The 136,098-nt window shown below is 42.4% G+C and overlaps 1 protein-coding gene across 2 annotated transcripts; it reads right to left on the reverse strand.

Moving 5' to 3' along the window:
* Window positions 1-39,194: 39,194 nt before the first annotated feature.
* Window positions 39,195-119,783, reverse strand: KIT (KIT proto-oncogene, receptor tyrosine kinase). Of its 2 annotated transcripts, XM_077815623.1 has the most exons (22): window positions 112,579-112,635; window positions 93,267-93,338; window positions 88,427-88,675; window positions 83,648-83,932; window positions 79,874-80,010; window positions 76,144-76,303; window positions 71,666-71,855; window positions 69,651-69,766; window positions 59,395-59,509; window positions 57,873-58,066; window positions 56,749-56,855; window positions 56,538-56,664; window positions 56,112-56,216; window positions 55,913-56,023; window positions 53,634-53,784; window positions 51,608-51,696; window positions 49,354-49,481; window positions 46,905-47,027; window positions 44,380-44,491; window positions 44,183-44,282; window positions 43,349-43,454; window positions 39,195-42,012 (listed from the first exon to the last, which is right to left on the reverse strand). In XM_077815623.1, exons 2-22 carry the CDS (start codon window positions 93,277-93,279, stop codon window positions 41,896-41,898), a joined length of 2,835 nt encoding a protein of 944 aa, XP_077671749.1. In that variant the 5' UTR covers window positions 93,280-93,338; window positions 112,579-112,635; the 3' UTR covers window positions 39,195-41,895. The 2 variants fall into 2 exon arrangements, with proteins under 2 accessions (XP_077671749.1, XP_077671748.1); XM_077815622.1 differs by lacking the exons at window positions 93,267-93,338; window positions 112,579-112,635 and adding an exon at window positions 119,707-119,783.
* Between the last annotated feature and the right edge of the window lie 16,315 nt (window positions 119,784-136,098).

The raw sequence follows: 136,098 nt of genomic DNA on the forward strand, positions 1-136,098 counted from the left end.
TGCATAGTGGCTATTCTATTTTATGGTCTTCTTTATGGTCATCATAGTACATAGTACATAGTTCATGGAAAGCCCCTGGCAGGCCGGGTTGGTTTGTTTACCTGCTGCATTCGCAGGTTCAACCGATCGTGGTTCCCACTGGCTGCGGTTCGCCGCTCCAGGCCAATGCGGGGGGCATGCAGGAAGGGTGGCTAGCATGTCCCTCAGCCCGTGCCGCTTTCTACAGCCCCCATTGACCTGGAACAGCAAACCGCGGCCAGTGGGAGCTGCGATCGGCCAAACCTGCGGACATAGCAGGTAAACAAACTGGCCCGGCCCACCAGGGGCTTTCCCTGAACAAGCCGCACCCCTAGTTTGAGAACCACTGACCTAGGCCCTTATGGCCTTCTGTTTCTGTGTTTCCAAAAGATAACAGATGTAGTAATCTAGAGGCTGCTGACTGAGCCAAAACTCACTGAAGTCAATGAAAGTCTCTCTTGACTTCATTGGGCTTTAGATTTATGTATTTAGATTTATAAAAATAAAAATATGCCTTTCCAAAGTTCTTGGCACCCTAATACATAATACAATAGATGAGGTCCTTCGCTTACTTAGAGTTTTCCCAGGTGTTTTCCGTAGATTGGTTTGGCCTATCCTGATATCAACCCTTACTGTCATAAATATTTTTATTATTTATGCATTGGTCCTTCCTTCCTTATACATTGGTCCTATACTTGCATTAAAAGATATTTCCATTTTTTTAAACTTAAAATCCACAGCTGTTGGGTTACTCATTGCCCTTAGTCTGCATCCATTCCCCTTGAAAAGTCCCCAAACCCTTGTCCAGGCTCTCATCATCTTATTTCTTAATTACTACAACCTTGTCCTCTTCGGTGTTCCCAGCAGCAACATTGCCCCATTTTAGTCCATTCGAAACATAGTTGCTAAGATGATATATTTTGCCTATCATTCTGACCATATCACCATCCTCTCTGAAGCCCTCCACACTGACTCCCCCTTTTCCACTACATCAGTTTCACAGCTGTGCCCTTCTGAATTTTCATGCTCTTGTCTCTCATCAGGTCTCACTCCTGCCCTCACAACAATGATAGACTTGACCACTGCTTGTCCTCTTCTGCCACAACTATCTTCATGACTCCTGCTCATGAACTGATCTATGGATCCACTGCATTTTCATTAAAATCCCTCCTCAAGGATCCACTGCATTTTCATTAAAATCCCACACTTTCAGTCTATAAGAAACTAGACCACTGATAATGGATCCGTTGGTGGCAGTTGTGTATAGTTGATGCTTATTTATGAAAAGAAGATAGGTGTGTCACAGGTCAGGGCAACTGCATCTGTATTTCCCCTCAGTGGTACAGCAAGGGCACCTACTCTCAGCTTCCACCTCCCCAGCTGTTGCCTTTCTGGGTGGAGTCCAAGAGTGTTTTTTGAGGTTGTCTTAAATTTTTATTTGAGTGTATCATTTTTGGATTACAGTATGCAGCAGTGGCCTCTTATCTTGTATCAATTACTTTTATGCAACATTTCTCTTGCAGCGAGCATGAGTAGGCATAATATGAATGATGTGAGTGACTGCTCGATCCATGAAAATAGTGCTGGCATTTATAATGACTGGTATATTTCCTCAGCTTCTTGAATTCTTCCTGTTAACCACTGTCCACCATGTAGATCATACAGGCCTCCTCATCAGTCATTGCAACACTGTCCAACCACCTCCAGGTGGGCACAGCAGTAGCCGGTTACCATCATCTACTGAGATAGCTGCTTTTTTGGCAGTTGAGCACACAGGTAGAATCAAGGTGCTCCTGAAATTGGGCATCCAGAACAGAGACCAGTTTTCTGAACTTGTGCATCTCTCACCCTCAGCTTTGAAAATTCTACCAAACTCTGGAGAATTCAAAACCTAGCAATAACAGTCTCTGTTGTGCAGCCAGATTGCCACTTTGCAAATTCCCTACATGGTCATTGTCTGGTGGGGACCAACCAAACTTTTCCATTGCCATGCCAGAAACAACCTATAAGGCTGCTCTTTCTAATATTTTATCTGCTCCCGCATCATTTACAATAGACAAGGGCTTCTGAGAGAAAGAAAGAAAAGTGGCAGGCTCAGACAATTCCCAGAGCCATGTGTAACTTTAAAGGTCCCCAAAGCATTCAAGACATTTTAAAAAGCAAACAAATTTCCAAAGATTTGGAAGAATATGGTCACATTAGGAAAAGTTCTTGTTTATTTCAACAACCTGGAAGTTGTCAGCAAAAATTCCACTGAAACTGCTGCAGCTGTCACATTTGCGTGAGAAAGTCTTGAAGTATGATGAAGTTATGGAATGGTTAAGTGTGTTGGCATTTTTATTTATCTAAGAGTGTGAACTAGTATAGTATGGACGCATGATGGAGTTTTATGGATGACCGAATATGGGATATTTGTACTGCGATAGTGCCTTCTAATCCGGGATTTCAATTTACTCTACAACTGTTCATGAACTAAGCCACACAGCAGCTCAGTGAAGTAGGGGAATAGTATTATCTTCATTTTACACACGGGGAAATTGAGATACAGAGAGGTTAAGAAACTTACCTACAATCAATCATGTTTTAGTCAGACAGCTGAGAGTAGAACCTGGGTTTCCCTGTCATGTGCTGTCACTGTAAGATAAGTTTCCTTACAGACAGGTGCCCTCGGCTGAGAAATTCTCTTGGCCGCCCTAACTTGAAGGGACAGTATTACACTATGGAATCCTTACAGGTGTCTAAACCTATTTGAAAGGTAAAAGATCCAGTGATCTGCTTCCAAAAGAAGACATGATTATCTTTACTAACTTCCTTCTCTCTTACTTGTTACCAAATCAGACAGAACTGACCTATTAGATATGTTTGACAGCAGGACTGCTCCTAATGGCAGTCTTGCACAGTTTGCTGGCCTAGCATCATTCTGTTCCTGCTGTGTGATTATTTTGCCAATGCACTGGAGGATCCAGGGTGTCAGAACCATAAAAAACAAATGAAAATACAAAGTAAGATAAGAATTTACAACATAAGTAGTCATATATTTTCTGAGCTCACAGAAGGTAAATATATGCCAACCCCCAGAGATCACCATATTATGTGTATGTGGGGGGCAGAGATACCAGTTAAGCTGAACACAGATAAATGAGTAGGCTCTATCTATTTTGGTCTGGGATCATTAAGGCCTACTTTTTTGTTTATGACAACGTTACAGAGAATTTAAACCAGTCATGCACCATTTAAGGGAACTAATTCTCTCTAGTAGTTTTCCTCTCGTAACGGAAGACAAGGATCAGACTTCTCAAAATGTGCCTCAGGATGAAGCATACAGTGGCAGTTATTCACTGTTAATTATTTTATCCTTTCTTAAGATCCTCTTATGTAACTGCTTTGTTATGCAATTAAACAGATGCAGGTTGCCACATGTCATACAGGGTGCAAGGAAGCCTGGTCATACCTTAGATAAGCTGTGGAATTTTTCTGGGTTACAGTCGTGGTCAGTCATACCAGTTAATGGTTATGAGTGAACTGGGACTCATATTTGAGGTGCAAGATCTTAGTTCAGAAGTTCCGTATAAGTAACCCACACAAGTGCCCCCATTTCCTGAGCATCTGTAGTTCACGAGATCTGCAAACCCCTCAGCTTTCCCTGCAAAGGCCCCTTGCTTCCTTTCTACATAGTCAAAAATATAATAAACTATCTGCATTTTGCAGCATTCTAGATGTGCTAAACTGAAGCTGTGTGGGGGCCCTAGCTGGGTTCTCTCCCTCTATGTCTTATACACAGAGAGAGTGCAACATGCTATCATAAACCCCAGCATATTCTTTTAAGCAGATATCTTTTACCTGTTCAATTATTTTACAGGGGATTCTTATTTCAAAATATTTTGGAACATATCCTAGAAATGTGAAGAGAAAAGTTAATTTGTACGTCTCTCAGTCCACAGTTTTTAGATGTTATCTCTTCTTTAAGTGCAAAATTCAGCTCACCATTAACTATGGAGCTGCAACTGATGCCTCCATAACACAGGTAATGGCTGTAAATTATATTGCTATACTCACACTATCAATAGTTGTGGTGGCTTTGAGGTAGCCGTCAGAGTGATGTCTGAATGGTTTGTGTTCTGGCTTCTTCTGGAGATAGATGAAAATTGATGCATCAGGGATGTTTGATACCTGACATGGACCCAGGAAGGGTTAGATGGAGTTGCTTCATTCTTTTATCTTTGAGAGGGCCAAGACGGCGGTATAGAGAGATTGCTTGGCTCTCTAGGGGCAATCTTGTATGCCTAACCCACAGTTTTATTTTGCTTTCCCTCCTGTTCAAGGATATATTTGAGGCCATTAGGAGAGATAATGAGGGGATATTGGCTGTGGTAATTCACTATACAGATGACAACCAGCTGTCTGTCTGAATGAAACGGTTATTAGGTTGAGAAAAGCGGCTATCTTGAAGGAATCTAGCAACCTTTGGTAACTCAGGTTCACATGAAAGGGATCTCTAGGATCCTTGCCTGCTGCTGGTTATCCTGAGAGCAGCAATGGCCAATCTGCAACTGGCCAGAAGGTTGTCAGCTTGCAGTTGGACTGTTGTAATGTACTCTACATGGGACTGCACCTGAATGTAAGGGGACTGCTGCCCCCTTACTAACATTCAGTGGGGGCGTTTTGGTTGGCTAGCTCCCAGTACTAAAAGGGGAAGAGTCAATGGAAAATCAGGACCCTGAGGCTGACAGTACCCAGGAACAATGGGGAGAGGCCAATTCTCCAGGTGAGCCTGAATGACAGGGCAGGCAGGCTAATCAGGGAGTCAGGAGGCCAGGGGGGTCCCATCCTCTGTGTAAACTGGAATTGCCTGGGTCAGACAGAGTGGGGCCGAGCTAAGGAGAAAGCAGGGGCCAAACCTGAGCTGGGGAGCGGAGCTGTGCCAGATCCAGGGGGACTAGAAAAGCTGGCCAGAGAGAGCAGACCCTGTCCTGGGAGGAGAGCTGCAGCAACCAGAGCCAGAGGGGCCAGAAAAGCAGCCCACGAAGCAGGTCAGTGCTGGGAGCAGAGTCACAGAAGCAGCCTGCAGAGCAGACCTGTCCTGGGAGCAGAGCTGTAGCAACCAGAACCAGAGGGGCCAGAGAAGCAGCCCAGGGAGCTGGAGGCAGAGCAGCAGCAGCCGTGCTGAGACAGAGTGGTGCAGCTGAGTCTGGAGCAGTCCAGAGCCAGGTGCGGTGAGCAAGGGGAGAGCGAGGGGGGACCCTGGGCAGCGGGCCCAGCACAGGGAGACACCTCAGCCAAGAGGCTCTGCAGGCCAGGCTTGGATTGTAACCCCGACAGGGCGAGGGCGACACTGGGAAGAAGAGTCCTACCACTTAGAGCCTGAGAGCATGTGGCCACCACCAGAGCAAGTGTCCAAGCCACAGCATCCCTGCAGCACAGCCAGGGCCTGAGAAGAAGGCCTGGAACTTACAAGGAACAGACTGAACTGCCCTGACTTTCCAGAGACACTGTTTGTGATGTTCCCTGCCACAGAGCGGGTTGATGTGTTTCCTTTAACCTTTCCCATTTTTCCTTATTCCTTTTTAAACTAATTGTTGATTAAATAAATTGTGTTTGCTTTAAATCATATGTAATTGTCAGTGGGTCAGGGAAGTGTCCAGTGCAGAGAGAGTACCCCGGAGTGGGGACACCCTAGCCCCTGTCTTAGGTGACCACAGCAAGATTGGGGGTCGAGCCCCCAAGGAATCCTGGGCCCAGCCTTGTTGGGGTTACGAGGACTCTGCCAGACTGGAAAGTGAAAGGGGAGTCCTCAAGGATAGGGAGGCCTCTGGGTAAAGGAAGTGGGAGCGAGGACTCAGATCCTTTTGCTAGCCCATTTCACCGGGGTATTGCAGAAGCCAGGAAAGTTCCCCACAATAGCGGGACCATTCCCCTGCTTACATGAAGACCACTTGGAAAGTTCCAGTGTTACAGAATGCCAGAATGCATTCCATTAAGTGACGTCTCTTGCAGACAGCACATTATGTGTGTGGTGTGTAATTAGCACTGGCTTCCAGTTTGTTTCTGGGTGCAAATTAAGGTGTAGGTTTTAAAATATAAATCCTTTTGAGGCCTGATGTTTCAGAGACTGTCGCTCTCCTCATGTGATAGCACAGCAGTTGAGATCAGCTGAGGTACTTTAGCTGGTTGGTTTTCGTGGGAGGGTGTTAGCAGATAGCCTTTTCAGTGAGCTCTGCACTTATCCTTATTGAACCTCATCAGATTTCTTTTGGCCCAATCCTCCAATTTGTCTAGGTCCCTCTGTATCCTATCCCTGCCCTCCAGCATATCTACCACTCCTCCCAGTTTAGTATCATCCACAAATTTGCTGAGAGTGCAATCCACACCATCCTCCAGATCATTTATGAAGATATTGAACAAAACTGGCCCCAGGACCGACCCCTGGGGCACTCCACTTGACACCGGCTGCCAGCTAGACATGGAGCCATTGATCACTACCCGTTGAGCCCGACAATCTAGCCAACTTTCTACCCACCTTATGGTGCATTCATCCAGCCCATACTTCCTTAACTTGCTGACAAGAATACTGTGGGAGACCGTGTCAAAAGCTTTGCTAAAGTCAAGATACAATACATCCACTGCTTTCCCTTTATCCACAGAACCAGTAATCTCATCATAGAAGGCAATTAGATTAGTCAGGCATGACCTTCCCTCGGTGAATCCATGCTGACTGTTCCTGATCACTTTCCTCTCATGTAAGTGCTTCAGGATTGATTCTTTGAGGACCTGCTCCATGATTTTTCCGGGGACTGAAGTGAGGCTGACTGGCCTGTAGTTCCCAGGATCCTCCTTCTTCTCTTTTTTAAAGATTGGCACTACATTAGCCTTTTTCCAGTCATCCGGGACTTCCCCCGTTCGCCACGAGTTTTCAAAGATAATGGCCAATGGCTCTGCAATCACAGCCACCAGTTCCTTTAGCACTCTCGGATGCAACTCAGCAACTCAGATGAGGTTCAACAAGGACAAATGCAGAGTCCTGCACTTAGGACGGAAGAATCCCATGCATCGCTACAGACTAGGGACCGAATGGCTCGGCAGCAGTTCTGCAGAAAAGAACCTAGGAGTTACAGTGGACGAGAAGCTGGATATGAGTCAACAGTGTGCTCTTGTTGCCAAGAAGGCCAATGGCATTTTGGGATGTATATGTAGGGGCATTGCCAGCAGATCGAGGGACGTGATCATTCCCCTCTATTCGACATTGGTGAGGCCTCATCTGGAGTACTGTGTCCAGTTTTGCGCTCCACACTACAAGAAGGATGTGGAAAAATTGGAAAACATCCAGTGGAGGGCAACAAAAATGATTAGGGGACTGGAACACATGACTTATGAGGAGAGGTTGAGGGAACTGGGATTGTTTAGTCTACGGAAGAGAAGAATGAGGGGGGATTTGATAGCTGCTTTCAACTACCTGAAAGGGGGTTCCAAAGAGGATTCATCTAGACTGTTCTCAGTGGTAGCTGATGACAGAAAAAAGAGTAATAGTCTCAAGTTGCAGTGAGGGAGGTTTAGGTTGGATATTAGGAAAAACTTTTTCACTAGGAGGGTGGTGAAACACTGGAACGCATTACCTAGGGAGGTGGTGGAATCTCCTTCCTTAGATATTTTTAAGGTCAGGATTGACAAAGCCCTGGTTGAGAAGATTTAATTGGGGATTGGTCCTGCTTTGAGCAGGGGGTTGGACTAGATGACCTCCTGAGGTCCCTTCCAACCCTGATATTCTATGATTGTCAGGTCCAGGAGGGAATTTCTGGTCAAAATCAAAGACACACATACACGCACCTGTCCAGAATAGCCAATAAAACTCTTAGGTTCCCAGGTGCGTGCCCTAAAAACTGAGCCATTGGTTACTGAGGAAGGGTGGTGGTGGTTCCTCTTTCTCTCTGATTTTGACCAGAAATTCCACCCTGGACCTCAAAGACTCATAGATATTAAGGTCAGAAGGGACCATTATGATCAATCTAGTCCAACCTCCTGCACAATGCAGGCCACAGAATCCCACCCACCCACTCCTGCAATAAACCTCTCACCTATGTCTGAGCTATTGAAGTCCTCAAATCATGGTTTAAAGACTTCAAGCTGCAGAGAATCCTTCAGCAAGTGACCCAGGCCCCATGCTACAGAGGAAGACAAAAAACCCCCAGGGCCTCTTCCAATCTGCCCTGGAGGAAAATTCCTTCCCAACCCCAAGTATGGCGATCAGCTGATCCCTGAGCATGTGGGCAAGATTCACCAGCCAGATATCCAGGAAAGAATTCTCTGTAGTAACTCAGATCCCACCCCATCTAACATCCCATCACAGGCCACTGAGCGTATTTACCATGAATAGTTAAAGATCAATTAATTGCCAAAATCATGTTATCCCATCATACCATCTCCTCCATAAACTTATTGAGTTTAATCTTGAAGCCAGATAGGTCTTTTGTCCCCACTGCTTCCCTTGGAAGGCTATTCCAGAACTTCACTCCTCTGATGGTTAAAAACTTTCGTCTAATTTCGAGTCTAAACTTCCCGATGGCCAGTTTATATCCATTTGTTCTTGTGTCCACATTGGTACTGAGCTTAAATAATTCCTCTCCCTCTCTGGTATTTATCCCTCTGGTATATTTATTGAGAGCAATCATATCTCCCCTCAGCCTTCTTTTGGTTAGGCTAAACAAGCCAAGCTCCTTGAGTCTCCTTTCATAATACAGGTTTTCCATTCCTCAGATCATCTGAGTAGCCCTTCTCTGTACCTGTTCCAGTTTGAATTTATCCTTCTTAAACATGGGAGACCAGAACTGCACACAGTATTCCAGATGAGGTCTCACCAGTGCCTTGTATAACGGTATTAAAACCTCCTTATCTCTACTGGAAATACCTCGCCTGATGCATCCCAAGACTGAATTAGCTTTTTTCATGGCCATATCCCATTGGTGGCTCATAGTCATCCTGTGATCAACCATTACTCCAAGGTCCTTCTCCTCCTCCGTTACTTCTAATTGATGCATCCCCAGCTTATAACTAAAATTCTTGTTATTAATCCCTAAATGCATGACCTTACACTTCTCACTTTTAAATTTCATCCTATTACTATTACTCCAGTTTACAAGGTCATCCAGATCCGCCTGTATGATATTGCGGTCCTTCTCTAAGTTGGCAATACCTCCCAGCTTTGTATCATCCGCAAACTTTATTAGCACACTCCCACTTTTTGTGCCGAGATCAGTAATAAAAAGATTAAATAAGATTGGTCCCAAAACCGATCCCTGAGGAACTCCACTGGTAACCTCCCTCCAGCCTGACAGTTCACCTTTCAGTGTGATCTGTTGTAGTCTCTTCTTTAACCAATTCCTTATCCACCTTTCAATTTTCATATTGATCCCCATCTTTTCCAATTTAATTAATAATTCCCCATGTGGCACCGTATCAAACGCCTTACTGAAATCTAGGTAAATTAGATCCACTGCGTTTCCTTTGTCTAAAATATCTGTTACTTTCTCAAAGAAGATCAAGTTGGTTTGGCACGATCTACCTTTTGTAAAACCATGTTGTATTTTGTCCCATTTACCATTGACCTCAATGTCCTTAATTACTTTCTCCTTCAAAATTTTTTCCAAGACCTTGCATACTACAGATGTCAAACTAACAGGCCTGTAGTTACCCAGATCACTTTTTTCCCCTTTCTTAAAAGTAGGAATTATGTTAGCAATTCTCCAGTCATACGGTACAACCCCTGAGTTTACAGATTCATTAACAATTCTTGCTAATGGGCTTGCAATTTCATGTGCCAATTCCTTTAATATTCTTGGATGAAGATTATCTGGGCGCCCCGATTTAGTTCCATTAAGCTGTTCAAGTTTCACCTCTACCTCAGATATGGTAATATCTACCTCCACATCCTCATTCCCATTTGTCATGTTACCATTATCCCTAAGATCTTCATTAGCCTCATTAAAGACTGAGGCAAAGTATTTGTTTAGATATTGGGCCATGACTAGATTATCCTTAACCTCCACTCCTTCCTCAGTGTTTAGCGGTCCCACTTCTTCTTTCTTTGTTTTTTTCTTATTTATATGGCTATAGAACCTTTTACTATTGGTTTTAATTCCCTTTGCAAGGTCCAACTGTACTTGACTTTTAGCCTTTCTCACCTGACAAACCTTCCTGGAGAAAGTTTCATCAAAACTGATAGAGCACTGTTCCTGGTTTGGAGCAGAGACTTGAACCTTATCTCCCACACCCCTGATGAGTTCCAGAAACACTGGGCTATAGAATCAGTCTCTCTCTGGCCCAGTGACTATTTAATTAGCTATACTAATTCAAACAGCTCCAACAGGAGAGAGACTGACTATAAGCCAGGTGAGGGGACAGAACAGGAACATTATATACCTGTTAACAGGTTAAACATCCCGCATGCCCTAACCATTGGACTATTGGCTATGATGGGTGTCTGTCTTATTTCTTCCTGAAATTTTTCTGAAGGTCTTCGGTTCATTCAACATTGGAGCAGAAACAACTCTTGAAACCTCAATTTTTCATGAAATGGAATTCTTGTTTTCTAGCCATTTCTATGCTCCTGTTCTTCCAATCTTTTTCTGAGAGGGAAGAGGTGCAAAAAGTTCAGTGAACCAGGGGAGCTGGAGTGAAAACCTTAGCTTTATAGCAAATTGAGGGGCTTTTTTAAGTCATGGAAACTGGCTCAGTTGCGCAGTGATTGGATTTATTTTAACAGATTATGCACACATGCCCAGAGCATTTTTTAAAAAAGGTTTAAGAAGTTTAAATAAATATTCTTTTAAAATTACTTTATATAAATGGTGTTAGATCCTAAGATGTGCCTATAGCCTGATCCTGTGTTATATATACATAAAGAGAGAGAGAGATGTGAAGGCGATCACAAGGTTTTAAAGAGCAGAACACATGCTTTTGAGGATGGTCTGTAAAATGTCTTTTGGCATGCCTGCCTATTACTTTTTTCTAAGATCTTGTTTGTTAGGGAAATAAATGTAGCAGGCACAGAAGAAAAATGCTGTAACTGTTTTTAGCAACATGCTTATTCATTAAACCACTGGTATCGTGTATACTGGACTTCAAAGTCATGATACTATGCAAAGTCCATTTGCCTTTGAAGTCTTTGAAGTGTTCCCAGAAGCTGCTCTCAGTAGGGAGAATCTGGTGGTTTTTAAGAAATAAAAGTAATCTAGCTACAGCTAGCCTAAGTCTACTCCTCAAATGCTAGGCTGGAAGTAACTGTAAAGGCTATATTTTAAAAAAAACACCTTGTCATGTGTTTTCCCTGTAAGAGAAGCTATATCCCCTTCTGTAGGTCGTTCGAAGGCAATGTTGGCTGCTAAGTGCTGGTTTCAGTTGACAGTGGAGAGCTTAGGATCCCAAGGCCTTTATCATTTGATGTAATTAAAAATAATCAAATCAAATAAAATTGTGTGCACACAGAGCCACCTTTTTGGCCAAGTAATCTGGAATTTAACAAACAAGTGACAGTCTATGTTGTAGGTTTTTTGACCCAACCTATAAAAACTTTATATAAGATTATAGCCGAGCGCTGATCATGCAAACACACATGTGCTTAACTTTACACATCGACTGCAGTGGGACTGCTCACAGGGCATAAAGTTAAGCACACGAGTGATTCTTTGCAAGAATGGGAACTTTGCAAGAATGGGATATTAAAATCCAATATCAAGAATATCACTCCCTATTACTTTCTATAGGCTTTTAGTGTAATTAATATAGAATCCCAATACAATTATCTACAACCCTATTGGTTTAATTCCCGTTAAATGCTAAAGGACTTTTCCATAAAGATAATGTTTCAGCCAGGCATAGTTTGATTTACTCACACAAAACCCTTGTTGCCCTATGCAAACCTCACATTAAAGAGCGCAATAACCCTTTCCCAAATACAAAATGGATGTACCTGCAATTTAAGGAGACCCACTGAAATTTGGCTGAATCATTTAAAAAAGATAGAGGCCTTGATTTTCAAACTTGAGTGGCTACAATTGAGCAACTAAATCCATATATAGAGGCTGATCCCACATCCACTGAACTCAATGGGAAAACTCCTATTGATTTCAATGCAGCAGGAGTAGTCCTTCGGCACCAAAACAAATGCTTTGTTTTCAGAGATATTAAGCAGCCACAGCTCCTATTCAAGTCAACCTCTGAAAATGAGGCCACTTTTATCTAGGTGTCTAAAGATGGATTTATGTACTTCGCTTTAGGCACCCACGCTTGAGAATTTCAGCCCAAGTATTTTAATACAAATGTGATACTTTGTAAAGCCAGACCAATCAGACCTTGTGTGTATGTGTTATTATACAGTCAGTAATTACATGATCACTTATTATTTTTTCTACAAGACACTCTAACCTCCTAAGTTTACACCAAAAGTGGTATCTGAGTTCCATCTGAATAAGATCATTGTCTCCTGGTATTCTTCCCCAGATCTCATTCTGAGTCAGGGGAAGTTAGACTCCATACCCAGAAGTCAAAAAATATTTGCATTGGAAGAAAACATTTAGGAAATCTAGATTTTTTTGTAGCCTATGGGGATCAGAGGAAATTCCATCTCCACACAATATCTAAGTGGATCAAGCCACGTTTTGGGACTTGTTACATATTAATCCTGTAGCAGTACTTCAGAATTTTATACCTAATTCTGCTAAGGGTAAGGCAGCTTTGATGGCATCCCTTTGTAATGTTTCCTGTAAATCTGCTGTTTGTAGTTCTGTACGTACATGCACAGCACTATTCTCTTCCCTTGGCATTTTGATCTAATGCTCACTTTGCAAGTACAATCCTGTGATACTTGTTTAATTAAAACTCCTCAGCCCACCAACCTGGTGGTTGTACCAATCACTGAACTCCCATAAGTGGGAATATGCAGAGGCCACTTTGAAGAAGAAAGGTAGGAAAAGTGTATAGGCATGGGGTAGTATCCCCTTAAATAGTGTGTGAGCAGCCTAGTGGCGCTCACTGTGTTCTACATTTTAGAAGCCACCAGAAAACCATCAGAGCAGCAATATGGAGGTAGCCTTGTACATTTGTGTGTAATTGATAAACACAATTATTTGGGATCCAGCTGAACTTGCGAGGAGTTTCTTTATTTTTGTTGTTGTTTTTGTAGAAAAAGCAAAAGACATATAGTGGATTATTTACCAGTAAGTCTAGGTCTTTGAAAGTGTTATTTCTGCCTATTCTGTAAAATTTGGGCAATAAACTTACCTATTTCACATGGGTGTATTTAGGATTGATTACCCCTGCTTATGCCAAGGCTGAATCTGTCCCATAAAATGGTAAGTTTTATTACTAATTGTTATTAACTTTCCTGCCAATGCTTTGGCACACACACATTGTAGGAAGATCTTTCTTATTTACTTTCTGGTTCTACAAATTTTGGATGATCCTTCACCAGCTAAGCTCTATACATCTTAGTGAAGAAAAAGGGGAGGGGGGAAGTCTCATCTTGAAGTCACCCTTATTAAAGAATGTACTGTGGGCCATTTATCCTTAAAGAAAGTATTTCCAGCTGATGCCACAGGATATTTTGAGACATTTCTTTCAGAAAAGAAGGTACCACAGAATGGGGAATGATCCTCCTCTCTCAGCTGCACTGGGAATCTTTATACCATTTGTTGGCATTAGTGGACGTTCATGTGGAATATAGAATATGAAGTACAAATGAGAGAGGAAAATTTTGCCCTTAGATTAGTTTTAGGGAATCATTTTCAGAAGTGCCAAAGTGACTTAGGAGGTGACGTCCCATTTGCAAATGTAACTGAGGTGCCAATTTTGAAAATGGGACTTCACCTTCTATATCACTTAGGGGCTTTTGAAAATTTTATCCCTAGTCTCTTCCTGCCATATACTTCTCTGATGCAGGCTCAAGAACACTGGTGTACATCTGCATCGGTGGGCACAATGGCAGGAGTTATATGTACATTTACTGCAGATGACTGTATGTAAACACAAGCATACTGTTTGCATTCACCAGGTCCTCTTCCCATAGAAAATGTGTCTCTTCAACTTAATACACACAGGACAGTCTAATGTTCACAATTGCATATATAATGTCCATATCCCCCCGTTCTTCCCTGCCGTTCCTTGCTCTTTATCATGCCCAAACTAACTGCTCAGTTAGGTTTACGCTTGGGTCTGAGTATCATACATGCCAAAAAGTCTGCATTTACTGAAACCTTTTTATCTGAAAATCAATTAATAATGTATGACCATAATTGGGAGATAATGTAATAATTGCTTGCTAGATTATGTAGCCAAAATAATCATTTTCAGAGATGTTTGATTTTTGCCTGGTGACTGAATTTTGTATAGATTTCAGGGCAACAGATGCTTCTCTGTTTGTTGTGGTTCAGAAAACAGCACTAACTTGAACCAGAATTACATTTTAACCTTCCACAGCACCTAATTTTACTTTTTAAAAAAAGATAATTGCCTAAATGTTCTTATTTTCAAGTGGGAAAATCAACATACCAAATCCATATATGAAGAATGCAATTTACTCCACTTAGTATCACACATCCACAATGTCAAAGTGGACAAATCTCTTTCACACACACACACACACACACACACAGTCTTTGAACTTGATTCTAACCTTTGTCCTCATTGTAGCAACTTCATGTATATGTTTAAAATATTTGTACATTTAGGCTGTGAATTTGCCCAAATGGAAACCTATTAGAAATCTTGTCAGGTAGTCATTCACAAAAATTATGGCCCACAAAGGAGTTGAAATTGCAATTAAAAATCCCAAACTGAGCACACAGTCCAAACATAGCTCTGGGGAAAAAAAATACAGTCACCAAGAAAACAAGATAAAAATTGACCTCTTGAATCCCATATTATAAATCTAAAGGAGGAAAACACACTAACTAAACCTAGGAGGAAAAAAAGACTCCACTGGACTATCTTACCTGCTCAGCTTGATGACCAATCACTTTGTGAGCTGTTAAAAAGTACGTTACGCGTGGGTTTTTCAAAAGCACTCAGCATTGGCCTGACTCTGCTTCCATTGACTTGAGTGCCAACAGAGGCCAGCATTGGAAATCCCACTACAGGGCCTTTTTCAGTATGTAAATCATCATCATTATTGTATTTCAAGGGCCAAATTCTGACCCAAATTAGCACTTCTATCTGAATTCTATTTTCCTCCAGAAGACTCAAAGAGGCTATTCCACAGGCCTCCCCTGCTATAAGATGCTGAGAGATGTTCCAAGGCAAGACCATGGCTCAAGATCTGGCACTGGGCCCTTTTCATCCAACCTACGTTATCACAGGCACTGGCTTCCCCACCCCACCTCTTCCTGCCCCCACCCTGCCTCTTTCCATCTATTTCTGCCCCCTTCTCTGAGCACAACCTGTCCCCGCTCCCCCCCAGCTCCTCCTGCATGCCGCGAAACAGCTGACCACAGTGGGTGGGAGGCACTGGGGAGGAGGAGCTGGCAGAACTAAATTGAACCAGAGTAGGGAGGGGTAAGCAGCAGTCTGAGTATAGGTACAGAATAGTGTTGCTTTTGCAGTACATGGGTACCCCTTTGTAAAAATCATCTGCAGGGGCAGCTAGGATTAGACCCAAACAAATCACATTTGGGAGAATTAGAAAATGCTGGCTGAAATGCTCTCCTTTGCTGAGGGCTCATATAAACCCTTAGATCCTCAGTGAGCATGTTTCAATGACATGAATTATTAAAATGCATGTGTGACATGGAGGCCCATTGGTGATTCACTGCTCTGTGTCAGCAGCTCTTGTCAGGCCTGGCACACTCGCTGCACTGAACATATTGTTGTCATAATCTGTATCTAAAGAGTGTCTTGTGCGGTATCATATACAAACTGATAACACGCTGGTTCTGAAAATCATTCCATGGTGTATTTATGATAAATCCACGAAGGACTTCAAGAACATAGTTGCAGTACATAGCTATAAAATGTCTTTGGCAAGCACCACAGGGGCCAACTTTTCATTGTGCTGGGGGGTGCTCGACCCCCAGCTCTGCCCCAGGCCCTGCCCCCACTCCACCCTTCCCTCAATGCCATGCCCCCACCACACCTCTTCCCACCCCGTTCCACTCCCTTCCCCGAGCGCACCGCATCCTGGCTCCTCCCTCTTCCCCTCAGCCTCCTGCATGCCGCGAAACAGCTGATTGCAGTGGGCAGGCGGTGCAGGGATGGAGGGGGAGGTGCTGCTCGGCGGGGCCCACCAGTGGGCAGGAGGCACTGTGGAGAGGGGGAGATGCTGATGGGGGGCTGCCAGTGGGTGCTCAGCACACAGCATTTTTTCCCTGTGGGTGCTGCAGCCCCAGAGCATCCACGGAGTTGGCACCTATAGCAAGCAGTGCCTAAGCCATGCCTGTTCCAGACAAAGAAATGTGCTTCCACCTGCTTGAATGTCTCTCATGTAAATTAGGTAAGGTGTGACCAAGGACAAAGAAAAGCACATTTACAAGCAAGACAAACAAAGCTATCAGGAGAGCAAGTGGGGAAAGATGAATACTTAATCTCCATGAGGGATGGAGACTGCACACCCCACCCCCGCAATCAGGGAGCCTTCCTGCCTCTTGTAGCTGGGTCAATGAACTTTGGGAAGATAGCATGGTGCTTACATGCCAGCAGGCGAGAGAAGTTTGGGTGGGGCTTACTTTTCTACAAATACATTTCAAAGGTTTACTGGATTATGAAAAGAAAGGGGAGAGGACCCCATAGTTGTCCATCACTTGGGTGATTCAAGGGTCCAAAGTTCTTGAAATTACAGAGCATTGGGGTTATCAGCCAAAAGGGTTCAAGTCTCTGGGAACTGAATATAGGTGAGAAACCTGCTTAGGCAAAGATTGTAGCTTGCTAAAAATTAAGTTTTAGTCTTACAAGACTATGTTTACCTATTTGCTTGTAGCCCTTTCTATCTTTATTCCTTATATTTGACATCACTTAAACCTGTGTCCTTTTGTTAAATAAACTTCTTTTATATAAACCAATTCAGTGCAGTGATTGAAATAAGAGTGTTTGTCAAACCCCAGTGAAATTAATGAGCTGTAGTGTATTCTCTCTGTAAAGGAGGAACAAATTTAATAACTCCCCAGAGTGTTCCAGGAGAGGAATGGACATTGCAGAGAGAGATCTCTGGGGAACTTGGGATTCACGGTTTGGTATCTGCAAGCCAAGGGCTGGACTGGCAGAGCTCTGAAGAGTTTGCTGGCAAGGTAGACAAGCTGTCATGCAGTGTGGCAATAGCAAAGCTGTCCCTTGCTGAGGCTGAGAGGGGTAGCACAGTCACTCACAATTCTGGGAACCTCAGAAGATTGTCACACTGGCAGAGAATTTAGGGACAATTTGGGACTGGGGGCGTGTTGGGGTCAGGTTGCTGGGCAATGGATGTCAGGGCATGACCTGCATGCTTGTAGGCTGGCTCTTGGTGTCAGGGCTGTGAGCCACAGCAGCATAGCATTGAAGATATCCAGGGTGGCAGGGCAAATGGTGACACAATGCCTTACTCGTCTGGGTTGAACCCCAAAGTGTCACTGTATGAGTGGAAGAAAGGTGAATAATCCTAAAAACTCTTCATAATTAAAGTAAAACAAGCTAGTTTTGCACTGTAAAGGAAAGGGCAAGGAACAAGAAGTGGCTAATTTGGTTAACATGGGGCTGCTTAAAATCTGAGGGTAAAAAGGAACTTATGCTAAAAATGGAGAAGGTGGGGAGGGAAATAGACAAGACATTATTGTCAGCTAAGGCTTGCAGAGTAAAGATAAGAGCATAAAAAATGAGAAGTTGTGTAAGTCAGTCAAAGGTGCTGAAGTCAACAGAAGGACATTTATAAATATAAGATGAAGGGCAAAGAGAGAAATTTCTTTAACGTAGCTCCTGCTCCAGTCAGCTCTCATGCAACATCCCAGTTACTTCTCCAGCATTTGCACACCCATCTCCTACTTCAATCAACTCTCCCTCAATGTTGTCACACACACACACATGCACACACACACAATTCAGTATCCCCTGCCTCAATTTATTTACTCAAATGCTGATGAATTTCATCAAACTGCTGCTTGAATCGTAAATCCACCTGGGATCTGACCAGAGATTGCATTTAAAAAGAAAAAGAATTGAGAAAAAAAGAAGGTTTAGAGAATTAGCTAATGAAATTTGGGGACTTACTGAAAAGTTATGGAGAAATAGGGACAAGTCAAAGAATTAGAATGGAGGCTGCAATCTTAAAAAAAGAAAAAGGGATCTGGGCTATTACTGTCCACCCTCCTGTTAAGGCTAATTTCTGTACCTAGTAAATTAATGGAACAAATATAAAAAGAAACAAATCTTTAAGTACAGAGCGGAGAACTGAACCTTGAGCAATAGGCAACATGAGTTTGAAAACAAAGGGAATGCAGGAGCTGCAATATAGCTAGATATTGATAAAGGTTTCCGTACAGTGATAAACAAAATCTTCTTGAATTAATTAGGATTGGCTTGGATATGATCATTGCCATATGGATTGAAAACTGCCTAGGAACAAAGGGTAGCAATAAGTACCCAATCCTAAGGTGCCACAAGTACTCCTTTTCTTTTTGCGAATACAGACTAACACGGCTGTTACTCTGAAACCAATCCTAAGATGGTTCCTAATGAGATACGGCAGGCCTCAATATTAGGCACAGGTTTATTTCACATACTTAATTATTAATGATCTGGAAGTTTATAGATCCACTCAGGGATGGTACTAGAGTGGGAGGTACAGTAATGTACTACCAAAGTATTAAGAAGGTGCACCCTCAACAATTTTCCATCTCTGCGGGCAATATGTGCAACATTCCCAGGGTGAAATTTGAAATTCTGTCCCAACCAAAAATATCCATCATTCCCATTCTCCACCCCATCTCTTCACTCAAAAAACAACCCACCAGTTCCATAGTGTGGCCCTCCCAAATCCATCACTCCTACTCCAACCCTCTTGCCCATTACCTCTAGACCTCAATGCTTTCCCCTATCTATGTTCTCACTGAGGCTCTTCTAGGTAGCTCTCTCTCTGTGGTGGCTGTTCCTTACAGCAGAAGTGGTAGCAGGTGGGTGTCCTTTGGCCTATGCTGGTGGCAGAGTAGCAAATAAGTAATTTGGGCTGCTTACTTGGGGCATTCCTGAAGTGGAATCAACAGCTGGCATGGGGGAGTGGGTCTCTGTTAGCTGATGTGGGTGCAGCAGAATGGGACCCAGCCTCCACTGTCTAATGAGTGACATAACAGGGCTCCAGGCTCACTACCTTCTTGGGTCTTCAGACTCCAAGTGCAGAGGTGGGCAGCAGTGGCTACTGGATTTTCATTCAGGTCATCAGCAGATTTGGCCCTATTGCCATTCTTCATTTTTCTCAAGCACTGCTGGAACAGCTGGGGATTTGGAGAGGAGGATACGCAAGGACTATGTGCACCTGGTCCTAGAGGCACTGGTGGGGACATATGAGAACTGTTTGCAGCAACTGTTGTGGTTATAGCAATAGTCAGTGCGCTTAAAGAGGGCTGAAAATTTTAACAAACCAAATCTCACCCTAGCATTTTTGGGCAGCTTGCAAAACCAAAATGTAACCACAATCTACCCACAGTTATCACACTGTTACAAGTACACTGTTCAGGTACCATGGTGATGGGTGCCACATGGAACTTAGACAGAAGGTTAGACATATATTTTGGGGTTCTTATTTCCTTTTCTGGTGTAGTCACTATGGTAAACCCATTAAAATCCCTGTGCGGATGGGTGCGTGAGTGTGTATACAGTCTCATAGCCTGTAGTTATAGTAACAATATAATGCCCTCTTTCTGAGTCAGGAGTGGTAAAAACATGATACAGCAGAGCCAGAGAGAGAGTGCATGAGCTAATACTGATCATAGTCCTCAAAAGTGCAATACCCACTTTACCGGTCTGGGTGCACAGTTTTAGAGAAGATTAATACCTTATTAATGTTTAATTGTTAATGATTATTTATTAAATATGGTTTTAGATTACCCAGCGCCACAACTGGGTAGGGGAACTTTGGTCCACCCACTACGCCAGTTTCCAGCCAAGGGACCCTACCATCAGCAGCCAAGGTCTGCTCAGGCTCAGCCCTTGCTGTTCTCTCTCTGAGCTTCTTTCTACTTTGCCTTCCACAGGCTGTCTTCCCCACCACTCCTCTGGATAAACCCCTTCTTTCAGGGACAGGATCCCAGGACTTTTGCTCCCCCCGGTGTCCTCCTACCCATCTCTTTGTGCCCAGAGCACAACTGTAGTCTCTCTTCCTTCCGTCCCTTTCTGTTGGCAACTTCCTGGTTTTATACAAGCCTAGCTTGCTCCTGACCAGCTAAGCGTCCTCTTCAATTGGTGCTTCTCAATCAAGCCTGACTCTTCCCCCAGGTGTGGCCTATAAGGTTCATTGGCCCCTTCTGAACCACCTTATCTCCTTCAGGGCTGGTGCAGGGTGAACAACCCATCACAGTAAGGCTTTTGATACTCTCACATGACCTTCTCTTAAGCAAATTAGGGAAATATAGCTTAGATGAACCTACAAGAAGATGGGTGCACAACTATTTTTAAACTGTACCCATACAGTAATCAGTGGTTCATTGTCAAGCTGGAAGAGCATATCAAGTGGGATCCCACAGAGATCTGTCCTGGGTCCAGTTCTATTCAATATCTTCATAAATGATTTGAACAGCAAAAAGATTACATTTATAAAATTTATGGACGATACCAAGCTGGGACGGATTGAAAGCACTTTCGAGGACAGTATTAGAATTCAAAATGATCTTGATAAATGGCAGAAATGGTCTGAAATAAACAGGATGAAATTCAATAAGGACAAATGCAAAGTATTGCACTTAGGAAGGAATAATCAGTTGCACAAACACAAAATGGGAAACGACTGCCTAGGAAGAAGTACTGTGGAAAAGGATCTGGGGACTATATTGGATCACAATCTAAATATGAGTCAACAACGTAATATTGTTACAAAAAAAGCACACATCATTCTGGGATGTATTAGAAAGAGTAGTGTAAGCAAGACATGAGAAGTAATTTTTCCTCTCTATTCCACATTGATTAGGCCTCAACTGGAGTACTGTGTCCAGTTCTGGGCACCACACTTTGGGAAAAATGTGGACAAATTGGAGAAAATCCAGAGGAGAGCAACAAAAATAATTAAAGGTCTAGAAAACATGACCTATGAGGGAAGATTGAAAAAATTGGGGTTGTTTAGTCTACAGAACAGAAGACTCTGGGGGAGGGGGAAGAGAGACATCATAGTCTACAAGAACATACAAAGTTGTTATAAAGAGTAGGGTGATAAATTATTCTCCTTATCCACTGAGGACAGAACAAGAACTAATGGGCTTAAACTGCAGCAAGGAAGATTTAGGTTAGACATTAGGAAAAACTTCCTAACTGTAAGGGTAGTTAATCACTGGAGCAAATTACTTAGGGACGTTGTGTAATCACTGGATGCTTTTAAGAACAAATTAGACAAATACCTGTCATGGATAATCAAGATAATACTTGGTCCTGCCTCAGTGCAGGGGACTGGACTAGATGACCTAATGAGGTCCCTTCCAGTCCTACATTTCTATGATTTCTATGATTCTATAAGGCCAACTATAAGATCATCTGATCGAAGCTAACATTCCAGACCTTGCACAATCTGGATTCAGGCCAGGACATCAGAACTGAAAAATGTTTTATTGGCACATAGGGATGGTCTCCTCCTATCCATGGATAGCTAACAGATATCCATTCTCATCCTCCTGGACATCTTTGCAGTGTTAAATATTCTTGACAAAGAGATACCTCTGTCTCACCTGAGAGAATTGACAGGTGTCCAAAGTAATGCACGGAAATGGTTTGAGTCCTTCCTAGAGGGAGGCACCCAACAAGCAATGACAGGAAACGGAACCTCTACCACTGGATCCCTCACCTGTGGGGTTCCACAAGGATCAATTCTCTCTCCAGTCCTTTTCAGCATCTACATGTAACCACTGGATGGACCGGTCAGACAACATGGAGTCAAGTGCCAGCAATAAACAGATGACACACAGCTCTACCTAGCTTTCACCTCATACAGCCATACCACTACTGCCATGATGGCCCAGTGCTAGGATCAGATCAGCTCATGGATGAAAAGTATTTGGTTGAAGTTGAAACCAGCCAAAACAGAGGTAATGCAAGTGAACAGAACAAAATATTTGGAGGAGTTTTCACCCTCCTTTGATTGAAGGTTGAAGTTCAGTCCATAGTCTAAGAGTCTTGGATTCCTTGCTGGCACAGAGCTCTCAAATTGCAACAGCTACAAGGAATAGGTTCTACAGCTCTGATTGGCTAGAAGATTCCTTCCAACTCCATCTCATCCTGGTGGACAAAGACCTGGCCTCGGTTACTCATGCCTTTGTCACCTTGTGTCTGTATACAGTAATGCAATATATATGGCATGAGACCTTCAGCCGTCAGGAAACTCCAACTAATGTTGCATTGCATCTCCTCACAACACAGGCTATGTGAGCACATCACACCTGTTCTTCCACTTTCTACACTAGCTTCCCACAGAATTTCTAATCAAGTTCAAGATCACTGTCCTTATCTTCAAAGCATTACATGACGACAGGCCCAGGATATCAAAAAGATCGTCTAAAGCTGCAGGACAAAAACCATGGTTGAAAACTTCACTTCTCTCGCACAATGGAACTCCCACCATCACTAACTTCAACACCTTTCACTCCAAGTGCAAGGCAGATTTCTCCAATATAAATACATAGCAACAGTAGATGTAGTAAAAAAATAAAACTCTACCAAAACAGGACACTCCATTCCATATGCTTCTCCCTCTGGGGACAGGATGAGAGAACAAACAACACATGACGGATGTGTGGTCATGTTGCTTAATGCACTACTGGTGGGTGCTTAGGCACTGTGGTGATGAGCATGGTATAAAAACCTGTGTACAGCAGAAGCCCTAGCACTCACATATCTGGAGAAAGAGCCATCCTGGTAGATGAATACTAAATTTCAATGAATGACAGTTGTTTTTAGACCATTTTCTGAGAATTCCATTGAGAGCCCTTGAGGCTGTTTTTTGCTAAAAATAAAACTTTTAGGCATAGAGAATAGAGAAAGCAGCTTTTGTTCAACTTCCCACTAAACTAAGGAGCAGAAAAATTTTCTTCCCCTTGCAGTATGTTGCTGATCAGCTTTAATCACATTTGAAGGTGCTATTCTGATTAGACTTCTATATACCCAGAAACTATAAATTGGAGTGCCATAAAACACAGCTAGTTTGCCATCTCACCATAGGAATCACACTGGTTCAGTACCAGAGGTGAGCATGCTAGTCTGTAACATCTTCATTGCTGTTACACTAGGAAAAATCAGACGTTTAGCGGAGCTTTACGATGTTATACACACATTGTAGAAAATGAAGGGAGGCAAGGCAGGACATAGCTTCTGATTCTGTCCTGGAATTAGGTATAGTTGAATTGATGTATGCCAAGGGAGTCATGAAAAAATAGGGCTCCACCCTAGTCCGAGTTTGGCTGCAGTGAAAAGAATTTTGTGGCAGAGAGAACAAAGATTAATTACGCTGTGCGTTCTTTCCATATAAGCTATGCTAGCTCTACCCTCACAGGTTTACACACAATCTGGAGAATATCACCTGTTCATGAGGTGAAATATTTTACGTGCTTCTCAGCTAGGCAGCAGGGTTAAAATAAGCAAAAGAAAGTCTTTTTTTTACACAACGCACAGTGAACCTGTGGAACTCTTTGCCAGAGGATGTTGTGAAGGCCAAGACTATAACAGGGTTCAAAAAAGAACTAGATAAGTTCATGGAGGATAGGTCCATCAATGGCTCTTAGCCAGGATGGGTAGGGATGGTGTCCCTAGCCTCTGTTTGCCAGAAGCTGGGAATGGGCAACAGGGGATGGATCACTTGGTGGTTACCTGTTCTGTTCATTCACTCTGAGACACCTGGCATTGGCCACTGTCGGAAGACAGGACACTGAGCTAGATGGACATTTGGTCTGACCCAGTATGGCCGTTCTTAGGTTGCATTTAATGTAATTGCCTCTTTGAATTATGAAGATATATGATGTTAAATGGGGGTTTCGAAATTCAACTTTTCTTTCAAACTAATATAATAGCTTTTTCTTCAGAATTTATAATTACCTCACTAAGGGCCCAGTTCTGCAAGGTGCAGAGTGCCCTCAGCTCTCTTTGGGCCCCTCACATTCTTTTCCTAACCCCAAATTAAACAGTGTGTAATAAAGCAGGTGTAGTGTATTTAGTCTTAAATCATTTTTGCAGGGTAAACTTGACAAACATAACTCTCTTTCACGCTCCCTCCTCCCTTCCCCCTCCATCCCTTCAGGAAGTGGCGTTTTTAAACACTCGTTGCTTTGAATGTATGATAAGAACAGGTCCAAACCACTATCATATGGCTAGACACACATGTATTGCTTAGGGGAAAACTGACGCCAGTGGTCTGGTCTTGAGGAGGTAAATTGGATTAGTCTTTTCTTTCTAAAAAGAAAAGTGCCATGGTTGTGATCAGTACACATGACTATCATATGCATATGAAGCCTACGCAATGGCTGCAATAGTTCATAACACGATTAAAGGAAGATTTGTTTCAAATGCAATTTAGGGCAACATCACAGGGCTTTTGTGAAAATATGTGGCCTATATCGTCAGTGTACTTGACCAGCAGAAACGTGCTTACTGAAACTGTAAATACAGGAAAAATCTCAGAGTCCAGGCTTCCCTGCTGCTAGAACAAGGCACGGGGCAGTTTAGTTAACAGTTTAGTTTCCTACTTGCAGGGCTATTATACTATTTAAACTCAATAGAAAAATTAAAATATAAGACACACCTCAGGATCATAGGCTTGTGAAGCAGCCTTACAGAGCAGCAATTAAAAACTGCAGGGTACCAAGAGACAACTGCCAAGCAAACATATTAGTTTAACTCCTGCTCTCCTGGCTAAGTCCACACAGAAGATACAGGGTTAGTGGCTTTTCTTTTTACAGACCAGTTTGGTGTAGGGTGCTGTTCGCAAAGAATGGTTCACCTCTGAGCTGTGACTGGCCAGTACACCCACCACAGATAAATTCAGGCCTGTATGTACAGTTGTTAGTACACTATTCCCTCTGCAGCTAAGCTGGCTGCATAACCATACAGTATGCAGCAGAGCCTTCCCTATCTTCACACTTCAAGCACTGAGAAAAACCCTGTGCAACATGTACTGCCCACGTTCACCATATTGGGCTAGATTCTCTGCAGAACCAGATAATACTAGATATTAAATATTATGGTCTAGATAATACTTAGTCCTGCCATGAGTGCAGGGGACTGGACTAGATGACCTCTCAAGGTCCCTTCCAGTCCTATGATTCTATGTTTCAACACTAGGCCCAGGGGGAAAATGTGTAGGGGGTTGTCAGGGAACCAGTTATGACTCCCTAGTTATTGCTGCCGGCGCTAGCCCAGTAGTTCTCAAACTGTGGGTCAGTTTTAATTTTAATGGGGTTGCCAGGGCTGGCTTAGACTTGCTGGGGCCTGGGATCAAAGCTAAAGCCCAAGCCCCACCACCCAGGGCCGAAGCCAAAGCCTGAGCTGTAAGCCAAAGCCTGAGGGCTTCAGCCCTTGGCAGTGGGGTTCAGGTTGCAGGCCCCCTGTCTGGGCTGAAGCCCTTGGGCTTTGATTTTGGCCTCCCCGCTTTGGCTTTGGGCCCCACAAACTGGGGCGGTTGGGCTCAAGCGGGCTCAGGCTTTGGTCCCCCCTCCTGCTGTCATGTAGTAATTTTTTTTGTCAGAAGGGGGTCGGACTGCAATGAAGTCTGAGAACCCCTACTCTAGTTCAGTGTGACAGAGAAGCTGCTCTAAATTGCACCACTAACACAGAAACCTTTATATAGGGTGCCAGGTGTCCAGTTTTCGACTGGAATGCCTGGTTGAAAAGGGACTCTGGTGGCTACCATTGGCGCTGCTGATCGGACCGTTAAAAGTCTAAGGCAGACTAAGGCAGACTTCATGCCTGTCCTAAGGCATGTGTGGCTCCCAGAAGCAGCCGCCAGGTCCCTGCAGCCCATAGAGGCATGGGTGGCCAGGGAGGCTCTGCGTGCTGCCCCCACCCCAAGGGCCAGCTCTGCAGCTCCCATTGGCTGGGAACAGTGACCAGTGGGAGCTGCAGAGGCGGCGTCTGCGGGCGCGAGGGCAGCGCACGGAGCCTCCCGGGCCGCTCATGCATCTATCGGCTACAGGGACCTGGCGGCCACTTCCTGTGAGCTGCAGTAATTGCTGCCAGGATCCCACACCCCGAACGCTCTCCCGCACTCAAATTCCCTCCCTGAGCTTGCACCCCCCCAACACCCCAACCCCCTGCCCCAGCCCCCTCCTGCACCTCAAGCCCCTCATCCCTGGCTCCAACCCAAAGCCTGCACCCCCAGCCAACCCCTCACCTCCACCACACCCCAACACCCTGCCCCACCCTGGAGCCCCCTCCTGCACCTCAAATCTCTCATCCCCAGCCCCACCACAGAGCCCACACCCCCTCCCACACTCTGAACCACTTGGCCCCAGCCCAGAGCCCCCTCCTGCACCTTGAACCCCACATTTTTCACCCAGAGTCTGCCCAGAGCCCAGACCCTTCCACACCCCAGAGCCCGCACCTCCAGCTGGAGCCCTCCCACCCCTCCCGCACCCCAACCCACTGGCCCAGCCTGGTGAAAGTGGGTGAAGTTGGTGGAAAGCACACGAAGGAGGGAGGGGGCATGGAGCGAGCAGGGGTGGAGCCTCGGAGAAGGGGTGGGGCAGGGGCAGGGCCTTAGGGAAGGGGCAGGGGTGTTTGGTTTTGTGGGATTAGAAAGTCGCCAACCCTACCTTTATAGCCTCAGGGCTAAGGAAGGATTGGTGTAGCACAGCTCTGCTCCACCTTGCCCCTTCACAGCACCTTCCTCCTCAATGTGTCCTCACCACAATATTTTCATTTCAGAATGAAAGACATTGACATTTTGAATCAGTTCAAAATGTTGACAATTTAACCCTGAATTGGAAGCATAAGAGTGACCATTTGCAGTTTATTTTTCAGTACCTTATTGGACAGGGTAAGGGAAGGGTGTGCTGTCCCTATGCTCCTGACACCCACACACCCCAAAAATCGACCAAGCACCAGCACCCACATAGCCAACATGGAGAGTGGAAGGGTGAGAGGAGGATGTGGAGAAGGCCTGCGGGGACAGGGAATGTGGCTGCACTCCCTCAGCAGGGCAGCAAATCAAGAGCTAGAACCCTGTGTTCTGCATTATGGGGATATTTCAGGCTGCTGGAGAGCTTGCCAGCTATACAGGGATCCCCAGTAGCAGATGGTCAGCCAGACAGCCACAGAATACGTAAGACCTGCCCAGAAGGCCTGTGTAATGAAAAGCCCAGCTAAGGACTGTTATAAAAAGGCAGTCAGCTGCGAACCAGCTGAGCGGCGAACAGCGGAGAGGCTAACAGAGGGAGTTCGCCTGGGGAGAGCCCACTGAGGCTTTCATCTTGCAGGCTTCTCTGAGTAGTTACTACAACACCTGAGGCAGTTTGTAGAAGGAAGGTAATATGGATGGTGAAGGTTCAGCTGTTGTTACCTGCACAGGATGTGCCATGTTAGTCTTTCTTCCACAGGACAGAAGTGACTTTGTCTGTACAAAGTGGAAGCTGGTCTCCATACTGGAAGAGAAGGTTCAAGGTCTGGAGAAACAAGTATCGTCCCTTCATTACATAAGAGAAACTGAAGATTTCCTGGACAGACGTCAGGATATGCTTCTATGGGCACAACATTCGGAAGATTCAGAGCAGTTGCATAGCGGGGAGAGAAGGACGGTGAAAAAATCTGGCAGCATGTGATCTCCAGAAGAAGAAAGGGGAGCGTCCATGTACCAGCAATGCAGATACAGGTAAGCAACATTTTCATGTTCTCTCCACAGGTACTAATGCGGAGAGTGGACTAGATGATACATCTGAGGGAAGGGAGCAGAAGGAGACTCCACCGATTGGAAGGCATGAGATGCACTGTCTTAGGGAAGGGAGTTCCACGACCACCGCTCCCAAGAGAAGGAGGTGTGTGGTGGTGGTCAGGGACTCCCTCCTCAAGCGGACTGAGTCATCTATCTGCCACACTGACTGGGAAAACCAAGAAGTCTGCTGCTTGCCAGGAGCTAGGATTCATGATGTGACGGAGAGACTGCCAAGACTCATCAAGCCCTCAGATCGCTACCCCTTCCTACGTCTCCACGTGGGCACCAATGATACTGCCAAGAATGACCTTGAGTGGATCACTGGAGATGACGTGGCTCTGGGAAGAAAGATAAAGGAGTTTGAGGAACAAGTGGTGTTCTCATCCATCCTCACTGTGGAAGGAAAAGACCTGGGTAGAGACCGTCGAATCGTGGAAGTCAACAAATGGCTATGCAGGTGGTGTCGGAGAGAAGGCTTTGGATTCTTTGACCATGGGATGGTGTTCCAAGAAGGAGGAGTGCTAGGCAGAGATGAGCTCCACCTAACGAAGAGAGGGAAGAGCATCTTCGCAAGCAGGCTGGCTAACCTAGTGAGGAGGGCTTTAAACTAGGTTCACCGGGGGAAGGAGACCAAAGCCCTGAGATAAGTGGGATACCGGGAGGAAGCACGAGCAGGAGAGCGCAAGAGGGGAGGGCTCCTGCCTCATACTGAGAAAGCGGATGATCAGCGAGTTATCTTAAGTGCCTATACACAAATGCAAGAAGCCTGGGAAACAAACAGGGAGAACTGGAAGTGCTGGCACAGTCAAGGAATTATGAGGTGATTGGAATAACAGAGACTTGGTGGGATAACTCACATGACTGGAGCACTGTTATGGATGGATATAAACCGTTCAGGAAGGACAGGCAGGGCAGAAAAGATGGGGAAGTTGCATTGTATGTAAGAGAGCAATATGACTGCTCAGAGCTCTGGTATGAAACTGCAGAAAAACCTGAGAGTCTCTGGATTAAGTTTAGAAGTGTGAGCAACAAGGGTGATGTCGTGGTGGGAGTCTGCTATAGACCACCAGAGCAGGGGGGTGAGGTGGACAAGGCTTTCTTCTGGCAACTAATGGAAGTTACTAGATCGCAGGCCCTGATTGTCATGGGAGACTTCAATCACCCTGATATCTGCTGGGAGAGCAATACAGCAGTGCACAGACAATCCAGGAAGTTTTTGGAAAGGGTAGGGGACAATTTCCTGGTGCAAGTGCTGGAGGAACCAACTAGGAGCAGAGCTCTTCTTGACCTGCTGCTCACAAACCGGGAAGAATTAGTAGGGGAAGCAAAAGCGTATGGGAACCTGGGAGGCAGTGACCATGAGATGGTCGAGTTCAGGATCCTGACACAGGGAAGAAAGGAGAGCAGCAGAATACGGACGCTGGACTTCAGAAAAGCAGACTTTGACTCCCTCAGGGAACTGAGGATCCCCTGGGAGAATAACATGAGGGGGAAAGGAGTCCAGGAGAGCTGGCTGTATTTTAAAGAATCCTTATTGAGGTTACAGGGACAAACCATCCCAATGTGTAGAAAGAATAGTAAATATGGCAGGCGACTAGCTTGGCTTAACAGTGAAATCCTTGCTGATCTTAAACACAAAAAAGAAGCTTACAAGAAGTGGAAGATTGGACAAATGACCAGGAAGGAGTATAAAAATATTGCTCAGGCATGCAGGAGTGAAATCAGGAAGGCAAAATCACACTTAGAGTTGCAGCTAGCAAGAGATTTTAAGAGTAACAAGAAGGGTTTCTTCAGGTATGTTAACAACAAGAAGAAAGTTAAGAAAAGTGTGGGCCCCTTACTGAATGAGGGAGGCAACCTAGTGACAGAGAATGTGGAAAAAGCTAATGTACTCAATGCTTTCTTTGCCTCTGTCTTCATGAACAAGGTCAGCTCCCAGACTACTGCAGTGGGCAGCACAGCATGGGGAGGAGGTGACCAGCCCTCTGTGGAGAAAGAAGTGGTTTAGGACTATTTAGAAAAGCTGGACAAGCACAAGTCCATGGGGCCAGATGCGCTGCATCCGAGAGTGCTAAAGGAGTTGGTGGATGTGATTGCAGAGCCATTGGCTATTATATTTGAAAACTCATGGCGATATGGGGAGGTCCCGGACGACCGGAAAAAGGCTAATGTAGTGCCCATCTTTAAAAAAGTGAAGAAGAAGGGGGGATTTCATAGCTGCTTTCAATTACCTGAAAGGGGGTTCCAAAGAGGATGGATCTAGACTGTTCTCAGTGGTAGCAGATGACAGAACAAGGAGTAATGGTCTCAAGTTGCAGTGGGGGAGGTTTAGGTTGGATATTAGGAAAAACTTTTTCACTAGGAGGGTGGTGAACACTGGAATGCGTTGCCTAGGGAGGTGGTGGAATCTCCTTCCTTAGAAGTCTTTAAAGTCAGGCTTGACAAAGCCCTGGCTGGGATGATTTAGTTGGAGATTGGTCCTGCCTCGAGCAGGGGGTTGGACTAGATGAGCTCCTGAGGTCCCTTCCAACCCTGATATTCTATGATTCTAAGGAGTTACAAACCTCAATGGTCAATGAGACAAACACCAGTCCATAATCTAGTCCCTCTCCTCAATGACTGACGTGGCAGAGGAACAGGTCAACACCCACAGCCCCATGACACAACTCTTAGTCGAAGCATAAGTGGTGTTCAAAGCCTTTTGCAGGTCTTCCACACTGGGGTGAATTTCCCCTGAAACCCACAAGACAGTCAGACATGCAGTGTATCCTACCGTAGCCCAAAGTCCCAAGCACTATCATAAACACAGCAACAGTTTATCCTCTGTGACACACCAGTCAAGTACACCAATCACATACACTGTCCCGTATTTATGGGTACACTCATCCAATCATAGAACACCACGTGGCAACATGCCAATATACAGTTAGATTGGCAATGTGGGTTGGGGTGTTTTTTTGCAATATTTTTAAAAAAATCAAAATAAAACCATGAAAAATTATACTGAAATTTTATTTTAATTAAATTTTTGATGAAAAATGGGAAATTTGGAAATCTAAATAGTTACATGAAGCATTTCACTTTCTTCACATTTTTTACATTTGTCATTCAAAACATTTTGACTAACTGTAATGTATGTTATTATAATTCATTAATTAGACAACTGGTGAATAACATGCAGCACCATAAATCAGGGTGTTGAAGGAGAAGGGAACAGATAATTTCCATGTAGCACCTTATACATCCTGATTTGCTGGGCCACTTGTTTACCATAATTACTTCTAAGGTGCTGTTCGAATGTTTTTAATGCATAAACATACATAAGTTTCTAATTGCATAGTCACTAGAGTTGCCTGGAGGATGACAATTCTGTTTTGCAGCAACTTTCAGGGTTTCAAAATTTGTTTTAATTTCACATTGGAACAAAGACAAACCCTTTTGCATGTTTTCATGAAAATGGAATTGTGTTGAAATGTCTATTTTTGTGTCCAAAGGTGCATTGATGGGGTTATTCCATAGCCTGGTGGTTGGGGCTCTACCCTAGAACTTGGACAATCCCAGTTCAAGTCTCCCTAAGTTTTTCATCTGGGATCATTCTGAATCAGGCAGAGTAAAGATTTGAACACAATACTTCCACCTTCTAGGCCAGTACCTAAACTGTCAGGCTATAGAGTCTGAGCTCCTCTTGTAATCCTTTCCCTCTCCCACCAAAATGAAAAGTTAGTTGAAACTGATCTGTCACCACAACATATGTTGGTTTTGATAGTCCCACAATAAAACACATTTATCTGAGCTGAGAGAATAATTCACAGTGAATAATTTATTTGAGTAAATTACAGTATACTCCCGTTTATCGGAAACCCTATTTTGTGAACCTCCGCATTATCCAAACTCCCGATTATCCAGATAAATTCTGTACCCTTGGGAGTATACTGTAGTCTCTTCTTTCTGCTTTTGGATTCTCTGCAACTAGATCATGTATCTCCACAGATGTATTTGTTGTTCATATTTATTCCATGAGAATCTTTGCAAGGGTATGTCTACAATGCAAAAATATCCTGTGGCAGCTAGTCTCAGAGCCTGGGTCAACTGATTCAGGCTCGTGGGACTCATGAGATGGGGCTAAAAATAGCTCACACTGAGGGGGTAGGTTTTAAAGTCTGGGGTCTACCCTGAGCCCAAATGTCTACACTGCTATTTGCAGCTCCATAGTATGAGTCCTGCAAACCCGGGTCAGTTGACCTGGACTCTGAGACTCACTGCTAGGGTTTTGGTTTTTTTCCCATATAGAAGTACTCTAACTGTTTTACTGTATGGCTTGATTGTGAATATTCAAAACATGAGCTGTGTTAGATCGCATGATGTTTCTGTTCCATAACTGGCAGAGCCTGCAAGCATCTCCAGCATGAAAATCTACAAGTGCAAACTTAAAATGTGATTTCTGCCAACACTCACGCATAGAAGTCTGAAATTTGCTTTCCATAAACACCATTCGAATAGAATTTGTTCACATGCACGTTGGCTAAGAGAACACAAAAGGGCCACGAGCAAAGGAAAAGTATATTTATTTAAAAATATGACTGAATATTCAAAGAAATTGTTTGCTCAGCTCTATTATTTATGAATGGCCTATCAGGTAATTAATGCAGTTTAATTGTCGTCTAAACTTTTACGTACTTGAACAACAAAAGGAACTAAACTGAAGCAGCAGCTATTAATTTCATGCTAGTTGGCAAGTCCCAGGATTCTTCTAGTTACTATGAATAGTGCCATCTGGGGAATTTCCGGCCCCCCGGCTCTGCAGAGGCAGCCGTGACAAGAACCGGAGCCTCCCCGATGTGTCACTGTGGGCAGCCCACTGCTCTCAAATCTTTCTTATGGACTGGAGACACAGTAAGCCTGGATACCATCGCCAGAACTGGAGGTGGGAGAAGTTGGTTGGCTCCACAAGAGGTCAGCAGAATGGGTGTACAAAAACATGAGGCCCAAGTCCCTCCTGCTGTTTTTTGGAAGGGGGCGGGGGAAGAGTTCAGGTGTGCCGGACTGACAGTAGGATTGAATAATAGTTTCATTCACAGTAAGAGCTGAGTAGCTGGAGTCCAGCTATCATCTGAATATTAGCACCTCTGAATATAAATAGTACTTAAACCTGGCTATCTGCTCAGAAGCCACCTAGGTCTCTACGTAGATTCTGTTGCCCTGTTACGTAGATATGGGCCCTTCAGCAGTTCTTCTTAGTGTATGAGTGTATGCCCTCCATGCCTCAGGTGCCACATGGCCAGGATTCATCACCAAATTTGAGCCACTCATTGGATCATTTGCTTCCCTGGGTGGGGCTGGGTACTGAGGGGGAGTGTGACGTGAATGCTGATCAGTGCCCCCCCCCCCCAGCAGTTATTTTGTGTGCAATTTATTTTATGTTAGAAAAAGCTTTATAGTTCACGCTGAAAAAAACTATTGTGCCTTGATTTATTCAAGCCAGGAAATGGAGCACTCTGGCTAAGGCCTTGCCCACACTCCCCCCATGGCAAAATGGGTGGGCTGCCATCCCACTGAAGTAATCACATGCCCAAAGAATTATATTGTCAAAAAAAGGTTGTATCTATAGAATACTTACAGTGGAGAGCAGCTGGGCCCTGATCCTCAACAGATGCCACATGGGTGGACCCCTGCATTCACGTGGCACCCCAGCAATTTCACTGAGGGTGTGTACAGGAGCTTGGGAAGGCTCTGAGTCTCCATTGTTACATGTGCTGTGTGGTATTGTTCCCCTTCCATGACTGTTGCTTTAACAACATCATGAATTTCAATGAGCACATAGTTCCCACTGTAAAATGGAAACTTCACAGAGTGGTTTCATAGTTAGAAAACTCAGAATCCACTGGTTGGTGACTGTTTCAGCATTCCTGAGCACTTTCATGAGCAAAGCTCAGTCCCCAGAATATTTGCAGGAAGTGAACACAACAGGGATACAAGCACACAAAGCAGAGTTGTTTAAAAAAACCTAAAATTGAGGACAAATTTTAGCTCTGTTCTGAATTTGATTTATTAATAGTATTTTTATGGGAAGAAAACCAACCAAACCCCAAAGCAGTTCTACTTAGATCTGGTAATTGATGTTTTCGGTAGGTCTAACTTTACCTTTAGACCTCCCAAGGGGCTGCCCACCAGGTGGGAATGGACAGAGCTCAACACAGTTTGGTCACCCCTTCCACAACAACCCTTCTTGCCCCAACAAACTTCTGTGTCAGGTGCAGGATGTAATATAGGAGGTGCCTATGCAGGTCCCCGAAGCCAGAGGAATCCCCCACTGGGGAGATGCATCTGGCTTTCAGTCCCCGTGTACACTTGGGCAGCACAAAAGGAATGAACAAGCTGGAGAGAGAGTTAGTCTCCTACCATTAATTTAATGTGAAACTCTTTTTGAACACAATAGGAGAGCCCTGCTGCAGAATGAGGGTATATAGCTCTTAAATCTTTTTGAGTTGTGTATTATTACAGGGGTCTACTCGTCAGATAAGTTCGACATGCTTTCAAGATGGTCTAACAGACACCTAACAAGTGAAAGTATCTGGCCTTAGCTAGTGTCACTGCCATGCAGTTCCTAAATAACCAATTCAAGTAAGTGAAGGCTGATAATCTGTTTGTCAGTGGTATCCCAGTGGATAAAGATAGGTATTTTAATACAGTTAAACCTGAACAAAAGAACAAACTTATTAGGCAACTTCCCTTCTTAGGAGGCTATCCCAAAATATCACCATACACACCAATTACAATGCTTCTTCTTCAGTAGGTGGCCACCTCTGATAAACAACCCTAGACAGGTCATCTGAGACAGCTTGTTGTATCATAAGATCCATACATGTGCAGCCATTCCTTGCTGCTGCCAAGTCGCAAATAGATACATCACTAGGAACATTTCAGTTTTTGTCTGTTTCCTTTCTGCATCTGGGTTAAATGTTGTTGTAGTCTACATGCTATGAAGACTTTTACTACAATAAATTATATACATATAAGGGGTGACCAATAAATATACACACAGAGAGAGGAAATTACATGTTTCTGCATCTGCATCTTAGCAATGTGAGAGTACGGTGAATTTAACCAATTAGCAGAGCCCCGTACACTATTGCAGCTATTGTTAATATTCAAATAATTGCACTTTCAAGCAACCAGAAAGTCTGTTTGGCTCATCCGGCTATCTCTACAGACCATGAGAGCCCTCGATCAAGATCAGGACAGAGACAGAAAATCCAGTCTGGATGATAGTCTCTGCTAATTGATTAAATCAGCTCTAAAGTTTGGCTGGCAGGTAACAGTTACCATTAAAATAGTGCTCTATTGATGAAGAAATTTAAGAAATTCAGAAGATATCTACACTAAGTATTTCTGACAACTTCGCTTTTGGTTACAGGTTTTATACAATTGTGGACTTACCTCTAAAGAACCATAGGAAACTGACGGCCAACTGCAACCATTGATATACAGAAAGATTTTCTCAAAACCACAGTAGAGCTGCAGAGTAGGTTTTCATAGCAGTGCTACTATTTCCAGATTTTAAAGTTAGGTGATTTGAAATCTATTTAATTTCTTAACTACTTTCTTGAGACAACTGTGGATGCTTTTACACATTTAATAACTATACCATTGTCCAAGGAGGGGGAAATTTGCTAGTCTTCATGGAAGATGAGCAAAATTTTGCTCTAGCCTAGTTTCATCATATCAAATAGAAAAAACTAGAATGTCAGGGGGGAAAAACCTGCTCCATATAACTTCACTATTACCATTTGTTTGATCTTGTGGCAAGGTTATATTCTGTAGAGCAATTAAGAACATTTCATTCCTGATTAGTACTGTATGACCTGGTGTCTTGGTCAGGAGCATTCCATGACCATTAGCTGCAAAGATGTAAATTTACTAAGGGCCCACATTTTATAGTGGGGAGAAAAATGAGACCATAACTAGAAAATTTGAGAGAATGTAGGAATCATCAATGCTGAGATAGTTTTTCCGCTCCCTTAGCCTGCCTTTAGCTACTAGTCCTAGGCTTTCATGCCTTCTGTCTCCACTACAGGCCCTAGTTGCCCTTCACAAGTGTCTTTTTAAGGCCAGCATAATTTATTGATTTCTTTTCTTGCCCTAAAATCTACACTTGGCTGATAGATCTTGCAAGCAGATTGGTCTTGTTTTGTCTGATTAATATAAAATTGTACTGTTAATGATGCTCGTTGGTTGCATCAGTGGTTTCTTAGGGATACTAGTGCTGGCTGAGTTTTAGCATTCAGGATACATGGACTAGCTGAACTGCTTTTTATCCCTGAATTTTGAATATTTCCCCTCCTACCAAGAGCTCCCTATAAAACTCAGAGGTCGTTTCCAGCTACGCTTGGTCATCAGTACTCGTTCTTCATCAGTTCCTGCCCTTCCATTGGAGAGTGCTCAAAGCCTTTACTATCACCCTGGTCAGTACTAAATTGTCTCTCCCTTCTGTGATTAGGTTGGAGATCACCTGGCTGGTGTTATGGACGCACATTGCTCAGTGCCTCCACGCACACTGCAACACTTTCAAGGTCTTTCATTCTTGTTACCTTCCATGCAAGCTATAGTCATTTTGTTCTCTCTTTAATTAGTAGGGGAGAAGGCTGAAGGATCAGTCCTAGTGTTCAATAGCAGACTGGTATTTTCCATGCTTCCAGCCAAATGAATGCATCCGATGAAGTGAGCTGTAGCTCACGAAAACTTATGCTCAAATGAATTGGTTAGTCTCTAAGGTGCCACAAGTCCTCCTGTTCTTTTTGCAGATACAGACTAACACGGCTGCTACTCTGAAACCAGCCAAATGAATGTTACAAGTGAGATTCCCAAAGTTTGGTCACATGGTGGGGACTCTTGCTCATTTCCAGTTGCATTAAATGATAGATAAAAACTACATTAAACACTTTCCTAATATCACTTTCCATGTAAGCAATTGCTATAGCTGACACAGGTATGCATCTGATGAAGTGAGCTGAAGTGAGCTGTAGCTCATGAAAGCTCATGCTCAAATAAATTGGTTAGTCTCTAAGGTGCCACAAGTACTCCTTTTCTTTTGACACAGGAAAGTTATTCAATCACCAGTGGGAAGAGAACTCGTTCATGTGATCGTTGATAGTAGGGGAGGTGGTAAATGCTGCAGTCTCCAGAATAGGAACATAGTCTGGATGATTTTCTACATTTGACAAAGAGCCTTGACACAATAGTCTAGGCTCTTTTTTCAAAAATGCAAATTAATGATACAGTAAGCCCAGAAATACGTGAATTACCTCTGCAACGTAATTAGAGCTGTGTTGTAATAATTTATAAATATTGTACATTGATCTGGTTATTGGGATGTTTACTGCATACATTGGTTGGTTTACTTTAGTAGTAGGGTTGGTAGGAAAAACAACCAAGAAGGGAAGCAATGGCTCAGGATCAGACACTCCTTGGTAACCACTTCAGTGTTAAGAGGCAATGCCCGAACTATTAGCTTTACAGATTCTACATCTTGAATCCAGCCACATTCTATCTCCTGGGTGAATTCAAGATCACTCCCAGAGAAGTAAAGGTATGAGGCCTGGCACCTCTGGGAATGCACTCAGAGACCCGATGGGTCATAGAGTTGCAGCTAGTTCTATAACCATGACTAAGGTTAAGAATTTGTTGTGGGTATTTTTAGTAAAAGTCAGAGACAGGTCATGGGCAATAAACAAAATTTCACAGAAGCCCATGACTTGTCCCTGACTTTTACTACAAATACCTTGGTGGGGGGTGGGGGTGGAGGGTGGGTGACGACCGGGGACGGGGGACTAACAGTCCGAACCCTGCTGCCAAGGGCTGACCGCTGGCAGCTGCTCCAGTCCCAGCTGCTGCTCCAGCAGTGGGGGCTGCTTCGACTTCAAGGACTGACTCATCCCCAGCCACTGCTCCAGCTGTGGGGGCTGCTCCAGCTCCGACCACTGCTCCAGTTGACAAGGTTCTGCTCTAGTCCTGGCTGCTGACGCAGCCCTGGTGGCTGATCCAGCCCCAACTACTGCTCTGCCTGCTGCTCTGGCCATTGGGAACTGACCCAGTCCTGGGGACTGACCCAGCTCCGGCCACTGCTCCAGCCACCGGTGCTGCTCCAGGTCCAACTACTGCTCTTCACCAGGGATGCTCTGGCTCCAGACACTGCTCCAACCGTTGGAGCTTGACCAAGCCCTGGGGACTGACCAAGCTCTGGCTGCTGCTTCAGCCACTGGGGCTGCTACAGTTCCAGGGACTGACCCAGCCCCCAGGATTGACCCAGCCCCAGCTGTTGGGGTCTGACCCAACTCTGGGGACTGACCCAGCCCCAGCCCTAGCCACTGTTCCAGCCCAGGGCTGAAGCCGAAGCAGTCACGGAGATCCGTTAAAGACACGGAATCTGTGATTTCAGTCACAAAATTGTATTCTTAACCATGACAGCCTGCACTAACCCACGGTGAACCTGCATCACAGTTACAAGTTGCAACTTGTTTTTCATCCCAGACCCCACAAAACATATTTTTTCCACTTCCTGGCTCATTATAACAGACAGCGCACTATGCATAATTTTGTTACTTCACTGATCAGTGGTATTATTAATGTAACAAAATGATGAATCCTAATAATTTCACTGAACTAGGAAATGGAAGTAAATTAAAACTTATTTCTATACCAAATGTCCCCCAATACCTGGTTGAAGGGATGATTCAGCTCATAAATAACTTGCTGAACTGAGGCCTAAGCATGTGCTTAATGGTACTGCTCACAGCAGTATATTTCTAAACTTCTTGCAACATTTTATCTCAACTTTAAATTACTCAGACCAATAAAATATGTATTGTGGACCAATTCTCTAGCATTAAAATACTTTCACTCTTGGATACCAAAACAACCCTGCGTGCACAGATTCTTAAAGTTTTTCACATGCTGATCTAATCTGTTTATACGTAAAGAGGTCTCCAGAGAAGCATCAATAGATTGTTAGTGTCATAGCACACATTTTCAAAAATATTTCAGAATTCCAAACTTCGCCTCTGTGGATCCAGATACTGTGGTTTTGCATCCACCCAAGAGTTTATTAAGATTATAACTAAAGGAAATATTACATTTTAAGATATTACACATCAGTAGCATAGGAATATGTATTTACATTTTTATTTGAACTCTTTAGAACTGCAATTCTACAACTGGACACCATATCCAAAAGTGTTTCATAAACTTTCAAACACTTACATTATTTATACATATGGTTTTTGCATATCTATATATACATATAAAAATATTTTTGTGACTCAAGGACTGAGACTAGTCAAAATGACATTATTGCTACATTTCCATATTTACAAAAAACAATGCGTAAAACCATTTAAAACATCAAGCCACTACAAAATAAGTTTCAAAAAAGCCCAAATTATAAAAATATAAATTTAAAGAATATTTGAGACCAAAAATTCTTTCAGCTAAGTGCCCGCAAAGTACCAAGACATCTACAATTATACCAGCTAGACTGTCTACAATAGCTCTGAAAGCCAGCACACTACAAAAGAATTTTCATAGCATTGAAACAAGAATGCTCAACAAGAAGTATGATATGCATAAGTGTGCCCCCAAACAACTGGTTAAGAAAGGTGCAACAGCATAGACAGGTCCAGTGCAAATGGCTATTTTAAGATTGGTTGACAAATTTCTAGAACTATATACGAAATACATGGTTGTATAAAATAAAGTATGAAAACATGAGGTACTAAAATTATAATACCAGTGTGTGCATTTACAGCTATCTTGTTTTAGGCTGTTAGTTACACATAAAAAGTAAATGTAAACTCAGAACAATGAGACTGACTAGTATGTTGAGTATAAATAACAGAGTGCTTAAGTGCAGGCACATTGTAAATAAATAGGTACTTAAGTAGTACTGTCTCCTACATGCTTCTTTCAATGTTTTTGCTGATTTATACTTGACAGGAATATAGGAAGAGAAGAACTAGCAGTATTTGTGCTGGAAAAAATGGTTGTTTCGGACACTTAACCAGAGTCTTGGGCTCAGGGCTAGTATTTTTAAAAAACATATTCTCACCCCAAATCTACATACCTGTAAAATAAGGCTGAATCTCTATTTTGTGTTCTGCTACATTAAGATCCAATGTTTCCCAATAATAATCTCTCCCTCTTATTAATTTTACCATCACACAATATTCATCTGGAAAGACGAAGGGACTGAGAACAAAGCCCTTCCCAGGTTACGGGTATGTGGGCCCACCTGTGGGAAATTTACACTTGTATGAACACAAGGGGCCTCTGGAAAGAAGAATTCTTTGACGAAGAATTTGAAGAAGAATTATTTGTTTAAAATAAGGTGAAAAATTAACTGCCTGTCCTTAAGGTATGTGGATCCTACTATAAACGTCTCCTCTGTACCCAGATCAAACTACTACAACTACGGAAAGAGATTTTTCACTTTCACATTTTTTGTCCATTTTTAAGATACAAATATTAGCCAAGCATGTACTACTCCCTTTCCACCCTGCAACACCACACTCTTTGCTTGGAATGAAAACTATGTGAAATACGGGCTGGGACATGAGTAAGGCTAAGATTATGTCACAGCGGTCACAGAAGTCATGGATTCTATGTCTTCCAGCGACCTCTGTGACATCTCCCTTCAGCCCTGGGGTGAGCGGGGCTGGAGCTGTCAGCCAGCTGGGACCCTGGAACTCCAAACCACAGCTCCCAGTTGCCATGGGTGGGGAGGGTGCCCCTGCAACTCTCAGCAGCTGCTGGTGTCAGGAGTACCCAGAGCTCCAAGCCGCTGGCCCTGGAGCTCAGAGCCACTGTGAGAGGCAGAGGGACCCTGGAGCTCCGAGCCACTGTGGGCGCCAGGGGGCCCCAGAGCTGTCAGCCGAAGCAGTGGGTGCTGGACCCCCCCTTTCCCATCCTGCAGCAGGGCTCAGGCTCTCATCCCCCACATCAGCCCCATTTTGTCAGTTATTTTGAGTATTTTGAGGGACAGGTCATAGGCTTCTGTGAATTTTTGTTTATTGCACATGACCTGTTCCTGACTTTTACCAAAAATACCCGTGACAAAATCTTAACCTCAGACATGAGGGAAGGGGAGAGAAGCTCCACAATGCTCTCCTTCCCCAGATGTCTGGAAAGCCTTCCCTAATTGCAGAGTCCCTTCAATGGTCTAGTGGCTGCACAGGCTGAGGTGCTGGGGAGGAAAGGCGGGAGGTGTTATTCTATTCACTCCCACCCCTCTCCATGTCCACATGTTACCCTCTTCTAGTGGCATCCAATTCAGAACACCTGCTTGTGACATTTGTAGGGTTTTAGACTTGCCACTTGCAAGCAGCTATTTGTATGTGTGTATGTATGTATGTATGTATTTATTTCAGAAATGTAGCAAAAAATCCCCAACAACCAAGCAATCAGAAAATGACTATTAGCTTTCCAGGCACAGATCTAGAGATGGACTGTTTAATAGTTGGTTTGGTTTGTATTCAACTAGCTCCAGACCCAGGTTTAAGATTTAGATTTTTGTTTATATGACTCCCTACTGCAAAAACATACAATATAGCAAAGTATATACAGCTTCAGTCAAAACTGCAACAATGGATGTGGTGGATGGACTAAGTTTACGTGTAACGGTGCGTGGTAAAAGACAGTATTATAGCAACGTTCAGACTACCCTGGTAGTGAGTAAAGTAAGACAAATCATTTATGTCTACCCTCTCTTGTCCCCTACAGAATAAGAGTGCCTAATCCATCTGGGTTGGCTATTTTCCAGATGTCCCTCTCCTCTTTCAAGCATCTTCGCGCACCACAAGGGGTTGAGTAGATGAAGTGCTGCTCCCCACAGAATTAATCCTCACTGAGTGATCTGCAGCATTTCCTTGATGGGGTGAAAAGTTTGAGTAAGCCTGGAGAAGACAGATACTATTGTCAATATTTCACTGAATGCCTCCTTCATATAAGCAGAATTCACCATTGCTGTTAGTTGCCCTGTTTTACAATGTGCCCTGGTAACATCTATCCGGGTAATTTGTTTCCTTGGGAAATTAAAGTACATCCTGAAATAGAATTTAAGAGTGCCTGGATTTAATTGTTCTCTAAAATGGATCAGAACCTCAAACTCAGTTATTAAAAAAAGACAGGAGATTTTGTAAGATAATTTTAAACAGAAATCTTTGAAATCTTTCATCTGAATCTTTGAAAATCCCTCCAATAATTTCATACTTTTCCTCACATTTTTGCTTTTGTTTCAGTAACCCTTGTAGTTTGTCAAAAATATGTTAAAGGAAGCAATTGAACCCCAGCAGTTTTTGGTTTCCTCATTTCTCAACATATTGGGGAGCCACTTGTGTTTGTGTCAAAGCCAGGCACCTAGAATTTCCAAGGAACCATTATTTTTAACCTAGAAGCAAGTTCGAACCCCATATATGGCCACATGATCCTTAGGTGCAGATCTGTAAATCATTCGTCACAGGGCAGGATCTGTGTCTCTGAAATGGCATAATTCCTTCTTTAAGACCCGCTGTCCATTTATCCATCCACAAAGTTCTTAGTAAGAGAACTGAGTACAGCAAGATGCTAGCTTGTCAACACTTACATTCCACGTGACAGGCACCAGGGCCCAGATTTTTAAAGGTCTGTAGGTGTTGCTTCATTCATATGCAACACCTAACTGATTTAGGAGCCTAAATCTCATTTTCAAAAGTGATGTAAGCAATTAGGAGCTACGTCTCACTGATAAAATAACAGAGCAGACAGATCAAAAAGTAAAGAAAGGCCAAATCCAGAAAGTGTATTACTTAGCTGTTCAAACAAAAGAAAAGGTACATTCCTGACTGATACATCCACAATTATGAGATTCCATACATATATATTAGTCTGTGTTTTAAGATATGAAGAAATCAAAAGCTATGACCATATTTTATAACAACATGTACAGCATGTACATTTTCAAAAACATGCAAAACATCAAAAACATACTCTAACTTGTGTTTATTTCATTTTATGCAGATACACAGTTTTCAAAAGTTAGTATGAGCATACCATTTGTGAAGGAATGGCGCAGCGAAGAGCTAGGGGTAAGTCTGAAAATTATCCTAACAGGAAAAATTTACAGTGCAAAAGTACACCAATAACAAGGCCACTAAATTTTTTGCTCTCTTTTTAGAGTCTGATTTACATCACACAGGTTTTTGAGAAATGTAATATTAAAGATTGAAGATCCATTTGGAAGCTCATACTTACATGGTTTGCATTATCTGAAAGCTGCTGCTCAATTAGCTGTACAATTTGCTTAAATGTTGGTCTCTGTACAGGATCAGCATCCCAGCAACTCTTCATTATCTCATACCTGCAAAGATGTTAAATTAAATATTATTGACTGGAAATTTCAGCAAGAAATAATTTCTGTATTAAAACTCCATTATTATCTGTATGGGCTAAAACAGATTGAAGTTATCCAGTGTAACAATAGCAACTTATTCCGAAATTTCAAAACACAGCTAAGTAAAACTGTTTAAACAAATTTTATAAGAGTAGAAATAGTAGCACTGGCCCAATTGGCTATGGATATTAAGGACCGAATGCTGCTGAGATTCTGTGGGGAGAACTCCATTTGACAGTAATGGAAGTTCTGCGTAAGGAGTTGCTACAGCAGGATGGCTACCTATTTAAAGATAATGGGTCTGATATTGACAAATTTGAAAAAAACACTACACTGGAAATGGCTAGTAAAAAAGATGCTTGGACCATCTTATTCCAATCAGGAAGTAGAACACAAGTACAGAAATTGCACAAGTCGGTGCAATTTAACCAGTTTACATCAACTGAAACTGCTTAGTAAGCTCTGTGTATTATCTTTATTATCTTTACCTTAGAATATCTTTAATGACAGAGCCATTAGGCCATAAAAGGATCACAGTATGCAGGTGTTATACAATTAAAGCTAGTTCAGCTGTAGAAAATTTGAAGGGGAAAAAAAGGCAACATTATAAGGTACATTTAGCCCATATCTGGAAGTTTTACTTCCTTTGTTTCAAAAATTATTGGCTGATTAGTAAGTGATAGCTTGTCTCTTACATTTCAACTGGTGCACATTCTGGACTAAACATTCTGTATCCTTCCTTAATCATTTTATAAAACTTGGAGTCCACAGGCATTCCAGGGTAGGGGCTGCTTCCTGTGGAGACAACATTTAATTAATCAATGCCATTTTAAAATCAGAAATAAACTCTAGGTGAAATACAAAGTACACATTCAATCAGTAAATATCTTACCTAAAGAAAACAGTTCCCAAAGCAATATTCCATAAGACCAGACGTCACTCTCGAAAGTATAAACACAGTTGAAAATACTTTCAGGTGCCATCCACTTTACAGGAAGCCGAGCCTTTACAGGGGTAGGGTATGAAGGTGAAAATAAAAATTAGACAAGCAGGTTAGAAAATTTAATAATATAAAATGTACATTTACATAATGGTTACCTATCTTTTTATATATTATTACTGAAGTGGAATTCTCTCTGCAAGTCAGAGTGCAGAGATACCATACAGTTACTGATCCATCACTGTACAGGCTTTCTACATTTATACCATTCCTTGCACTCTGATTAGTTTAAGTGTCTGATTTGCATAACAGCTATATAGTTGTGGCACCTTAGAGACTAACAAATTTATTTGAGCATAAGCTTTCGTGAGCTACAGCTCACTTCATCAGATGCATCAAGTACTCAAGTGCCACAAGTACTCCTTTTCTTTTTGCGAATACAGACTAACACGGCTGCTACTCTGAAACCAGTTATATAGTTGTTTTTATAAACAGTGTGTGACTCCCTGTTTCTGCTTTAAAATGGATGATAGCCAATCAGAGTGCAAGGATTTGTATAAACATGGTATGGTTGTTTAAAATAATCAGACTCTGAATATGCATATCTCTTTATTTGAATTAGCTATTATGCTTACACTGCTCTGATGCACTCCAGTTTTTCAAGCAGACAACCAAGGCAGCTGCTTTAGCTTCTAATACACCCTCCCCCACCCTCAAAAATGCAAACTGCTGAAAAGGAAATGGTTAAAAAAAAGTGTTCAAAACCTCTTGATTGATTTCCTTTCTTCCCTCTCATTCCTTTGACCTTTCCGCTGTTCCCAGAATGTTTGTATTGCAATGGGAGAATCCCAGCCCTTTCCTTCTAACTCTTTTGAAACAATGTATACCAAAATATATTATAGCTACTCTGTCTAGGAGAGCCTTGATGTCCTGTAGGGAAGGGAAGCAGGAAGTAGGGAAAGGACTTAAGAGGAAGAGAGGAAAATGAGAAGGGAAAGGAAAGGGTAATATCTTTCCATCAACTGCCTAGAGTTATGGGTGATGAAAAGAACATGTAGATGTTGGAGTAGATGAGCAATTTGAGTTACTCATGGTTTACTAAATGAAATATATAGCTGCAATAGTTAGATATTGGAATAATGTTTGGCTGAGTTAGAACAACCAAATACTCGTGCAGCTACTTGCAGCAGAAGTGGCTGCCGCCATTGTTTGGAGCATCAATGCTCCTATAGCCGTAGCTGGGTTAAGATCAGGCCAGACACAATTAGAGGAGCCCCTCCCACAGCAGCCCCAGTTTCCCTTCTTCCCCAGCAGCTTTGCTGCCTATCCTTCTCTAACCTTCTCAGACTAAGAAAAATCCTATTGTCAAGCAGCTCAGGGCAACCTAAAGCATAGTCTAGACAAGTGTAATGTAATTAGTTACTGCCCACCTCACAAGCTGCTGGCCTGCACTTAAAAATCCTTGATCAAGCAGATCCTGACTTGAGTTTGAAAATTAAACCTGGCCTCTCACTTCAGTTTCTTTGTAAATGTCACTGAGCAGCACTCAGTAGATATTTTACCAACCCAGCCTGGCTGCTTTGCTGAATTCTTCCTCTGACTTCAGTTGTACCCTATACTGAACTTTGGGAACAGCACACATGGCTGGGGCAGATCTCCAAAACCAGCTGACAAATGCAGTCTTTTTCACTTAAGCCTTAAATGGTCACATTCTGGTTACCTTAAAGACTGCCTCTTCCTGTGGGACACCAAAGCAGCTGAGATTATCAAAGGCACCTAAGCGATCACCCATTGGGTTTATTCGGGAGGAACAGGCACTTTCAGTGAGAGAGGGACTGTGGAATTCTCTACCCTTCTCAGCTTGCCACAGCTTGATTTTTTGTTTCTTCAGCATGCTCCTGTAGTTTATTCCCATATGTGTCAGATTTTCACCAAGGACCCATGAACAGCTCTGGCAGTTAAAAAGGGACTTAAACTGGGCATAAATGCAATGTGCATTCACTTTAAGATTTGGTGAAAAGGGGTCTTAATGTAATTGTGAATAGTCTGGATTGGAGTATTCAGACTTTTCTTTTTTGGTCCAAAATGTCACATCTCACTACAGTCCATATCTATCTGGATCTACAACTGCAAGTGTCAGGTTATGTCTGTTACATATACAAATTAAAGTCAGTTTCATTGCTAACCTCAGAATATAGAACCAGTGAAAAATCAAGCCTATTTCTGCTTCCCACTTTGTCCTACTCAATAAATATCCCACATTTAGAATACAATTTCTGTTATCTGCATGATATTTATAACAAAGCAAACACCATAAAACCTGATTTTTAGAATATTGTTGTATGAATACTTATTTTAATAATTAACCAAACAAATACAGCACCACTAAGTTTAAAGGACATAAAAATAACTAAATTTTAGAAAAAGATTCTTTCACAATTAAGACAATTTAGAATGCTTCTGAGTCAAGTACTTACATTTCCTTTGACCACATAATTTGAGTCATTCCTTATATCTCTAGCAAGGCCAAAGTCACAAATTTTTGTTATTCGACCATGAGTGAGAAGTATGTTTCTTGCCGCCAGATCCCGATGAATGCACTAAAGTAATAAAACAAGCAAACAGGAAAATATTTGTTAGTATGTTCAGTCCTTTTCACTGCTGATGCAGAATTGCTGACTGTGTGTGTTTTCTTGAATATACATGTACTTAACGATACATAATATATAGTGCAAACTGAAAGTCAAAGCATTTGAGTTTAAAAAGCTTACTTGGCTATCAAGCTTTATAGCACAATAATGTTACCGAAACATACAGGAGGAAGTGCATATACTGCTGTCTATAGTTAAGGTGGCCTAAGCATTTCCATTAGGAAGGATAATTTTCTGTTCCTTATAACTTTCTCAGAGTTTCACACTTTCAGCTGAAGTTCAGTGTGCTTGCTCTGAGCCAGAAATTTTTTTTTTCTGAAAGTTTCATTAAAAAGCGATTGGGCTATTTTCTAACACAGTCAGAGGGGGAAAAATGCAATTTGTTTCTATGGAAAAAAAATTATAGTTTTTTTTTAAAACAATTTTCATGACCTAGGGGAAGGTCATGGAAACTAGAAATTGGCAAAAATATAGGCTCAAAAATTCAAAAGCACTTATATTACTTAGGAACCTAATTCTCATTTTCAAAAGTGACTAAGGCTTTCATTAAGACTTGTTTGTAGGGCAGGAAGTTTAAAATTACATATATTTGTTTTTACAGTAGATTCAAAATATACTGTACAACATAATGTTCCTAGATTTTATTACTTTTTTCATATTAATTGCCAAATTGTTTTCAAAAAGTAAAAATCTTATTGCAACTGCAGGGACATTATTAATAGCTCTAACTTTTTATTTGGCACAAATCCCTTTCTGATATTCCATAATTTTTCCTATGAAACCTTTAGAAAGCACAGAGCACACAGTGTGTCCAAATGAAAACAATTTGTGGGTCTCTATGTTGATTTTAACATTTTTTTAAAAAATTACAAAGATTCTTCAGTAGGAAACTAAAAGTATCCCATATGTTAAACCAAAACTTTGAAAATACCCATCCTGTAATGATCCACTTGTTTAAGAAGGTGTTCTATGGTTCAAAAGTATCAGATCATCCAGGGTTTAATTCTGAACACATACATTTTGTGCAAATAGACCTTTCTTCAGAGGTCTTCTAATGCTTTTCAGTTTGTAAACTGTTTACAGATATCACAGAGAGTAAGCCATCTAAAACATTCAGGAGTTTACTGTCTTTTTGGAGGGATCTCCTCCTTTGAAGATCAGATTCATTCACAAATTCTATCTAGTTTCCACACTATAAAAGTCCCTGAAAAATTAAGTCTTCAGGGCTTGTGTGGGATCAGATAGCAGCAAAAAACAGATGGAGATTTTATTAGACGGGCTGCGTGCTCCAGGAGTCAAAGGAAAGGCCAAACTTATTGACCCTCTGAGCCAAACTACGACAATCTTCAGAAGTTTGAGAGCTGGGCACGCCAGTTGGAGCAGGGCTTCTGCCCTGCGGTGGGGTGGTGGGGCTAGGAGCTTCTGCCCAGAGGGTAGGGGAGTCTCAGGGTGTCAGCCCCAGGGGACATGCCTGCTGGGGCTCAGGACTTCACCCCACGGGACATGCCTCCTGGGGATTCAGCCCCGCTCCTGCTGAAGCCCTGATCCCAGCAGGTGCACCCCGCTGGGCTGAAGCCCCAAGACACCCCTTCCCTGCTGGGCAGAAGCCCCTAGCCCCACCACCCTGCTGCCGGGCAGAAGCCCCAAGCTCCCCTGCAGTCTGGTAGATGGAGAATTGGCGGGGGGTGGAACTCTGTGAGTCGCACTTTAATCATAAAAGAGCCGCAGTTTGGCCACCCCTGCTATAGACCAAAATCCTCAACTTCACCAGCAGGACATAGGAAGTAGCAACAGAAAAGGACCTGCTGCTCCTGCTTTCTCCATACACACACAGTTGTGGATACGGTGCACACACCCTTACAACTCCTCAGGCCTATCCCTCCCTTCACACTTCTGGTCACAGAGCCATAGCATTGCTCTGTTCCATGCACTGAAGGAGCTCTCCAATTCCCAGTGCCCTCAGCAATGGAAATGCAACAATTCTGCTGCCTTTTGAGCATTGTACTCCCAGAGGTAGCCTAGAGGTTTTTCTTCATGCGAGTAAAGTCCAGGGAAAATTAATTCTGAGCAGACTAGCACTTTTCAGGGCAAAACTCTAGGCTGGTAAAATGCAGGACTAGATTTACACAAAGGAATAGACTAGTCAAGTCTTCACAGTACAGCAGAACCCTGTTAATTTGCAGTGTTTGTTAAAAAGATTACTGAACAGGTGAAATAGTCATGTTTTAAAATGTCAATATGTGAAGAAAACCTGTCACTCAAATTCACAACTTACATTTTTGGAGGCAAGGAAGCTCATGCCCTTTGCCACTTGATAAGAAAAACTCAGTAGATCTTCAACGTCCAGAGCCAATTCATCATCTTCTAATATGGCAATGGTAACATCTTGATCCATATATGATCCTAAGCAACACAAATGCAAACACTTTATAAATGGACTAAGTATGATGGCCTGGAAACATATTTGGCTTATATTTATCAGAATGTGGTGCTGAATAAATAAGGAAACTCAGTCCATACATAGAATCATAGGACTGGAAGGGACCTCAAGAGGTCTGGTATTCTAGTCCCCTGCACTCAAGGCAGGGCTCAGTATTATCTGATCATCCCTGACAGGTGTTTGTCAATCTTGCTCTTAAAAATCTCCAATGAGGGAGAGTCCACAACCTCCCTAGGCAATTTATTCCAGTGATTAACTACCCTGACAGCTACCCACCACCCCACCTAATGTCCAACCTAAACCGCTTGCTGCAATTTAAGCCCATTGCTCCTTGTCCTATCCTCAGAGGTTAAAGAGAACCATTTTTCTTCCTCCTCTTTGTGATGATCTTTTATGTACTTGAAAACTGTTATCACGTCCCCCTTCAGTCTTCTCTTCTCCTGACTAAACAAATCCAATTTTTTCAATCATTCCTCATAGGTCGTGTTTTCTAGACCTTTAATCATTTTTGTTGCTCTTCTCTGGACTTTCTCCAATTTGTCCACATCTTTCCTGAAATGTGGTGCCCAGAACTGGACACAACTGGACTCCAGTTGAGGCCTAATCAGTGTGGAGTAAAATGGAAGAATTACTTCTCATGTCTTACTTACAATACTCCTGCTAATACACCCCAGAATGACGTTTGCTTTTTTTGCAACAGTGTTACACTGTTGATTCATATTTAGCTTGTGATCCACTATGACAGCCAGATCCCTTTCTGCAGTACTTCTTCCTAGGCAGTCATTTCCCATTTGTATGTGTGCAACTGATTGTTATTTCCCAAGTGGAGTGCTTTGCATTTGTCCTTATTGAATTTCATCCTATTTACTTTCAGACCATTTCTCCAGTTTTTCCAGATCATTTTGAATTTTAATCCTATCCTCCAAAGCACTTGCAACCCTCCCAGCTTGGTATCATCCGCAAACTTTATAAGTGTGTTCTCTATGCCATTATCTAAATCATTGATGAAGATATTGAACAGAATTGGACCCAGAACTGATCCCTGTGGGACCCCAGTTGGTTTGCCCTTCCAGCTTGACTATGAACCACTGATAACTACTCTCTGGGAATGGTTTTCCAACCAGTTATGCACCCATCCTTATAGTAGCTCCATCTAGGTTGCATTTCCCTAGTTTGTTTATGAGAAGGTCATGCGAGACAGCATCAAAAGCCTTACTAAAGTCAAGATATACCACATCTATTGCTTCCCCCCATCCACAAGACTTGTTACCCTTTCAAAGAACGCTATTAGGTTGGTTTGATATGGTTAGTTCTTGACAAATCCATGCTGACTGTTACCTTATGAGCTTCTCGGCATTTGCAAGTTGATTGCTTAATTATTTGCTACATTATCTTTCCAGGTACTGAAGTTATGCTGACTGGTCTGTAGCCCCCCAGGTTGTCCTTATTCCCCTTTTTATAAATTGGCATTACATTTGCCCTTTTCTAGTCCTCTGGAATCTCTCTAGTCTTCTATGACTTTTCAAAAATAATCACTAATGACTTAGATATCTCCTCTGTCAGCTCCTTGAGTATTCTAGGATATATTTCATCAGGCGTCTGTGACTTGAAGACATCTAACTTGTTTAAGTAATTTTTCAGTTGTTCTTTCCCTATTTTAGCCGCTGATCCTACCTCATTTTCATTGACATTTACTATGTTAGATGTCCAATTGCTATTAAACTTTTTATGAAAACTTAAACAAAAAAGTCATTTAGCATGTCTGCCATTTCCACATTTTGTTATTGTTTTCCCCCCCGCATTGAGTAAAAGGCCTACCATGTCCTTGGTTTTCCTCTTGCTTCTAACAATAACATCCATTACCAAAATGGTAGAATAATCATTTGAATCCCTCATCTAAATGTTTTCACAACATAGAGACACATGAAGCCTTTTTAACTGAATTTATTCTTTTTTTAGTCCTTGTCACATTGAATTAGGGTTTTAATTGGACACATCCATCATCAAAGATCATTTTAAAATTGAAAAGAAATCAGAAATCCCTCTTTGTACGATAGGATGTGAGTTAGATTTCTGGATAAGTACTTACCTGTCTTCCCTGATCTTCTTTTATCTGCTTTTGGTGGAACAACATAAGAGACTCCTGGTTTCATGTCCATGTATTCATTGATGACATCACTGTGTGGATAATTTAGCATAAAAATATTAAGAACAAATCTGAATCTAAAATTTTACAAATGATTAACACTGGAAAAACGTAAGGTTTGTGAGTGTTAATTATTTTTAAAAAGAAAATAAAAATTCTATACAGAGATTGATGAGATTTGACAAAATAGGCTATAAGGATGTGCATTATAAGATAAGTAATGGTCTGATCTCAAAGTCTGGAGTTTTGTTCAGATAAGCACCCAAAATTTTTTTGTTTATATTCCTTATAGTTAAGGTTGAGTCTGGAAAAGAAATGGCTAGATATTTCTGATGACATTCTAATGTTTCCTTCTTCTATTCAGGACCGCTTCTATCAATATATTCGGTAATTCAAGTTTCAGTTGAAATTCAGAAGATAAAACTGGAGAGAAAAGTTAACTGAACATCAGAATTTCCAAAAGGGTTCAAGTTTGGTTGCAGAAATCATGATAAGTTAGAGGGAATTTGTATTTTTTTTAAATCAGTTTTCCCATCCCTATGCATATTCAAATGTATGGACTCTAATTACATATAGTTTATAAATATATACCTTTACAATGATGAATATTTTTCCATTTAGTATCTTTTTGAACTATATGGACACAAAAATTCACTTTACCCTGCCCATATACAACACCTTTTTTCCAAGTATATCTTTTCACTTTGCAAACATTACGCTTGGTCTCACAACAAACCTGAGAAGTAATTAAACACTTCACCCCTCCATTGAAGGGCAGAGACCTCTGGGGTGTTATGCAGCTGCAATTCAACAGCACACAGCAATACTCAAATTTGGTAAAGACTCTACAGACCCCATCCAACCTTTTATAAAAAAGTGCTATGTGAAACTCAAATAATGAGATTCTCAGCTTTATATCATATTTGAAAGATGGCACCTCCAATAGGAGTCATAACCTCATGGTGGGATTCAAATGGAAACTCCAGAACCACTTCCTTAAACACATAGGTGGTTTCTTCAGTGTTGTCTATCCATGTACTGATCTAGCATGACCAATCTTCTCTTGAAGGTGTTATGGCACAATGGTGATATGGCAGATACATCCTTAACACCAAAGGGACATAACTCCCTACTGTAGCAAAGTGCTTTAGCTCCTACTAAGAGCTCTATTGGATTCTTTTTAAGTTCAGTTTGCTAAAGTAGAGTAATGGGCTCAATGCTGCAAAGTATAGACTGAAATATAGAGCGGGTCCTTTATTGCTATACAAGTGAAGGTTTGGTAAATGACATCTTCAGTACTTTAAAGAAAAGAAGGAATTAGGAGAACCTTTGCACAGATGTATGTGAAAATGTCCTAAGAAGAAGAACTTGGGTTGTATCTTAAATGGAATTCTTTAATAATATGCAGGCAGATGAACACTAGGGGGAAAAAAGAGTGCAAGAACAATGTTTGGGGAAATCCTAACTCCAAAATAGTGGCACAGGGTCTTTTGTCACAAGATCTGTGTGATTTAGTGCAGTACTGAAAGGCATTATTTTTGTTGTAAAAAGCCATCCGCAAATGCAGGAACTCATGGTAACACAGAGTGCTATAACACAACATTAGCCATATTGTCATTTACGTTGCAAACTGACTGGTGCCAACCATTAGCAGTAATGATAATTAAAAATAAAGATGGAAGTTTTTGATCCAAGGAGTGGCACTGGACACAATCATAGAAAAGCCGTTGAATCAGTAAAAATAGAAGTGTATGAAATAATTTGAACTATAATCTTTAAAACAAACAAATTACTTGTAAAAATTAAATCATCTTTTTATAATAAACTGATTTTTTAAATAAATTGATGCAATCTTTAGAAAACACTACACAAAAGCCCTCTTGTGATTTCTTTTCACTAGATCAGCTTTGATTTACCCTCCCTCTGAACTTTCTGGCTATGCCTTTATGTAGTAGCAGATTATTCTTACCATGCAGGCCCTTTTTGATGCAGAAGGTTCTCATAAACTGCTGTTTCTGCATATTCGTCATGCTTTGGGCAAATAAATGAATCGCGTTTCCTTCTCAGAAAATTCAAAAGATCACCATAGCAGCAATATTCCGTGATGACCAGAGTGGGGCCTGCAGATGCAGAGGGAGTTTAAAAGGTGGGTATAAGGTTTGCTTTCAGAGTCAAAAATCTTATACAAAAATATTCTTCAATTAAACACACAAAATGTCCTATTTGAAGTCACACTACACAGTATTGTCTAGACATGAAAAGTCATAGTGAAGTTACAGCAGCAGTTTCCTCATTCATGGACTAGTTACTATTGTGCAATTAAAGCTATGTCATTCCCAGTTAATTTTCCCCCCATCAATAAATAGTATCACACTGTATAAAAATTAAACAAATAAGTCTTTTTTCCCTCTTCATGTGATAATGTTTCTGGCCAGACACATCTGTATGATTTTGCTCACTTCCTGAAGGAAGTTATTTGTTCCAAATATTAGAGTAAGAGGCTTCAAACATTAATCCTTTTGATTCACTTCTGTTTACAGTAGAGCTTCGAGTTCTTTCAGCTATGTTTTTAAATAATGTAGGGTGTTATACTCTGCAGTATAATGGGAAAAATCATTCACATAGAACAGTCTGCTGAGACAGAAAACTAAGTTACACTAGATCTTAGAATATTAAAATGAAATTTAAAAGGGGAATTAAAAGTCACCAACAGCATAGATGTTTATAGATCATATGTATGCTTTCCGAATGAATGACTGCAGCGACGGCATTTGAATATGTAATAATGCTGCCCATTATTTCATTTGTAGGATCATTCTGTACCAATATATCCTCATAGTTTTTCTTTAGTTTAATAATTATGGTTTCCATAAGAGCAAATACTATAGTTAATATTACATCAGGATTATTACAAACCCTATATTTTCATAAGCTTATACTTTATAAAATTCTCTTTTTTGTCTGAAATAGTCCATGCATTGATTCAGGCCATAGAATTTGCTTTGTGGATCATTTGAACCAAATCCCTTCAGTCATTTTTGAATTATGAAAGGGTGGAATGTTTTGCATAAATCTAAAACTCTGAATTATTCCAAGATTTTTTCCTTTGAAAAGTAAAATGCAGAAATTAAAAATTACAAACATTTATGTTAGCATAACATGTAGGTTACAAATTTAAATGCAGCAAAGTTAAGAAATCACTGTATATAAGCTTCAATTATTTGTTGGATTTTATTATGTGTGCATGTTAACATTACTGTTTATGTTCTTAAATATATAAAACCAAAATGTCCAGGATGTGCAATGTAAACAAAGTTACTTTGAGAACCTTACTTTTTCATTTTTTGACTGATAAGTATTTAGAATTAATAACCCTAATATTCCAATAATAAATGTTTGCTGCAGTTTAAATAGATTTCTGAGGACTGTACAAGATAATACATATACCAGTTCAACAGTAGATAGTAAAGAATAACTCAGTTCAGACACTAATAAACCATAAAACCATAGAACCATAGAAAGTAGGGCTGAAAAGGATCTCAGGAAGTCATCAAGTCCAGCCCCCTGCTCTGTGACTGGACCAAGAAAACCTAGACCATCCTTAACAGGTGGTTTGTCCAACTTGTTCTTAAAAGCCTCCAGTGATGGGGACTCCACAATCTCCCTTAGAAGCAGATTTCAGAACTTAACTACGCTTATAGTCAAAAAGTTCTTCCTAATATCTAACCTGAATCTCCCTTGCTGCACATTAAGCCTGTTACTTTTTATCTTACCTTCAGTGGACATAGAGAATTGATCCCCATTCTCTTTATAGCAGACCTTAACGTATTTGAAGGCTGTTATAAGGTCCTGACTCCCCCGCAGATTTTTTTCCCTCAAAGCTAAACATGCCCTTTTAATGTCTGTTCTCATTTTTGGAAGCTAATGTTGCTGACGACAAACATAGACAGCCTATTTTATGAACTCTTAAGAGGAAGCTGTTTTATGCGCCAATCCAATGGAGTCCAGAAATGGACCATGTGCTGGGTCATGTCAGCAAAAAACTAATCTTCATTTCTAGCCAAAATTACTATGGTCTTGGGGTTTTTTGTGTGTGGATTTTTTAATATGGTCTCAAGTCTAGAAGAAAGGTCTTACATGAGAAGGTTAAACATTTCATCATGACTAAGCAATTCAAGGTATGTATGGAATAGGTTTCTACTTCTACAATAAGGCAATTACAAAAATCCAGTAATCTCATAACTTTACCTCCAACAGTGCAGGCTCCAAGTAGATTCACAATATTAATGTGGTTACCAAGGTAACTCAGAACTTTGAGTTCAGACATTAAGGCTTCTCTCTCCGTTAAATGGGCACTTGCTGGAATGAAAAACATGTCATTCAGCAAATTCAGTATACAATAGAAGAAAGTTAGGAAAAAAGAATATTGTACATAGTAGAAACTTACGTTTGAGCATTTTTACTGCTACTGTCATTGCAGCATCAGATTTAAACAGACCATATGCAGTAGCCTCCACAACTTTCCCAAAAGCTCCAGCACCAAGAGTTTTACCTAAAAATTGCCAGACAACTTTTAATGGGTGTCACAACATTTTACCTATCAGTGGTTCTTTTTGCTTTATATTAAAAAAAGATCAGTAGTAGATTATTGGATCAATTTAAGCCATTTATTCTTCTCAAAGGAAATGGAAGTAGTTTAAGACAGGAAACTGCTTCCTCAAATTGCATGCTGAAAAGCAGCTGTTGTCATTATTATATACTTTAATATTCAATATATTATTGATAGCAAATGCTATGTTTTCATGACAAGGTCTCATAGAAAAGGGATTGAAAATTTCACATTGGAAATGAAGTTAAATAAACCTAAACTAACCAAAACTCAATCGGTTTCTAGGAAACTCCCATTTCTGATCATATGGAAGTTGTGTTGGGTCTATATAAACATAGTTGTTTCCATTTATTTCTTCAACAACTTTCCACTGAACTTCATATTTGGGTTTCTGGAAAAAAAGGGGAAAAATGGCCATTTTACTGCTAAAACTTCAACGAGAACAACTAAGATGAATGTGTGCATCTGATTTTACCTGTAGATATTTGTACACAAGAATCATTACTATGATGCACATCAGTCCTGCTGCTACTCCAAACCCTATCAGTAAAGGAGTGAAGAGAGTGTGGGTACTGATATGTTCTAGAAAGAGACAGAGAAAGTTGTTAAATGTAAAATCTTTATCCCCCTAATTGTTTTTCTTCCTCAGGGAATATTTTCTTTGTTTCTGCTGGAGCCCAGATGCTTTTCCCTTTTTCCCCTCCCCCCACCCGAAGGCTGAATATCAGAACCCTCCTAAATGGACAGAACTGTAAGATGATGTTGCCTGATGGCAAGTTGAGACATCTCTTTACCCTGGAAGCTGTGCAGTTTAGTTTGTTTCTTCAGCACTCCCAGCCCCATCAAACTAGGAAGCGTGAAACCAAGACCAATTAAACTCAGGGTTTCTGCATGGTAGCACAAAGTTCTATCGTTAGCCCATTAAGACAGCTCTCGCCAATTATTTTTAGCTTTAAAAACAGGATTCATGTCAAATTAGTGAAAGAAAAAGTTTCTTAACTGAACTTTTCTCAAAATCCCAATTTTTTAGCTTATCCAATGATTAATATGCTCTCTACAACATATTCTTTGGAAGCAAAGAATATGGACAATAACATAATCTTGTAAAGATCAATATGCCTCAAATCTGACCCATTTTTGTTTGTATATTATATATGGCACATAGTATAGAAAAAGAACAGCACAGAAACCTTAGCTTTTGCACAGAAGGAAACAACAAAGAACAACATACAGGTTGCAACTGATAAGTATTTTGGCATTTCCACTTTTACAATTCTGCGAATTCTTTTATGCTGCTATGGAGGCCAAAACTCATTAGCACCCTCTAACCAGTGTGTTTGCAATCTGTTGTTAATTATTTTTATTATAGTGGCACCTAGAGGCTCCAACCAAACTCAGGGCCCCATTGTCTAAATAAACAGGACAGACAAAGGTGTGAGAGGGCACAGAGAAGGAATGTTACTGAGCAGGTCAGTGGCAGAAACAGGCAATATATTTAAAATATGGGTCTTATTGTAATTATCTGTGATGCACAGAGCTAAAACATCCCATCATCTTAATTACATTTTATACATTTCTATATACCATTTTGGCCACTACCTTTAACAGCAAAGTTGAAAAAAGCAGTACTTCTGGCAACATCATTGGAAGCCTCACATGATATAGTGCCATTGTTTTTGAATGTGCTGGCATCAATGGTACTTTCAACCACTATCCTTCCAAATGATGGAAAAGATGAATTTCTATAATAGATCTTCACATCCACTGGAGATATAGCTGGTGAATTGAAACACCTGGGAGAAACGTTGTTGACAATTACCCTTTTATTGGATAAATACTTGGAGTAAATTCTTCATTATTTGAACTTTCTTCTAAGATAAAGTTCAATATTTACAGCCAGATCCTCAGCTGGTGCGAACTGACACAGCTCCATTGAAGGATTGAGCTGAAGAACTTGCTTTTTATACTCTAATGATCAGATCTGAAGTATATTTTTTCCTCTGTGTGCAGAATTATATATGTAAATCCTCCATGACAACTTAACTGATACCTACACAGCGTGGCTCTCTGTTCTATTCTACTGGCTACTCCACATATAGAAATTTATGAGTCTGCTGCAGCCTTTGAGCTATGGAACCTGGCTCTTTAGCTCAGGCTATCAGATCCTTAGGTCCTGGTTTCAACTCCCACTGTTGATAACTTATTCAGAGACATTGTGTTTTAATAAGATAAAAATATATCCGTGGCCAATCTACAACAGCACCATATGTATCAAAGAACAAAATACCCAGCAGTGCCTTACAAGCTGTTGTTTCTAAGAGCTACCCTATGAATTGGTCAAGATAAGTAGGTTTACTCTTTTTTGACCAGTCAATTGTAATGTTAAAATTTGACATCTTTACTATATAAAAGCAAGCATGCTAATTTTAGCAATATTACCAGTAACATAAGTTATAAAACAACACAGATTTTCCTTAAGAAGACTAAAAAAACAGACTATTTAAGGCTTAAAAAAATGATTCCAGTGAGATATATGTGACTTGTTAGTACTATGTCTCTGATAGAAGAAGTGAGGAGCATTTTACAATGTGTTTCACAAATATTCTACCTCAATCTTCTTAGAGACCTGGTAATTTAGTAATTTATTTTCATAATAACTCCAGACACATTTAACACGTAATCTACTGTATACACATGGAAATTTCATTATCCTGTGTCCTGGAAAATTGTGTGATTACATGATAAATCCAAAAGATAATAGCCATATATAGAAACTCTTCTGTAACTGTCATTCTGTGAAGTTACACAATTAGGGTCAAATTCACCCCCGGGGTAAAAAGGTGTGAAGCCTTTGTAGTCAGTTGGCTTACAGCAGAACTCAATTTGGCCTTTAATGTCTACTCAGTAAAATACACTGAGTATCCTCCCTTCAAGGAACAAAACAAAAACAAAAAAAATCAAACAAACAAACAGCACAAACCTAAAACAATCAAGACTATGCTTACAGAAATAATGCAACAGTTGAACAGCTATTTGTCTGTCTTCTTTCAACATCTTATTGCTTGAATTTTAAATCAGGTGTGTCAGGTCACTTTTAAGGCACATTCTGGAAATTACTCACCTCTGCTCAGTTCCTGGACAGAAACGCCAATCTATTGTAGGGGCAGGGAAGCCAGCTGCCACACACTGGAGCATGCCATTGCTAAGTCTGTCCGAAGTGAGAATCTCTGGTTTTGCTGCAATAAAATAAGTGAATACTCATGCTTTTGGTGAATAAATAATTTTCACTCTGATTTATTACTAATTCTGGCCCTAATTTTGCCAGCATTTATGCATTGGACTACTCACTTCCATAAAGTCGTGCACGTGCGTGAGCGTTTGAAGGACCAAGGCCTGTATGACCACATCTTTCCTACAGTATCATTTTTAACATTAGCTACCTATGAAAATATATTTAATTTAAAATTATTATGTTGACAGGCTAACCTAGATTTTCCAAAGAAGGCAAAAGTAATACAAAAGCAAAATACTTGATCTGTGCAAGAATTTAAAACGACATAATCACAGCTGACAAGAGTTTAACCCACCAGAAAAAAAACCACCTTCCATATTTTGGAACAATTAATAAAGTTCTCTGCTGGCTGATCCCTCTAACATGCATTAACACTGTTTTTTTCATGATTGTGAATGTACTGTATCTGTCACACCACACTTCTGTTACATCTGCCTTTTATGTAATACAACACCATTGCACATCTAGGAAAGGTACTACAATGAAATATACAAGAACTTCCCACAATGAATTAACTAGAGAGTTGGGATTTGCTGTGTATTTAAAACACCCTGCAAATTCTCTAGATCATAGCTGATAGAGAGCAAGATTGTTGTAAGAAACTACCCAGCAAATTAAATATCAAAGGCAACTGCCCAAAAGGGTTTGAGCAGTGTACAATAAAATATAGATGTATATTTACAAATACATTGTCTTTGGTAGTTCAGGCTTGGATTTTACAAAAAACTGCTTTTAAGACATTGCACATGTAGGAAATAAAACTAATATTTGGATGAATACATTAGATTCCTAAAAAGTAAGTCACAGTTAATTCATTACTTTAAAAAACATTGTATTGAGCAGCTTCCTTTCCTCAAGACACTATATTTTGTTTTAGTATATCAAGAAATAACAACATTGATGTATTTATTTAAAAGATTGTTATCTGAGCACAAGAAGAGAACGTACCAATAAAGCAGAATTTCCACATAGTGATCCAGTTTCTGAGAACTTTTGGAAGAATAGGCAATAACAGAGTATAACAATAACAAAGTTTTGACAACTTTTCTAAAACACTCTGTGAGGATTCATTTAATAGAGGATTTGGACAGTTCTAATAAATGCAGAAGTCACATTTACCACCATATGTATCTTAGCTTCCTTTCAAATAACTGTAAACGACACTAATGGAAGATTCAATCTGCTGAAATCTCCAAGGACATTGAGCAATTCATAGATGCCATTAAAAGATCTTTTTAACACATTATTTTTCATAGACACATAAGACCAAATTCTCATGTGCTGTAAATTGATGGAGCTGTATTGACTTTAGTGAAGCTAGTATGTACATTTACACCAGCTGAGATGCATATACTGTAATTTGTTTGTGGATATGAATTTCATTGTCCATTTTACTTCCTAATTAAACTTGATGCAATAAAATGCATTCAGATCCTCAATCGTATCCTCACCTACTAGTGAGACACGTTTCGGGAACTGAAAGCTCCTTCACTTCTAAATTTGCATGTAATGTTTGATTCAAAGCATCAAACAATTAACCTTGTTGCAATATGCTGGGTTCTATTTGCAACATTTAGTGTAGGACATTCTGATCATGCACATCTTGGACAATGGGGGAGTTCATGGATGATATCTAACTTTTTTTTAAGGCCCAATTCCAAAACAGTCACATTCAGAATTTTTTTAACTTAACTAAATCTGATACTCAGTGACTGATGACTGCTTTCAAATGCAAACATGACCCTTTAGAAATACATACTGTACACACTGGGCAATACGCCATCCAGCACAGATCATTGCTAGAAAAAGATGGACAAATTAATAGTCAAACTGAATTTAAGAGGAAATTGAACATTAGTTACTTTAAAAATATCATGTTGGGTGAAGCCTGAATCTAGACCTTTCTGGCTTTGGGTGAAGGAAACAAAAATAAAAAATATGCAGGTCCACTGTTCAGTAAAAGCCAAGTACAACAACATGTAAGCCAGTACCTAAAAGTTATACACTATGAGATGCTGGGCTTGAATCTGATCTTGGTTACAGGATCATAAAAAGACTGTTACCTTTTCGTAACTGTGTTCTTTGAGATGTGTTGTTCATGTCCATTCCATTGTAGGCGTGTGTGCTCGCCACATGCACCAGTGCTGGAAGTTTTTCCCTCAGTGATATCTGTAGGGGACCACCTCTGACACCCTCTGGAGTGGCGTGAGTATGCACTGGTATGAGGGGCGCCACCGGCTCCCCAATCCCAGAGTTCCTTCTTGCCGGAACTCCGACAGAGGGGAAAGAGAGTGGGTCATGGAATGGACATGAGCAACACATCTTGAAGAACAACAGTTACGAAAAGATAACCATCTTTTCTTCTTTGAGTGCTTGCTCATGTCCATTCCATTGTAGGTGTAGTACCACCGGAGACGGGTAGTTCATGGACGTGTCGATTGCAACACAGCTCTGCCAAAGCCAGCACCATCTCAGGTGCTGAGTGATGGCATAATGCGTTGTGAACATGTGTACTGAAGACCACGTTGTGGCCCTGCATATATCCTGGATAGGGATGTGCGCCAGGAAGGCAGCTGAAGACGCCTGCACCCTAGTCGAATGGGCCTTCACTATCGGTGGGGAGACAGCCTGCGTCAACTCATAACAACTATGGATGCAGGTGGTGATCCAATTTGAAGTTCTGTGAGAGGACACCAGAAGGCCCTTCATCCTGTTAGCTATTGCAATAAAGAGCTGGGTCGATCTGCAGAAGGGCTTGGTGCCCTCCAGGTAGAACCCCAGGGCGTGCCTGACATCCAGAGTGTGCAGCCGCCTCTCCTCATTGGTCGTGTGAGGCTTCAGACAGAACATCGGGAGGAAGATATCCAGGTTGACATGGAAGTGTGACACCACCTTAGGCAGAAAAGCCAGCTGAAGCCACAGCTGGACCTTGTTCTTTGAGAATATCGTGTACGGGGGCTCTGAAGTGAGGGCTCTAATCTTGGAGACACGCCTCGCTGAGGTAATCGCTACAAGGAGTGCAACCTTCCACGACAGGTGGGAAAGGGAACAAGAAGCCATGGGCTCAAAGGGCGGACCCATGAGCCTGGAGAGGACTAGGTTGAGATCCCATTGGGGAACTGGGTACTGGATTGGTGGAAAGAGCCTTTCCAGGCCCTTCAGAAACCTGATCCACATCTCATGCAAGAATACCGATCTCCTGGACACGACAATGGAAGGCCAATATGGCTGCCAGGTGCACCTTGATCAAAGAGAAGGTGAGGCCCTGGTGCTTTAAGTGAAGCAGGTAATCCAGGATAGACTGCAGAGACGACTATGTCAGGAAGATGTTGCACTCCCGATACCTAGCAGGAGAAACACTTCCACGTTGCCAGGTCGCTGTGGTGGAGGGCTTTCTGCTATCCAAGAGAACCTGCTGTTCCTGACTAAAGCAGACCTGTTCCTCTGGATTCAACCATGCAACATCCCAGCTGTGAGGTGGAGAGAGATGAGGTTTTGGTGCAGGAGCCGACCATGATCCTGCGAGAGTAGGTCTGGGTGACTGGGAAGTGGCCACGGGGCTGGCACAGCCAGCCCATGAGTATGCCACACCAATGCTGCCAAAGCCATGCCGGGTCAATCATAATGACTCATGCCTTATCCCTCTTGATTTTTGCTGATGAGGGGAATTGGTGGGAAGGCGTACATCAGGTCCCCTGACCATGACAGGAGAAAGGCATTAGAAAGCGAGCCTGGGCGGAGGCTTTGGAGAGAGCAGAACTGATCACACTTTCTGTTCTGTCTGGTGGCAAACAGGTCCACTCAGGGAGCTCCCCACTTCTCGAAGAGCACTCTGATGACCTCAGAGTGGAGGGACCACTCGTGGTGAGAGAAGAAGGACCTGCTGAAGTGATCTGCCAATGTGTTCTGGATGCTGGGGAGGTGCGAGGTTTCCAGATGGATTGCACGCTGAATGTAGAAGTCCTACAGACGAACGTGCTCCCTCTTGCCTGTTGACATATAACATGGGAGGCCGTGTCATCTGTCAATACATGCACAACCCAACCGGACAGTTGGGGAAGGAAGACACCGCAGGGCAGATGGATGGCCCTGAGCTCTCTGATGTTTATATGTAATGCAAACTCCTCTTGACACCATAACCCTTGAGTCCACAGTGTACTGAGATGTGCTCCCCATCCAAGGTCGGATGCATCCAAAATTAGGGAGACCATAGGTTGCAGGCTCACGAACAGCACACCTTCCAACATCAACGTCGGGTCGGACCACCACTGCAGAGAGATAAGTATCCTCAGAGGGACTGTGATGACTTTGTGTAGGTGATGTCTGGCCAGGGAGTAGACCGACGCCAGCAACATCAGAAGGGGACGCACTTGAGTCTCGCATGGTGGACAACATACATGCATGCTGCCGTGTGACCCAATAGTCTGGGACAGACCCTGGCCATGGTGAGCGGATGTGAGGTGATGCTGGCAATCAGATCTGACATTGCCTTGTACCTGGCCTCTGGCAGAAATGCTCTGGCTCAGGTAGAGTCGAGAACCACTCCAATAAACTCTATCTGTTGGACCGGGATTAATGTTGATTTTTGTTCGTTTATCAGCAGGCCCAGGGCTTGACAAGTGGCTCACAACGTCTCAACGCTGCGCTGGACTGGGACCCTAGAGCGGCCCTTGATGAGCCAGTCGTCGAGGTACGGGTAAATCTGGATACCCCAATGTCTGAGGTAGGCCACCACCATCAACATGCATTTCATAAACACCCTTGGTGTCGTTGCTGGGCCAAAAAGGAGCACTGTGAATTGGTAGTGGGCGGTCCCAACTATGAAATGTAGGAACCATCTGTGACTGTGGAATATTGATATGTGAAAATAAGCATCCTTCAGATCGAGGGTGGCGTTCCAGTCTCCTGGATCCAGGGAAGGAATGATGGAGGCCAAGGAGAACATGCGGAACTTCAACTTCTTGAGGTACTTGTTGAGGCTCCGTAGGTCGAGGACGGGGCACAGACCCCCCTTGGCTTTTGGGATTTAAAAATAGTGGGAGTAAAACCCTTTCCCTCTCAGATGCAGTGGGACTTCCACGACTCCCACCAGCAGAAGGCCCTACACCTCCCGAGCGAATACCCATGAGAAGGGTCCTTGAAGAGGGACGGAGAGGGTGGTGGGAGGAGGGGATAGAAATAAATTGGAGGGTATATCTCCCTGCTACTGTGCTAAGGACCCACCGGTCTGATGTTATAGAAGCCCAGGCAGGGATGAAGGGGGACAGGTGGTTGGAAAATAACAGGGGAGCAGGATCCAGGACACAGGCTGGAAGGTTGTCCTCGAGCGCACCTCAAAACGCCTGCTTGTTACCCAGTTGGTTACGGGTGGGGCTCGAGTGAGCAGAGAACGCCGGCTGATGGCCTTGCTGGTGCTTATAACTCTTGCTCTTATTGTGGAAGGGCTCCAACAGACATTGGCTCCCGAACCTGTGGGTGTGTTGCAGCTTAAACTGCTTCCTTGCCAGCCCCAGCATGTACAGCCCCAGGGAGCACAAGGGAGCCCTCGAGTCTTTCAGGCCATGCAATTTACTGTCCATTTGATCGGAAAACAGTGCCAGGCCATCGAATGGGAGATCCTGGATGGATTGTTGAACCTCTGTCGATAAGCCCTAAAACTGCAACCAGGATGCCTGCCTTATTGAAATGGCCAAAGCCATGGTTCGGGCGCAGAGTCTGCCACACCTGAGGCCGCTTGGAGGGCTGCCCTGGCCACTGCCCTGCTCTCATCGAGGATAGCCAGGAATTCTTTCCTGGGTTCCTCTGGAGGCGAATTTGAGAACTTGGCCATGAACTTCCAAATATTAAAATCATAATGGCCAACCAAGGCCTGATGGTTGGCCACTCTCAGCTGGAGGCTGGACATAGAATAAATTTTTCTACCAAACAGATTGAGCCTCTTTGCCTCCTTGTTCTTAGGCGTTGATCCTGGTTGGCCATCTATAATGCTCATTGGCTGCCAACACAACCAGTGAGCTTGGGGCAGGGTGGGTATAAAGATACTCATACTCCTTAGTGGGGACGTAGTATTTTCTTTCTGCCCGCTTGGAGATGGGGGGCAGGGAGGAGGGTGTCTTAGTAATTTTCACCATCCCACGTGCACTGGCAATGCCACCCTGGGAGGGGGCTGCTGCACTCAGCACATCGAACAGGGAGTTTGAGGACTCCGCCAGTTCCTCGTCTTCCAGCCCCACGTTTGATGCGACCCTCTTCAAGAGCTCCTGGTGGGCCCTGGCATTGTCCTGGGGAACTGAGTGAGAGGGTCCTGCTATCGCCTCATCGGGCAAAGATGATGAGGCGGCAGGTACAGGCAGGTCTGCCAACTCTGCCGCTTCTGACCTAAAAACCAGATATCAGCCCCAGACTCTGTAAGCAGTTTGTTTTTTTCTGGGCTAGCCTCTTTCACTGCTATTGAGTTCTCTCTAGCTTCCTCTTATTTAATGCAGTAAGGAGCCTCATCAGGAGTCAAATGAATGTAGAGTAAATAGAATCAAATGTGGACTAGCCTTGGCAAGTGTGGACACAGAGTTTCTCATTAAGCTATCCTATTCTGAGAAATATTTTATTATGGTTAGTTTTATGACTTCCAATATCTAATTATCCTTAATTTAAAAGCAGATAGGATTTTAATGATTATATGTTGCTTACTGCTTTGGCTATAACATGTTAATTATTTAACGTTTCATTAAATTGTTCTGCATACTTGCATATTCCCTTCAATAATCAGTCATTAAATGCTTTAAATCTCTAATTTCATTAAGTTTATTAACTGTTATTCAGCTCTTATTGATGTTTATTCCAAACATAGTAAAGAGGAATTAAAGATGCCACTACTATTTATAACTCGACGGTCTAGCAGTTAACATTGTTAATTTAATTACTTTTATTACCAATTTCTTTTTCCTTCATCCTTAACAGAGGAAAATAAATATCTAAAAGTAACACTTCTATTGCCATTGTCTATCACTGTAGTCACTGGAAGAGGACTTTCTTCCTACAGCTCCAGTTTCTGGATTTGAATTAGTCTCTTTAAAATATCGTGGTGACTTCCCACACACTCCCTATATTTTCAGTAAGGCTTTCTGATATCTGGGAAACTTGAATTTAGCATCATGTGATTTGTAACATCATGGTGGTAACGTGACTAGTTTCCCACCTGTAGCATCATCCTGAACTGCATATATAATACTTTGTTGATTGTCGCAACCTATATTTAAATTTGAAAACGTCTTCACTAATTTCTAGCTGGACTATAGTTGCTAGTCTGAAGATTTCTATCATTTCTTAATTGTTACTCCCTTCAGCATGCTGTTTGTCAATTTATATTTTAATCTTTGGCTCTTTATTTCAAAGTTCCCTCCTTCTTAAATTAATTTATGTCGTGCTTACTGTGACCTAAAGCCTTTATTTAGCAATTCTGTAGTACCTGAACTTAACATATCCTTGTGCCAAACTTATTTTAATCCAATGCAGATAGTTTTGCACAGGGCTTTCATATCTTCTGACAAATGATTCAAAATGGAATTTTTTTTTTAAATAAAATAAACAGATTCTCCTCCTGATTATGAATCCAGTTTTTCATGTTTTAATTAGTATCTGCTGCCAAAGTCAGATGCACAAACATTAGAAGCTATATCCTGGCAATTTAAGCACAACGCCCACTGACTTCAACGAGAGTTCTGCAAACAGAATGAGACCAGAATCTGGCCCTCAGCCATTATAAAGCACTGGAATGATAGTTACTTATCTATTTATTAATCAAACCACTTAAAATAATAACATAAGCCTATATTTAGTTTGTCTTTCATATTGAGAAGAAATGAACAATTTATTTACTCTTTAAAAATAAAAACTAAAATTTAAAAAGGAAAGGAGAACTTGTGGCACCTTAGAGACTAACCAATTTATTTGAGCATAAGCTTTCGCGAGCTACAGCTCACTTCATCGGATGCATACTGTGGAAAGTGTAGAAGATCTTATTATATACACACAAAGCATGAAAAAATACCTCCTCCCACCCCACTCTCCTGCTACTGTGGAAAGTGTAGAAGATCTTATTATATACACACAAAGCACCCCAGAGAGTGGGGTGGGAGGAGGTATTTTTTCATGCTTTGTGTGTATATAATAAGATCTTCTACACTTTCCACAGTATGCATCCGATGAAGTGAGCTGTAGCTCACGAAAGCTTATGCTCAAATAAACTGGTTAGTCTCTAAGGTGCCACAAGTTCTTCTTTTCTTTTTGCGAATACAGACTAACACGGCTGTTACTCTGAAACCTGTCAAAATTTAAAAAGACATGTCTGAACAAAGAAGCTAAAATTCATGGAAAAAAAAAAACAGAAAACACTGGCAGGTCAAATTTACCTGAAAGCTTGTACAAATATGAAAGACCAATAGAAATTATTTTATTTTATTTATTTAAAATTCCAAAGAAAACTTTTTTTAAGCAAATAAAATATTTGCAATCCATGCACTGTTGCAATGTTTCCTGTGAGGTGCTGCGTGCCTCCTTTGAGGTGGCTAAAAACCCTCAACTCCCATTAACTGTTGAAACAAAAAAGAAAGAGACTTGAATACTGGTGGCTGTAAACACAAGCAGCTCTAGATAAGCTCAGTCAGAAGGCATTTATTTTATCTGATGCAACAGCTGTAGAAGTGACCATGAGAGCAGCCACTAAGTAATACACAGCCAAACTGTTCCTAACTTGCTACCTATTACTGAACTGCTTTGTTAACCTGGAGTGTCTATATTCAGTCTCAGAACCCTGGAGCACTTGCTGTGAAGAACTGACAGGCTACTTCTGGCAGGCAGATATGACATCCCAAATCTGAGAGATCCAGTCAGGTTCACAGGAACTGATGGCCACGTACATAACTCACAATTCTTTTAGTTCCCAAGTGGCATCATTGGTAATGTGCTACAATATTGTGAATGGTGATACTGTGTAAAACTCAAATGTTAACACCCGGCAACACATGGGAGCAATTCAGTAATTAGTGCTGAACATTTAATACAATTATTGTATCCTAAAGAAATAGTCTTGACTAAAAACTGTAATACATCTCTAGAGAACAGTATTTTGTAATTAAATCAATAGGATAGGATTTGATGTAAATTTACATTTCTACATTATGGATAATGCTCTCACATTTTTCAACATGTTAATACTACCAAGTTATTCCTTTTGCCATTCAGCTTGCAGTGCCTACCCTGTTCTCCTTAGCTTCCTCCATTTTGCTTGTGATCCTCTATTGCTTTGATTTTTGTTAAATTTGGTCTTAAATGCCAATTTTTGCTTGGTGAGAGCATGAAACTCTTATAGGATGGCTTAAATTGGAAGGCCAGAGCTTACTCACGGTTTCATTTTCTACACTACGCTTTTGTCTTGAAGAATGCTGTTTTGCATCTAAACTAACACTCTGGAATTTTTATATAACTTTTGCTTGGGAATGACAATATACACACTTCTAAAGTTATGTCGGCCTTTTTGAAAACACATAATCTGCATTATTTTGCAGATGTAATGAGACTGCCGAAATGCTAGCATGCACGTCAATGGGTGCAATCTCCTCGTCAAGATTTCATTGTTGGCATGTAGTCCAAACAAATTTATGCAATTAATACCCTAAATTGGTTTCTGATCTGCATTTTTTGTTACTCTAGCTTCCATAGCCTATCATATACTACCTTAAATTATTGTTTTCTGAGGCCAGGTTTCCAGGTTCTACAGATTTTTTCCCCCCATATAAACTCACCAGATCAGTATTTTAAAATTGCTCAACACTTAACCTCCAGAATTCACCTCCTATGATCATTAGCAAGGTGTATTCCATAGAATTTAACGTCAGGAATGACATAAAATGTATTTGCATAAGTACTCTGTTGTTTTATATCTTGATATTTATATAGTTTTACAGACTGTACTTTGTATTAAACATGGTCTCCTATGTTGAACCACACTGTGACATCTCGTCCATGCACTGAATTTTGTAAAATACGTCTGTGATAATAAAAAGTTTCAGACTGTTCATTTTACTTACTGTTCACATAGACATTAAATGGTATAGAGGACTTGGCATCAGAATTGGATACAAAAAAAGTGTAAATGCCTCCTTCTGTTCCTTTTAATCGGGTAAGGTGAAGTTCACTCCTGTATCTGCAAAGACAGAGAAATTAAACATTACCACGTTTGTTACTCACTAAGTGAATGGAAGGCCAGTTGCTAAGTGATGAAGTTAATTTAAAGATATTCTGAATGTAAATGTTCAGACTGTTTATGTCACAGTTTATGCAGAAAACCACATTTTACTATATTTAAAGCTCTCTTAGGGCTAAATCTTGCCCTTGCCAATACAGGGAACAAACTGGGGAAAGAGCCAGAAAGGGTTTGCATAAACAGCAATACGCACACTATGAGCAGGAGTGGTAGTTTTGTAGAAATTTTGGTGGTGCCCAGAACCCGACCCCGCCCAAACTCTGCCCCCCAAACTCCACCCCCCACCTGCCCAAGGCTCTGGGAGGGAGTCTGGGTGGGGAAGGAGGTCTGGGGTGCAGGCCCTAGGTTGGGGCATGGGATTGGGGTGCAGGCTCTGGGAGGGAGTGCAGGGGTGAGGGCTGTGGGGTGTGGCTGTAGATGAGGGGTTTGGGGTGTGGGAGGGGCTCAAGGCGAGAGTAGGAGTGTGGAGGGTGAGGGCTCTGTCTGGGGCTGGGGGGTTTGGGGTGTTAGAGAGGCTCAGGGCTAGGGCGGGGGTTGGAGTGCAGGGGGATGAGGGCTCTGGCTGGGACTGGAGATGAGGGGTTTGTGGTGCTGGAGGGGCTGAGGGCTAAGGCAGAGGGTTGGGGTGCAGGGAAATGAGGGCTCTGGCTGGGACTGGGGATAAGGTATTTGAGGTGTTGAAGGGGCTCAGGGCTAGGATCGAGGGTTGAGGGTGCAGTGGGAGGGGTGAAAGCTCTGGCTGGGGGTGTGAGCTCTGGGGTGGGGCAGTGCTGGGGATGAGTTTGGGGTGCAGGCAGGCTGCTCCAGGACAGGGGCCAGAGAGGAGGACTCCCCCTAGCCCTTTCCCTGTCGGCAGCAGCAAGCTCTCGGAGAGGAACTCCCCTTTCCTGCCCCCCCAGCAACACACTCACCCCCACTACTGTCACTGCATGTGCTCCTAGGGCCCTCTCAGGCCCAGGAATCTCCCTCGCCTCCCCCCGGTGGGTGCCAGGGGATGCTGTGTGCGCCTCCTCCCCTGCTGTTGCCCCTGACTGTAGCCTCGCTAGGGGTGAGGGATGGGGCTGCCTCCTTGCCCAGCATGGGGCAGGAGTGGTGACTGCGGGCGGGGTGGTCCCCTGTGCTGCTGGAGGGTCCCTCCGGAAAAGGGAAGAGTCTGAGGTGGAAGGGCAGGCTCAGAGTCAGTCTGCCCTGGCAGTGGAGATGTAGGGCACTAGGACCCCGTGGCAGCATGGACGGAGGCAGCATGGAGCTGCACGGAAGAGGCAGGGATGCTCTGCTCCGGGGCCCAGGGAGGTGTGTGGGGGCAGCAAGAGGGGGCCGGGGGACACTTGGGGGAGGCGCGGGGGGGTGGGGAGGACACCCGGCCCCAAATATTGGTGGAGCTGGGCCCCTGGGCTCTGAATACTGCTGGTGCCCAGGCACCACGTCAGAATATAACTCATCGCCTATGACTATGAGGGTTTAGAAGGTATCCAGATGTAGTCCACAAGAGTGTGCTAACAGATATACTCAGCTGGCACAACACAGTGACCACAGAGAGAGCATAATTATGCACAAACAGATGAGCATCTATGCCATCATCCACAGTAAGACAGCACCAGGAGCAGCAAAAATGGTTCTCCCATACCACAAAGTTGAAAACAAGCACCCCATGACATAATAAGCCAGGATCCCACTCTGTGCCAGGAGGATTTCTTCAACATTTCTCTTTCCCCAATCCTTTTGGGATTGGGGGCAAGGGAGTGATTTCTTTTGCATCTCCCCACCCTCATCTTCTGTTGGAAGATTCCAGTAGCTGTCTCAAATTAAATCAATCATGCTTATAATTACTCATATTACCTGTTATTGCCTACAGTCTTGAATTTGACATAATGATCAGATGAATTGTGTAATGTTTCATTCATATACAACCACAGTTCTTCTTCTGGTCTTGGATATGCCTCATACTCAACTATTAAATTTAGATTTTCTCCAGCATTCACATCTACTGTTGTATTCTTCGTGGTAGACACATTGACAAATCCTTTATCTGATTGACATAATAAGAAAAAGAAAAACAATTTTAAAGGTAATTTTTACCCAATCCTTGGGTATTCTATTACACTATTTACTAATATCAGATCAGTGAGCCAACATCAAGCTGTGAGACAGAAAACCTTACCTAGGAAGCATACTCTGAACTCTCACCTACTAAAACCAAGTCCACTAGTTACATACGGGATTGAAGCCTTGGCTGCAAAAGAGAGTGACAACCACACTACTTACAGCAGCCATAGTTGGCAAACCTACAGTTGCTTTAGCAGAATTAATTTAATCTTCTGGTAATAAATTGAAATATCCTGACCATGCTCCTGGAAAAATTGAGTACCTGCTTAAATTTTACTAATGTACTTAATTGTTTCCGTAATTGAAGCCCCTGACTGTTTGCCTGAGAAGAAATGTTGACAACAAATGCAAGACAAATTGATTGTTTGTGACAATATGTTTTGAGTTTTTGCTACTGTGTACTTAATGTTTCACTGTCATGTGTCATTCTTAATTACAAGTGAAACTATCAAAAACTGTAATTAATGAAATATCCACTAAGTTCACAGGTCTGGATACCAATCCTTCTAAACAAAAGCATTTCTGTTCATCTACTATTGTGTCTTAAACTTTATTTGGGACATACCATTTATCACCATTAATTTACCTTCTAAAATATCGTGTAGAGCAATGTATTTACTGAAGTGATTTTCTTTAGTTAATAAGCTCATCAGCTTTAATACTACCTTCTTTAAAAGACAAATTTTCAATTACATATTAATTCATATGTGCATTGTCAGTTTCAGATCACTTGGCAGAAAGTGATTTACTGCTTGTTCCTGATCCACAATAGCTATAATTTAAGTTAGACCAAAAGTTAGAACTTGGGGCCTGCGCGCTTCCAAATTGCTCTTCCTGGTTGGACCCATGTACTAAAGCAGGGGTGGGCAAACTTTTTGGCCTGAGAGCCACATCAGTTTTCAGAAATTATATGGAGGGCCAGTTAGGGGAGGCTGTGCCTCCCCAAACAGCCAGGCGTGGCTCACCTCCCAACCCCTATGTGACCCACCCTGCTTCTCGCCCCCTGGGATCCCTGCCCCATCCACCCCCCAACCCCCGCTCTCTGTCCCCTTACTGCCCCCAGACCCCCGGCCCTAACTGCCCCCTGCCGCCCCATCCATCCCCCCCTTTCCTTCCTGACTGCCCCCCCAGGACCTCTGCCCCATCCAACCACCCCTTCTCCGTCCCCTGACCACTGCCAGAACCCCCACCCCTGACTGCCCCGTGCTGCCCCATCCAACCCCTCTTCTCATTCCTGACTGCCCCCCCGGAACCCCTGCTCCATCCAACCCCTCCTCACCTTCCTGACTGCCCCCCGGGACTCCTGCCTCATCCAACCCCCCTTCTCCCTGTCCCCTGACTGCCCCCAGAACCCCTGCCCCTGTCTGCCTCCCGCTGCCCCATCCAACCACCCCTACTTCCTGACTGCCCCCCCAAGACTGCCCCCACTCAACCCCACCATTCCCCACCCTCTGACTGCCCCGACCCCTATCCACACCCCCGGCCCCTGACCACCACCCCCCGAACTCCCCTGCCCTCTATCCAACACCCCCTGCTCCCTTACTGCGCTGCCTGGAACACTGGTGGCTGGTGGCACAGCTCCACCAGGACAGGCAGCCATGCCGTGCAGCACAGAGCACCGGGTCAGGCCAGGCTCTGCAGCTGCGCTGCCACAGTGAGTTGAGGCTGTGGGGAAGGACAGCGGGGGAGGGGCTGGGGGCTAGACGTCCTGGGCCAAGAGCTCAGGGGCCAGGCAGAATGGTCCCGTGGGCCGGATGTGGTTTGCCCACCTCTGTACTAAAGCCATTATAAAGTCCGTGGGGCTCTGTGAAAGCAGAAGTCTGACAGTTCAGAGCAGACTGCACAACTGGGGCCTTGGGCCATGAAATTTTCAAAATAGGAACACAGGAACCGTTGTACCTGGTCAAGCCTGTGGTCCATCTAGTCCAGTATCGTGTCTCTGACAGTGGTCAGAATGCTTCAGAGGAATATGTAAGAAGCCTGACAGCAAGCGGGTATGATACAACCTGTTCCCTCCTAGTTAGAAACGTGTTTAAACCCTGCAACATGAGGTTTTTATCCCATTGCAAGCTCTTGTTTTGTATTAACTCTGGATATATTTGTTATTCATTCAATACATCCTGGAAACTTATTCAGTTCAAGACTGTATCTGAAACGTTTCAAATAAAATTCAATGATTAAACTGCCAATACCCAAAGCAGAATTTTAGTAATTGCTTGTATTTTACAGAAATCAACCTGTTTAAAAGAAAAAAAAAATCAGTAGATCCACCAACATAGCTATTATTTCTTCCAAGCCTTTTGGTTAATGTCAAAAGGTGTGTTAATTTAGCGTCTGATACAATCTCAAAGATCTCAGTTTTTTTCCCCTGTATTTCACTTCTATGATACTAGGATCTGGAACAGCAAAGAAAAGCAATAACCTATTTTATCAATTACCAGTAAAAGAATCCAGAACAGATTGCTAACTTTGTTAGGACAGCTTGAGTTTCACAACTAGGTGAAACTCAAGGAAACAAAAAAATATTGTTTTGAAAATGAAAAATGCCAGCTTTTAACTGATTAAGAGCTTTAATTTTTTATTAAGCATAACATATGTTTTCTTTGTAAATATATTAGTTTATGTTTTATAGTGCTATGCTCATTGCATTTAATAAAGCAAGTATGCACAGAGCAATTGTTTTTTTCTGTGTATTTCACAAAACTATTATGAGTGAACCAATTCAGCAAAGTCATTTGCATTTGGAGTATTTATAATAGGCTCTGTACTGAACAGCCTCCCTACCCTTATAATAAACTTGCTTATTTCCCCAACCCCTGCTCTTTGTAAAAGATTCTGTTCTTTAATTCTTAACATTGCTTCAGTACTGATTAGCTTACTTTATATAACAATTTCGTTTCATGTATAGCAATAGAGCAAAACATACATCAAAATTATGGGCCAGATCTTCAACCGGTGTGAACAGGTGTAACTGCATTAAAACCAATGGAGTTGTGCTGATTTACACCAGCTCAGAATCTGATTCAAATACTTATCTTATTTCTGCTTTTCTTGAGTTACTAGAAAGAACCATGCAAACAGTTTTGTAATGTCATTTGTGAAAGAAAACTGTTGTAAAAGGAAAAAAAGATGACAACAGAGTAACCACTACTTCAAGAAATATTGAGGTTTCACAGCTAGATTTTTTTTTTCCCAATTTCTACATTCTTGGAAGCAGAGGAACCAAAAATCTTTTAGCCAATAACTTGGAATTACTCAAAATTCTCTTACTAACTACATCAATGTGCTCCTTTATCAATTTAGCAAATTAGCACTTAGGGTGGTTTTAATATTTTAAAGTACATCTTGTCATAAAAATTAATACAGGGCATTTGGGGTCTAAATAGTCTTCACAGCATGACCTGTTACTAAAAGGGGCAGAGTAAAAAGATCTGCTTGCTCTTAAAAGGGTGTGATCCAAAGCCCTTTGAAGTCAACGGATGGGAGTCTTTCTACTGATTTCAGTGCGCTTTGAATCAAGCCCATGTATTTGATGCTATAATGCCATACAGAAAATAAATAAATAAATAAATAAATAAATAAATAGAACTTTTAATTTTATAAAAATTCTTCCAATTATTCTTTTAAACAGAGTTCAGAGTGTGGCTTCTCCTACATAAAACATATTAACACACCAATGGATGTAACAGAAAATCAATTTCCTATACATGGAATGTGGTTTTGAAGACCTGTTTTATATTTGCTCTGCCAGCACTATACAGCATGGGAATAATGTAAGGCAAATTTGTGTGGGACTAGTAATAACTCTGCACATTATTAAGACAGGCTGAGGCAAGACCCACAGCAGGAGGTAAGATTCCAGAAGATGATACCATACAAAGATGGGTGAGTAGATGAAGAAGGGGAAGTTTTGTGCTTCATTAAGACTGAAATAGTTTTAAAATTAAACCAGTTAAGAGCACACAAACCAGAGAGATGAAAACATTGTTGAGGTTGCTCTTCTATGCAAGATCACATTTGACTGACAAAGAGTAGGTTACCATCATTAAAGAAGTGATACACACTAAAGCTTTAATCTTTCTTTTTCAACATATCACCAGTCTGCAATACCTTTTTAATAAGCTCTACTGTTCGATATTGGAGGGGGTGTTTACTTTGCATTTTCGCCTTTCAGCTCTTAGAAATGTTGTATTTCTTTAAGAACTATTTACCTAGTACGTTCAAGGTTATTGTGATATTGGATGTTCCAAAAGGGTTTCTTGCTTGGCATGTGAATGCTCCAGAATCATTAACTCCCACTGAACGGATGCTCAATGTTAATTTCTTTTCATATCCATAATCACCCATATTCTTGCTTTTGCTTTTAACAGTCTGTCGGTAAAAAACAATTAACATCTAAAATACTGTGTATGCAGCAGCCTTCCTAGATAAATTAAAAATAGAAGTAATTATAACTTCACTACATTAATATTCATAACTTTAAACCGGAATAATAAGCCTTCGTGACAAACCTGTCACTGGAACGTCTCCATACAAAACAACTACATGATCAATTCTCTGTGAAAAATAATGCTCTTCCCAAAGTTGCAGTCCCTTCCCCTTGTTCTTTATTGCCTCTCCTCCTCAAACCCCACTCCTACACCCTTAGTCTGTTGGGTTTCACTGGCCTAGCTCTCTCTAAATGAGAGTCCCATCTTCTAGGATGCTGAGCACTTTCAACTCCAAATGGTTTCAATGGGAGCTACAGGCACATGACACTGTGCAATTAGACTTTATGGTCCTCAGGCAGGGGATCTACTCTGTTCACATGTCTGAAGAGTACCAGATAATTAGAAATGGGCCAATGCCACAAAGTTCAAATCCAAATTTTCCCAAATATTGGTGTTTGTGTCGGTGGGCCAAGGCCAGTTCACTGGAGGTAATTTTCCAGCACCAGGAAAGATTCAGATTCTGCAGAAAGCAAACTTCCATAAAAAGAAAAGGAGGACTTGTGGCACCTTAGAGACTAGCAAATTTATTTGAGCATAAGCTTTCGTGAGCTACAGCTCACTTCATCGGATGCATTCAGTGGAAAATACAGTGGGGAGATTTATATACTGTGACAGGGTCAGGCCAGATGGCTAAAGGAGAGTAATAGAAGGCAGATATATTAGCCCCAGGCTAAGTAGGTCCCTTTTCCCTGGGTAAGGTAACAGGGAAGGTTCCAGAACAATCAGGAACCTTCTGGAGACAATTAAGACTGACAGGCTGATTAGAACACCTGCAGCCAATCAAGAAGCTGCTAGAATCAATTAAGGCAGGCTAATCAGGGCACCTGGGTTTAAAAAGGAGCTCACTTCAGTTTGTGGTGTGTGTGTGAGGAGCTGGGAGCAAGGGGCACTAGGAGCTGAGAGTGAGAACGCGGACTGTTGGAGGACTGAGGAATACAAGCATCATCAGACACCAGGAGGAAGGTCCTATGGTGAGGACAAAGAAGGTGTTAGGAGGCCATGGGAAAGTGGCCCAGGGAGTTGTAGCTGCCGCACAGCTGTTCCAGGAGGCACTCTAAACAGCTGCATACCACAGGGCTCTGGACTGGAACCTGGAATAGAGGGCGGGCGCAGGTTCCCCCAAAACCTCTCAACTCCTGGTCAGACACAGGAAGAGTTGACCTGGACTGTGGATTCATGAAAATGGCCAAACTGAGGGCTGCCGTGAAGCTCCAAGGCGAGCAAATCCGCCAATAAGCTCAAGACCCACCAAGGTAGAGGAGGAACTTTGTCGCAATACATAGAGAACATGATTCTCTATGTATATAAATCTCCCCACTGTATTTTCCACTGAATGCATCCGATGAAGTGAGCTGTAGCTCACAAAAGTTTATGCTCAAATAAATTGGTTAGTCTCTAAGGTGCCACAAGTACTCCTTTTCTTTTTGCGAATACAGACTAACATGGCTGCTACTCTGAAACCTTCCATAAAAATAACGTTTCTAGTCCTTCTGTGTGGAAACTAGATGAGACCTCCGCATTGGATTTCACTTTGACATTGCTTGGAAGGTGAAGCTAGCACAGAATGTGGCTGCTGGACTGACGGTTGGTGCATCAGTCAAACAGCATGTAAAAAAACATTACCACAAAAGTTGCTCTGGCTCTCAGTAAAGTTCCAGGTAGAGCTTAAGGTGCTAATTTTAAACTGCCAAGTCCTCATAGAGCTTGAGAAGAGGCACCACTTCTTTCTTGCGTCTTTCTATCACAGCTGAGCAGCATGGAGCTCTCTCAACACACACGACAGGGAGCTGTCAGTAGGCTGCTAAGTGAGGGGTTCTTAGCTTTGGAATACATTTCCCTCTTTGATCAGCAAGCATCTGGATTTCTTAACCTTCTGGGCAAACTGGAAAGCCATTTTTTTTTCTCAAACACTTAATATGTTGGGGTTTCTGTCTAGGGGGTAAGCCTGGGACTTGAAGAAAGATTTTAGGTGTGATCTTATGATATGGTTGGGTAGTAAGTGCTTTCAGTTTTTTGTGGCATATCTACTATTAAATTGGGATGACTTGTCATTTCAAATTAGACCAAAGCATAGTGTTGAATTATTTTTTTAGATGTTCTAATGAAAACGTTTTCATTAGGAGAGGTGCTAGAGATTTCCAGGTGTTTCATCCATTTAACACAGTTATGACTTTTGGCCTCTTTATCATTAATATTTTATACGTTAAGTCTGGAAGTGGTTGTTGAAAACAGATCTTCTACTGATTTTTCAAAAGCAGCAGCAGCAACAACAACTACTACTAGTGATCAGGGAAGCAGTGAACTTTTTTTACTTTGACCTATTCAGGCCAATATGCAATTCTACCTCTATTTAAACTCATTAATGTTATGTATTCTAGCCATTCCAATACAAAATTTAATTTGACAGTCAATATTTTAAATGATTGCTTCCCCTGATATTTAACAAACAAGACTGAAAGGTCACACTTATTTGGTCCAAAATATTTTTCTTGTGGATTTTTCTTCATAAAAATGTAAACTAACATAGCATGAAAAAATGTGGTCAAGAAAAGATCCTGACCTTACTGCAATCAAACAAGAAAATAAAAGTGCTCAAATGCAAGATTTATAGTTAACCTTGGCAAGGAACCAAAAGCCCCATCTGCAAGTACCATACTGCCTACATGTTATTTAGGCTTTAACTCTTGAAGCTGTGAACTGGGATTTCACAATAGATATGCACTTAGTGAAAGAAACTCTGCCAGCATCAATGGATTAGTTAGGAATGGCATAGACCCTAGAGAGTCAGTATCCAGGCCTGAGGTTGTATGATTTATCTATCATTACAGTATCACAGAAGCTTTTTTTCTATACACACATGAACAGCAAATTATGTATTCCAGTCACTGCCATTAACAACAAAAGACCTACCAATTAACAGGGGATTGTACGCTGCAGGAGTAGTAGTCGGTCTTCTTACCAACAACAACCAGTTTGGGAACTTTAGGTACTTTTATAAACTATGGCCAAACTCTTCAATGCTACTGAGATCTTGCTGCTCCCGTTGAGATCAAAGGGATTTGTGGGTGCTCAGTAGTTCTGTATTTAGGTATGCCAATATAGGCTGATCTTCAGATTTAAGAGCCTAACCTCAGGTACCCAGGTTTGAAAACACTGGATATCTGGAAGCTGCTCTCCCCCTGGGCTGTGATCAATGATGCGCGTAGCCCACACAGAAAAGCAGGAGTGTGCCTGGTGCCCCATCTTTGGCATGCAGAGTGTTGTAAGGACAAGTCACAGTCCTGCCCTAAGTAAGGAACTGAGGTAAACTGAAATTGGCCAAATGTTACTTACTTGAGATAAACACATACATATCTTCGCAGAAGTTTTATTTTCAAGGAATACGGACATAAATGGCTTTCTAAGGTCCTGTTGTTTTTTAGACTGTCTTTTAAAACTTAAATGATCTCACCGTGTTATTTTGAGGAATCCAATTAGCTGTCAACGAACTATCTACATCTCTTATTGTGCATGTAACTTCAAATTCTTCCCCTTCTTTGAGAAGCTGGCTGGGTTTGGATAAGGTGATAACAGGGAGGGTTTTGTGAACTGGAAAATAATTTATAAGTGCATTATTTTTCATTACATTCAGAGCTTCCAAGAGGGATAAAAATCAACAGTCATTAACCTTCCAACAAAATTCAGACCTCTTAGCGGCATTCAAATCTCTGTAATATATTAGACTAGTGTTTTCATGCTAAGTATATTTCCATTTTGTCCCCTTTTAAACTATACTTAAAGTTAGGAAACACTTAGATCTACTCGAGTCACATGGATAAATGCAAGTCACATGGATAAACGTGGATGGTATTTAACTATCAATCAGGTAACTCATTCTATGACAATGATGAACCTGCTGAATTTTACAACTAAAACCAGTTAGAATTATGTCACTATGGAATTGCATGTTGAAATTAAATTCAATTTCTTAAATATAAAATGTCTACAAGAATTTAGTGCTCTTGTAAAATGTCTAACTGAATGCCCTAGAAAACGAAAGTTCTCCACTTAGACAAAGAACAGGAACTGCACAGGGAATGACAGTGCTTGATTTTACCACACCACCCTGCCAATGGGCCTTAACTCTGCCTGAGATGGATGATCACAAAGGGGAGAATGTAGGTCTCCATCAAGACTGACAAGGTTGCCAACTGAGATGGCTTTGGTGATGTGTTACTGACTTAGTAGGCTAGATACACAGCTGTTTTAAGTTGGTGTAGTTCTGCTGAACTCAATCAAGTAATGACAATTTACACTATCTGAGGATCGAGTACCTATGTATTTATCTGTAATATCTAAAGCTTTTCAATTTCCTCCTTTAATTTTCTCTTTTTTTTGTTGCTTCAACATTTTCCCTCAATCCTTCCTCTAAATTGTCTTTTGTACTATAGTATAATAATAAATAATAACAGAATCATAGAAATATAGGGGTGGAAGGGACCATGAGACGTCATCTAATCCAACCCTCTGTGCAGATGCAGAACCAAGTATACCTAGACTGTCCCTGATAGGTGTTCATCCATTAAATATTTCTAATGTGAGGGATTCCACAGTCTACCTTACAAGGCTATTCCAAAGATTAACTATCCTTATAGTTAGAAATTTTTCCAATTATCTAACCTAAATTTCTCTTGCTCCAAATAAGCCCCTTATTTCTTGTCCTACCTTCAGAGGACATGGAGAACAACTGATCACCATCCTCTTTGTAACAGCCCTTAATAAATTTTGAAAACTTATCAGGTCCCAGCTCAGTCTTCTTTCTCAAGACTAAATATGCTCGGTTTTTAAACCTTTCCTGATAGGTCAGGTTTTCTAAATCTTTGATCATTGTCGTTGCTCTACTCTGGACTCTCTCCAATTTGTCCACATCTTTCTTAAGATGTGGACACAATATATCAGCTGAGGCCTCAACAATGCCAAGTAGAGTTGGACGATTGCCTCCTGTGGCTTATGCCTGTTAATATACCCCAAAATGATACTAGCCTTTTTGGCAACTAATCACATATTTGACTCATACTCAATTTGAGATCCACTATAAACCCCAGATCGTTTTCAGTAGTACTATCACCTAGCCAGTTATTCCCCATTTTGCAGCTCTGCCTTTGATTTTTCCTTCCCAAGTGTAGTAATTTGCACTTGTTGTTATGGAATTTCATCTTGATTTCAGACCAATTCATTGATTTGTCAGGTCATTCTGAATTCTAATCCTGTCCTCCAAAGTGCTTGTAGTCCCTCCCAGCATGTTGTCATCTGAAAATTTTATAAGCATATTCTTCACCTCATTACCCAAGCCATTAATGAAAATACTGAATAGTAATGGACCCAGGACAGACCATTGTGGGACCCGATTAGGTAGGTCCTCCACAGTTTGACAGAGAACCATTGATAACTATTCTTGGAGTATGGTCTTTCAACTAATTCTGCACCTGTTTGCTTATGAGAATGTCATGTGGGACTGTGTGAAAAGCTTTACTAAAAACCAAGATATATCACATCTACTGCTTCCCCCCAATCCACTAGAGCAGTAATCCTATCAAAGAAGGAAATTGGTTTGGTTTGGCATGATTTGTTCTTGGCAAATTCATGTTGCCTATTCCATATAATTCTATTATCATCTGGGTGCTTATAAACTGATTGTTTAATAATTTGTTCCAGTATGTTTCCAGTTATCAAACTCTAAAATTCCTGGGTTCTTTTTGTTCCCCTTTTGAAAGGTAGGTAGTATGTTTGACTTTTCCAGTCCTCTGGGATGTTATCAATCTTACATGAACTCTCAAAAATAATTGCTAACAATTCCAAGATTGCTTCAGCTAGTTCTTTAAGAACACTATGGTGAATTTCACCAGATTCTGCCAACTTGAATACATCAGACTTATCTAAATATTCTTTCACCTGTTCTTTCCCAATTTTGACTTGTATTTCTTCCCCCTTGTTGTTAACAGAATACCTAGCTCTTATATAGAACTTTTCATATTTGACTTTTATGCCAGTGGAATTGAACTGTCCACTCCTGGACTACATTTGGATAATGTAAATGATGGTACAAAAAAGGAGGATGTGTTTTCCAGTGGTGAAAATGGCAGTCTCATATGGGGAGCTCTGGATTCTACTACTCCTGGTTCTACCACAGATTTGGAGAGAGAACTTGGGCAAGCTATTTGAACCTTAAAAAGATGTTGTGCACCTCAACTGTTAATATATTTTAGGCGCTTTCATTAATTAGGCTTATATTCCTTCTCTCCAAACTGATTTACAACAATTTGCTAACGTACAACGTCACTAGAAGGTTAAATAAAAGATCTGTCTAAATGGGCTTAAAATTCAAGAGGGAGATCAGAGGTAAACAGTCACAAATGACAGCTTTACCAGTGATGTCCCATTCAAAATTAGAGGACAAGATTTCTATACCTACCTTTTTTCACCCATGAAGAAAATAAGATTGTTCCATTCCCTCCTTCCCCCACCACACAGCTTCTCGTTCTCTCTCACACACACACACCTTACTTTAGTTGTGAGAAACTGTATTTGTTAGCTTACTACATTTTGTTAACCAAAATGTATTATCAGGTCTTCCAATTTCAATTATATATATAACAGTAAGGTGATAAGGTGTCCTAGTCTTCTGGTTTAGCAGGACAGTCCTATTCAAATCTAATGAATACTGTAAGTTTTGACAGAGCAAATGAATTAGAAAGCCAGCATCGAAGACGAGTGTCAGCACTGGACCAGGGCTCAGAAAAGCCTGGATCCCCAAATTCCTTTTAGAATCCACAGAACTACCCAAAATCAGCAGGGATTTTGCCAAAACCTTTCTAAGATCCCCACTGTCAACCCTTATGTGACACCTCTTCCCTTCTCCCTTCAAACACAAACACACACACACCCCTCTACCAAATTCCAGATCTGGAACAAGCTCTGAAGTCCCTGCAACCTATCCACCCAGCTACCAGAACCTCAAACAAGCACCTGTTTATTACTATATTTTAAAATGTATTCTGTTTTATTATATGAAAAAAAATCTAGTAATCCTAAACTCGCATTATTAACTCAAACCTTTCTATGAAAAATAGTGATAAGTTCAAGATCCATTAGTGTTTCTTAGGAAAGTATTCGCAGCAGTGTTCATCAATCTGTTTTCTTCAGATGAATGCCCATATGCATGCAGAGGGGAAAAAAGTGCATTTACCTGGCCTTACAATCAGGTATCTATTTTCTGAAGTTTTCTCAACTCCATTTTGTTTTGCCAAGCATTGGTAGCACCCTTTAAATGATCTTTGTACATTTTTTATAATGATTCCTTTCTGGGGATTGGCAATAAACGTCAAATTCTTGGGAAATGGTTTGCCACCACATAATTTCAAGGTGAAATTTGAAACATCTGGATCTGTCACTGGACATGCCACAAGAGCATCACTGTCCTCTCTTACATAGATTGAAGGGTCAGAGTCATCAAGGAAAAGGATATGTGGATCTGTAAAGAAAACAAATGTGTTAAAAAGTCAGGAATTGTACAAGTTAAGGTTCAAAAAAACCAAACTCTGCCAGATTGCTCAAAGAATACATTAAATTATACATTTTACTAATATTATGAATACTGTATTAATTCAAGTTTATTAAATTAACATTGCTAATAGAATTTTAGAAAACTTCCTTATTTTCTGACTGTGCACTATGCTGAGGTGCAGTAGTTTTAAAACTCAGTCACTTGAGAGTTTTGTGCAGGAAAAAAAAATCTTATTTTTTCTTTTATCTTTAAAGAGAGGAAATGATTATTTCCTTCTTGTCTAACTCAAAAAATGCCAGAATAGATTTTGCTCAGACTATTAAAAAAAATCACCTATGAGCTGAGATCAGGTCTATCAAGTTTCATGCCCAGAAGGAGAATTTCTGAGAAATGTATGATCAAGTGAAAGTTGAACTGTAACCTCAATTATAATTTTCACTTCTAAAAAAGACAATCTAAATGAACACATATTGCTACCAGAGGAAATAGCAAAATTAAAACTCCTCTCTCCCTGAAAATATTGGGGGTATTTACATAAGCATCTGGTTAATCCATAGTTTTGAAAAATTATGATGTAGTTATTCTGTATGACTGCTTACAATTTGTCATGTCAGTCAATCTACAGTACAGTAATATCTGATCTATTAAGTATTTTTAAAACCAAAGTTGAAGTCCTTGCTAGCTGCTAATTTTAAAATACTAATAACTTGCTCAACAATATTGAAAACCAAAAAATTAAGAGATTTCACAATGACTGTCAAAGTTTATTTATGCCCCAGGCTACAGTTTACATTGGAGGAGTAGAATTAGAACAAGTTTTGCTCATTTTATTTAAGTTGGTCTTCATGTAACTTATACATCCACTATCCTGAAATCACTACAGGAACTTAAGAACTAGCACCAGAAAATAGAGACCCACAATGAGGATAGGAAGAAGAAAACAAGAGCATAGCATATTGTTTAACCAAAACAAGAATGAATAGCACATTTCAAGCTTGTTTTACTTATACTGTATACTTTAAAGAACTGTAGCCTAGAGAACTTTGCAGTCAGAGATGGAGTCAGCTGAGGACAGAATATCTAATCTGCAACATTCTGTGGAAGGATAAAGTTACATTGAGCTCACTGGCCTAGTTGCAATATGAAGACATAGCATTAACTGTGCTTCTTTTCAAGTGGCAGAAACCCCCCAAAATTGAAAGCAAAAGCAGCTCAGGCCAAGACCCTTACTGTAGGCTTAATGTCTTGCACCAAGAGTTTAATGGCTTCCAAATAAAATGGTAGCATACAGAGAAGCACGGAATCCCTCCAAAACCAGAAGACAATCTCAATGAACTCAAGAATAATCCATGCTGGCAAAGGCTTAAGCAATCTGTTTCCTCCTACTCAACTTCATCCTGGCTGGGTTCAGGTGCAGGAGGGTTCCCTAGGAAAAAGAGGTCCTTGGATGTGTGATAAGTGAAGTAACAGCCGGTTCACAGACAGCTGGAATTGGTGTCAAGGCCAGGGTTGAAGTGAGCAGAATTACCAAGGCTTGATCCTGTACAATCTTCCTACATCATTCTGGAAATGGGGAGGGAAAGACGGGATGGCACAAATCAATTTGTCTAAGGGAATGAAGACATCTAAAAGGATTACACATATACTTTCCTCACTCTCCCCCCCCCCCCCCATCTCATCCCACTGACATTTTGGGCAGTACTCCTGCTCCTCCAACACAAAATGAGTTGCTTATAATTGTATTCACCCAGCTTGCCTTTTATATAAAAGTGTCTGAGATGATTGTCCTCCATTTTATTTATCTAGAACAGGTTAATAATTGCCTCCATCTAGACAATGGAGTTGCAAGTTCCCTGCTTCTGCATGTTTAAATAGGTTGTCATTGTCCTGTTGTCTATCAACACTGCATGATTTCTGATCAAAGAATAAAGAGTGTGTGCCATGAATGACCCAAGCTCTGAAAGACAGATGATTAGTCTATATTACCCTCTGCCTTTGAAGGCTGGAATACCAGCTATAGAAATCCTGATGGTGAAATTGTGATGTCGATATCCACCATTGTAGCAAACAGAGGACTTTTTTGGAGACATTACTACATTGTTCATGTTCTCCTATGCATTCTAACTGTGTAAAAGGAAAGCCTGATAGTGTTTCATGTAGAGTTGAATGCTCTGTACTGTCCTTATGTCTGCATAGGATATCATCAAGCCCAGGATTTGAAGGGCATGCCACACAACGCTGCAGGAAGATGACACAGCTTGAAAAAATAATTTGTTTTACCTCCAGAAGCCTATTTGTCCCAGGTGAGTTAGGAATTTGACAAAGGGGTTAACCAAGTCTTGTATGATTGCCAGAAAGCTTCTCTGATAATTCATTGCAAAACCATGTTCATTTGACAGCACTGGTTTGCTATCTTTCATTCTGAGGTGAAGAATATCCCACTAGTAAGTCATTCTTGTAATGGGAAATATGAATGCCTTCCTCATCAAAGTTGATTATGATAGCTACCATGAGGTTTAAGAAAATGTGTGTGATAGATAAAGCTCTATTGTGTCCATCACATACTGGCATTGGCATGTCTGACTTCATTTGTCATGATCCATGAGAAACAAAAGTATGGCTTGCTCTGAGGAAGAAACAAGAGAATGTCCCCAGTGCTAGAGAACATTTGAATGGCCTCCAAGGATTCCAGGTTACTGGATGGATAAGATGGTAGGGAGAAAGCTGGTATGGAACTGGAGAGATGGCAAAGTCCAGCACTACCACTGAACTCTTGGTCTCAGACAGCTGATGGTTTGAAGGCAGATTGTGAGTGGGTGGAATGAAGAATAAATCTGTTCATACACAGGTCATAAGGTCTAAAGGAACCCAACATAGTATGTTCCTACAAAGTCTACATGCATTTCTTGGGAAGGGGGGTTCCAGAGTTTTAGGTTAGCTTTTTGGTCAGGTCAGCTGGATGGTTAGGCCTTGTCCTGGAATTGTGAAGTGAAAAAGAGGAAGAAATTTATCCATGAAAGAAGGATGGCTATTCTGAGGACTTGGTAGCTTTGCATTTCTTCAGAAACACCACAGGGCCACATAGACTACCTTTGAGAATATTCCATCTGGAGAAAATCCCCTGCCAGGCTATGCTGGCTTCTCTGTCCTTGTGAAGCAGTTCCAGAAGGATTACCAGGCCCTTAAGCAACTTCCCTCACCTCTCCCAGAGACTGCTGGCTGGAGGTGGAGAAAGAGAAACACTAGTTGCAATAGGAAAGGCCACACACACACACACAAAAAAAAAACCCCACCAACAGGAAAAGAGGGCAGCCTGAGCCACATGGGCTCAGGCAAGAGAATGGGTTGCCCTAGAAATCAGCGGAGTCAGCCCACTTGAGGCACATAAATTGGCAAAGCTGGCTGAGAGCCAGTGAGGCCATCTGTCAGAATCCAACAAGTCACAGAAGGGAGGAAAACCAGAGGAAAAGACAGAGGTGGGTAAAAGGCAATAGCAGTTCAAGAAAAAGTATCACAAGACAGGCAGGTACCCACTATTGAAAGGTGTACAAGAGTTAGACAGAACTGCCTGAACTAAAACAGAGGCTGCATGCAAGATGATTCTTTGTTACCCACTGGCTTATACAAAGGAGCGTTTAGGTACTAAAATTTGTAACAAACTGCCTCAGTAAGCCAGAGGGTGGAGTCAAACCTTTAGTGACTATAGACTAGTGGATGTAAAGAATAATAACTTTTAAAATTCTACAAAGAATAAAATTAAGGAAGAAATAAGTTTTTTGCTCTCTATACGGAACAACCCACCCAAATGATTTTACCTCATTTTTTTAAAATGGTATCCAAATTCTCCTTCCAGAAGCCAAGTTTTTGCATATAACAGTGAAGATTTATATGGAAACGCTACCGAAAACTTCCTGTGACTACAATGACCCTAGCAAGCATCGTCTAATGTAAATACCTAACTTCTCCCTGTATGTGTTACACCATTTCTCATCCCCTGGCGTTATTGAACATTGCTGAAATATGTTGCGTTATTTTGAATATATTAAGTCCCTGCTAGGACTATTTATTATTATTATTATTATTATTTTTATTTTGGCTTAAGTCTTTTCTTTACCTGAGCTTACCAGACAATCCAAGTCTATGATTGTAGTGTATCATAAAGGACCATTGTCCGACCTCCTGCACATGCCAAGCCACAGAACCTCACCCATCCACTCCTGTAATAGACTCATAACCTTCGGCTGAGTTACTGCAGTCCTCAAATCGTGATTTACAGACTGTAGTAGCTCAGAGCCCTACCTATCTAGTGTCCCATCTCTGGCCATGGATTCCTCATGAATTTGGAATACAATTTAAACAGCTTTACTACAGTTTCTGAGTACTCATACGCAAAGGGACACACCAGACTCCAATTATGTGCTTTGGAAGGGAAGAAGGGGAAAAATACACATACAAATTTACCTTTAACAAAAACATAAATGGAGGTGTTCAAACTCTCTTTGTTTTTGCATATGTATCTGCCTGTGTCTTTGGCTGATGCATTTTTTATGTACCACTCCTTATTATTGAAATGTCTTGGTTTTCCTGAAGAGTCTGAGTTCTGAAAATCCCAAGTCACTGGACCATCATCATTGCATCTCAGTCTTACTTCTTGTCCGCTATTCACAACTAAGGAAGATTTTTCTGGAGTAATAGAAGGTATTGTACCACCTGGCAGAGAGACAAAATGCAGTATACATTGCTATATTTATTTGTCTTGTTTTAACAAATGAAAATATTTACCTGATCATTTAAGTATAATTTTAGATTTTGTGCCTTAAAAAATACAAAGTATTACACTTCATTAATTCTACAAGTTTCTGTAGACAGCTCATAACTAAAGACCCCGGCCCATATGCACAGAGCTTGCAGCCACTGCAGATGGAAACTGGGTTAAATAAATAGTCTGGAAACTAGTTCCAGCTAAAACAGTTTCTGTCATGGTTTGGCTTGTCAATAGGGACAGAGCAAACAATTTTAACATGAAACTACATTTGTAAACTTGATTCTACCATGATTTGGTTTCAAGAGCCAAAAGATGACCTCTGATGGTATTTTTAATTGAGTGTTGTCAAGATTTATTACTGTTTTAGCTGCTTTGCAATAGGAACTGCAACTACATCTATTCTGTATGCATATGGCTTCAGTGTAAAGTTTACAATACATTTATTTTCTTTGATGAAATACTAATTTGTAACCTCTTATAGAAGTAAGTACTCAATATAATGCAGGTATTCCTTCACCTCCTGTTGCTTGCAACGTTAGAGGAACTGTTTTCTTCCAGTAGAGCAAGCCCCCTCAAGTCACAAAAGTATCATCTCATTCACTGCACATACCCTGGTCTACCCTGACTGCAGCTTTAAAAAGGTTCTGAGAAAGTACTGCTATGCAAACTATTATCCCCCAAATGTAAAATGTAAAACATTTTCCCACCAAAAACCAACCAAGAGCATATTAAGGCCTGTCTGTCTAAAATGAAGCCAAATAGTTTTTTGCTGAGCTAGCATATCCCATGTTTCAGCCTAAAGAAATTCAAAATGAGTTTAGAAAATGGGAGTTTCTATGGGGAATGAAGACGAACTCTTACTAATGTTGACCTGTCTGAACCACACACATCATATTAAATTTATGCAAATTATGCTGAGGTCTTGTGACAGCAATCTATGCCTACCCTGACACCCTAAAGAATATGTATTTAGTCAGGTGACTGACCATCTGTTTATCTCATGATAACTGTCCATACATTAAAACATGTTTTAAAAAATTCAGCCAGACTTGATGACCAATAGGCACATATACTGGTAGAAATATACTGCAGTTGGCGATACAATGTCCATTAGTTTTCTTTCAAAAACACACACAATTCTGATGTGGTGAATTTCCCTACCAATAGGGACAATACCACAAGTTCAATCAAAACACTCTATAATTAGTTTGGACCCGATTATATTCCAGCCTTAATTCATTTATCTCTCAGCTTTAGTGGCTCTTAAGGGTATATAAATGGATTAAGATCAAGTCAGATAAATGCTCCTGTTGCTGAGAAATCCAAAAACAATAGAAGAGTATAAGAGAAAGAATGAAGGTCAGAACTCCTTCAGATTTTAACTATTTTGTTTGCAGGCTGGATTTCTGGACTGAGATCTCTCTGTCATTGCTGATTAAAGGCATTTATCACTGCTCAACTAGAAAGATAAACATTTTCCATAATCCATATGAAGATCTTCAATCCACACATACAGAAATAGCAGAATTGGTATGAAGTATCTTAAAATATAATCATGTCCACTTCCAACAAAGAGGCAGACAACATCGCTGCACAGCCATACTCCATGTTCATGGCTCTGCCATACTTAGTCTGCTTTGACTATTGCATATAATATTTCAAGTCAGGAGTTCAAAGTCTACTATGACAGGTTTCAGAGTAACAGCCATGTTAGTCTGTATTTGCAAAAAGAAAAGGAGGACTTGTGGCACCTTAGAGACTAACCAATTTATTTGAGCATAAGCTTTCGTGAGCTACAGCTCACTTCATTGGATGCATACTGTGGAAAATACAGAAGATGTTCTTATACATACAAACCATGAAAAAAATGGGTGTTTACCACTACAAAAGGTTTTCTCTTCCCCCACCCCACTCTCCTGCTGGTAATAACTTATCTAAAGTGATCACTCTCCTTACAATGTGTATGATAATCAAGGTGGGCCATTTCCAGCACAAATCCAGGGTTTAACAAGAACGTCTGAGGAAGGGGGGGAGGGGAAACACAGGGAAATAGGTTACCTTGCATAATGACTTAGCCACTCCCAGTCTCTATTCAAGCCTAAGTTAATTGTATCTAATTTGCAAATGAATTCCAATTCAGTCTCTCGCTAGAGTCTGGTTTTGAAGTTTTTCTGTTGTAATATCACAACTTTCGTGTCTGTAATCGCGTGACCAGAGAGATTGAAGTGTTCTCCAACTGGTTTATGAATGTTATAATTCTTGACATCTGATTTGTGTCCATTTATTCTTTTACGTAGAGACTGTCCAGCTTGACCAATGTACACGGCAGAGGGGCATTGCTGGCACATGATGGCATATATCACATTGGTAGATGTACAGGTGAACGAGCCTCTGATAGTGTGGCTGATGTTATTAGGCCCTGTGATGGTGTCCCCTGAATAGATATGTGGGCACAGTTGGCAACGGGCTTTGTTGCAAGGATAGGTTCCTGGGTTAGTGGTTCTGTTGTGTGGTATGAGTATTCGCTTCAGGTTGGGAACTGTCCGTTGGCAAGGACTGGCCTGTCTCCCAAGATCTGTGACAGTGTTGGGTCATCCTTCAGGATAGGTTGTAGATCCTTGATAATGCGTTGGAGGAGTTTTAGTTGGGGCTGAAGGTGACGGCTAGTGGCGTTCTGTTGTCTTCTTTGTTAGGCTTGTCCTGTAGTAGGTGACTTCTGGGAACTCTTCTGGCTCTGTCAATCTGTTTCTTCACTTCAGCAGGTGGGTATTATAGTTGTAAGAATGCTTGACAGAGATCTTGTACGTGTTTGTCTCTGTCTGAGGGGTTGGAGCAAATGTGGTTGTATCGCAGAGCTTGGCTGTAGACAATGGATCGTGTGGTGTGGTCAGGGTGAAAGCCGGAGGCATGTAGGTAGAATAGCGGTCAGTAGGTTTCCGGTATAGGGTGGTGTTTATGTGACCATCATTTATTAGCACTGTAGTGTCCAAGAAGTGGATCTCTTGTGTGGACTGGACCAGGCTGAGGTTGATGGTGGGATGGAAATTGTTGAAATCATGGTGGAATTCCTCAAGGGCTTCTTTTCCATGGGTCCAGATGATGAAGATGTCATCAATATAGCGCAAGTAGAGTAGGGGCGTTAGGGGACGAGAGCTGAGGAAGCGTTGTTCTAAGTCAGCCATAAAAATGTTGGCATACTGTGGGGCCATGCGGGTACCCATAGCAGTGCCGCTGATTTGAAGGTATACATTGTCCCCAAATGTGAAATAGTTATGGGTGAGGACAAAGTCACAAAGTTCAGCCACCAGGTTAGCCGAAACATTATCGGGGATGGCTTGTAGTCCATCTTTGTGTGGAATGTTGGTGTTGAGGGCTTCTACATCCATAGTCGCCAGGATGGTGTTATCAGGAAGATCACCGATGGACTCTAGTTTCCTCAGGAAGTCAGTGGTGTCTCGAAGGTAGCTGGGAGTGCTGGTAGCGTAGGGCCTGAGGAGGGAGTCTACATAGCCAGACAATCCTGCTGTCAGGGTGCCAATGCCGGAGATGATGGGGCGCCCAGGATTTCCAGGTTTATGGATCTTGGGTAGCAGATAGAATATCCCAGGTCGGGGTTCCAGGGGTATGTCTGTGTGGATTTGATCTTGTGCTTTTTCAGGGAGTTTCTTGAGCAAATGCTGTAGTTTCTTTTGGTAACTCTCTGTGGGATCAGAGGGTAATGGCTTGTAGAAAGTGGTGTTGGAGAGCTGCCAAGCAGCCTCTTGTTCATATTCCGACCTATTCAGGATGACAACAGCACCTCCTTTGTCAGCCTTTTTGATTATGATGTCAGAGTTGTTTCTGAGGCTGTGGATGGCATTGTGTTCTGCACGGCTGAGATTGTGGGGCAAGTGATGCTGCTTTTCCACAATTTCAGCCTGTGCACGTCGGCAGAAGCACTCTATGTAGAAGTCCAGTCTACTGTCTCGGCCTTCAGGAGGAGTCCACCTAGAATCCTTCTGTTTGTAGTGTTGGTAGGGAGGTCTCTGTGGATTAGTGTGTTGTTCAGAGGTGTGTTGGAAATATTCCTTGAGTCGAAGACGTCGAAAATAGGATTCTAGGTCACCACAGAACTGTATCATGTTCATGGGGGTGGAGGGGCAGAAGGAGAGGCCCCGAGATAGGACAGCTGCTTCTGCTGTCTACTATGTTTACAGTAGGCTCCCATCTTGCGCCTCCGACAAGCTGCTGAACACTCTCAGCTTCCAGAAGGTACTGAGACACAGGACCTGTCCCAATGTTTACAGCAAAGCCTTTATGTCCAGTGTAGCAATGCAAGTTTCATGTGCTGGGGTTGGGGGGGAAGGAAAGGAGCAGTGGTAACAAACATATCATAGCATTTAGAAAGCAAAATCCATGATTTATGAATGCTCCAGTAACAGACAATCTATATTTCAGGGCATTGATACTGAAAATGTAGGACAATTATTTCTAAGCAACATAGAATAACAGGCTTCTGCCCCAAAGTTTTTACAACCTAAATTAAACTTAACGTACTGAGTGATGTCATCAAACTAAGGATCTGATCCAAAGCTCACTGAAATCAATGGCAAGGCATTGCACGTGCATCTGTTACGGAAGGGAGTTGGAGAATGAGGGTTATAAAAGTGAAAGAAAACAAGATATGCTTAGTATTACGTATCTAAAAATCTCTGATCCTTAAAAAAAAAGAAGACTAATTAATTTAAAGTAGTATGGTTTATAGGTAGTAAGTGGGATGAAGGCTGGGTGTGTATGTGTCTCTGGGAAGAGTGATTAAGTAATGGAAGCCTGAAGATTTTTTTTGAACAGTTTCTGATCCCCCTAATCCCAAACAGATTGTATACACCTTTTTAACATCAGAAACAGGACTATGCCTACAGTTGGTTTTGAACAGAGCTGGGGCACATGTAGGAGTAAACGACAGACACATGAAGTTAGTGTTCCATAGCTAAACAGTCACTTTCACCCATCCCGATTGCCTTAGTTTATCAAAGCTTGTTTAATTATTAGAATGCTGGGATCAACTGTGAGCAATACTGTTTATTGAAAAAAAGAACTGAAGTACCCTGGAAAAGACTTTGTAAGCCACAAATTTGCGGGGTGGGGTATTTGGTAATAGCAACTGCTGCAACAGAAGGGAGAGCTGGAAAATAGGACTGAAGGAATTAGAGAATGATACGGCTCTAGAGAATACTGATGGAGAGAGAGATAATAATCGCAAGTCAAAATGGAGGGATCCTACAAAGATCAGGAGATGCTTCTGGAGCAAGAAACAGTGGAAAAATCTTAAGTGTGGAATCTTGATGGATTCTGTTAGCTTCAAGCCATTTGAGCTGTAGTGCTCGTGTGACAGGGAAAGGCACTGACAGGTGGAAATTTACATCATGTTCGTAAGCACCTTCGTGTTGCCCCAAGTTGCCAACCACATCAAAGAGATTAGATTGCAGTTGAAGAATGAGACTAGGAGTCAGGAGATCTGGGTTCTACTCCTAGCTCTGACACGGGCTTCCTGTGTAACCTGGTCCCAATCACTTAACCTTTCTGTGCCTCAGTTTCCCCCTTGCCATACAATTATCAAATATTAACGGAATTGGGAGTTTATAGCAGGTCTGCAACGCACAAAAGTGACCAGGGTACACTTTCAGAAGTGATTCTTAGAAAATCTGTTTCAGAAGATTCAGCCAAAAACACCATCAGGAATATAACTTAGTTGAGCTTTACAGTAGAACCAATATCGTGTAAAAGACATTAACTGAAATGTAATACACACTTCAATATACAGATTCCTATTATCCTAATTTTCTTACAATTATGTTATCTTTTAGTTCAAAAGACATGTTGCTGGCAAGACAAAGAAGCTGAGAGACTAAAGGAGTTTACAAGTGGACGGAGAAAAGGAGGTAGGGTGTTGGTTCTCCCACCCCCCACCCTCCTTTAACTTGCAAGTAGTCTACAAGGAAGAACCTACATTGGGAGGAAAATGGCATGTTGCCAACACCACTACTAACTCTTCCTCTGCCTGCTCCTGAGGGAGCCCCCACACCAGCCAGGCATACTGACCCTGGAGGCTTCCACCCAGGCCCTGGTCTTGACTAGCTGGGAATGAGGCCTGCACATGCCCGCCGACAAAAGCTAGGCAAGGACATCACCCCAGTGAGAGAGGTGTCTGTTGGTGGAGTCCCTCAGGAAGCAGGCAAGAGAGCTGCAAAAAGAGGTAGCTTGTCTAAATATCCCCTGGGAGCACAAGGATTTCATCACCAGGATGCACACAGGATGCTAGCTAACTACAGCAGCACAAAAGGAAGGAGAACCAGTTTTCTCTATGAGGAGAAAACTGGCTTCTGAGCACTTGGGGAGTAGACAGTGCTCCACCCTCCACCCAGGTTCCCCATCCATCATGGTCAAGCACCAGTATAATATACTGGAAACAGGTGGGGAGGGGCAGACCCCAGTGTCTGAAGAGGAGGAGCCACCAGCCCCAAGACTGGGAAACTAACAGCCACTGCACCAAAAAGAAGAGGCATAGAGTGCTGGTGGTCAGGGACTCCCTTCTGAGGGGAATGGAGGCATCCATTTACTGTCCTGACAAAGTCCTGGGAGGCGTGCTACGTGCCTGAAGCCCACATCCAAGCCATTACAAAAAGGTTCTCGAGGCTCATCTGTCCCTCTGACCACTACCCCATGCTGCTCACTCATCCCAACGGGCACTAATGATACTGCCAGGTATGACCCTGAGTAGTTCAGCTGTGACTACAGGGCTCTGGGAGCAAGGGTGAAGGAGTTGGGGGTTCAGGTGGTGTTCCTGTCCATCCTCCCAGTTGAGGGTAAGGGCCCAGGCAGGGATACATTTATTCCAGAGATGAATGCCTGATTGTGCAGATGTGTTATTGGAAGGGCTTTCACTTCCTTGACCATGAGATGCTGTTTTCAGGAAGGAGGACTGGGAAGAGATCGGACACGGGGTGCCATTTAGAGGGCGCATGGGGGGGGGGCTTCTGCCTCCCCTCCACCGCTCTCCGCCCTCCCCGAGTTTTGGCACATGTCCTAACTCTAGTGTGGAATGTGAGTTCTCCAGAGGAGAGGTGCTGCTCCCAGCTTGTGTCCCTGGGGCAGGGAGTCAGTGTTTTGTTCACAAACAGAGGTAGGGTGATTAAGATAAGAAAGGGCTGGAAATTAAAGTTAAATGAGCCTGTAAAACAGGAATCCCTCTGCGGGGGAGGGTAGATGTTGAAGGGAAAACACAGCGGACTCGGAAGAAATACAGCCAAGGTTACATTCAGAAAAGAGAGATGTAAAGGGGATAGGTGAAAAGAAGGGGCCAAAACCAAGGCAAGGGATAGCATGTGGCACCATCACTGCAGATCGGAGTGCCTCACAGTGTCTAACCTATTTCTTCACACAGCCCCTTGGTGAGGTAGAGCAGTGCTGTTATCCCCATTATACAGTTGGAGCACTGAGGCACAGAGAGAATAAGGGCCAGGTTTTCAAAGGTATTTAGGCACCTAGTGAGATTTTCAAAAATGCTTAGAAGGTTAGATGCTTTGTAAACCCCACTAGATGCCTAGCTGCATCTTTGGGTCCCTAAAAACCTTTTGAAACAATGTCCCTAAGGCACTGGTCTGAGGTCATAGAGGAAGTTCATGGGGGGTGGGGGGGTGTAGAACCCAGCTCTCTCAGGCTGGTCCAATGGATAGGGAACTAGCCCCATCCTGACATCTGATTTGTGTCCATTTATTCTTTTGCGTAGAGACTGTCCAGTTTGGCCAAAGAATAAATGGACACAAATCACACGTCGAGAATTATAACATTCAAAAAACAGTTGGAGAACACCTCAACCACCCTGGACACTCAATAACAGACTTAAAAGTGGCAATTCTTCAACAAAAATACTTCAAAAAAAGACTCCAACAAGAAACTGCAGAACTGGAATTAATTTGCAAACTGGACACCATCAAATTAGGCCTGAATAAAGACTGGAAGTGGATGAGTCACTACAAGAACTAAAAAATTTCCCCCTACTGTTACTCACACCTTCTTATCAACTCTTTGAAATGAGCCACTCTGATTATCACTACAAAAGTGATTTTTCGTCCTGCTGATAATAGCCCACTTTATTTGAATTGTCTCAATCCTCCGCTTGATAAGGCAACTCCCATCTTCTCATGTACTGTTATATATCCTCCTACTGTATTTTCCACTCCATACATCTGATGAAGTGGGCTTTAGCCCACAAAAGTTTACGCCCAAATAAATTTGTTAGTCTCTAAGGTGCCACTAGTACTCCTCGTTGTTTTTGCTGATACAGACTAACACGGCTACCACTCTGAAACCTTATAATTATTGTTTTCCTTGGACCCCAGCTCCTGGGGTCAAGTGGATATCTGATGATTTCAGCCTTCATTCTTAAAGAAAAGGTAAGTTGCTAGCCCTTGTGGCTGTGGAGAAGCTTCACAATGTGACCCCAGTGCACCTAAAGGCTTAAAAGGCAGAAGGCAAATAAAAAGAACATCACATCTATTATTTTTACATAATCTCATGACTTTTAAGTGAATCCCTTGATTTTTGCTGAGCCTGACTCGGGATTTTTGAACATTCGGGGTTGGCACTACTGTGAAAGTGACTTGAAAAAGTGTCAGTTTCACTTCTGTTTAAAGTCAATTTTTAGTCTATTATTTGTACCATGGTAACACTCCTAGAGCCCAAGGCAGGTGCAGCATAAACTCACAGGGCCTTGCCCTCGTAGGATGTTTCCAGTAATTAAATGATCTATTCCAAGCTTGGTGAACTGCAAAAATTAAGTACCCTAAATGACAGAAAGTAATCTAGATTTTTCTACAGTTGTTTCAAGTGTTGTATTCAAGAGTAAGAATATACATTAAAATTTTAAATCTACTTAGTGTCTTAAGTTACTTGATGCAAGATATCAGAACATGTTAGTATTAGAGCTCAATGGGTCTAATATTTATTTATTTCTCTTTATATAGAAATTAGATAAAGTGCTCCTGTCAGCTAATTTCTAAGTTATTATCTGAAAAAAAACCCTAGTTTTCAGGTGCCTAAGTAGTCCCCGGATTCAAAGTTAAAATCTTCCCTCCCCCCCCCCCCAATGTGAAATGGCACCCCTAAAGAGATAGAGTCCACTTACCTAAGAAGGGAAAGAGCATCTTCACACATGAACTCATTAAACTAGTGAGGAGGGTTTACTAGGTTCAAAGGGAGCAGGTGACAAAAGCCCACAGGTTAACATAAAAAAAAGCAAAGTTAACACAGGGTTAGATGTTTGGAGGGACAAGGAAAATTCAAATAGGGTCATATGAGTAAGAAGAGAGAAATCAGTAGGAGAATCTGCTCAACATCTTAGAGGTCTATACAGAAATGCAACAGGAAAAATTGGAAGTATTAGTACTTAAGCTAAGTTATCACTTAATTGGCATCACAGAGAGTTGGTGAGATAAATCTTATGACTGTAATATTGATATAGAGGGGTATAGGGTGTTCGGTAAGTACAAGCAGCGAAAAAAGGAAGGCAGTGTTGTGCTATACATTAAAAATATATACACTTGTTCATTAATGATCTGGAAGATGGTGTGGACTGCAGCCTCAGCAAGTTTGCAGATGACATTAAACTGGGAGGAGTGGTAGATACGCTGGAGGGTAGGGATAGGATACAGAGGGACCTAGACAAATTAGAGGATTGGGCCAAAAGAAATCTGATGAGGTTCAACAAAGACAAGTGCAGAGTCCTGCACTTAGGAAGGAAGAACCCCATGCACTGCTACAGACTAGGGACCGAATGGCTAGGCAGCAGTTCTGCAGAAAAGGACCTAGGGGTTACAGTGGACGAGAAGCTGGATACGAGTCAACAGTGTGTCCTTGTTGTCAAGAAGGCCAATGGCATTTAGGGCTGTATAAGTAGGGGCATTGCCAGCAGATCGAGGGACGTGATCATTCCCCTCTAGTCGACATTGGTGAGGCCTTATCTGGAGTACTGTGTCCAGTTTTGGGCCCCACACTACAAGAAGGATGTGGAAAAATTGGAAAGCATCCAGCGGAGGGCAACAAATATGATTAGGGGACTGGAACACATGACTTATGAGGAGATGCTGAGGGAACTGGGATTGTTTAATCTGCAGAAGAGAAGAATGAGTGGGGATTTGATAGCTGCTTTCAACTACCTGAAAGGGGGTTCCAAAGAGGATGGCTCTAGACTGTTCTCAGTGGTAGCAGATGACAGAACAAGGAGTAATGGTCTCAAGTTGCAGTGGGGGAGGTTTAGGTTGGATATTAGGAAAAACTTTTTCACTAGGAGAGCGGTGAAGCACTGGAATGCATTACCTAGGGAGATGATGGAATCTCCTTCCTTTGAGGTTTTCAAGGTCAGGCTTGACAAAGCCCTGGCTGGGATGATTTAGTTGGGGATTGGCCCTGCTTGGAGTAGGGGGTTGGACTAGATGACCTCCTGAGGTCCCTTCCAACCCTGATATTCTATGATTCTAAGGCAGGAGTTCTCAACCTTTTTCTTTCTGAGGCTCCCCAAAATGCTGTAAAAACTCCACAGCCCACCTGTGCCACAACAACTGTTTTCCCGCATATAAAAACCAGGGCTGTCATTAAGGGGTAGCAAGCAGGGCAATTGCACCATGCCACAGGGGGCACCACAAAGCTAAGTTGCTCAAGCTTTGGCTTCAGCCCCGGGCAGTGGGGCTCGGGACCCTGGGTTGCAGTCCTGCGCAGCGGGGTTTTGGCTTTCTGCCCAGGCCCTAGCGAGTATAATGCTGGCCATACTTCAGGGGACCCCCCTGGTTGAGAACCACTCTTCTAAGGTCTAGAAGAGGTGAGAAGCAGACTAGTTGAAAGTTGCTGAGTAAAGACAAAAGAGAAAAAATAAGGGTATGTAGGGATCTATTATAGACAATCAAATCAGGAAGAGGAGCCAGATGATGCATTTCTAAAACAAACAGTAGAAATATCCAAAACACAAGACCTGGTAGTAGTGGGAGACTTTAACTACTCAGACGTCTGTTGGAAAAATACTATGGCAAGACACAAAATGTCCAATAGGTTATTGGAGTGTGTTGGGAACAACTATTTGTTTCAGAAGATAGAGGAAGCAACCAGGGAAGCAGCCATTTTAGGGTATGTCTACACTGCAAAAAACACACGAACAAAAAAAAAAAAACCCCTAGCAGCAAATCTCAGAGCCCAGGTCAACTGACTCAGGATTGTGCTATCAGGCTAAAAATAGCTGTGCAGACATTTGAGCTTGGTTCGGAGCCTGGGCTCTGAGACTCTCCCCCCTCACTGCTATTATAGTCCCATAGCATGATCCCCAGAAGCCCAAGTCAGTTGACCTGGACTCTGAAACTCATTGCTATGGGTCATCTTTTTTTTTTTCTTTCTTTTTTTTTTTTTTTTTTTTTTGCAGTGCAGACATACCCCTAAATTTCATTCTGATAAAGAGGGAAAAATTGGTTGCAAATCTGAGGGTGGAACGCCATTTGGGGGTAAATGATCATGAAATGGTAGATTTCATTGTTCTAAGGAAAGAAAGGAATGAGAATGGTAGCATATGGACAATGGACTTCCAAAAAGCAGACTTTAACAAACTCAGAGAACTGGTAGGTGAGCTTCTATGGGAAGAAAATCTAAGGGATAAAGGAGCTCAGGAGAGCTGGCAGTTTCTCAAAGAGATAATATTAAAGACTTGACTGCAAACTATCCCAATGCGAAGGAAAGAAAGAATAGTGAGAGGCCAATATGACTCCATCAGTAGCTCTTTAATTACCTGAAAAGAAAAAAAGGAATCCTACAAAAAATGGAAACATGGACAAATTGCTAACGAGGAGTACAAAAGAATAGCAGAAGCACGTACTGACAAAATCAGAAAGGCTAAGGCACAAAATGAGTTACAACTAACAAGGAACATAAAATGCAAGAAGATGATCTTTAAATATTTTAGGAACAGGAGAAATATGAAGGAAAGTATAGGTCCTTTACTTAGTGGGGAAGGAGAGCTAATAACTGATGAAATCAAGAAGGCTGAGGTATTTAATGCCTATTTTGCTTTAGTCTTCACTCAAAAGGTGACCAAATACTCAACACAATTAATATTAACAAAGTATTCAAATTGGCAAAGCCTGATGAAATTCATCCTAAGGAACTAGCTGAAGGAATCTTGGAACTGTGAGCAATTATCTTTGCGAATTCATGGAGGACTACTGAGGTCCCAGAGTATTGGAGGAAATTAGTACTTATCTTTAAAAAGGGGAAAAAAGATGACCCAGGGAATTACTGACCAGTTAGCCTAACTTCAATACCTGGAAAGATAGTGAAAAATATTATTAAACAATCAACTTGTAGACACCAAGAGGAAAAAAGATTTATAAGGAATAGCCAACATGGATTTGTCAAGAACAAATCATGCCAAACCAACCTACTTTCCTTCTTTGAAAGGATTACTGGCCCAGTGGATAGGGGGGAAGTAGTAGATATGATGTATCTTAATTTTAGTAAAGCTTTTGACACAGCCTCACATGCATAAGCAAACTAGTTCTCATAAGCAAACTAGAGAAATTACTATATGGTGGGTACACAACTGATTGAAAGACCATACTCAAAGAGTAATTATCACTGGTTTGCTGTCAAACTGAGGATGTATCTAGTGAATACTCGCAGGAGTCAGTCCTCGTTTGATACTATTCAATATTTTCATTAATGACTTGGATAATGAAGTAGAGAGAGAGTATGCTTATAAAATCTGCGGATGACATCAAGCTGGGAGGAATTGCAAGCACATAGGAGGGCAGTATTAGAATTCAAAACAATCTTGACAAATTGGAGAATTGGTCTGAAATCGACAAGATGAAATTCAATGAAGACAAGTTCAAAGTACTACTCTATGGAAGGAAAAATCAAATGCACAACTTCAAAATAGGGAATAACTGGTGAGGCAGTAGTACTGTGAAAAGGATCTGTGGTTATAGTGGATCACAAATTGAACATGATTAAATTGCAAAAAAGGCTAATATTCTTGGGTTTATTAAAAGCAGTGTTATATGCAAGACCCGGGAGGTAATTGTCCTACTCTACTGGGCATGAGTGAGGTCAATTCTATGCACCACACTTTCAGAAAGATGTGGAAAAATTGGAGAGACTCCAAAGAAGAGCAACAAAAATGATAAAAGGTTTAGAAAACCTGATCTATGAAGAAAGGTTTTAAAAACTAGGCATATTTAGTCTTGAGAAAAAAAAGTCTGAGGAGGAACTTGATAACACTCTTCAAATATGTAAAGGGCTGTTATAAAGAGGACTGAATGCCAGACAAGAAATAATGGGCTTAATCTGCAGCAAGGCAGACCTGGGTTAAATATTAGGAAAAACTTTCTTAATATAAGGATAGTTAAGCACTGAAATAAGATTCCAAGAGAGAATGTGGAATCCCCATCATTTCAGGTACTTAAGAACAGATTGAACAAACACCTCTCATTGATGGTCTCCTTGTTTCTGTCTCAGCGCAGGGGTCTGGACTATATGACTTCTCAAGGTCCCTTCCAGTCCTACATTTCTACGTTCTCTGAAAGGCACCCCCCAAAACCTTACATTTAACATTTTTTAAACTATCTTCCCCATTTCTTTGAAAAGGGACATAAATCACAAAGCTAAAAATAGCAATGACAGTAAAGTATTTTCAGTTTTGTGTTGAAAGTCCATAATGTGGTAACTGACTCCACTGCAGGGTGTTGCTGTGAGTGCTGTTTTACATCAGTTCCCACTAGAGATCTGGTCGGATGTTCTGAGTACCACTGTAGATTGTCCAGACACTAGGATCTATGGGCTGTAGACCTTGGTGGGTCCACACTACACATTTCTGGATTTCAAGGAAGTAAGAGAGGATTACTTTACTCTGGCTTCCAGCAACAAAAGGTGCAATTACCTGCCTAGCCACAAGGTCTTCAACAGATACTACAAAAAGCTACCCAACTGTTCCTAACCAAGTCCCAAGGGCCAGCCCACAGCAGGGGTATAATGGTTACCATCTCATTTGGGGCCACATCTTACAAATACCCTGCTGTGGAATATATGCTCCCCTCACGTCTTCTGCTGAAGGCCACTGTGCTGTACCCACCTGCCAGCAACAGACTGCTTTCCTGCCTGGCTTTCAGCTTTCTAGTCTCAGATTGGCCTCTTGCTCACACACAGCCGCTGGCTCTCTCCATCCCAAGCCCAAGCCACTCTGACCTCAGGATGTACTTCTTTTTCCTGTATTCTCAGAATTGTGGCTTGATATTTTCTCTACAGCCCAGCCAGGTAGTGGAAAGTTACCCCAAAATAAGACAGCAGGCTCATTAACATATACTTAGAGCAAATCCTTCCCTCTCCTTCACCCCAATATTCGATAGCAATCGAGCCAATATAAGAACCTGGGTTAATATACAGATTCTTTGTATGAGCTCAACCTTGCACGCTCTTCATAATCTTGATAGTGATAAATGGCTCCTAATTAAGTTGTACTAATATTACACAATGAAAATAATTGATCCATCACAATTTCTAAATAATCAATACTGGGTTTATGGAGAAGAAATGAGAACTGGAACTACCTTTCATATTTTTCCATGACAAGTGCTCTTGGGATCTTAAATTCAAGTAATTACATTTTCAAGATTGTTTGCAAGGCTGCAGTAAACTTGCTGAGACCTATTTCTTGTTCATCTCCTATCTCTTTGAGCACTGACTTCATCTTAAAGGATACCACACAGTTCTTGTTCACCACATTTTTCAGATTCCTATTAAATGCTATATAGGATTTGAAATAAGTTGTCTTGATGACAATGAAAATGTACAATATACTCATGTAAAGTTATGACTGAATCTGGATTTTAGTTCCTTTCACTTAGATTTTTTTTATCCTCCAATTTATGCCAAAAGGAAACAAATAAGGTTACATCTTAAATACCAGTCACACAGGGACAGCTGTAACTTACTTTGGTGTATGAAACTCTCCCAAATTTCTCCAAAGGGGAGAAGGTATTAAATGTTACGTAGTTGAGAAAAGTAATTCCCTTTTGTCCTACCCCATTCCATTGACTAGGCACCCCTCTCATGCTAGACTAGAAGTTTAGCAATGCCAAAATGTCAATTGTCTAGAATTTAATCGGAGAGCCATGTCATGTAGCATTTACATTTTGCTTCTCAGTGAATAAGGCCTGCAGAGGTGCCTTTTACTTTGCAAAAGAAAGCTGCCCATGCAGAATTTGTTGCGCCCTCCACAAAAGGGGAATTAAATGACACTTCAGTATGTGATAAAATACATGATTTTCAAAGGTGCTGCGCACCTGTAGCTCCCAGTGAATCCAACTAGAATCATGAGTATTCAGCATATTTGAAAGACAGGCCTCAGTTGTTTGAGAAAGTACCTTCTCACCCCCTTCCCCAACTTCAGTCTGAGGACTTGTCTACACTTAAAATGCTGCAGCGGTGCAGCTGCATCATGCAGTTACGCTGCTGTAGGACTTCAGTGAAGACGCTACCTACTGTCACCAGGAGAGTTTCTCCCATGAGCATAGGTACTCTACCTCTCCAGGAGGTGGTAGCTATGTCGACAGGAGAGCTTCTTTCATCGACACAGCACTGTCTACACCAGCAGTTGTTGTACAACTATGTCCACACCTCTGAACGACACAGGTATACCAAGGGCTTGTCTATACTGGCACTTTACGGCGCGGCAACTTTCTCGCTCAGCGGTCTGAAGCCCCCCCACCCCACCCCCCGCGAGCACATCAAGTTTCAGGGCTGTAAAGCGCCAGTGTAGACAGAACACCAGCGCTGGTAGCTGCGCCCCTTGTGGAGGTGGGTTTTTTAGAGCGCTGGGAGAGCTCTCTCCCAGCGCTCTGCCGCAACTACACAAGCCATGTTACCAGAGCTTTAACGTTGCCAGTGTAGACTAGCCCAACATAAGCTGCTAGTGTAGACCAAGCCTTAGAAGCCAAGGTTGAAAACTCAACCTTTCCATTGCTGTCACCAAACACATGTTGCAGGAGCTGCACAAATCAGACTAATCTTTCTACAGAACAAAGTATTTGTTGTCCAACATATTCAACAGAGTTAATATATGTTGATTATGCTTATTCCAAATAATGGTGCTCCTGAGCTACTTGGGGATTGGTCCTGCTTTGAGCAGGGGGTTGGACTAGATGACTTCCTGAGGTCCCTTCCAACCCTGATATTCTATGATTCTTTAATAGCTGTATTAAAGTTTTGAATTCTTGAATGCTCATGGTCACTAAGGGAAGGACAACAGAGTAAGTTTAACATGGGTATTGCTGTTTATCAAACTTGGTCTTCAACAATCTGTGTCTTTTAACATTAACTTCCTTATCTTTCAAATCTAACACATTGAATAGGAACACAATAAAAGGCGGTGATAGTGTCAAGAATTAAGGTACTACTGGTAAAAACCCCAACCCCGTACTCCAATGAGGTGGCTGGGCCCTTTTGGAAAGCAGTGGCTGAGTAGCAAGCCAGGAACTGCAGAGAAGCTGGATGCAGAGTGGAATCCCAGGAACTGCATGCAGAGCTTTCACGGTGGGGAACAGGCTGTGACTGCCAGACTTTACAGCTGAGTGCAGGTCTGTGCAAGACTTTTGAGGGAGCGGAGCAGCAGCAACTGGGTAGGGAGCCAGTGGGTAGGGTCCCCAGTGAGAGACACTAAATGAGCCTGGCCTGGAAACCTGCAAGCTCTGGTTTGCTTGTACAGAGACTGGACTGGAGAGGGCACCCCGGGCCTGAAGAGTCTTAACTCTCGATTAGACTGCCTACAATGCCTAGCTGCTGCATTACCTGCATTGCTTCTCTTGAGTTGCAGTACACCTAGCATGCTACTGGTACATTAGTGGTATGGTATTCTCCAGCACTGAGCAGTCTCAATAATTACAATAGCAACAAAGCATTCTAGATACACACAGTAGTCTTATACAACAGTGAATGTAGATTTTGTGGTAGCAATCCTTCCGTGATAAACAAAATTAATACTGATGCACAACTGAACTAAATCTGATTAGAAAGAATGTCTGAACTTAAAACAATTTAAATGGTTAATTCTTACTAAAATGGACAACCATAGAGTACAGATCTGCAGTGAATATAAACATGGCATTCGCCCAAATAAAATAGCTGCTTGCAGTAACACTTGTAAAATTTGATATTTTACATGTCCTCTAGAATGACATTGCCTTCTAATGTATTGTTTTCTTTTTACTCTAGTTTTCTAAATTGCTAATCAACTAATTGCTCCAATAGTTATTTTTTGCAGCCATTATACATTTAAATAAACAAAATCCAAAATAATTAAGACAGAACAATTAAAATGGATTGAAAAGCATGCTAATGGACAAAATTTGTTTATTCAAATTCTGTTTTTCATTCCTCACGACATTTGCTGGTCAATTTGCTTAATGGATTTTCAATCTCCTCACACTCTTTTTGGTGACATTTACTTTAAAAAGTACATTATCTTTTCAATTCTGTTTCCATTTTAAAAGAATGTTTCTTGTAATGAGCACAGGCTTGAAATGGAGTACTTGTGGCACCTTAGAGATTAACCAATTTATTTGAGCATAAGCTGTCGTGTGAGCTGTAGCTCATGGAAGCTTATGCTCAAATAAACTGGTTAGTCTCTAAGGTGCCACAAGTACTCCTTTTCTTTTTGCAAATACAGACTAACACGGCTGTTACTCTGAGGCTTGAAATGTTGCTTTCTGGATATTTGTGAAAAGGTAGTTCCAACAAAGGCAAGTGAGAAAACTCGGAGCACATAGTTTTTTCCCCTCGGATTGCAACTTGAATCAAAGGTTATTTGGAAAAAGCTCAATTAAGGAAGGAGATGTAGGACTTTTGGCAATGTGAATGATTATTATTTCAAGCCCTGGCAGCAACTTTATTAAAAGGTAGCAATTTCATTAAAGGTGCACTGGTTAGTCATCTATGCATCGCCTTCAGAGGGGTAAAAGATACCAATAACTGTATAATTATGTTATCTGTACTCCTACATTGGACCACATTAAATAATGCATTAGAGGACCAAAGCTTTTTACTATATCTACATATTTTATTTTGTATTAATTTTTTCAACGAAATTACAGCAATGAGTAAGCCACACTATATATTATATGCTTTATGCTTTTAGGTTCAGTTTCATTTAGTGAAAAAATGGACACAAGAAATACCCAGCCACAGAATCATGAGATTAGTGTATATTGATTACAAAATGTTGTTTTAGTCATGACATATCTAAGATACTTACATGGCTCCATTACCACATTATGAAAGACATCACACTTGCATATAATGCACCCATATGACACCAAGTCTGTGTGTGTTTCCACATTTAATTGCCCATGTAAACGAATTTTCTTCATTGCATCTGTGTTTGACAATTTTTATATAGTTCTGAATACTCTTAATGTATATTTCCATTTTCTAAATATTGCATAAGCTTTGCTAATATTTGGGATGTTGCTACCCATTTCTTGGTGTTCACTCTAAGACTGAACTCTTCTACCAACTCTTGTATACATATTTTTAAGAGGGGCATCTCTTTGTACTTTGGTCTATAGAAATGCCTTTGTACATATTGCTCCAGTATATATTTTTTATGATTTGTGGCCAGGAAACATTATGTAGGGCAAATTAGCTGCTGGTTGGCAGCATCTCCAGAATTTACCATGGTTAGCAAAACCTGCTTCATGTAGTCATTCTAGGATTCTGTAAAATCTGTGTAAAGTTTGGTTTTGGAGGTGTCATACAGATAGTGAGTCAGATGCATTTCTGACAATCTGTCATATTTCTTCCCAGTCTACTTTTGACAAGGAAATTTAATAACTAAAACTCCTTTTTTAACTTTTATCTCAGATGTTGGCATGTATTACAAATAAGTCATTTATATATATTGCCTACAAGATTGTCTTTACTTTCCTAAAATATTAACACAGTCCTCTAACGAAGAGTTTTTCTACGCACAGTTTAATTGCTTATGCAGAGTTAATTGTAGGTAGTTGCCCACAGAAAGTGCCATGTGATAGAAGCAGGTGATATGTTTTGCACAAGAAATGGCAGGAATCTCATTAGTCAGTATTTATTGCTTGTTTATTTTTGCATCTACTTGTCCATCTGCTTATAAACACACCTAACTTTGTGCTATCTAGCTAGAGGTATTTTCATCTTTGGCAAAATTAAAGAGGCAGTGAAACAGACTCTGACCTCCACTTACTCCAGTGTAGCTTCATTTACTCAAAGGAGTGACAGTACTATGGATTTACACTGGTGTAAACAGTTCCAAATCTGGCCCTTGTATTCAAAAAGCAAATAACTGCAATGTATCCAAACATGAATGCAAATAAATTTTAGACAGTCTTTGAAGAGATCTCTTTGTGAGAGTCACCATTTTATATTTGCTTAATGTCATGAGGTCAAAGGCTGTGCTTTTTTTGTAACCAACAGTTTGTTTCATTAGCTCATGGCTCAATCCCAATTTTACCACACATCTGCAAGCCCCCTTAAGCTGGTAGTCTACACAGTGTATATATTGTGTACTATACTGCATACAATCTGGGATCCTATGCACATCCCATGCAGGCCATCCCCACCATGTCCCCACCTCCTGCTTGGAATGGTGGTAGCAGAAGAGGCCACGAGATCTGTCTGCTGTAAAGGTGGGGCCAGAAGACCCACTGTGGCTCTTCTTCAGGGAGGCTCAGACCTCCTTCCTCTTCTCCAGCACACTGCTCTGTCTTCAGGGAGGCTGTAGTCCAACCCAGAAAGAGGAAGACTGTAGCCCCACCCACCCAGCAAAGAATCCTGTGGCGTGTGTGTATGGGGCAGGGGCTACATCTGCCATCTCAGTCAAGGGCCCTGCTGGGTTGGTAGCAGGAGCCACACACACACAGATTCCTCTGTTAGGCAAGATTTTGAAGTGGTGGCAGCCCACTCTACTTCTGGACTACAGGCTACCTGGGTCACTCCTCTTGCTCAGACTAGTGGTCCTTGTCTTCAGACAGGAGGGATGGGTTCTGGTCTAGGAGGAGGGAAACTTCAAGTTTCCCAGTACCTCAGAAGAGAGTCGTGGATATCCACAAGGAGGGCTTCCTGCCACAACTGCAATTTGAATTAATATAAATTGGTCCACTGTAAGTGGCATCCCATGTTGGCATCTTGCATGGATGGAGTGTGCTTTATGGGTGGCACTTGAAAGTGTACAGCTATTTTTATTCCCACAATTTGTCCTCTTTTTACAGCACCGTAACATGTTCTTTCAATATAATATTAATGTAGCTGTGAAGATATCAGAATTAAAGAAAAAATTAGCAATGCATTGTACAATACCTGGAAGTTAGAAGTGCTATGGAATAGGAAACCTTGAGAGTCTGTGCCTCAAAAAAAAAAAAAAAAAAAAAAAGCCTACCACCCTATGGGGAAGAAACATTAATTTTGCTGAAGTTAATGTGACATTTTTAAGTTAAAAAATTATACTTTTCCAACCATCAAAAGAATGCTTCTATTCCACATCTCTGTTGCCTTGCTAGCCAGCTTCCTGGGTTTAACAACAGTTTTGTCCTTCCTATCCAACTCCCTTTAAGCCAAATAGTCATACTGGAAGCAGTCAAAACACAGTGTTACCTACTCTCCAACTATTTATGAGTCTTGTGATATTTAGGGTTTGTTTTTTTTTTCTTTTTTTAAACAGCCTCACCTCCTGGAGTCATGTGAATGTGAGTTTTGGCTTTCATTAAGAAAATCTGCAAGTTTCTAGCCTTCAGAGAAAAACTTGAGAATATTACCAGTGGCACCCTAGAAGCTCAGAAACCAGAAAAACAGAAAACCCAAAACGCATTAATTAAAAAACAAAAAACAAAAAAAAATTAGTGATTCATAAGGCAATATCATGATTTGGGTTGTAGATATGATTTTTGAATGTTTAAGGGTTGGCAATATGCAAAGCAACATTTGTTTCTGAGAGGTTTAGTTAATTTGGAGCTTTTCCCTTACAACTCCTTAGTTTTCTGAATGACAGGAGATTACTAAGGAAGTTCCTCTTTAAAGCCATCCAGCTCAGGTTCTTCAACTCAGCATTTGTATCAGGCAGTTCACTGGTTAACAGTCCACTATATGCCATGAGGAATACACCAGTTCACCATATGTGGAACATTGCCTGGTTGAGACTACTACCCACAGAAAACAGAAGGAAATGTTGGTCAAAAACACCTCTGTCATCTCTATGCCCAATAGGGTGACCAGACATCCCAATTTTAGGGGACTTGTCCTGCATCCCAACTTTACATAGGTTGGGACGCCCTTTGTCCCGATATCGGGACCATCCGGACCACGTCCTGCTCACCACGTCCTGGGGCAGCTCCTGGTGCCCACCCACCAGCAGGAGTGCTGTGTGCTGCAGGAGCGGGGGCTTGCAGGCGCCGGGAGCAGGCAGAAAGCCCTCCGCCCTTCCCCGACCTGCGACCCTAGGAGCCAGACGACCTGCCTGCCGGATGCTTCCCGGGACGGAAGCCACTCCAGGTAAGCATCACCAAGATGTCCCACCTTGCCCCCTGGCAGGTCCCTCTGGCTCTTGGGGTGGGGGGGCTCTGCGTGCTGCCGGCGCCTGCAAGCCCTGCTCCGCGGCTCCAGCAGCTCCCATTGGCGCTTTTCCCGGCCAATGGGAGCCATGGAGCTCGCACTTGTGACGGGCATAGCACGTGTAGTCTGGAGACTCCCCTCGCCACGCTCACCCTAGGAGCCAGAGACCTCCCAGCAGGGCTGGTGAGTGTGGCCAGGGAAGGGGGCAGGGGTGTGATGGTGAGTGTCTGGGAGGTTTGTGGGGGGGGTGCTGGGCTGTGAGGGTGTGGAGAGTGCTGGGCAGTGGGGGGGGGGGTTGTGTGTTTTGGGGTACTAGACAGTGCAGGCCTGTTTGGGGGTGCTGGGAAGTGGCGAGATCGGTGTGTATCAGGGCACTGGGCAGTGGGGCATTGTGTAGTTGTGGCAGTGGGGCTGTGGGGAAGGGCACTGGGAGGGAGGGAGGAAGGGGAAATCTATGTGTATTGGGAAACTAGCGAGTAGGGGCTTCTGTGTGGGTTGCTGGGCAGCTGTGGTGGGGCTGTGGGCAGGGGGCGCTGGGCAGGGTGTGTGTGTGTGTGCACAGCACTGTACATTTGTGGTGGAAGGACTGTATGAGGGTTCTGGGCATAGTGGATCCAGGGGGCGCTGGGCAGGGGAGCTGTGTGGCACAGCATGGGCCCACCCCCAACAGGAAGGGGCACTCTGGTAGCACAGGGCCAGGCAGACCAGTGTGCCTCTGGCTCCAGTCGGGGCTGTGCACCTGTGTCTGTCTCTCTCCCCCCCGCCTCCCGAGCTCGCCCAATGTGTCCTGATATTTAACTCTTGCGATCTGGTCACCCTACTGCCCAACCATTGTAACTCCTTTGTCATGTTTGCAATGAGCACTAATATGGAATGTAACAGCCTATCTGATTCAAATCTGAATTCTCAAATTTCACTTACAAAGCTCTCAAAAACAAACACAAGTCAGCTTTATCTTCCTAAGCTTGTGCATCATCAACCTATGTTCCACTCAGATCTATCACTGCAGTTATCCCATTTGTCCACTGAAGTTTTCCCAGTGTCAAGTATTAGTAGTTCTATTTCATGATTCTGTACTCAGCTGTTGGCTGAGATTTTAAATGCTAATCACTTCATGTTTTCAAATGCAAAACTATAGAAATGCGTGGTTGATTATGTTATTAAATAGTGCTTAATTTTAGTTAAGTTGCCCTCAGGTGATTTGTGAAGAGCAGTACAGCGTTACTTATTGTGCATCTGCATTAGAAAATATCAAAACCAGAAAACATTTATTGGGTAACCTACTTTTTGGAGTAATCCATCAAAATACCAAATAATAAACCCACTATGAGATTAACATTTACTGTACCTTCTAATTATTGTAATCCTGAAAATACGAGTCACATTCACTCTTCAAACACACGTTTACACTATTATTTTATGCTTTTATCACTAACTGCAGCAATCTTAGCCAGTGAGCAAACAATACATTTCAGTTTCCAGTGTAAAATCCCAAACCAATGAGACTACTCATATGTACAGTTAAGCACATGCATGGCTGTTTGCAGAATTGGCTTTTAATAGCAGTTAGGTGCCTAAGTGCCCTTTTGAACACCCTTTCAGTCTGTTAAAATTCATAAATAAAACAAAATACCCCAACAGTAAAAATAGCAAAGCAAAAGAGTTGTTTTAATCAGTTTTCTAACTAGTTCTGTGTATTCTTGTCAAAGTTTGATTTTAAATAAATGAGCAAATGCTTTGGAATGAGAGAAAGGTTTAAACCAGGGGTCTCAAACTCAAATCACCAGGAGGGCCACATGAGGACTCGTACGTTAGCCCCGAGGGCCGCATCACACCCCGGCCCCCAGCTGCCCCCGCCACCCACTCCACCCACGCCTGTGGGGTGCAGCAGGGGGCTCAGGGCAGGGGGTTGGGGTGCAGGAGGGAGTGCAGGCTGCAGGAGGCGGCTCAGGGCAGGGAGTTGGGGTGCAGGAGGGAGTGAGCGGTATGGCAGGGGGTTGGGGTGCGGGAGGGGGCTCAGAGCAGGTAGTTGGGGTGCAGGAGGGAGTGAGGGGTGTGGTGGGGGCTTGGGGCAGGGGGCTGGGGTGCAGGAGGGAGTGCAGGGTGTGTCAGGGGTTTGGGGTGCAGGCAGGGGGCTCAGGGCAGGGAGTTAGGGTGCGGGGTGCAGGAGGGGTTCAGGTTCCGGCCCAGCACCGTTTACCTTGAGCGGCTCCAGGGTGGCAGGGGCGCACACTGGGGCCAGGGTAGGCTCCCTGCCTGCCCTGGCCCACACCGCTCCGGGAAGCGGTGGGCACCCTGTCCCTGTGGCCCCGGGGAGCAGAGAACTCCATGAGCTGTTCTTGCCTGTGGGTACCTCCCCCGAAGCTCCCATTGGCCATGCTTCCCCATTCCCGGCCAATGGGAGCTTCAGGGGAGGTTACCACAGGCAAGAACAGCTCACGGAGTCTCTGCTCCTCCTGCCCCTGGGGCCACAGGGAAGCGGCAGGCCGCTTCCCGGAGGGGCGCAGGGCCCTCAGCACCACAGGATTGGCAAATCTGCGAGCCAGATCCAAAGCACAGAAGAGCCAGATGTGGCCTGGGGCCATAGTTTGCCCACCCCTGGCCTGGAGCTAGGCTGGGGACGTGTCACGCTGGGGAGGGGATGGGGCGGGGGGGACTGCAGGGAGCTTGGCGGGCCGCAGGGAAGAACTCTGCGGGCCACATGCGGCCCGCGTGTTTGAGACCCCTTGTTTAAACAGAAAACTGGGTTTTCACCTTCAGCTGCAATTCAGCTTTTGCCTTAAACCTCATTCTTCACAGAAAGTTTCACAAGTTCATAAATTGAACAATAGTCTGAACACTGAGGAACAGAACAACAATTTTGGGAGGTGGGGGAATCAGGTAGGACACTAGTGGGTAAAAACAAGGCAAAGAGCTATACATAAAATGAAAAATTGTGCCACAATGAAGACTACTTAAAGTAAAAACTCTTTTCAGGATATTAGAACTCATTTCCTCATGTCCTTTTTTAAACAGCTGAAAGAGACTTGAGGAAGTGAGTCAAAATCCTGGAAGATGTTTGCACTACACTAAAAAGAAAAACAACATCTGTAAAATAACATGTGCATATATACATTGAGAAAGATAATGTGCAATGGCTTCTTCTCTCACGCATTTTACCTTCATCAGTGGAGAGTGCAGGACAGCCCAAAAGTGATTACTGTCTCTCTTTACCAAACCAATAACATAATAGATCTTCTGTCATGTACTGTATATAAATGTTGTTGAGCCTCTTTGATGCTTTGAAATTCTTCTTTTTTCCAGATTTTGTTACTTCTTACCTTAAGATTTTTTCAGATTGTTTACTGAAAATTCAGGGTGCAAAGAAACTTTTCTTCAAAATATAAATGCATAGCATTTTATGTTTAGTTAAACTGAATGATAGATTTGTTACAAAATATTTAAAATATTTTGAATCTACAAAGAGTTATACTGTAATTACAACAAATTTATATATTGTGTTAAATTAAACAATAGAATATACAGAATGTAGAGGCAGCATTAGGCCACAGAACAGAACTGGAAGTCAAGCTAGGTTGAAATTCTTCCATTTACTTTGGTGGGGCTAGGATTTCATTACCAGAATCTATTTTAGACTTTGCCCCTGGCTTACTGTTCTACCTTGGTCAAGTCACAACCTTTCCGCCTCAGTTTCTCCATCTGTAAAACAGAGTAATACTTACCACTCTTTGTAAAGGGGTAACCGCCCTGATCTACATATGAGCAAGGAAATATTGTTGAAACCACACAATTTGTAAGAAGTTACTGAAGTAAAATGAAAAGTATGTGAAGATTCACCATAGCCTAATTGTGTTAAAAGTTAGAATAATTTATGTCATTGTGTTAGAAAAATAGCACACAGAAATGTCACCAATTTGTATCAATAGTATTTCAATTGGATTTGAATATAAATCCTGCTTCTTCCCAAACCCTGCACATTCTCTGTTACACAGAAATGAGTATATCCTAGAGGAATCAAATGTAGGCACGTGATCACAGTAGTTTCCCAGTGACTCTGGCAGGAAAAGTACAGTATTGCACAATCCTTGACATTTCCATTCTGCTCCTGGCAGCGCTTCGGGCAACCAATATGCGCAGGAGACTCATACCTATACTCACCTATGTAGGGAAGGGAGGAAAATACAAACAGAATTGCTGGGAGATGGAGGTAAAACACACACAGAAATGGAGGGATGGGGAATCAAATAACTTAGCAACAGTCCATCTGAATTTTTAGCAAGCTCCCCCAGGGCTGGCAGGTGTTGGGAACATAATGGAGATAGACACGCACCTTCCAGGCAGAGGGCACACTTTATATTACTGTTTAGTTGTCTGAATAAGAGTGTTGATGGGCTCTGAAAGGAACCATGCCCAATCATAGCAGCAGAGTGAATGGGATGAGAGGATTTTCAGGAAGCCTGGGAGGAATAACAAAAAAGGGCTAGATCCACAAAGGGATTTTTGGCACCTAACTGCCACTTTAGATGCCAAAATGTAGATCCTCAAACACCCTGCTCATGGCTGCAGGCATCTAAAGTCCCTAGGTGCCTAAATTTCCTCTGGTAAAGTCCCCCAGGCACCTACAAAAATCTGCCAGTGACCGTCTGCACAGTCACCTTAGGGGGGTGCCTAACTCATGCCTAAGCGTCAGTGCAATCCTGAAGCTGGCCCTGCCCACCTTACCTGTGCGGAAAACCAGTGGACACTGTCAGAAGCCGTTTACATAATCAGGCCTCACACAGTGACAAAACAGTGGAGGAAGTGATAGTTCCAGACCTGTTTATAACTTTTAGCCCAGTGATCAGGGCACACATCCCAGATGTGGAAGACCTGGTTCAATTCCGCCCCCCCCCCCCAACCTGATGTGGAGAAAGGACTAGAATTGGAGTCATTCCCTCCCAGGAGAGGACCCTCACCACTGGGCTGTGGGGTATTCTGGGAATGGTCTCTCTCATACTCTCCCATTAAAACTGTTCCGCTGCATATAAATAATTAAATATGCACAGAAGGAGGCCTGGAACCTGGGTCTCTCACATGGTGATTGCCATAACCACTGGGCTATAGACTCATTCTCACTCTTTTCCACAGCTCTGTGGTTAGGGCACTCTCTTGGGAGGCAGAAGACGCAAGTTCACATCTCTACTCCACAGCAGGCAGAGGGGGGAATTGAGCCTGGGTCTTCCACATTCTGGGGCTAAAAGTTATAAGGCAAGGTGCCACCACCTCCTCCATATTTTTAAAGAGAAAGTTTAGGTGCCTAATTTCAGGTGAGTGTTCATAGCTGTGAATCCTGAGCAGAGGGAGGCACCTCCCACCTGCCAAGACATAACACATCTGAGGGATAGGGCTTATGAACCCCTTCTCTCCTTGGCATTTCTTATTGGCTAGTCTAGATGGCTCCCTGTTAAGCTTGCTGACTTTTGTGGGTCCCATTCTTAGATGCTTAACTCTGTCTCATGCATTGTACAGGATGCCTGGTTGCCTAACTCAGGACTGTGAATTCTATTGGGCACCTCACAGAAGCTGTTGCAATGTTGAGTCCAAGTCCCCTCTGGGAATCTAACCTGAAGATTCTAAAAGAACATCCCACAAAAAGAGTGGATGAACTAAAAAAAAAAAAGTAAAAGGGGAGAAGATGGCAATAAACTGAGATGCAGAAAACACAAGGACAGGGAAAGGGCACAAAATACCAGCAGCGAAGCGAGGGGACTGAAGGTTTAGTTTGGTACCAATTCATTCTCTTTTTGCAAAAGTCAGGGAGAGGCAGGGGAGGAGAGAAACTCTTGACTATCCGATAAAGAAATTAATTGTGATGTAAAACACAGACAGACACATACACCCCCCCCACACACACACACAAACAGACACTTACCCAAGACAAACATTTTTACTATAGTGAGTCTTACATACTATTCACTTCTCATCCCATTCTAATGCACTAATTCTCATTCACTATTCACTTCTCATCAATATTAGTAAATTCATCTACGGTGCCGTTCAAAGCAAATAACTCCAGAAAATGTGTCTGAATCTAATCAAGTAAGTAATCAAGAGAAAGAAATAATCTCCCCTGCACCTTCTACTCCTTGACACAAGAGCCTGGATTTGGTGACCTTCAGGACATGTTGCAAGGCTGACCTATTTTCCCAGGCTTTTCCTGAGGAAAGGGAGGGCTGATTTGAAGGTCAGGGACAACCAGAGGACTACTTAAGGGGCTGGGGTCAGAAATGGTATCTGGAGGTTAGTAGACATTGGGGGAAGTTAAATGTAATTATCTTTTATATGCTTACAAGAAGTTTGGACAGTAACCTCTTGTGGGAGGGGTTGTTAGTTGGTTGGTTTGGTGGCCCTTTCGACCCATGTAATTTCTGTACAAAACTAGAGCACTGAACTGGTATTTCATAAATGTAAAGAAATGTGGGCTACAAACTTAGGCGAGGCCATGCTCAGCTTCATCGCACCTAACTTTTAAGTGCCTAGAAAATCACTGGGACTCAAAGCCTGAGTTTAGCACAAAAGTCAGCATGCTAGGTGATGCCTTGCCTAAACTAGCCAATGGGAGATACCAAGCCAATGGTTTATGCTAAGCCCCACCCTTCTTGAGACAGGTACCTGTCTGGGCTGCAGGGAGGCACCTCCCTCCACTTGGAATTCTCAGGCTTGGTCTACACTACAAATTTGTGTGGATACAACTATGTAGCTCAGGAGTGTGGCCTCTCCTGTTGACATAGCTACCACCCCTGTGTCAATGGGAGAAGCTTCACTAAGTAACACAGCTGCACCGGTGCAGCTGCAGCACTGTAAATGTAGACAAGCCCTCAGCTGCAACCCCTATGCCATTTTTGCAAGAAGCCAGGGGGGAGAAGGGCAGGAGGACAACCTCCCTCATAATAACTTTTAGCCCAGTGGTTAGGGTACTCACCTGGGATGTGGAAGACCTGTTTCACATTCCCCATGGGAAGGGATCTGCTATTTCAAGTGAGTGCCCTAACCACTGAGCTATAGGAGACTCTGATGTGGGGCTCCCTCACTCATCCTGTTGAAGTTGTTCCACTGTGGCTAAATAATTACAAAATTCAATGCAGGAAGGGGACACCCACTCCCAGTGTGCTAACCACCAGGCTACAGAGTCTCTCTCAGCTGTTCCACTGTGGATACATTAAAGGCCAGAGAGGGTTATCTGCAAGACCCCACTTTCAAGAATTAGGAGAGAAAAGTTCAACCACCTTTTGTTTTCTGTCACCATGCACTGCTTCCCTCCACCCTTAGCTTCAAATAAGATAAGGGAGGGAGGAATCAATTTTTTTAAGTGGTCAGGCTTCCAATTTTGATTCAAACAGTGAGCTGAATTCATCCCTGGTGCAACTCCTTTAAATCATTAGAGTTATCCAAGGGGTAAATTTAGGCCACTGAGAACATCTGATGGCTTTTCCCCTATACCTCTTTTATTAAACATTTTGATGGGGAAATCCTGAATTTGTCAGCCTGATATATCACAGTTACTACGCTGACAGATTGTCATCAGTAGCTTGAGTTGGGTTTGACATTGCCTGACCTTCTATACAATCTAAATCTGGATGATGGCAACTCCTCAGGTTTCACAGATATGCTGGTAGAGCAGAGACTGATTCTGCCACCTTTTTCATGTTGAGTACATTCTTTCTACTGCAAGTTGCCCCATTTATTTCAGCAGGACTACCTGCAGATTTAAGCTAAAACTTGGCATAAAGGTGATAGGAATTGCTAAATGCCTGAGTCTGAGTGACCTGTCTAAACAAAAGAGGGCAATAAATTAGAATGACAATGGCATGACAGGTTTCAGAGTGAGGAGCATACATATTTGCTGTCCCATCGGTACCATCAACTCAGTTCTCCAGGACACTAGGCACAGCATGAGTGAAATGACTTAAAAATCCACAAGCCCAGTGCAAGAACTAGAAAGCCTCCTTTAAAAGAGGGCTTGACAGGTATTCTAACTTAGAAAGAACAGGTGATTAAAAGTTTGTCTCTCACAAGACTGACAAAATGCATAAATAGGTTGACTAGGAGATGCTCTACTAAATACAGTCATGTAACAGTGCCCTCAAAATCATCTGTGTAGAAAGAATGAAACCTGTGACATCCCTGACGACTACATTTCACTTACACCTTCGCCTCTGCTGCTGGAAGCCGGACTCCTCCTCTTGAAAGTATTTCTCGTTACCATTTCTACTGTTTAACAGCCATCTGACCACAGGGACACTTTGTACTGATTACGAGATAGTTTACTGCCAAAACAACCCAACCCGGGCAGATGCAAGACCCCTCCCCCACCGACAGATAATAGTTCTCTGAGAAACAAAAAAGGTGCATTAAGTACTAACACTCCTTTCCTGGATGTGGTAGCCAGACTCGCACGCCTGAATAGGAAATACTCTATTACCAAAAAATGCAGCTGCCATTGGCTCGGGAGCAGTGATTGTTTCTGCTTCCCTCACAGTAGCCCATTCGGACACTGCAGGAGCTATCAGGCTACCGCGCTTCCCCCTCCAAAACCAGTGCAAGCCTGGCTTCAGGAAGCACTACAGCAGCATGACGAGACTTGGCATTGGAGGGCAGTAAGGAGAGCTCACGCGCCTCCAAAAATCGCGCTCAAGCTATTCATTGGCAGGACACGCTCTGCAAGGACTTGCCAAAGTTCGTGCAACTGAAACTCAGGCCAGTGGTCAATGCAACGCAACAAATACCCGGCCCCCTGTAGCAGGAGGGACCGCTAAGCAACGCGAGGAACCTGTCCTTTGCGTGAACCGCTGCAGCGCCAGAGTTTTCACAATAAACACAGCTGGTGCGGCGACCTGGTCGATCTTTATCAATGGAGTGAGGTAAGAAAGCCAGGCGCACCTTCCTTCCCCGGCAGAGGCATAGGTGCTGAACTAGGGGTGCCGGGTTTACAGTTTGGTCAATGGCTCTCAGTACCCCACTCCTCCCCCCACACACAAATTGTCCCCGCGCTCCTAGGCAGATGACCAGAAATAACTGTTTGCAATTCTCCACAAACGCCTCCACGCACCCCTGCGCTGCCACCCACCCTGCCTGTCCCAGCGCTGCTCTGGAAGCTGAGGTGCAAGAGCTTTGCTAGCCCCTCACCGGCGACTGCGCAGCCCAAGTGCCAGCGGGCGCAGCTGCTGAGTGCTGCCCCTTCCCTCCCCGCTTCTGGGAGCGGCGCACCGGCTCCCCCTGCACACGACGCGGGCCGTTGTAGCGCGGACCCCCCTCCCGGCAGCGGCTAGACCACGCGGCGCAGTCCCACCTGTTGGAAAGCTCAGCAGCAGCACAGCGCCCGCAAGCTCCCAAGCCAGGTAAGAGCCTTTCATGCTGCCGCTGCGCCTTCCCCGGCGCCGCGCTCCTCGCTCCCCGCGCGGCCACCAGCCTCCCGCGCGCCCAGACAGCTCCGCAGCAGCCGAGTGCGGGAGGGAGAGAGCCGGGAGCGCACAGCCACCGCCGCCCCCAACCTGCTCCTCCTCCAGCCACGCCTCTGCCCTGGCCCCCCTCCTCCCGGATCCCAGTGGCGGGCGGCTCAGGCAAGCACTGCCCGCCGCTCGCTCGAGCTTCGCGGCTGGGGGGGGGGCTCAGAGCCCCCGAGTCTCACCCGGTTCCAGGACCTCCCTCCCTTTCAGCTGATGCCAAGGGCGGGCCAGAAACTCTGCGGGGTGGCGCCGTGTGTCAGGGAGAGGGGCACAAAAATTAACGGGAATTGGCTTCATACGCTAGAGAACGGGGGAAAGTATCCCGGGAGCCCGCCTAATGCGCCGCATGGAGAAGCGACCAGGCAACAGCTTGGTCATATATTTAAGCCTCAGCACTCATAGTAAACTGAGGGCGAAGGGCATATTAATAGGTAGGATCCGCGTCAATCCTGCGTGTAGCCTCCCTGGGACTTTTCTTTTTTTGTGTATAAATATATAATGTATTCAGTATAGTGTTTCGAAAAATAAGTTCCCATCATCTCAGAATACAAATAAAACACTTAACTGTAAACTCAGCCTGTTGCAGTACAACAACTCTATACCTTAGATCTCTTTGGTTGGGCCATAAGCACAAACACCTTTGACCATAGGCTTTGTGTTCTATCACCTAATGGTGCAGTAAAGACTTCTGGTTATTCTCTACTCTAATGCGTACATTCTGTAAAGATTTAATCTTTGTTGTAATGCACAATAAACCCATATTGACTACAGAAATAACTGGTTAGTGCTGGACAAACAGTACATGCAGCAAAAGAATGAATACCCTTTGAATGCCAATCCTGAAAGCCAAAAGATTCACATGCTCCTTGAGTGTAGAAATGTAAGAAGGTAGTTTTAAATTATATGAAATACACCAGTGTTAGGGCAGGATTGGGCCCTAGAAAGAGAGCTCCTTCTTTAATAAAAAGAGCTACAGCTAAACAGAGTCACTTTCCTTTAAGCAAGAACCTGTCATACTATGGGATCAAATGTCTCTGCCACAGTGAAAAAAGGGAGAAAATTCTTTACAGAAATAAATATAAATATACATACATAGATACATTTTTTGTATTTTATAAAAATAATTACATGCTGGCTAATATATAATACATATATATACCTAAACATAGACATAGGTGTTTAACAGCACTGAAATTCCACTCAGCTTGCCCCCCATAAAAGTATCATAGAGCGATTGACACTAGACAATCAAGACAAAGCCCTACTAATACCTACACGGGCTCACATGCAGCAAGAACTTTTATATACTATTAGACATCCAGAGAGAGAAAAGACACACTTGGGAAGTGTCAAAGAAAACTGTCAAAAAATGTAAAAAATACCCCAAAAACCTTGTTTATTTTCCATCTGGATGTAGAGAGGGAGATAGGACAACTTTTAACAGGGAAAGTACAACCAGAATCAATGAGGACTTTTCAAATTTCAAGTGTGTCAGTAAAGATCAGAAAAGTTATTGAAAGTAAGTTATTCATTTTCTTTTTTTCCAAAACTGTTAGATTTTTCCAAGGTTAACAGCATTGTCCCATATGGTCAGTCATTAGATCAAAGTCTTGTCTTGCATGTTTAAAATGGCTGTCTAAATTTCTCTGTTTTCATTTTAGACAACTAGTCTCTATTGCTGGGCAGATCCTGCCTTTGCCTGCAAAGGAGAATACATTTTTTAAATCAAATAGCATTCTTTAAAATCACATTTCTCACTAGGAGTCAGCCTCAAAATTAATTTCAGAGGGGAGGGGGATTTTAATAACCAAACTTTTAAAAATTTCAGTACAAGTCTATTCACTGCTACTGAGGAAGAGGGTATCTCAGACTCCCTTTATATCTAATTTATAAAATGCTTATTAAAGGCCATTGTCCCTATGATCTTAAATCAGTATTGCCATTTTAGTCAAAGAGTTTTCCAGATGTCAAAAGCATAGATACAATCTTCACTAGATCTTTAAAAACTATAAAAACTATATCCTATTCTTAAAGATATGTCTTGTGTTAACACATCCATGGTACCCTATTATAAAAATTGTCCTATAAGTAGAAGCTTAAGCAGAAAATGAAGGTTCTAAACTTCTTGATAAAACCTTTGTGAGTTTATAGTCTGCAATCTATATTAAGAAAAGAGAAGTTCTTACAAACTACAGGGTCCTGTGTTTTTCCCCTTTGCTACATGTCCGCATAGAAAATCCTGTGGAAGGCTATAGTAATAAGTTTCAGTCAGTAAGGGCACTGTAACCCAGTGCAGTGAATTTGTTTGAAAAGATTTGCAAAAAAGTTATTCTTCCCCAAGTTTTTTTCACTCCTGAGGATGGTGTGTAAAGCAAAAGACCAAAATAGCTTAACGTAACAGGAAAATATACAGAAACAACCCATTTTAGTTACAACTCAGTCCTGTGACCAGTGAGCGTAGAACTCTGCCTTCACAAAAGCATTCTGCCTCTCATAGGTGTATTTTTATATCATTTACTCTGTCTGATTGGGCCTTCAAACTCTAGCCCTGCTACTTCATTCTATTCTGTGTCAGGTCTGAACAAGGAATTAACTCCTTGCTTGCTGGAAATCAAGTCAGCCCTTTACATACTGTGACAGGTTCTGTTATAAGTCATGAAAAATCCTTCTGGGATTTCTTCCAGATGAAATGCTTTGCATATCTAAAAATCTAAATAAGTTATTTGAAAGAGGTTGTCAAGCTTTTTTCCTTCTGAGGTGATTAGATCCACATGAGACTGAGTGAACTCCTCCAATATTTTCCCTAAATTACATTTTTTGTGAATGAATTACTTTGGTAAATTAATCAAGGGAATATTTCTATCTGCATATAAACTGCAATAAAAATACTCTGAAACCAATAAAAATAATAAAATCCTTGATTGATCTGATGTACATCGGAAGAGTGAGTAAGGGAATAAAGCATTTGCTTCTTGGCTATACTCTTCCTACTTGTAGCCCCGTGAGCTGAAAAGCTCAAAGCTTGTGTTTGCTTAACACATTTTAATTTAGTTATTTAGTACTTAGTAAAGCTAAAGATGTGCCAAATAAAGCGCCATCAGTGTTTGTCTAGTCCCATTTTGTTTATTTAATGGAGATTTGTCAGTTCCTCTAATCTGTCAAAAAAATGGGGTCAGGGTTACAGAGTTAACCACATCTGGGACTCCTCTTGGTCTCACCGAGCACATCCCCTCTAGGTCAGGCTATCATGTGATTCCCATTCTCAGACTATGTCTTTGTTGCAGTTCCTATGCATCAACCACGATTACTTCAGCAGATCTGATTTACATCCAGATCTACAATTCCGTTCCCTCCGGGAGCAATGGTAGTGGTAACCAGTGACAAGACAGCCTTCTTAAATCAAAGTATTGTTTTCTCTGAAATGCTAATGTTCTAATGAACAGTTTAGACTGTACATAAGTCTGGCTTACCAGGTGACTCTAACTTCTTATAGATTCGTCCTCAGGACCTCTCACTGTATCAACCTGTCTCCCTGTCAGAGCTCACTAACAACTTCCTGATCAGCTGCTGGTAATTGATTCCTTCAACAGAAATCAAGTCATGTTTAACTGATTATAGCCCTAGGCTGCTGGAACAATTTGTGTAGTGAGGGTGCTGAGAGCCATTGAACCATTGAATGCATCCGATGAAGTGAGCTGTAGCTCACGAAAGCTTATGCTCAAACAAATTGGTTAGTCTCTAAGGTGCCACAAATCCTCCTTTTCTTTTTGCGAATACAGACTATCACGGCTGCTCCTCTGAAACCTGTCATTGAACCAAACTGTAACCCATATAGAATGGAAACCACTTCAAGCTGCCGCACCGCCAGCACCAATGTATAGCCCTTTGCTCCAGGAATTCACAGCCTTGGCAAAACAAAGTTTGCCATTTACTGGAGACAGAAAGTAGGATCCTCAAAGCTAACAGCTTTCTCCATTGTCTTTCAAGTGTGTGCCTGGATGATCTTAGCTGGAATCATAGGCCTTATCTACACTACCAAGTTTTGTCAACAAAAACTGCCTTTTGTCGACAAAACAATGAATGCGTACACACTGCGATGTGACTTTTGTCAGGAAAAATTCCCAGCTTTGGCAACAACATACAAGCACCCCGACGGGAGACATACATCTTTTTCCTCTAAATTTTTCTTGACAAAGTGCCAGTGTAGACACCACGCTTGATTTCATAACTTTAATTGGCCTTCAGGAGGTGTCCCACAATGCCTATTGTGACCACTCTGGTCAGCAGTTTGAAATCTACTGCCCTGCAGCCAGGTAAACAACCATCCACCCTTCCCCCTTAGAAGCCTTGGGAATTTTTGAAATTCCATTTCCTGCTGGATCAGTGTGGAGAGGTCTCATCACATCTTCCTAGGTGACCATGATGGGTTATCGAAGCAAACGCTATCCTGCTTGGACCACTGCAGAGCTGTTGAATCTGATCAGTATATGGGGAGAGGAGGCTGTGCAGTCACAGCTGTGCTTGAGCCATAGGAATTGGGATACCTACGGGCACATTTCTCAAGGCTTGTGCGAAAAGGGCTATGATTGGGACATGCTGCAGTGCAGAGCGAAGATAAAGGAGCTGAGGCAGGCATACCATAAGGCGAGGGAGCAAACCATCGCTCCACTGCTTCACCTAAGACCTGCAGGTTCTATAAGGAGCTGGATGCTATCCTCAGTGATGACCCCACCTCCACGAGCCCCGTGCATACTTCGGCAGGCCTGGAGGCGGCAGAAAGAGGACCTAACCTGGAGGATGAAGTTATTGATGAAGAGATGGAGTTAGATGACGATGTGGAATTCCCAGTGGGGTCGCCCGGTGGGGCAGGCAGCCAGGAACTGTTCTCCATTCCAGAGGTGTCTAGCCAGTCTCAGCAATTGCTCTCTGGTGAGCAAGAAGCAGGAGAAGAGACGCCTGGTAAGTGGCTGTGGTTTGTGTAGTGTGGAGGTGGGTTCAGGATATAGAAATGTTGAAGGCTGACTGTGTTTCTGTGAGCTGGACATTTCCCCATGTAGCTAATCGGTGTGGCAGAACAGGGTGTTGATGGACACCAAGATCTCACGGGAATCCTCCAGAGAGAGATCTCCAGGAAAGTTTCCTGGAGGTACTCGTTAATCCTTTGCTGAAGGTTCTATGGCAGAGCAGCTTTGTTCCTTCCCCCATTGTAGGAAACTTTCCTGCACCATTCAGCAATCACTTGTACAGGGACCAAAGAGGCACACAGGCGAGCAGCATAGGGAGCAGGGCAAAAGCCACAAGCATGGAGTAGATGTACACTCATTTCCCTTCTTACCCTTAGCAGTGAGATATCTGCTAGAATGACCCCCGCCTGTGGAAAAGTGTGGCAGAATTTTATAATTTTTTCCCTAGTCAGCCGCACCATGACCCTTGCAGAGTGTGTGCTCTTTTCCCCATGTGGAGCACCTCCCTCCCACCACACCAACACTCACCGGGTTTGGGTGTTCGCAGAGATGTGTGCCTGCCATGTTATGTTGCAAAAGGTGTATTTAACTGAAATGTTTCAATGCTGTGTATGAATTTAACAATCCTGCTTCTGTGCATTGTCCCTTATGCTTCAGCAGATGTGGCCTTCAGGAACACCCCCCACACCCCAGCTGAGCATCTCCACCAGATAAGAAAGCGCCCAAGACGCAGCAAAGAAGACATGTTCCATGAATGTTCCAATGCAGAGAAAAGGGAACACAAGGAGTGCTAGGAAGCCAAACGGCAGGACAAAAAAGAGAAGCAGGAGTTTGTTAAGGACGCAACTGAGCGGATGATTAAAGTAATGGAGGAGCAAACACAGATGCCGAAGTCTTTAATAATGCTGCAGATTGAGCAGATCTGTGCCCACCCTCACCTGCAGCACATTCAGAACTCTTTTCCATGTCTCCCCCCCTTCCCCCAACTCCACTTGCACATTCCTTTCCACTTTCCAGGACTTCTCGGTTTCCCCTTCACTCCACCTCCTCGTGCAACTTTCACAATGATAGCTGGACCTACACACAGCTGTGAAAGTCTGCCCTTCCCTGGTTCCTCCTTTCACACCAAGCATCTGTGTGTGTTTGTGTGTGCTGTTTCTTGTGCTGTAAAAGCAAAGTTTTCGAATGGTAACTCATCTTTATTTGTTTCCTACAAATTGAGATTGCAGGCAGTACCAATACATGCACAGGCATTTTAATCGTGTGCGTACTGGAATGCCAGGCCCCAAATGTCACCATTCCTTCCTAGGAAAACTTCATGTAATGTAACATTGCAGCACCAATCACAGAGATATACGTTACTGGTTCTCATTTTCAAAGTGTTGCCTCAAAGCCTCCCTGATTCGAATTGCCCCCCTCTAGGCTCCTCTAATAGCTCTGGTATCTCGCTGCTCAAAATCAGCAGCCAAGCGGGCTGCCTCAACACTGCACCCCTGAGCAAACCTTTCACCTTAGCTTCACAGAGATTATGCAGTGTACATCACGCGGCTATGACCATGGGAATATTGTCCTCATTAAGGTCTAACCTGCCATAAAGGCATCACCAGTGCACCTTTAATCCGCCAAAGGCACATTCAACTGTCATCTGGCACCTATTCAGCCTGTTGTTGAACTGCTCCTTACTGCTGACCAAGTGTCCCATGTAAGGTTTCATAAGCCATGGCTGTAAGGGGTACGCCGGGTCTCCCAGGATCACTATGGGCATTTCAACATCCCTCACTGTAATCGTCTCGTTTGGAAAGAAAGTTCCCGCTTGTAGCTCTCTGTACATGCCGGTGTTCCTGAAAATGTGTGCATTGTGCACCTTCCCGGACCACCCCGCTTTGATGTCAGTGAAATGCCCATGGTGATCCCACATTTAGTCAATTGCAGGACTGGGCCCTAATGTCTCTGCCGCAGATTAGATGAGGAGTGGCTTTCTTTGAGATATATTGGGCACTTTCACCATTCCTCTCGCATATCCTTGGCACACGGTGGGTTTCTTGGACTCCTGCAGGCTCCTCATTCCCTTACTGGATGCTACAGGGGGTCCCTCTGCAAGGGGTTTTGGGTGCCAGTGGAGGGTGCTGTCCTGGGAGTTGTGCAGGCTCCTCATGGTCACTTGCAGGGAGCGGGAGGTGCTCCACCTCAGCAGCACCCTGGGCGTTAGCCACAGGAGAAGGAAGTGGCCGCTGTTCACAGAGAGGAGCAGTGGCCATGACAGCAGTCAGTCCCTGAAGTCGTTCGGCCATCTGTTCTAGCAGCCTCTCCATTAGGGAATGCTCTTGTTCTCTGTGGTGTGCCTCCCGCTCTGTGAACCGATTCATCAGTGTCTCTTCCTGCTGAATGCCTGATCCTCCTGTGCCCTGAGGAGCTCAAACTACTCCTGGTTCTCTGTGTGTGTGCCAATGAGCAGCTCCTTCAGGGTCTTTCTCTGTCTGCCTCTGCTGTTTCTAAAATGCTGCTCCTGCCCTTCTGGCAGAATGTTTTCCCTCTCACCAGTAGAAGGTCCTGCCAAATCTAAGACAAGGGTGGCATTTTGTTTTTTTTCCCTTTGGAAGAAGCCAAGAAATTCCCCTACATGACATATCTTTGCTATGGAAGGCCACAATATTGTTACTTTTCAGCATTCCAGGAATGTTACTGTTAGTCTATCTTTGGTTCTCAGAAAACTTTTGCAGCCCATGGAGAAGAAGCAGAGGCTACTAATCGTAAGATATATATAATAATATTTTCTGTTAATTAAAATTGTCATAGTGTATCAATGGGAAGGTGGCAGTTCCTTCCAGGGGTTACATTACCTGTTTGCAGATTTCTTCTTTTAAAGGCCAACAATTGGAGACCATAGCAGTTTTCAAGGTACCAGATATGGAAAAGAAAGATGGCTTTCCAGTCCTTTGGAGGAAATCTGGCAATCTATGCCAGAGAGATGTTTCTACTAGTGGACACCCCTCTACATATTACTGAATGGAGGGTTTTGGTCAGCTATGAAGGAGGACCAAGCAGATTTCCACTGCTGTTGAATCTCAACCCCCACTACGCCAGAAATTTGCTGAAACCAAGGGCTTGACCACAATTTTATTTTGTTCCCTGAAGTTTCAGATCGTCAAGCCCCTGGCCTCTCTACAGCAAAGGAACACCACACTCTGTTTATCCAACTGCCAGAGTGGCTCCTTCTCCCACCCGTTTCCCCCACCATGTGCAGCATGGCTACATGCAGGCAAAGGACAGATAGCTGGGACAGGGATGGTAAAAACTTTGTAATCTTCCAAGGGAGAAAGGACTAGCTTTTCCTCAGACAAAACAAAGCGTCCCCTTCCTTTGATCACCCAAACCCGCCCCCAGCTCCACTTTGTATGGGGATGGTAAAATTGGGGAGAGAGGGAGAAGCACTGCAACCGTGTAATCTTCCAAGGGACAAAAGAGAGCTGATACGAACTTTAAACAAGCTACTGTAAGTTTTCTACAACTGTCCCATTCCCAACCAGCACCTTTCTAAGCCCACACACTCCCTTCCCCCAGTCCACAGGACCCTAGGGCCATCGCTGCCTGCATGCTGGCCGAGAATTGCACAGTCACAGGGTCACGATTGTTCATTAATAATCTGTTTTATAGCTTCTGTCAAATGCATAATGGTGGTTCATTAGAAATCAATAAAATCATTGATTTATAGCCAGGTCTTACTCAGAGTTCATGTAAGGTTGAAGCAGAGTGGGGGCTGGGCTTAAAATCAGGAATGTAGCGCCAGAATGAGAGGTAATATTGGTAGGGGTCTGTTGTAACTTACCAGCCTTGGGTTCTGATTCCTGCCGTGGCTCAGGGTAGTCCATGAGCTTGTCAGGTGGGGCTTCCTCAATTGGCTCCTACACACAGAGGTGCAGGATCACATGCTCCTTGTCCTCCAGGTCTTCCAAGGCATCCTCCACGGTCCCTGCTGCCTCCTCACCCAAGTCCTCATCGGGATCCCATTGGACAATGAGGCCAGCAGGGATGAGGAGGGGGTCATGAGCCACTTCAGGATGTGTACTGGGAGCCTATTACAGCACTGGGTCCTGCTTATCATAGAAGGGGCGTGTACAAATGAGCCCCCTGGAGCAACTGTTGGAATCTTTTTCCCTTCTGTGCTTGATGCGTTCCCAGCACTGGGCCAGAATCCGCTCCAGCCTCTGTGAAATTTCCTAGTTCACATCTAAGTTCCTGCTGCTCCGGGAGAAGTCATGGAGGACGGTGTACTCTGATCACACACAGATCAGCATCAGGGAGTCGTCAGTGGGCCAAGCGGCTGTTCTCTCAGCAGAATCCATGTTCACCTGTATTGATCAAAAGAGTGCAGTGGAAAGCTGTTCTGAGGTGGTCAGTGCAGCTCGCTACTACCTGTGACAAGGAGGGATAAGGACCTTTATAGAATGTGTCAGGATCACACAGAAAAGGGTTTAGTGCTTTGTGGGAATGGGGCGGGAGGGAGGACAATTGAAACTTGAGACCTGGTACATGCCCTTTACCCCACACTGCACATTGGCATGGGTATGGGACCATGCCACAGCCCAAGGCGTGTACTTACTTATCCCCCTCGAGCATGCTAGCTTACTCACCTTCAGACACTTGCGTGTGGGATTTAGAAGTGAAAAATAGGGAGGTTATGGCACAACCACGGGAACTGACATGTACAGTTGCCAGTGTAGATGTAGCCCTACTGTTATCAGCAACCTCAGCAACTGGGTATTTTTAGGAAGCCTCCCATCTGCTGACTACACACTACCTTGCTTAGTTTGTGCTAAGAGACTGGCATGTGATCTAGTAAAATACAGGCTGTGTCTGTGTACTTTGCAAGCTTGTTAGGCAATGCTTGCAGACATTGAGTGTTCCATACCAGTTAGTGACTAAGTAGCTCTATCAAGATCTATTTGCTTCCCATACTTTACAAGCTCTATTCAGTGTGTATGGGAAACTTTTCAGATCCTTGAATCAGATTCTGTGGTCTACAGAGCTTATATATTTTACAGGCATACTTCAGAATTTGTCATTTCCTTTGACTAAAGAGTAAGGCCATGTCTACACTAGAGACCTTACAGCAGCACGGCTGAACCGATGCAGTTGCGCCACTGTAAGATCTCCCTTGTAGCTGTCATAGGCACCGACTCCATGGGTGCTCCAGCCTTGGAGCACCCACAGAAAAAATTAGCAGGTGCTTAGCACCCACCAATAGCCAGCTCCCCTCTTCCCCCCAGGCCTCTCACCCACCAGTAGTCCCGCCGATCAATTCCTCCCTCTCTCTCCAAGGGCCTCCCATCTGCCACGATCAGCTGTTCCGCAGCGTGCAGAAGACGCTGAGGGGAGGAGAAGCAGGAATGGGGTGCACGCAGGGGAGGGGGTTGAACTGGGTGGGGGTGGGGCTTGCGGGAAGGGGTGGGGTGGGGGTGGGGTGTGGAGCAGGGGTTGAGCAGTTCCGGGGAAAAGAGGAAGCTGGTGCCTGTCGTAGGCGCTGTATGCTGACAGGAGAGAGGCATAATTAAACCACCCCCAATGAGCGGTGGAACCTATGTCAGCAGGAGACTGTCTCCAGCCGACATAGCGCTGTCCACACTGGCGCATCTGTCTGTGTAACTTATGTCACTCAGGGATATGTTTTTTTAACACCCCTGAGTGACAGAAGTTATACCAACAAAAGTACTAATGTAGTTGCCTAAGATAAGTTGTGCCTCCTCATTTGGAGGCCTATTAGAGTGGAAAGGGGATACAGGGAGTTTTCTTCTTAGCCCACATGTACAGAGGCTTCCAGTGCTGGGGAGTACAGCGGATATCGGGCTACCAAAGCACTGATAACCACAAGTGGGAATGTATTTTTGTGGATGTAGGTTCTCCAGAATAGCTACTTTGGAAGGAGTATGGACCTGTCATGCAAATGTAGTAAGGGACTATTCCCATCATGTTCTCCCCAGGAACCATTAAATATTTCAAAGGCATAATTCCTCCAGGTCTCTAGTAAGCAAACTACAGCTGTAGAACAATGCAGTCCAGCAATGCCCCCAACACTTCCCCTATACACCGTCTATCCTAGGAGCGGGGCACAGGAAATATTACATTGCAAGAGATGGGGTGTTAGCTCTAGAAAACAAAATTCCAATTTGGAAAGTAATTTCATTCTGCAAACTTGAAACAAATGCCCGCTGAAGTTTTAGTTGCACAGGGGATATTTCTAGAGGGCTGTTACTCCTACTTTCTGTCCCTCTTTTCTCTGTTGGAGTGATGTAAACAGGCATAAGTGTAACAGAGAATTATGCTGAATGAGTTTGGACTGCACATGCCTTCCTGAACAAGTTATCTATATTCATTAACACATGCTCAATTTAAAAGTTTTCTGAAAAGACCACCATGCACATTACACTTTCTGCACTGCAGACAACTTGAATTCACACGCTGGTCAGCCTTGGTCCTTTTTGCACTTTGCAATTCACTTTTGTAACAGTACCTAGTGAAATGGAAACAGGGTTTTTCTCCTGTTTCACTGAGGATGCAACAGACATAGTGAGACACACTTCAATTATAAAAGGAAACATTTTTATGGGGTGACTTCTTGTTAATCAACTTACTGCTAATGACAGGTTTCAGAGTAACAGCCATGTTAGTCTGTATTCGCAAAAAGAAAAGGAGTACTTGTGGCACCTTAGAGACTAACCAATTTATTTGAGCATAAGCTTTCGTGAGCTACAGCTCACTTCATCGGATGCATCCAATTTATTTGAGCATAAGCTTTCGTGAGCTACAGCTCACTTCATCGGATGCATCCGATGAAGTGAGCTGTAGCTCACGAAAGCTTATGCTCAAATAAATTGGTTAGTCTCTAAGGTGCCACCAGTACTCCTTTTCTTTTTACTGCTAATGAATTACACTAAAATGTTCTACTGTTCTTATTTTTAATGATAACCTATAAACATTTACAGTACAAGAGAAGATTTAGATGTTCAAAATAAAGTTAGTATTTTTGGACCATGACATCAGTTTTTATGGCATTTCAGTCTATTTTAACTACAATTAAAAGTGCTTTTTAAAAAGAACTGTGTCTAATTTCTGTGCTACATCAAACCAGACAGCAGTGGATATTTTTACTTTAAACTGGAATATCATTAGAGTGAGTACAAGGCATTATTGTAACACAGCAAACAAACAAACAAACAAACAAAAACACACATTACTATAAAGTTATGGTTGAGAACTTAACCACACAGAAGTCTGGAAATTCAAAGTTATACTTCCCTGGGTAACTACTGCTTGGCCTACTTCCATATAAGTACCACTAAGTATGTTGTTATAATGCAGAGGCTTTTAAATGTATATTTTATATAAAATATGCAAGGCGAGTAAATTATAGCTGCTATGAGAACCACAATTTTGAAATATCTGACATAGATGAGATTAAATCTTCAACACACATTTTATGTAGAGTTTAATCAGATTCAAAAAAAGAAGAGGGTGCAGAGGAAAAAACTCAAGATCAAAATGCTCAGTCTCTGCAAAAGTATTGTGTTCAACATAATGCCAAGGGTTTGGGAAAACATGTTAGGGATTGAATTCCTCTGCTGTGTGTATCAAGGAAATTGTTATCTATAACCCAAAGGGAAGACTGTGCCATGGCAGCATCTGACACCTGATCCAATGTGGTGAAATTAGAGTGAAGTGAGGGCACTCAGCAAACCCCAAGAGGCACTTTGCAGAGTTGGGCTCCAGGAGTACTTGGATCTCTTTAGTTTGGATTTACAGGATAGAGACTACACTCAGAATTTTGATCTGTGATGGAGATGGATACTGATGAGATGCCCAAGCCGATATTGGTTCCTTAGAGCTATCAGCTGTTTTTGATACCATCAAGCCTGACTAATTTGCAGACCCTCACAGGGGTAGATGCAGCCACTCTTGCATTACTCCATGCTCTTTCTGCAGCAGGTCTCTTCTGGAGGTGGCCTTTAAAAAGCCACTGCTGTCCTGGAGCTCTCCTCATACCAGCCCAGAATCAGTACCAGCAGGGCAACAAAGAAGTTGAAAGGCACTGCAGCGCTACTTCCCTAACTCTCATTAGACTGCTACTGATTTGTCTGGGGACTCTGGGACCCAGTGTCTCCATCATCCCTGTGGGCCTCTCCACCTCCAGGAGCATCCAGTCTTTCTTGGTGTGAGCACTGACCAGTCCTTTTTCTCACAGAATAGTCCTTACACTGACCCTAGTGAAGTGGGAGACACTCACTGCCTCTATGACAGGTTTCAGAGTAACAGCCGTGTTAGTCTGTATTCGCAAAAAGAAAAGGAGTACTTGTGGCACCTTAGAGACTAACCAATTTATTTGAGCATGAGCATCCGATGAAGTGAGCTGTAGCTCACGAAAGCTCATGCTCAAATAAATTGGTTAGTCTCTAAGGTGCCACAAGTACTCCTTTTCTTTTCACTGCCTCTAGCCTCCCCGGTGATGTCATCAACTTTCTCACCCAGTTTACCAGATCTCAGACCCTTATATCACCCTTGGTTTGGACTAATTAATTGCCCTAACAGCCGTGATGCCTCTGTTTATTTTGATTTTTCTTGTCTTCACCCTTTTCCCTCCTCTTCCCCTCCACTTCTATCTTCCCTTCCATCTGCATGCCTCATCTCCTTTCACATTCCTTTACTGAACTGATTTCCATTCCCTTTCTGGGGATGTCCTGTAAGATATAAGCTTAACCAGTTATGGGTATTGATTTGAATTTGATGAGGCAAAGATGAGGATAAATACATACTGCGGTCCTTAAAACATATCTTTGCTTGCCTCTAAAAACTGTATAGCCATACTTATCAGTTATCCTGGGCCAACCAAGACAAAATATCTTACCCCCTCATCCATATAAACCTTCAAAAGCTAAGAGAGTTACTTATATCTTTTTCAATCACTTTAACTCTTGGTAAATGCAGGGTATTCAGTAGATACCATGATTCCTATTTTGGTTTGACATTTTTCTATTCATTGAGTAAAGATGAATAGTCTTAATTTCTGTTTACTATCTTTGATTTCTTTCTTCTTTGTGGGGTTGGAGGGGAAAGCGGGTTTCAGAGGAGGGGCTGGCTTCTATACTCCAGTATAAATAATGATTTCATAATTATTTCTGATCTAACCCTTTCAAGATTTCATGTGATTCTGTCACATTGAGGAAGTGAAAGAACAGGGATAAGTTTTGTGAATATTTTTGGATACCCCCGGGCCTCAGAGTGGAGAAAATCTAGGTCTACACAGTCATTTTCTGAGATGAAGATTTCAGACACATAAGCATCTGGAGCACTCATTAATAACAAGGAACATTCTTTCATAGGATCTGTCTCTGGAAGAGACACTTTGTGCCCTGTTCTGGGAAGAAGACAGTAGCAAACACTAGTGGTGACTATTAAACCAAGGGGACTAGAAACAGCAGCAATAATAACATTAATTAAGAGAGATAGAATCTTAATTTGTTTAACGTGGTAAAGCTAGCTGAGTGGAAAACAAAAGGATTTGATTTTATTGATATCTGCAAGACAAATAGACAAGCTAAGAGGCCTAAGAATAAATATATTTCCCTACGCTACCAGATGTATAATTCCATGGAAACAAACACTGAGACATAAATTTCAAAATGCTAGAGGGCATTTCTAATTCATCAGCATAAGAAAGAAGGAAAATAAGTATAAATGTCACAGAAGCAATAACTCAAATATAAAGAGCACGCATTGTGTTTAAATCTTATAGATAATGTGCTAAAGATTATGTTGCACACTAATAAATAACAGTGCACATTTTAAAGTGGCAATGTGTAAATCATGCCACAGGAACCAAAAATATTAAATAGTTTTAGGTTTAAATGATAGTCTAACTAATATACTCTTCTGTTGAGTCATATATGGTGTAATTCCCACTCATGTTAAAGAGACACTGTCAAATTAAAAATAACTTTCTCAATTTTTTATTAATCAGAAGTAATACCTAAGGCTCCAATCCTGCAAGTGAATCTGGGTAAACAGAACCCCTGCACCTTGGCAGAATCCCCATGACTACATGGGGTAGGCCTAGGTCTACTCCAATTAAATAGATTAAAGAAAAAGTTATTTTTTACCCAATATTTTTCTAGTTTGCATACTTTGACAGCACTATTTTATTCTTACTGCTCTCTAATCAGTCAGTTTTCCTGGTTGTTTGTCTGGATTTTTCCCACCAACACAGGGAGATAAAAATATTATAAAAATAAAAGGAAAATACAATTGTATAATCTTCCAAATATGGTGAGAATTGTGAGAAAATATAGTACTTGAAACTCATTTAAAGAAATGGACTGGATTTCAAGTTGATGATGTCTCTTTAATGAGAATAAGTGGTAAAATCATCAACAGTTATGGGTATTATTTGGGAGGAGTAGGTCATCCAGGATCTCCCCCCATGTTTCACTCTACTTCCACACCCTCAAAGGCCACACTTTATGGAGACTTTCCCAACTAGGGAAGGGATCTGGATGGAGCTCCTTCTGGAGACAGTCAGTCCTTCTCCAAACTTCAACCCAAGTAAGTCACTAGAGAGTGATACAAAGCGCAGCCTCCACTCAGAATCCTGGTCCAGATCATCAAAGGTGTGGGAGTTAGGCACCTAAATACCTTTGAGGATCTGACTCCCGGTCTTTCCTGACCTGGGAATAGGGTTGCCAGGCCTCCAGGATTGTCCTGGAGCCTCCAGGAATTAAAGATTAATCTTTAATTAAAGATTATGTCATATGATGAAACCACTGGGAATACGTCCAACCAAAATTGGCAGCCCTACCTGGGAAGCAAGGGATCAAACTCAAAGCCAAAGCTCCAATAAGCCTATGTGTAAGTATTTTGTTCAACACACTCTCAAGCCCTGAAAACAATTGGGTTAGATATTGAATTCCTCCTTTGTCTTGTGTACTAAGCTGTGCTGCATATTCCGCAAACTGTTTTGTTAAATTATGTACATGTTTTTGTGGAAAGTTTTAAAGGATAACAAAGGATCAAGTTACCCCCCTCTCTCACAGATGCTCTGGAAAGGGCACTGAACTCTCAATTCAAACATGTACAGGATCAGAATGGGCAATGGAAGCTCCTCAGTGTGACAGTTATCTAACCTTAGACATTGCCTACTGTATTGGGAATCAACTATATTATAATTTATTATCTTCACCCACTGCTGTGAACTGGCTCTGGGTGCACATCCTGTGTGTCAATTTG

Source organism: Eretmochelys imbricata, chromosome 4 (assembly GCF_965152235.1).
Source record: "Eretmochelys imbricata isolate rEreImb1 chromosome 4, rEreImb1.hap1, whole genome shotgun sequence".
Classification (NCBI taxonomy): domain Eukaryota; kingdom Metazoa; phylum Chordata; order Testudines; family Cheloniidae; genus Eretmochelys; species Eretmochelys imbricata.

Coding starts and splice junctions, on each gene's coding strand:
- KIT (XM_077815622.1), bottom strand. CDS start 119,770: ATGAAAGGCTCTTACCTGGCTTGGGAGCTTGCGGGCGCTGTGCTGCTG. Junction 59,510..69,650: donor ATTTAATGTCTATGTGAACA/GTAAGTAAAATG, acceptor ATTTTATTGCAG/CAAAACCAGAGATTCTCACT. Junction 49,482..51,607: donor AAGAAGATCAGGGAAGACAG/GTAAGTACTTAT, acceptor TGTGTTGCTTAG/GATCATATATGGATCAAGAT.